The 128,777-nt window shown below is 34.6% G+C and overlaps 2 protein-coding genes and 1 pseudogene across 2 annotated transcripts; 2 read left to right on the forward strand and 1 right to left on the reverse strand.

Annotated features, from left to right (window-relative positions):
* The first annotated feature begins 37,492 nt into the window (after positions 1–37,492).
* On the forward strand, positions 37,493–56,036 carry LOC132563127 (uncharacterized; annotated as a pseudogene).
* A 9,740-nt stretch (positions 56,037–65,776) lies between these two features.
* LOC132563129 (protein FAM110B-like) lies at positions 65,777–100,261 on the forward strand. Its single transcript, XM_060227888.1, has 5 exons — positions 65,777–65,879; positions 76,012–76,277; positions 92,669–92,789; positions 95,000–96,011; positions 97,587–100,261. The coding sequence occupies exons 2-4, from the start codon at positions 76,172–76,174 to the stop codon at positions 95,985–95,987; spliced, it is 1,215 nt and encodes a 404-aa protein (XP_060083871.1). The 5' UTR covers positions 65,777–65,879; positions 76,012–76,171; the 3' UTR covers positions 95,988–96,011; positions 97,587–100,261.
* A 2,397-nt stretch (positions 100,262–102,658) lies between these two features.
* On the reverse strand, positions 102,659–109,528 carry LOC132563128 (uncharacterized). The gene is made up of 4 exons (XM_060227887.1): positions 106,267–109,528; positions 104,354–104,455; positions 103,919–104,032; positions 102,659–102,774 (listed from the first exon to the last, which is right to left on the reverse strand). Exons 1-4 carry the CDS (start codon positions 109,526–109,528, stop codon positions 102,659–102,661), a joined length of 3,594 nt encoding a protein of 1,197 aa, XP_060083870.1.
* Positions 109,529–128,777: the final 19,249 nt, after the last annotated feature.

Here is a 128,777-nt window from a genome sequence, read left to right on the forward strand (position 1 = left end):
ATGCTAATTAATCGATGTTAAACTAAACTTGTTAACCTTGTAATGCATGTCAACATATGACTACACAACATATGGTAAAAATGGCTAAGGTGTTACCAACACATGACTACACAACATATGGTAAAAATGGCTAAGGTGTTACTAACATATGACTACACAACATATGGTAAAAATGGCTAAGGTGTTACCAACATATGACTACACAACATATGGTAAAAATGGCTAAGGTGTTACCAACATTTTTGTCCGTAGTGTTTCCATTTTACAAGCAGCACCGCAAACAGTGACACCACAGAATCATTCATGATTTAGGTCTAGGTTATGGAGAAAACATGACGTGTACTTGAAACCCCCAATAACTTTCAAATACATTAAAATACTTTGTTAAGCAAAAACAAACATGTTGTAAAACCTCGGTAACACCGTGTAAAAATTATTGGTATACCTCACTTTTGATTGAACAAATTCGTCTTCATATATTGTTTTTGTTTAAGCATAAGTCATCAACTGAACCACAACAACTTTGGTAACACAAGGAAAAAGCAATGGGGACATGTTAACATTTTCTTAAAAAGAGATGTAATTTGTTCAGTCAAAACTATTTATCAGATCTATTCATAATTATTTATTTATCAATACCATGAGTTAGTTGTATTGTATATTTGAATGAATTTGGCGAGTTTAAAAATTAAAGTAAGCCTCCGGAAATAAAAAGAATTAAAACGTTAAGTAGCTGCATTCGAGTTTGCGAGAAAGGAAATTCCTTCCTTTTTTAGACAAAAAGTAATTATTATCATATTGTTGAGGATATGTTACAAAGTAAAGGCTAGTGGCATACTAAATAAACGTATAAAAGAATGGAACACCATCATATGGAACTTCGCATAATATTGGAAGGTGGAAATGGTAACACGGAAAATAGTCAACACTAAAAAATCAAGTGGGAGAATCAATATGCGCATAGCCCTAGGGCAATGAATACCAAATGAATTATCTATTATTTAAATGTTTGTAACACCGTAGGTGTAAACACACGTACTGGTTGATAAAAACCATGTTTATTACATGATGAGTAATAATAATGTTACATGTACAAAAGCAACATCATTTTATCCATACTCTATAAGATCTTATCATGGAAATGCCACGATCATATGCCGCATTGGTTGACTTCCATATCAGGGTGGACTTCAGTTCATTAGACTGCTTAATACATGTTAACCGGGAGAATTGCATGTGTCAGAGTTTAATCTTTGGCACGGCGGGCATTTTCAAAGGCAGACCACCATCCAAAAGATAGCTGAATTTGTCAATAATATAGACTAATAGGATCAGAATAGATCAGTGCTGTCCACCTTAAATACAGTTACAAAATGTCGGTGTGCATTCATAATTCCCACCCAGTCTACCCGATATTACGTATTGATAAAATTTATCAACCAGTATGTCAAAGAGTATGTATCTGAGTTACACTTATATCGAAACCACATTTTGTAACAATATATCTAAACCCTATCGTGTTACATGTTCGGACATCAATTCGTCAAATCTCATCTCTCTCGACAAATGAGTTTACAAAATGACAAGTTAGAATGCAACTTAACAATAGTTTTGGTTGCATCGAAGCAAAAGAAAACACTTTTCAGTGACGTTGTATCTCAAATGTTTGAAAATAAAAGAATATGAAGTATTATGATGTCATGATATTGAATGATTTACAAGATTAAAAATAGTAGAGGATATCGTGAATCTTTATACAGAGGAGACTGGTCAATCAAAATGCTAGTTCAGTTGAAGTAATCAGAATTAATTTAACCAGCATGGAAAGTGAGCTTTGGAAATGATCAAGCTTGCGAAACTGGTAATAGAAGAGAAAAACATCCTCAAAGTGGACGACATATCATGAAATTAATGCAACTGACTGTTTATCTTCGCCTAATTATTGGATGGTCAAGTGGGGTTCGATTCATCGAACGGGTATGAAAAAAGGTAAAAGGGTCACCATGTGAGTTGTCCTGAGTATTCCGGTTGCTTCCACAGAATGCGCGCATCTATCCAGACCAAAAAACGTGATTAGTATAAGCTGAAAAACATTCTTAACCGAAATAATGTCCTCCTTATCTTGAAATGAAAACTTTTTTTTCGGGAAAGATGGACGCTGTGAACCAATACGTCCAATTAAAAAAAGAAATGTACGGTGGGTGAAATCATAGAAATAAAAGTTTGTACTCTGAATGAGCGAAAAACCCGTTTCCTTATGTCAGTATTTTGACTGAGCTTGGTCGTGAATATCGTTGGATTAAGGAAACTCAGTCATTTGTAAATCTAAGGTCTGGTCCCCTAGGGACAGGACCCAATTTAGGAAATTACCAGTTAAAATTATTTTTTTTATGATTGAAGGTACTTTGAGGAAATTGGGTTTAAGGCTTTAATATTCATAACGTTTCTGGGAAAAACTTGAAATGTTTTAATGTAAAAGCTGGAAAAGCCCTATAGGTCTTTGTTTCTGCTAAAGTATAGAACACACATTTTGATTACATTACTCTGTCCTACTTGGGTTTTCAGTTAGAATTAAGATTTTGTTGATGGTATTTTTCGGGCGAAGACTGCAAGTGACTACTTTAAGCTCAATTTAAATGACTACCTAAAGCTCAGTTTAAGCAACTGATAAAGTTGATATTGCAAGGAAATGAAAGTATAACTGAAGTTGTTTCCTCGAAAACGGAATTAGAAAGTATGTAATAATGATTAAATTTATAGAAAAAATACGAATAAAGAGCACCGAAACACTTACGAGTCCACGAATTCATGTTGTCCACAGACTGGCTAGACTCGAAATATCCTCGGCATGTCCTGGTCTTAATTGAATATCTTATCCATGTGCACGACTTCGAATGTCGCTTGCACATTAGTATACAACCGATTTCACTTGAGGTATTGACAAGTAAGCTGGGGACTTTTTCATCAAAAGAAATGGACGTCAATGTTTTTAATGTCAGGTCCAGCGTAACCGGTTTCCATACTGACTCGATGCGAAAACTACAGATGCCTTAAAAGAATCGAAAGCTTTATCCTTTTACTGCATAAATTACATACTCTCACAAACCTTCCTGGAAGCAACATGTTGATAAAATAATACAGAATCTTACAATTTATTATTACTGTTTTTATCTAGTTCAACTAGAAAACACGACATTTGATACACAATACATATATTACCAATTAGGTATATCTAGAGAAAAAAAAATCAAATTTTGTCTCTTTATTTGCACAATGGATCAACTAAACAAAAAACAAACACACGCAAACAAAAAGAAACAGGATGTGCTTTATCTTTATATTCACTTTTTGATAGAATTGCTGTGCACTTTTTACTAATTAGGTACTTAGCCATTTATGTTGACAACATACGCGTCCATTTTTTAAAGTTGTTTTTTCCCACAGGGTTAGAATTTTTTTATTATTTATCCAGAGGGTTATACAAGATCTTCAAATGATAAAAATTACGATTAAAAAAATCCACTAGAAAGGTGTAGGGTTAGAGGTTGAAAAAAAAATTGTTTTCTGCTTTTTTTTTTCAAAAATAAAGAGGGTTAGGCTAACCCTCGGGGTTTAATTCTAACCCTCTGCTAACCCTAGGGTTTCAAAATTTTGGCCAAATTCTGATAAAAAAATCGAGTCAACCGAAAATATGCAGTAGTCTCAATGTTTACCCTAAAATCAAGCAAGGGTTAGCGCTTTTTACTATTTATTCCCTAACTTTTGCAACAATGGGGCGTTTAGGCTGAAACTTCAAAGAGAGTTGCTCTGACATCTATATTAACATTTTCTGAAATATCAATGCTCTATTTTTTGGGGAAATTTGAAAAATCTAAAAATTCAAACGATTCCAAAATCTTCTTTTTTGACCAAGATATCGAGGTTTCATTTTTTTACCGATTTTTTTCCCGTTTGCAACGACTTTCGTGAGTAGATCATAAAAACATGATTAAATGACCGATTTTTACAATTTTTTATTGAAATAATATTTTGTGAACAATGGCCCAGCAAACAAAAATTTAGAGCTGTAGTTTTACAGGAAAATGATCTAAAACATGTTTGAAATTGAAAAAAAAATCCGAAATAACGAACCTTTCGGATTTTTCACTTCTTTCTCCAAAATATACTCAAAACTGAGCCTAGAGATTACTCAAATCGCTTTCCTTATAAGATTTCCTAATATTTGACACCTAGTAGACCTCTTAACTCGCTTTTTTTTTTAAAAAAGATAGCCCCGGTCAAAGTGCAAGAATCACTAAAAAAATTAATGACTTTTTTATTTCTGGAGATAGAGACACGGAAAAACTTCCAAATAATTCTATTTGATGTATTTTCATGTTATAAATGCACTTTTTTTTTCAGAAAAATGTTTTTTTCAACACTTCTACACATTAAAAAACATATTATGTTGCAAGAGTCCATTTCTGTGATTAGATTTCAAACGATATTTCCCCGGCTTACATATCAATTTTAATTCATTTTCTGGAAGCCCTTTCAGTGCCCTTTCGAAGGATATTAACGGTTTAACTGCAACTGTTCTACTTAAAGACAAAAAAATATGTTACTTTTCTGATATTTGACATACAACTTCACTGTTTTCAGTATACAACATAACCACATGCAACATAACTAATCCTGTGATTAATTATGTTGCTATTAGCCTGACCAATTACAACATAATGAAACCCTAACCCTAACTATATGTTGCATTTTACCGTTTGTTTTTTTGCAGGCACTTAAGCGACATAGGATTAGATATGTTGCAATAGGCAAGTATTATGTTGCAAAAAGCTTAATATAACCACAAGCAACATAACGTAACCCTAATCACATGATTAGTTATGTTGCATTATCTCTACCCGTTTGCAACATATCATTTTGCAACATAACTTAACCCTTATCACATGATTAGCTATGTTGCAAAAGGTATTGACATTGTTAGCATTTATTCCATGCAACTTTCAAGGAACACTTCGATTTATAGACACTGTGTGTATGCAATATAAAAGATAAGCATTTCATTTAAATCATTACTTTATTTCAGTCAAAGGTATTGATATTGTTAGCATTTATTCCATGCAACATTCAAGGAACACACAGATTTCTAAACACTGTGTGTATGCAATATAAAAGATAAGCATCATCTAAATCATGACTTTATCTCTGTCAATATTCTCAATCTTTTTTTCATATCGTTTCATTTAAATGAACATTTTGATTTGTAAACACTGGATGTGTATAAAATAAAATAATTTTGCGTATCAAAATTTCATGGATTTTGTTTTTTATCAACAATTATATTTTTTTTCCAAGTGTTCAGCGAAGCAGGAAATATTAATTTGGATTTGTCCGTCTGTCTGTCTGTAATATTTCATTTCCGTGCAATAACCTCTACAAAAGTTATCGGATTTTCTTCAAATTTCGGAACAAGATTTAGTCCCTAAAGGGCTTGCCTGAGTTTCATTGCCACTTTCACATCAATTTGAGTTCCCTCACCGACCCCCATCCCAAGTAAATACAATTCATACGTGGATAACGGAAATCACAAAATGTTGAAAAATACTTACCTAATTTGACTGTGATTACGACAATAAGTAGTAATAATTCGTATCGTGATATGTCCATGTTGGTTATACCAGGAAAAGATATGTCTCGAGAGTGATTTCTTCCGAGTTACAAAATGGCTTGTCTATATGATGGTGTCGTTCGCGGTGGTTGCCAGTAGGTATGCGTGTCAATATGATGAAATTGTCGGTTGTGAGAAGCAGGTGTGAATATGGTGAGTCAAACCGAGTTATTATATACATGAAATTTGCTCGAAATTGCATTGGCTGGATCCTATACACGTGATCAATTCTCAAAAACTGTTGAATATCGATTTTTAAATATAGCCGAATGTTGCAGTGCATGCGCAGTTAGACCGGAACGCGATCTGTCAAACGATCACAGACGTTGCGATGGCTGCCGTCAACGTTTCGCCTCTGTTACAGATGAGGGTTTTGAAAAACTGCTGGAGGATAAAGATGCTGTAAACACCAAAAGACAACCGAACACGCATATAATAAAACAGTTATGGACTTCTGTGCTTGTAAATATCATTTTTCAGGTTCATATCACATCACCGGCACGGAAGTCCATAATTGTATAATGTTCGACGGTGGGAAAAGTGTCTATATGATATATGATAGCTTTAACAATGTAAATACAGATCGAAACTTGTTCTAAATAATGCATAGGGCGCTCACGTTGACAGTTGATATGCAAGAATTGATATCTTAAATAATTCATGTATACCTAAGGGACGTGCAAAAATATGCAAATGCATAGTTTCTGTTAGGAAATGTTTCTAATTAACCTCAATCATTGATATCTTAATTCGCCTTGTTTTGACTTTGAATCCTGAAACATTTGCATCACCGCCCGCCTCACCCCTATTTATGGGGGCTTGGAGGTGATGGGAGCGGAGGGGGTGTTGTTGGGGAGTAACAACACATGGACTGCAATTAACATGATAATTATAATTGAGTAAATGAATTCTCTAATATATTAAATAGCATTTTAACGCGGAGAATGGATGATACTCAAATTTTTCCAAAATAAGTGCCATTCAATCGAATGAAAAGCCTTTCTCAGCTCTAAAATTAAAACATTTACTTCTCTTTAAAATTTTCGGAATAATCAGTAGTGTTTTTTCTGATCCCAACAAACCTATTTCAATGTATCCGTTTGGATCTGTGCAGCTACAATATATTCAATATTGAAAGAAATGTGAGTTTTTGTTGGGGTTTTTTTTTCTAATGAAGTAACGTTGCTACTAAACCACAATGTTTTGTTTTACTAAGCTCCATAGTTTGTTAAGTCTAAGCTTTCATAACCTCATTTCCTATCTCTGATTTTTCATGGATTTTTTTCTTTGTCCTTTTTTTTAGGCTAAACGTACTCAGTAAGAATAGCCTATTGCGACGGCCTTTCAGACAAAATTTACCGATCCTGCCCTTCTCATTGGCTGATATATCGAAAAGAGTTAGAGCCCTCTAGCGGAAATTTTCTGCGTAAATAATGCCGCGATCTTTCAAATCGCTGATGAGATTCTTATCGCCTGCTGTGAATATTCCTAGAAAACAACCATATTTACCTTAAGTAAGCAAAAATGGTTTCTTGTGTCTTCAAAGTTTATTGTAACTGCATGACTTGATTTACAGTGTATTTACTGCATGGCGGGGCTTATGAATCCTTCTCGACATGACGTAAGCGTACAGAACACTGTACGTGAGAGTTGGCGCCATGATAATAAGCTAGTCTGGCTGATTGGTTTGAATTATCAACTAACAGCACTTTTAAATAAACAAAACTTACAAATATACAAATAAAACATCAGTTTTGCTTTAATCCGTGTCGTTGTGGCGAGATCGTCTTAATATATAACATCACTTTACCTCATTAGACGTCACAAAATTGGACTGTTCGTCCCACGCACACACCCGCCGATATGACACTTTTTCAGTTTTTCACACCCACCACAATGACAATTTTTTTCAATTTTTTGAAGATAAAAAGTTTGCGCTTCTTAGGCAAGGTACATTTGGTGCTCATGATTTATGAATAATTTGTCTTTGATACTGTATTGAAAATGATGTTGACTTTGTTATAACTTATATTTTGTGTCTTTTAGTTTTAATTGATGAAGGTTGATTGTGCTGATTTCTCAAGGTTTGTTAATTTGTATCAAATTTCCTTGAAGTGAAAATATTCCTTCAAACAAAGCGCGTATAAAACAAAACCCAAAATATTCATGTTTATAATTTTCAATTAACTAGAACGAAATATTTCCTTAATATATTTATTCATTTTACGTGTCATGGTGACATTATCTAATGCATTGGAGATCAGAAATAGTGGTAGCCATAGTGAAAATATTGTAAATTTTGTATATATATGGAAGTCTGTTTTAATCTCATAGAACTATGTCTTTATAGATGTAATTACTGGAAGAAAAGTCTCACCATGATACTTCAAGGAAGATAGGCATGTAACATTTAATGTAATTATTTACACTTTTTTATCTATCTGAAATGCTGTGTACACCTTATCTACTTTCCTCAACCACAAATATAATTATAATAGGTAAGGACTATTACTTTGCAATATATCGAAAATAAAAAGTAGGTATAAAGTCCTTGTCTAAATCCTCATATTGATAGGATAGTAATTGCAACATCTCGGATATTTCAAAGGTTTCATTTATTCAACTTCATCATAGAGCTATTTATCATTTGGCTTGTTGGCGATAAATATATGGTTGTGTACATTTTTTTACCTATTTTGATTTGTTCAAATTATTGTCGTCAATTTTGAAATAAGAATTAAAGAAAATATAAAATCGCTTAAAATTAAAAAAAAAACAAAAATAGCCTCTGGTTCTTTTATTTTAGTAATTTTGCATTCTAAAGTGTAGGAGTATGGGGAAAGTAATATAGCTTAGCGATCATTTGTAAACATTTCCCAATACGTTTAGCCTCTCAGTACTTTCAGTACTTTGATTTTCTATATACCAAATTCATTCAACTGCAGTTTATTGGTCGTCAACCCGTGTTTATATGGTGACTTCCTTGGTGTCGATATACGATGGAAGTGTCTTGATGACAATGTCGTCCATTGTTGTTGATAACGGAAATCAAACTTCTATAGTGTACGGCAATTCGTGATAACTGACGACGAAAAACAAGCGTAACTGTGAGATAGACAATGGTGGTTGATTGCGGGAAACAATAATTAGTAATCATGCCATTCGTGCTGGAAAACAAGTGCTTACATAATTGAGGATATGTGCGCTTATAGTGGTAAACAAATACCGATGTCATATGGTGACGAATAAATGTATGATAAGATAGTTGGTGGTGTTTAACGACGGAAAACAAGTGTCGTGTTTGTGATCTGATCCTTGGAGGTTGGCACGAGTGTATTTATAATTAAGTCTTCCATTGTCGTACATGGTGGCTAAGGTCTGGAAACAAATTTTGATATGAAGAGGTTGTCCTTGTTATTTGACGTCGGGAAACAGTAGTGTATATGATGAGGTCGCCTGTTGTTGATTGAGATTAATTTTGGTATCAATGAAGACGGCGCTTCGCTTAATAAATAATGTATGTTCGCATACTGAATGATTATTTGAAAGAACGTGAACAGACATAAAATATCCAAATGAATAGCTTTTGTTATCAGTTGTTTTTGTTTTTTACTTTACTGTATGCCTTACAAAATAACTTTCATTACTGAATTCATGACTCCTTTCTTGTTTCACAATTTTAATGATGATACTACTCGAGTCGAAACATTTAATTACAAGCAGTAAAATCAAAATGTTTAATCAAAATATCGGTACCACCGCAAATACTCATATAGCCAATCCGCATGATCAAATATTGTCTCAACACAAGTACATGTATTTTGTATCCTAGGCGACAGTTACACAACTGAGTAGATGTGGTTACACGTCTTTGACTCTATTCAACTTTACTTGTCCTTACCGCAATAACAACATATTGAATTCCTCTATTGTATACTTATATGAAGATTGTTATTTTTCTCTAGCTTTGCACAATTCTGAAATTCCAATTGAAGTCACGTTGTCTAGAATATTGCATAAAATTTTAAAATAAACATTGTGTATCAGCGAAGGTTGACTGACAACAACTGAAATGTTGATGTTTGACGCAACATGAGACTAAACGGTTCGTTTTCTTTATTATCCAATTATTCCGAACCCAGTTTGCCTGTCGACATTAGTCCTTAATTAATTCTCTTTCTGTAAATATAATATATTTCTAGTGAACCTACATCGCCATGGTTGGTTTAAAAATTCATAACTAATGTCGACGGGTATACGTGCATTGGGAATCATCGTGTCTGAATATAGAACATATACGTCCGGAAAGTAAGTCTTATTTTACCATGTTTGTCACTGACGATATTAAGATTAAAGCTGGGATTTTGTAATCCTGAAGATACATTAACCATTGAGGTGTCTTACACTATTAAGTATATATCACAAGCGCTGTCATCGGCTGCATCCATTGTCACAAGTGATTGCTGTAGTGTAGGGGAAAATGATCAACGTTAATTTAAGGACACTCATCACTAGAATAAGTTTATTAAAAAGGTATTCTGAAACAAACAAAAAGTAACATATTAATATTGAAAGCATCAGCACTTAACATTTTTAGTCCAACAGCGCACTTTTGCACACTTTTCTAGGATATGATTCAAGTTACATCTCATCACACTGGGATTAAGCCCTGATGCCTAAGAGTTGGTATATGTGTACGCTGTGTGTCAAAATTGTATTTGAAGCCGGGAAACCCCATTTTAAGTGCATATTGCTTCAAGTGACAACTTTGATTTTCTGTGGAATAAGACGTGACACAATATGTTTTTCTGATATTTGTCATTGGATATCGCTCATTGAGATTCCCTATCAAAAGTCATGGAAATGGAAATTTTGTTGTTCCATTGTTGACCACAGTTAGGTCGAATTCAGACAGTTTCACGTCATACCTCTTTCCGTTTGCTTTACCAAACCACACTATACAATTGTACAATGTGAGGCTTCTTACAATAAGATATTATGAATAAAGGTAATGTGACCTTAATCATTTAAAGTTATTGTAATAGATATGATGTTAGAATGTTGAATAAATGTAATGTAAATGTCAAGAATAAATGTATTGATTTCCAATATATGTACAGTTTGTGAAAGTCGACCACCAAGTATTCAATTATATGATTCCCGGTAATCAATAACAAATCGTATCATATTTTATTATATATAATAATAGTACTATGCATATCTCGAAATCGCATTGGCTGGATCCTATACACGTGATCAGTTCTCAAAAACTGATGAGGACTGGTTTTCCGGTGAAGATCGATTTCTAAATATAGCCTAAATGGAAATTCCCTACAGCTTGTCGCAGTGCATGCGCAGTTAGATCGGATCGCTATCTGGCAGACGATCACAGACGTTGCGATGGCCGGCTCTGTTACAGATGAGGGTTTTGAAAAACTGCTGGAGGATAAAGATGCTGTAAACACCAAAAAGGCAACTGAGCACGAAGTGCGTGTTCTTCATTCGTATCTCAAGGAAAAAAACCTGGATCTTGATTTTGAAAAATATGATGCGGACGTGTTAAAGCATTCAATAAAGTCGAATATTTGTTTATGTTTTGTGTTCTTATTGAACATATAATAAAATAGTTATGGACTTCTGTGCTGGTAAATATGATGTGATATGAACCTGGAAAAATGACATTAACCTCGGCTTCGCCTCGGTCAATGTCATTTTTTCAGGTTCATATCACATCATATTCACCAGCACCGAAGTCCATAATTGTATAATGTTAGACGGCGGAAAAAGTGTCTATATGATATATGATAGCTTTAACAATGTAAATACAGATCGAAACTTGTTCTAAATAATGCATAGGGCGCTCACGTTGACAGTTGATATGCAAGAGTTGATATCTTAAATAATTCAAGTATACCTAAGGGACGTGCAAAAATATGCAAATGCATAGTTTCTGTTAGGAAATGTTTCTAATTAACCTCAATCATTGATATCTTAATTCGCCTTGTTTTGACTTTGAATCCTGAAACATTTGCATCACCGCCCGCCTCACCCCTATTTATGGGGGCTTGGAGATGCTGGGAGGGGAGGGTGTGGGTGGGGTTGGGAAGTAACAACACATGCACTGCAATTAACATGATAATTATAATTGAGTAAATGAATTTTCTAAAATATTAAATAGCATTTTCACCTGGAGAATGGATGATACTCAAAAATCCTTTTTTTCCAAAATAAGTGCCATTCAATCGAATGAAAAGCCTTTCTCAGCTCTAAAATTAAAACATTTACTTCTCTTTAAAATTTTCGGAATAATCAGTAATGTTTTTTCTGATCCCAACAAACCTATTTCAATGTATCCGTTTGGATCTGTGCAGCTACAATATATTCAATATTAAAAGAAAACGTGGTCTCTGATTTTCAGGCTTGTGAGTTTTAGTTGATTTTTTCCTGATGAAGTAACGTTGCTACTAAACCACAATGTTTTGTTTTACCAAGCTCCATAGTTTGTTAAGTCTAAGCTTTCATAACCTCATTTCCTATTTCTGATTTTTCATGGATTTTTTTCTTCGTCCTTTTTTTAGGCTAAGCGTACTCAGTTAGAATAGCCTATTGCGACGGCCTTTCAGACAAAATTTACCGATCCTGTCCTTCTCATTGGCTGATATATCGAAAAGAGTTAGAGCCCTATAGCGGAAATTTTCTGCGTAAATATTGCCGCGATCTTTCAAATCGCTGATGAGATTCTTATCGCCTGCTGTGAATATTCCTAGAAAACAACCATATTTACCTTAAGTAAGCAAAAATGGTTTCTTGTGTCTTCAAAGTTTATTGTAACTGCATGACTTGATTTACAGTGTATTTACTGTATGGCGGGGCTTATGAATCCTTCTCGACATGACGTAAGCGTACAGAACACTGTACGTGCGAGTTGGAGCCATGATGATAAGCTAGTCTGGCTGATTGGTTTGAATTATCAACTAACAGCACTTTTAAATAAACAAAACTTGCAAATATACAAATAAAACATCAGTTTTGCTTTAATCCGTGTCGTTGTGGCGAGATCGTCCTAATATATAACATCACTTTACCTCATTAGACGTCACAAAATTGGACTGTTCGTCCCACGCGCACACCCACCGATACGACACTTTTTCAGGTTTTTCACATTGACCACCATGACAATTTTTTTCAATTTTTTGAAGATTAAAAGTTTGAGCTTCGTTGGCAAGGTACATTTGGTGCTCATGATTTATGAATAATATATCTTTAATACTGTATTGAAAATGATGTTGACTTTGTTATAACTTATATTTTGTGTCTTTTAGTTTTAATTGATGAAGGTTGACAGCGCTGATTTTTCAAGGTTTGTTAATTTGTATCAAATTTCCTTGAAGTGAAAATATTCCTTCAAACAAAGCCCGTATAAAACAAAACCCAAAATATTCATGTTTATAATTTTCAATTAACTAGAACGAAATATTTCCTTCACATATTTATTCATTTTACGTGTCATGGTGACATTATCTAATGCATTAGAGATCAGAAATAGTGGTAGCCATAGTGAAAATATTGTAAATTTTGTATATATATGGAAGTCTGGTAGATATAATTACTGGAAGAAAAGTCTCACCACGATACTTCAAGGAAGATAGGCATGTAACATTTAATGTAATTATGTAATTATTTACACTTTTTTATCTATCTGAAATGCTGTGTACACCTTATCTACTTTCCTCAACCACAAATATAATTATAATAGGTAAGGACTATTACTTTGCAATATATCGAAAATAAAAAGTAGGTATAAAGTCCTTGTCTAAATCCTCATATTGATAGGATAGTAATTGCAACATCTCGGATATTTCAAAGGTTTCATTTATTCAACTTCATCATAGAGCTATTTATCATTTGGCTTGTTGGCGATAAATATATGGTTGTGTACATTTTTTTACCTATTTTGATTTGTTCAAATTATTGTCGTCAATTTTGAAATAAGAATTAAAGAAAATATAAAATCGCTTAAAATTAAAAAAAAAACAAAAATAGCCTCTGGTTCTTTTATTTTAGTAATTTTGCATTCTAAAGTGTAGGAGTATGGGGAAAGTAATATAGCTTAGCGATCATTTGTAAACATTTCCCAATACGTTTAGCCTCTCAGTACTTTCAGTACTTTGATTTTCTATATACCAAATTCATTCAACTGCAGTTTATTGGTCGTCAACCCGTGTTTATATGGTGACTTCCTTGGTGTCGATATACGATGGAAGTGTCTTGATGACAATGTCGTCCATTGTTGTTGATAACGGAAATCAAACTTCTATAGTGTACGGCAATTCGTGATAACTGACGACGAAAAACAAGCGTAACTGTGAGATAGACAATGGTGGTTGATTGCGGGAAACAATAATTAGTAATCATGCCATTCGTGCTGGAAAACAAGTGCTTACATAATTGAGGATATGTGCGCTTATAGTGGTAAACAAATACCGATGTCATATGGTGACGAATAAATGTATGATAAGATAGTTGGTGGTGTTTAACGACGGAAAACAAGTGTCGTGTTTGTGATCTGATCCTTGGAGGTTGGCACGAGTGTATTTATAATTAAGTCTTCCATTGTCGTACATGGTGGCTAAGGTCTGGAAACAAATTTTGATATGAATATATTGTCATTGTTGTTTGATGTCGGGAAACAGTAGTGTACATGTTGAGGTCGCCTGTTGTTGATTGAGATTAATTTTGGTATCAATGAAAATGGCGCTTCGCTTAATAAATAATGTATGTTCGCGTACTGAATGATTATTTGAAAGAAAGTGTACAGACATAAAATATCCAAATGAATAGCTTTTGTTATCAGTTGTTTTTGTTTTTTACTTTACTGTATGCCTTACAAAATAACTTTCATTACTGAATTCATGACTCCTTTCTTGTTTCACAATTTTTGATGATACTACTCGAGTCGAAACATTTAATTACAAGCAGTAAAATCAAAATGTTTAATCAAAATATCGGTACCACCGCAAATACTCATATAGACAATCCGCATGATCAAATATTGTCTCAACACAAGTACATGTATTTTGTATCCCAGGCGACAGTTACACAACTGAGTAGATGTGGTTACACGTCTTTGACTCTATTCAACTTTACTTGTCCTTACCGCAATAACAACATATTGAATTCCTCTATTGTATACTTATATGAAGATTGTTATTTTTCTCTAGCTTTGCACAATTCTGAAATTCCAATTGAAGTCACGTTGTCTAGAATATTGCATAAAATTTTAAAATAAACATTGTGTATCAGCGAAGGTTGACTGACAACAACTGAAATGTTGATGTTTGACGCAACATGAGACTAAACGGTTCGTTTTCTTTATTATCCAATTATTCCGAACCCAGTTTGCCTGTCGACATTAGTCCTTAATTAATTCTCTTTCTGTAAATATAATATATTTCTAGTGAACCAACATCGCCATGGTTGGTTTAAAAATTCATAACTAATGTCGACGGGTATACGTGCATTGGGAATCATCGTGTCTGAATATAGAACATATACGTCCGGAAAGTAAGTCTTATTTTACCATGTTTGTCACTGACGATATTAAGATTAAAGCTGGGATTTTGTAATCCTGAAGATACATTAACCATTGAGGTGTCTTACACTATTAAGTATATATCACAAGCGCTGTCATCGGCTGCATCCATTGTCACAAGTGATTGCTGTAATGTAGGGGAAAATGATCAACGTTAATTTAAGGACACTCATCACTAGAATAAGTTTATTAAAAAGGTATTCTGAAACAAACAAAAAGTAACATATTAATATTGAAAGCATCAGCACTTAACATTTTTAGTCCAACAGCGCACTTTTGCACACTTTTCTAGGATATGATTCAAGTTACATCTCATCACACTGGGATTAAGCCCTGATGCCTAAGAGTTGGTATATGTGTACGCTGTGTGTCAAAATTGTATTTGAAGCCGGGAAACCCCATTTTAAGTGCATATTGCTTCAAGTGACAACTTTGATTTTCTGTGGAATAAGACGTGACACAATATGTTTTTCTGATATTTGTCATTGGATATCGCTCATTGAGATTCCCTATCAAAAGTCATGGAAATGGAAATTTTGTTGTTCCATTGTTGACCACAGTTAGGTCGAATTCAGACAGTTTCACGTCATACCTCTTTCCGTTTGCTTTACCAAACCACACTATACAATTGTACAATGTGAGGCTTCTTACAATAAGATATTATGAATAAAGGTAATGTGACCTTAATCATTTAAAGTTATTGTAATAGATATGATGTTAGAATGTTGAATAAATGTAATGTAAATGTCAAGAATAAATGTATTGATTTCCAATATATGTACAGTTTTGTGAAAGTCGACCACCAAGTATTCAATTATATGATTCCCGGTAATCAATAACAAATCGTATCATATTTTATTATATATAATAATAGTATTATGTATATCTCGAAATCGCATTGGCTGGATCCTATACACGTGATCAGTTCTCAAAAACTGATGAGGACTGGTTTTCCGGCGAAGATCGATTTCTAAATATAGCCTAAATGGAAATTCCCTACAGCTTGTCGCAGTGCATGCGCAGTTAGATCGGATCGCTATCTGGCAGACGATCACAGACGTTGCGATGGCCGGCTCTGTTACAGATGAGGGTTTTGAAAAACTGCTGGAGGATAAAGATGCTGTAAACACCAAAAAGGCAACTGAGCACGAAGTGCGTGTTCTTCATTCGTATCTCAAGGAAAAAAACCTGGATCTTGATTTTGAAAAATATGATGCGGACGTGTTAAAGCATTCAATAAAGTCGAATATTTGTTTATGTTTTGTGTTCTTATTGAACATATAATAAAATAGTTCACTGTGCTGGTAAATATGATGTGATATGAACCTGGAAAAATGAATTAACCTCGGCTTCGCCTCGGTCAATGTCATTTTTTCAGGTTCATATCACATCATATTCACCAGCACCGAAGTCCATAATTGTATAATGTTAGACGGCGGAAAAAGTGTCTATATGATATATGATAGCTTTAACAATGTAAATACAGATCGAAACTTGTTCTAAATAATGCATAGGGCGCTCACGTTGACAGTTGATATGCAAGAGTTGATATCTTAAATAATTCAAGTATACCTAAGGGACGTGCAAAAATATGCAAATGCATAGTTTCTGTTAGGAAATGTTTCTAATTAACCTCAATCATTGATATCTTAATTCGCCTTGTTTTGACTTTGAATCCTGAAACATTTGCATCACCGCCCGCCTCACCCCTATTTATGGGGGCTTGGAGATGCTGGGAGGGGAGGGTGTGGGTGGGGTTGGGAAGTAACAACACATGCACTGCAATTAACATGATAATTATAATTGAGTAAATGAATTTTCTAAAATATTAAATAGCATTTTCACCTGGAGAATGGATGATACTCAAAAATCCTTTTTTTCCAAAATAAGTGCCATTCAATCGAATGAAAAGCCTTTCTCAGCTCTAAAATTAAAACATTTACTTCTCTTTAAAATTTTCGGAATAATCAGTAATGTTTTTTCTGATCCCAACAAACCTATTTCAATGTATCCGTTTGGATCTGTGCAGCTACAATATATTCAATATTAAAAGAAAACGTGGTCTCTGATTTTCAGGCTTGTGAGTTTTAGTTGATTTTTTCCTGATGAAGTAACGTTGCTACTAAACCACAATGTTTTGTTTTACCAAGCTCCGTAGTTTGTTCAGTCTAAGCTTTCATAACCTCATTTCCTATCTCTGATTTTTCATGGATTTTTTTCTTCGTCCTTTTTTTTAGGCTAAGCGTACTCAGTAAGAATAGCCTATTGCGACGGCCTTTCAGACAAAATTTACCGATCCTGCCCTTCTCATTGGCTGATATATCGAAAAGAGTTAGAGCCCTCTAGCGGAAATTTTCTGCGTAAATATTGCCGCGATCTTTCAAATCGCTGATGAGATTCTTATCGCCTGCTGTGAATATTCCTAGAAAACAACCATATTTACCTTAAGTAAGCAAAAATGGTTTCTTGTGTCTTCAAAGTTTATTGTAACTGCATGACTTGATTTACAGTGTATTTACTGTATGGCGGGGCTTATGAATCCTTCTCGACATGACGTAAGCGTACAGAACACTGTACGTGCGAGTTGGAGCCATGATGATAAGCTAGTCTGGCTGATTGGTTTGAATTATCAACTAACAGCACTTTTAAATAAACAAAACTTGCAAATATACAAATAAAACATCAGTTTTGCTTTAATCCGTGTCGTTGTGGCGAGATCGTCCTAATATATAACATCACTTTACCTCATTAGACGTCACAAAATTGGACTGTTCGTCCCACGCGCACACCCACCGATACGACACTTTTTCAGGTTTTTCACATTGACCACCATGACAATTTTTTTCAATTTTTTGAAGATTAAAAGTTTGAGCTTCGTTGGCAAGGTACATTTGGTGCTCATGATTTATGAATAATATATCTTTAATACTGTATTGAAAATGATGTTGACTTTGTTATAACTTATATTTTGTGTCTTTTAGTTTTAATTGATGAAGGTTGACAGCGCTGATTTCTCAAGGTTTGTTAATTTGTATCAAATTTCCTTGAAGTGAAAATATTCCTTCAAACAAAGCCCGTATAAAACAAAACCCAAAATATTCATGTTTATAATTTTCAATTAACTAGAACGAAATATTTCCTTCACATATTTATTCATTTTACGTGTCATGGTGACATTATCTAATGCATTAGAGATCAGAAATAGTGGTAGCCATAGTGAAAATATTGTAAATTTTGTATATATATGGAAGTCTGGTAGATATAATTACTGGAAAAAAAGTCTCACCACGATACTTCAAGGAAGATAGGCATGTAACATTTAATGTAATTATGTAATTATTTACACTTTTTTATCTATCTGAAATGCTGTGTACACCTTATCTACTTTCCTCAACCACAAATATAATTATAATAGGTAAGGACTATTACTTTGCAATATATTCAAAATAAAAAAGTAGGTATAAAGTCCTTGTCTAAATCCTCATATTGATAGGATAGTAATTGCAACATCTCGGATATTTCAAAGGTTTCGTTTATTCAACTTCATCATAGAGCTATTTATCATGTGGCTTGTTGGCGATAAATATATGGTTGTGTACATTTTTTTTACCTATTTTGATTTGTTCAAATTATTGTCGTCAATTTTGAAATAAGAATTAAAGAAAATATAAAATCGCTTAAAATTCAAAAAAACAAAAATAGCCTCTGGTTCTTTTATTTTCGTAATTTTGCATTCTAAAGTGTAGGAGTATGGGGAAAGTAATATAGCTTAGCGATCATTTGTAAACATTTCCTTGGTGTCGATTTACGATGGAAGTGTCTTGATGACAATGTCGTCCATTGTTGTTGATAACGGAAATCAAACTTCTATAGTGTACGGCAATTCGTGATAACTGACGACGAAAAACAAGCGTAACTGTGAGATAGACAATGGTGGTTGATTGCGGGAAACAATAATTAGTAATCATGCCATTCGTGCTGGAAAACAAGTGCTTACATAATTGAGGATATGTGCGCTTATAGTGGTAAACAAATACCGATGTCATATGGTGACGAATAAATGTATGATAAGATAGTTGGTGGTGTTTAACGACGGAAAACAAGTGTCGTGTTTGTGATCTGATCCTTGGAGGTTGACACGAGTGTATTTATAATTAAGTCTTCCATTGTCGTACATGGTGGCTAAGGACTGGAAACAAATTTTGATATGAAGATATTGTCATTGTTGTTTGATGTCGGGAAACAGTAGTGTACATGTTGAGGTCGCCTGTTGTTGATTGAGATTAAATCTGGTATCAATGAAAATGGCGCTTCGCTTAATAAATAATGTATGTTCGCGTACTGAATGATTATTTGAAAGAAAGAGTACAGACATAAAATATCCAAATGAATAGCTTTTGTTATCAGTTGTTTTTGTTTTTTACTTTACTGTATGCCTTACAAAATAACTTTCATTACTGAATTCATGACTCCTTTCTTGTTTCACAATTTGATGATACTACTCGAGTCGAAACATTTAATTACAAGCAGTAAAATCAAAATGTTTAATCAAAATATCGGTACCACCGCAAATACTCATATAGACAATCCGCATGATCAAATATTGTCTCAACACAAGTACATGTATTTTGTATCCTAGGCGACAGTTACACAACTGAGTAGATGTGGTTACACGTCTTTGACTCTATTCAACTTTACTTGTCCTTACCGCAATAACAACATATTGAATTCCTCTATTGTATACTTATATGAAGATTGTTATTTTTCTCTAGCTTTGCACAATTCTGAAATTCCAATTGAAGTCACGTTGTCTAGAATATATTGTGTATCAGCGAAGGTTGACTGACAACAACTGAAATGTTAATGTTTGACGCAACATGAGACTAAACGGTTCGTTTCCTTTATTATCCAATTATTCCGAACCCAGTTTGCCTGTCGACATTAGTCCTTAATTAATTCTCTTTCTACAAATGTAATATATTTCTAGAGAACCAACATCGCCATGGTTGGTTTAAAATTCATAACTAATGTCGACGGGTATACGTGCATTGGGAATCATCGTGTCTGAATATAGAACATATACGTCCGGAAAGTAAGTCTTATTTTACCATGTTTGTCACTGACGATATTAAGATTAAAGCTGGGATTTTGTAATCCTGAAGATACATTAACCATTGAGGTGTCTTACACTATTAAGTATATATCACAAGCGCTGTCATCGGCTGCATCCATTGTCACAAGTGATTGCTGTAATGTAGGGGGAAATGATCAACGTTAATTTAAGGACACTCATCACTAGAATAAGTTTATTAAAAAGGTATTCTGAAACAAACAAAAAGTAACATATTAATATTGAAAGCATCAGCACTTAACATTTTTAGTCCAACAGCGCACTTTTGCACACTTTTCTAGGATATGATTCAAGTTACATCTCATCACACTGGGATTAAGCCCTGATGCCTAAGAGTTGGTATATGTGTACGCTGTGTGTCAAAATTGTATTTGAAGCCGGGAAACCCCATTTTAAGTGCATATTGCTTCAAGTGACAACTTTGATTTTCTGTGGAATAAGACGTGACACAATATATTTTTCTGATATTTGTCATTGGATATCGCTCATTGAGATTCCCTATCAAAAGTCATGGAAATGGAAATTTTGTTGTTCCATTGTTGACCACAGTTAGGTCGAATTCAGACAGTTTCACGTCATACCTCTTTCCGTTTGCTTTACCAAACCACACTATACAATTGTACAATGTGAGGCTTCTTACAATAAGATATTATGAATAAAGGTAATGTGACCTTTATCATTTAAAGTTATTGTAATAGATATGATGTTAGAATGTTGAATAAATGAAATGTAAAAGTCAAGAATAAATGTAATTATTTCCAATATATGTACAGCTTGTAATATGAAAGTCGACCACCAAGTATCTAATTATACGATTCCCGGTAATCAATAGCAGGTCGTATCATATTTTGTAACAATCTCTAGGTCTGATAAGCTCATGAAAATTATCAACCAAGCACAGTTGTCATAACGGCATACAGGTAATTCAACGATAGTAATGGAACTGATATCTATAGATTAGTAATGATTCATCTGAATGGAAATGATAGAGTTTTAGAATTGGTCGAAATCAAAATTATTTATTGAGTGGTACCATTCAAATGCATGACAAGCATGATTTTGTATATGCGACAGAATAATTTGGAACACTTTAATTTAGAAGAGTTTTGCTAAAAGAAAAAGGCTCTTTTCTATCCGACGTCATCTTTTCTTTTATCGTTGAGAGTTAAAAGTGGAAAAACGGCAAAAAACTTATTAATATGAAAATAATGAACATATAATGTCCAAAGCCCAATGTTATGGCCTCATGTATGTTGAAAAAAAAATTAACAAGCATCCAAGCATCCCTAAATCCGAGCTATACTGAAGTATTTCAACTTCATTCGGTCCTTAGACGATAGCATCGTTTTAATGTGTTTGCAAGTCATTGCACCAGTTCTGAAAGTATGGGATGAACTTCGGTCAATGTAAGCAACATCAAACCTTGTAAAAAGAATAAGTCATTTCTATAGGACGATTCACCAGTTAGTATAGCGTTACTTAAGTTTAGCAAAGCAATGTGACTCAAAAACACAACGTAGTGTTTGCTTATCGAATCTATTTCCCATTCTTAAGAATTATACACATAACAACGGTTTTACTGGTTTGATTTTTAAAAGCCCAAAGATAGAGATATCCTAATTCTTCATGTGTGTTTTAAGCAAAAACAAACAAATAACAAGAAAATACCAATATGTCAACATAATCATAATCCGAACTCAAAATCAATAAAACTAGAACATGATATTAATGACGTAAACAATTGCACGGTGAGATAATAAGACCAGGTGTTCCGGAAGAGTAATGGTCTTCTGCTTCATCGACGACACCCGGTATGTAAATCACTTGGTCAAACTATAATTAGAGAAACAAGTTTTGAATTACACTAATAGAAAATTAAATGCAAACTCATACCGATCAACACAACTTCTGTCATTAAGTCTGCCTCCCACGGCACCGACTTCCACACAGATTTCTGTTTTCGAATTCGGTTCAGTAGGACTCTGAGGTGGCTGGTATTACTTAAGGAGTCACCGGTCATGCATCTGACGTCTCGAACTGGAGCTCCGGAGCTGTGGTCATACGAGCCGACCCCATCCAGTCGCATCTATAACATCATCAATACACAATGAAGGATAGAAGATAGATGGATTTTAGAAAATTAATTGATAAAAATTTAATATATCAGCCATAGCTGTTCATTCGTTCAATACTCAAACAGTAATTAAGCAATATATTAGGCTATCACGAAAGAGACGAACTTAAAACATTTTAGATATCGATTTAGGAGTATATTGAGTAAATTGCGAATGCAACTACGCCATACACCTGCCTTATCAATCTACAAGGCTATAAAAGCTGTCTAAACACTTCCATTCATAACTTCTGACGACCCATATCTGCAAACATATTAAGAAAAAAATACTTTTAAAGGCATTCGAATTGGCTTTGAATTTTTCCAGACTGTCCGTAATGATGAGATATGCGTTGTCCTTCCAACATGATGTCTCGGCTTCAAACCATGTGACCATGATGTTGTATAATTGGATTCACATTTTGAATACCATATGAAAGGTGTACCCATGGAGGCGACGAATAATTTCCTCTACAACTAGACACACGCAAACATATTTCAGATACAAAATGATTGATCGAGACTATTATTTTGCACACAATGTAAACAATTTTGTTGGCATTTGCACTCCTCTCGATTACAAAACTTTTCACTCTATTTGTTTGATGGTATAGCTTGTTCAAAATGTTCCCACGTTTTATTACGGCTTTTTACAAATATGTCTAAGGAAAGTCTTTTTTTATCAAATAATAAACACGAATACTTTTGGTATCCTCCAGTTCCAGTTCTCAGTAGGGGTCAATTTTGAAGAGTGTTATATTTGGTAACAACTTTAAAATAACAATACTTCTTCTCAAGTTCTACATGGTCTAGAGTCTTGCTTTGATATACATAAGAAGCTCTGGTTGTGGCTATCAAGTCTGTTTATATAAATTACCCTGACCTACATTAAACGCCGATGGGCTCAAGTTTGTAAAAAATCTTGAACTTGCTTCTAACCCTTAACCAAGAGGCATAGGGTTACGGTATTTGGTTAGTTGCATACCGGTACAAATTTGCTATCGAAGGTAACAAGTAAAAGTGTTGTGCTTAGTCAACATTTGGTTTTCGATAGGGGTTAAAATTAAGAAGTGCTATTTTGAAGATTTTTTTTTTCAAGTTCCACAAGATCCAAAAGTTTCACATGTATAATGTCAAGGTCACGGGCTCTTAGGTTTGATAATGCGAATACCTCGGTCCACTTTCAAGGTCTCAAGGGTCAAATCTTTTTAAATCTTTAAGTGCCTTTCTATAACCAATGGAACATAGCAATGATATTGGGTCAGTTGCATATTACTAATAATAGTAGTAAAAATGTTGTCTAAAATGTCAATTTTTTGGTTTTCGGAAGAAGTCACATTTAGAATTTTTTTTTTTTTTTTTTGGAAACACAAATAAATCAGCTCAGTGAAGTTGTAAAGTCTAAAATCGTTTAGGTAATATGTTGAATATTCGTGAATAGCTCGTCGAATTGTTGGCTAATTTTATTTATTTATTTATTTTTTTTTTTTTTAATTTCTAGTTGCGACTTTGATGAAATTTGTTTTATTCGTTTGATTCGATATTATGGTTTTGAATTATACTAATAATACAACATTTCCGAAAAACATTATATTATTGCATCTATATTAGGTATAAGTTAGTTGAAAACCAGTCATTGTCCTTGTCCATAAATTGATATTTTCGGGAATTTTCTTGTAACTTCGTATTTTTTATGTTAAGTGGAGACCGCATGAATTATTTCTAATTTGATTCATTAGTGTTAACAAGTGCATTACTATTATTTATCTTTAATCATTCATGAAATGAATACATTTCGGCAAGTTACTGGATTATTAAAATACATCACAGTTAAAGTTTTAAAATTGAAGGATCCAATCAATGGTGTTTCTTAAGTAAAGGGGTTTTCAATTAATTAAAGTGAATTATATCAGGGTTTAATAAAGAACATGTTGTGCATCAAAAAATACTTACGAGACCTCACATTGGTGTCTACTACAGACGGGCTAGACTCATTATACCCTCGACACTCCCGATTGTGACTTTTAAATCTGATCCATGAACACGAGAATGCCCGTCGCTTGCACTCTCGTGAACAACTGATTTCACTTGTAGTCATGATGACGAATTTAGGGACTTTTTCGTCAAAGCAATTGGCGTCAATGTCAGGTTCAGCAACCCCGCTTTCCAGACAGATTCGCTCCTGTCATCAGTCAGGCCTTACAAGCCAGAATGATACAGTGATGTTTCGTCAAATTTATTTCTTCGGGTATGTAAAATATAAAGATATTACTAATCCGAAACAATGAAAGTAAAATGCCCCTTTAGAAATGGCAGTCGACTCCCTCCCTACCCGTTGTTGATTTGTCATTGTTTTATCATTTATTTTTAATGGAGTATTATAACGTCGAAAAGACTCATTTCATGTGCAGCAAATATCTTGAATTTGTTTTCCGTGTTTTTGCAGGTTAAAATTTTCTTTCGTGTTCTAGCTCTCTCATGATTCAATTATCTGTGTGTTCTTAAATTGGAATAACGGTTTCACCCGTATATACATTCTTTTATATTTTAGACAGCATAAATATGCATGGTATCATTCATCATTGAATTAACATATGAAATAAATTTTCCATAATTTTCTTGTATATCTGTGTGGACCTGGATCGGAATGGCCTTTAACAGGCCACCATAGATTACATACGATGTACATCAGCACATGATTATATAACATATAAACTTTGATTAATTACAAGTGGATCTTTCCTGAATTATGTCAAAGATCACTCTTTAATTGTTAGTTATGTTAATCTCACATACTTTACAATACGAAGATTAAGTTCGATGACAAAGTTCGGCACAAAATTTTCTATATAAAATCGTCTTTTGAGATTGTCTTGCTTAATTAGTTTTAAATGTCAAAATGGGTTTACCTGATTTTAAAGTGATTAAGACAATCAATATTAATTCCAATCGAAAGACATTCATGGTGGTTATGTGTGATGAAGTCGTCTGTTGTGATTGAATACAAGTGTTAAGATAATGTGTGGTAGTTGACGATGGAAAACAAGTGTCCATATGATTAAGTCTTCCATAGTGGTTTGCCGCCGACGAGGTCGCACGTGGTGGTTGATGAAGGGAAATGTCTCTTTTATGATATGAGACAACCGGGTTTGTTGATGGCAGGAAGCAATGTATCAAGATAGTCTTTGTTGACGGCCTCAATGTTACATTAAAGTTATACCATGCCCGTATACACCTGAAACAAATCAAAACCAGTTCAGACAAAGAACATTTCTAGTTTAGTTTTAACATATTTATTGTCAAATACAGACAGTGGATTAGGCACAAGTTATTACAACTTATCAACGCCTTCTCCAAAGATACATTACATATGACAATACAAAACAATATGACAATATAGTACAATACTGACAATACAATACTGATAATACAAATGTTGATACATATTAACTCAAAAACTGTTGCTGATTTTAATAAAATTTTGCACATGTCTAAAAATGGTTGAATTAATGTCCACAGAAAAATTACAATTACCATATAAAAGAAGTTCAATATCAAACGGAACATTCAAAATATTTAGATTATGTACCAAAATACGCCTTTCAATTGAGAACGGGGGACATTCAATAAAAAAAGTGATAGACATTCTCACAAGGATTACCACAATTACAGGATGCAACTAGATTAACTCTAAATAGATCATAGTTAAGGGAACTACACTTGTGTCGGAGCTTAGTATGCAAAATATGAAGTTTACGATTTCCAATCTTAAAGTAGTTTGAAGGACTAGACTAAGTATTAGATTTTAAACCTAATTTGAATGAATTAAATGAGGGTAGGGATCGAACAGAATTTTATAAGTTTTCTAAGTGTAAATTATAACGATTATTTTCACCAAGTAACGGTGGAAGAAGATTTAAGAATTCGGGTGTTAAGTTATTGTGCATCTTATACAATAGCTGAAGTTTTTTTTTTCTTTTCCTGCGAGAAGATAAAGTTTCAAGACCATATTCAAAATATAAGGAATTAATAGGTGTATAAGAAGGCAGCCCTAAAATAATACGGATGGCCTTACGTTGGGCCTTTTCTAATTTTTTCGATTCAATAACATTGCAACCATCCCACAACTCACAAGCATATTCCAAAATAGGTAAGATAAAAGTCTAATAAATTTTTGAAAGAGCATCCCTACTTAACAAATGTTTCATTTTCTTAATACATTAATTTTTTAATTAATTTTATTAATTTCTAAATGATGCATATGGTGCTTTAGCTGTTTATATGCAACTTTTACATCGCACAGTGATATGAACAGATAGCAATAAATGCAATGAAACTTTATGGACATGCAATAACATAGGGAACGGCATCCATTATTAATTGTTTCTATTTTCACTTTTGTTTAATTCCTTTCAAGATAAGTTGTACTATCAAATTTTAAACTTGATTGTTTCATAAATTTAATTACATATATGAAAATGCATTTGGAATCAATACTGTTAATACTTGAAACATTCATTTAGACTATGATCGAAACCTCATTCAAATATGTTAGGTTTGTCTAAATAAAGTACCCCTTACGCCCTTATATCCAATTTGTTCTACTTGTTCTAAGAGAAAACTACACTTTTGAATAAAACATATGTATACGTGCCATATGACACAAATTGTCTTTTCCAGAATTTTAAATGGGCCATTCTTTTCTTTAAAATCAAAATTTCAAATTGTCAAAAAGCATTTCACGGCTCTTCAATTTCATACAACATAGCCGTTTAGATAAAAAGTCATTTTAAAGCCCCAATATACGTAAAAATCACTATAAAAACAAACTTTATCTTTTCCCTGTAATATATGTAACATAACAAATACTTTCCTTTAATTACAGAAAATAAAACTGACTGTTTTCAATTAAATAAAAATAAACAATGTGGGACCCACAATAATTCATACATTACCGCTCGTTGCGATGACATTGCTCATGCGCATATTCCGCTTGTGTAAACTTGGCAGACACAGTACAGACGTTCAGCAGTCGGTTCCTTTTTTCCAATCATAAATCAAGCCAGTTCTGAATTCTTTTTGTTTACAAATAACGAGTTTCAACTGCTCATATATCAATACTTTATGCACAAATCATGGTAACTATTGTTTGAATAACTTAATTTTAACTACATCTTAGAGAATATCTCAATAATTATGTGTGATTCTTCACTAAATGTTTGGTGAATGTTACGTATATACGGGCTTTAATGGAACATGTAAACACAGAAAATTTTTTCCATCACATACAGCACGACTCTTTCGTTCCGTGCCAGAATAAGTCAAATTAGGATAAGTAAATTGTTCTTTAGGTAATCAATGTGAATGTGATAATATGAAGTGAATCTCCAAATTGATGACGTCATTCCTCTGTTATTTATAGTAATACCAAAATTGTCACCGGCAGGTCATGAGTGATGAATATGCTGTCTGGTGGAAGATATTTCATTTGAAATAATTTGCAATCATGATTTCGAAATAAAATTAAGTCTGTGATAGAACATTCAACACTAATTATAATTGTTTGGAAAAAGGAAAGTCAGTTTCCTGAACTTTGTGTCAAATAGATACAAGACAGTGAAAAATATCGAAGTAATAATATTAGACCTACAAACACGTATACTTAATCGGGTCCGCCAACTCATAATAGAAGAAATCTGCTGACAGTACCTACTGGTATCATGGACTTAAATATAGTCTTTAACTAAGGAATATAGACTGCAAAGCAATTCACATTGATATCCCTGTAGACATTAATTTCATCAATTGAAATAATTGAAATTAAAATACATAGGAATACTTATGCAAAGTATAAAGTGTTATAATTTGCTTTAAAAACTTTAAGCTCATGTTTCACGATGACTGGAATGGTTTTGCATTTACATTTGCGTTTCATTTTTATCGTAGCTGGTACTTCTTAACAATTTACCATTATCACGCATTAGTTCCTAATCTTTAATAATAAATACGGTATCACAATAGGTCTTGGTCTATCCACATTGGAGAGGTCAACGGTCTTTGTAATTTTAGGTTATGTTGGAGAAAGTCTTCAAGTTTGATGACGTCATATTCTTGATATCTTTAAATAACAAGATTTCGTATATGCATTGTACCCAACAGAATAGATTAGATTAGTATGTGTTGGGTATCATGAACTTGTGGCTAACTGTGATTGTAGTGAACGCAGGATGTTTCATTTATGTCTACAATTTCAAAGAATCAATATTTTAAAAAAATTACGCTTTGCTTCAAACGTAAGGAAGTGAGTAAAATCGTCTGTAGTCACAGTTGAAATGTTGAATTAAGACGTTATAACAACATGGAGAGTCATGGGTAAACACGAGTTCGAACTGTGATCAAACAATAGTATTTGTCTGAATCAAAGTGTTTAACATTAGACAACTTATATCAATTAAGTTGCAAGAAAGTTTTGTCTATATAGTAATTTAAAATCAAATCGGGAAAAAAAAGAAAAAGCAAAAAAACACACACAATAAAAAATGATTAGATATTCAACAATGTACGGTTAGAGATACATAGACACGATAAGAAAGTTAAGGAGAATGTGAAACTAGGTTCGTTGATCCATCATAAATGTCACGTGCAATGTTTATACATTTAAATATAAGTTGCCTTGATTAAGTTTGAATTTTTTGATGAACAGAAGTAAATTGTTGAATAATAAAATTGAATAAAACAATCCTATATAATGGCTTTCATCTTTTAAAAAACAAGAAAATACCAACATGTCAATATAATCGTAATGCAAACTCATTAATAGATGAAAATTTTAATTCTAAAACAATTTCCAAAAGTTTACAGTCAGAAGTTGTCATTAGCCAGAATTACGTCATTCCGCTTTTAAGAAATAATTTTAATTAGGGTTGTGTGGCTTTGAAATGAATGAAATGTGAAAGAATTAGTTCAAACCGAATGACTCATTTGGTGCTTTTTCTTTAAAACAGAATAGAGACATTAAGCCAACAAAACCCTCTAATTGTGAGCTTTAAGATGTACTGCAAGAAAATAAGTTATCTTTAATAACATTGAAAGATAATTCCTAACTGTGTTGCAACATAAAACAGCTATGCACATTTATGCATGATCTTAAGGCTTAAAACGTAACTTAACTGTAGAAAGTCATCATATAAGATAATATTCGTTATCAAAACATTTTTAGAAAACCATGTTAAGATGACAAATATAAAGAGCCATGAAAAATATAACTAAAAAATTACAGCATGAAATATATACATGAATATATAAAAGCTTCATGAACATTAAAAATGAAAATCGTTTTTCGCCAGAATTGAGCGATATAATGGAGAACAATTGGAATAATCCGCAAAAATATAGACTGGACGGACATTAATGTGACGTAGAGAACATCATTGAACAAAATGAGACTTGTAACTGTGATATATTTCATCTTACATCTGACCCAAATCGTTTATAGGATTAGAACAGTATACCGTACAACGATATATATGTGACTCAGTTTAGACTAGTTATAATTCATCTGAATGTTTTTACTTATCCCAGTTTTTATAAAGTGGCGCTCTTCACTTGTCTTTTATACAATCTTCTCGAAATTCATATTTTTTTACAAATTATTTGTTAAATGGCACCATTCAAATACGTGGAAATAATTCCGATTCCATGTGTGTGCGTCAGATCTTAGTAAAGAATGATAACCACTGTTTAATTGTGTGACTAGAAACACAAGAGTGGTCTCCCATGATACTACAAGGCATTGTAAGTGTATTGGACAAGGAAAGGTACATTTTATAAATCATGCATTTCTGGGTGAGCGTGCGTACATGCGTGCATGCGTACGTGCGCGCGCGTGTGTTTGTGTGTGTGTGTGTGTGTGTGTGTGTGTGTGTGTGTGTGTGTGTGTGTCCCAAGAAAAAAAATCTGGTCTTTCTCCAACGTCACTTTCAAATAAAATATTAGAAATGAATTTCTCTATTATTGTGAAATTCAACAGTCAACAAAAAAAAATTACCTTGTTTCGATTCCATGAAAAATACTGTACGATTTTGAAACATTTTCACGTCAGTAGAAATATAGATTATACTGTAACTACATACAGGATTTCACTTTGTCTCACGGTTATAGCATCGTTATGATTCAATTTTGATAAGGCGAGAATAGAAATATATATATATATTGTAAGAAAGGGTTGCATAAATCAAGGGTGTTGTTTTTATATTAATAACCTTTTTTCAAATAACGCCGAGCATTGTTTATACACGAGAATAGCACATTTTCACAATTTAGAATGAGATACAGTAGAGTCAAAGAGTGAAGTAAACTTCTGTTTCCTCTTTCTATGACTCTTTAGTGATACTAAGGGTCTACAGCTTGATGACTAGTAGGCGACATAGGGAGTGAAATATCCACTAGGTAAGTACAATATTATCTACATTTAGTGAATAATTACATTTCAAATATTTCAGATAAATGCACAAGGTGGTGTTTACTTTCCGAAAATAATACCGGTGCAATGAATTGTTTGATTCTCAAAAGCCCTGAGAGTGATACTACAAAACAGTAAATATTTATAATAGATGACATCAGATGTTAAAACTTGGAAATGTTAAAAATTAAATGTAAGATATTTTATATAAAAACAAGCTTTGAATCCTTTATATAAAATCGTATCCTACATTAGTTAGCATTCATCAGCTATAGCATTAATTTAGGAGTTTTAGTACATGCCAAAATAGACATCATTATACAGCGGTCTTGTCCTTCTAGGCAGATATAACAGTTAAAGTTAAAATATATCCGATGGCATTAAAGTAGATCTCAATACATCCATTCATAACTCGAATCGGACTACATCTACATACTGATTAAGAAACTATTGCTCTGTAAAATATAGTTTTATTTTCCAGACTGTCCATGATGATGAGATATGCCTTGTTCTACATACTGAATGACTCCTCCTCAAACCACGTGTTGTATAATCGGATATTTGGAATACTAGATGGAAAGCGCCGTCTTTTAGTCGACAGATTGCTCTCTCTACGACTAATCAAACGTAAAAATGTTTTAGATACGTCATATCAATTTGTACACATTTGACAGTGTTCAATATTACTGACACGGCTCTCTTTAAGAGAACTTCTCATTGCATTTGTTTGATGTATCCCTTGTTAAAATCGTTCCCATGTTTAATTGACTTTGAGTTATCAATTGCAACTTTGATTGCATGTGACGTTTTGTTTTGATTTCAAAAATGAGAAACACGTTCTGTGGAGGAGGAAAGAGTAGCGACGAAAAGAAACAAGTTTTGTGGAGGAGGAAAGAGTAGCGACGAACAGATATACGTTCTGTGGAGGAGGAAAGAGAAGCTACGAAAAGAAACACGTTCTGTAAAGGAGCAAAGAGTAGCGACGAACAGATATACGTTCTGTGGAGGAGCAAAGAGTAGCGACGAAAAGAAACACGTTCTGTGGAGGAGCAAAGAGTAGCGACGAAAAGAAACACATTCTGTGGAGGAGGAAAGAGTAGCGACGAACAGAAATACGTTCTGTGGAGGAGGAAAGAGTAGCGACGAAAAGAAACACGTTCTGTCGAGGAGCAAAGAGTAGCGACGAAAAGAAACACGTTTTGTGGAGTAGCAAAGAGTATCGACGAAAAGAAACACGTTCTGTTGAGGAGGAAAGAGTAGCGACGAACAGAAACACGTTTTGTGGAGGACAAAAGAGTAGCGACGAACAGAAATACGTTCTGTGGAGGACAAGAGAGTATCGACCAACAGAAATACGTTCTGTGGAGGACAAAAGAGTAGCGACGAACAGAAATACGTTCTGTGGAGGAGGAATGGAAAAAAAACACAATAAAGTTAAATAACGAGGACCTACAAAGAGAAGACAATTGTACATTTATGTCGGGGGAAAAACTGACCATATGATAAGGTTGTCCTTGGTAGTTGACGACGGAAAACATGTAGCTTTATGGTGAGGCTAGCTGGGGGGACTGACAACGAAAAACAAGTATCTATACAGTGAGTTTGTCCGTGGTGATTGACGACGGAAACATCTGTCTATTCTTTTAGCATTGATTAAGATAAAATTATATATATATATATATATTAAGCCAGTGTTTAACGTCCCTTATTAAAAACGTTACATTAATAAATGATATCTGTATGTATCTGGAACGTCATGGTTGTTATATATAATGTACAGGAAACAGGAATTGATATTTTCATTACATGATGACACCTCTCATCGCCTTCTAATCCAAGATGCATCATAAGCGGAGTGTGAAAGTGAAACTGGATTCTTCTCTATTTCAATATTCTTATATCTAGAATTAAAATTTTCACGCAAATGGAAGTGTATATTGCAGTCTGGCCACCCTGGTGACAGTCCTGGTATATTACAAAAGAGATGTTAATTTACTCAGCTAGATGAACGCAACGATGCCGTGAATCTCGAAAACAGGAAAACATATTACCAGATCAGAACGCAATTTTCCAAGTCTAAACTAGGTCAACGAAATGGTAATCTTATCATTACTTTGAAAAATCCAAAATGCTGGATAGAGAAAACGACCTTTAAAAAGTGGATTTGTCAATGAAGCCATTAAGACACGCTGTAGCAGGTTGGTTCTAAACCGGGATGAGGGGGCAAATATACTTTTACACAACTTTAACCAGCTTCCAGTCAAAGCATAGCCGAAGCCGACTTCGGAGAGTCAATACGTACATTGTCAAAATGTAACCCCCTCCCCCTTAAGTGTATGTGTATAACTATCACCATATTACGTAAACTATTTCTACCTTAATATACATCTAAGCAGTTAAGCTGTGATTTATTGCTGGCTTGTATTTTAAATCACTCCGCGTTTCTATAAATAGTACCACAAATGCTCACTGCACCCGCTCTTAATCAATCATGTAAAATATTCGATCACTTAGACACATTTTTAAAATATTGCTTCCTGTACAATTCATATGCCTGACAGGCACGTAACAATACAACGAGCAGCACTTTTTTTCAAATACCGCGCTCTTTTCAGGTATTGCCCCTTTCAGGGTACAACAGCAACGGTGAAGTCTTTGTTTTAAGGATTATTATAAAGATTTGAATAGCAGAGATCAATTATTCAGAAAACTAGAAAAAAAGAAGTCACAGCAACATCGATTCCAAAAGAAAACATCGATAAATCCATGGAGTTTAGATAAACTTCTAGAAAAAATATATAAGAGCACTTAATACTATACAGAACCATCCTGACACAACCATACCAACACCAACCACACAACAGGAACACTGAGAAAACTTAACTGTTTCTAAGTAATGTGATTTCGGATTTTCGTCTATTCAAACAACGTAATAGTAACCATCCGAGCGTTCGACCAAGCCTGTTCTACAAGTTACGTTATCAAAATTTCGTACTTCGAATTTCTGATCTGTAAACGGATAATTTGATTCACCCATACAGTGAGTGTTCGACCAAGCCTGTTTTACAAGTTACGTTATCAAAATTTCGTAATTCAAATCTCTGATCTGTAAACGGATAATTTGATTCACCCATACAGTGAGTGTTCGACCAAGCCTGTTCTACAAGTTACGTTATCAAAATTTCGTAATTCAAATCTCTGATCTGTAAACGGATAATTTGATTCACCCATACAGTGAGTGTTCGACCAAGCCTGTTCTACAAGTTACGTTATCAAAATTTCGTACTTCGAATTTCTGATCTGTAAACGGATGATTTGATTCACCCATACAGTGAGTGTTCGACCAAGCCTGTACTACAAGTTACGTTATCAAAATTTCGTACTTCGAATTTCTGATCTGTAAACGGATAATTTGATTCACCAATACAGTGAGTGTTCGACCAAGCCTGTTCTACAAGTTACGTTATCAAAATTTCGTAATTCAAATCTCTGATCTGTAAACGGATAATTTGATTCACCCATACAGTGAGTGTTCGACCAAGCCTGTTCTACAAGTTACGTTATCTAAATTTCGTAATTCAAATCTCTGATCTGTAAACGGATAATTTGATTAACCCATACAGTGAGTGTTCGACCAAGCCTGTTCTACAAGTTACGTTATCAAAATTTCGTAATTCAAATCTCTGATCTGTAAACGGATAATTTGATTCACCCATACAGTGAGTGTTCGACCAAGCCTGTTCTACAAGTTACGTTATCTAAATTTCGTAATTCAAATCTCTGATCTGTAAACGGATAATTTGATTCACCCATACAAGTTCGACCAAGCCTGTTCTACAAGTTACGTTATCTAAATTTCGTAATTCAAATCTCTGATCTGTAAACGGATAATTTGATTCACCCATACAGTGAGTGTTCGACCAAGCCTGTTCTACAAGTTACGTTATCAAAATTTCGTAATTCAAATCTCTGATCTGTAAACGGATAATTTGATTCACCCATACAGTGAGTGTTCGACCAAGCCTGTTCTACAAGTTACGTTATCAAAATTTCGTAATTCAAATCTCTGATCTGTAAACGGATAATTTGATTCACCCATACAGTGAGTGTTCGACCAAGCCTGTTCTACAAGTTACGTTATCAAAATTTCGTAATTCAAATATCTGATCTGTAAACGGATAATTTGATTCACCCATACAGTGAGTGTTCGACCAAGCCTGTTCTACAAGTTACGTTATCAAAATTTCGTAATTCAAATCTCTGATCTGTAAACGGATAATTTGATTCACCCATACAGTGAGTGTTCGACCAAGCCTGTTCTACAAGTTACGTTATCTAAATTTCGTACTTCGAATTTCTGATCTGTAAACGGATGATTTGATTCACCCATACCAGTGAGTGTTCGACCAAGCCTGTTCTACAAGTTACGTTATCAAAATTTCGTACTTCGAATTTCTGATCTGTAAACGGATAATTTGATTCACCAATACAGTGAGTGTTCGACCAAGCCTGTTCTACAAGTTACGTTATCAAAATTTCGTAATTCGAATTTCTGATCTGTAAACGGATAATTTGATTCACCCATACAGTGAGTGTTCGACCAAGCCTGTACTACAAGTTACGTTATCTAAATTTCGTACTTCGAATTTCTGATCTGTAAACGGATAATTTGATTCACCAATACAGTGAGTGTTCGACCAAGCCTGTTCTACAAGTTACGTTATCTAAATTTCGTACTTCGAATTTCTGATCTGTAAACGGATGATTTGATTCACCCATACCAGTGAGTGTTCGACCAAGCCTGTTCTACAAGTTACGTTATCTAAATTTCGTACTTCGAATTTCTGATCTGTAAACGGATGATTTGATTCACCCATACAGTGAGTGTTCGACCAAGCCTGTTCTACAAGTTACGTTATCTAAATTTCGTACTTCGAATTTCTGATCTGTAAACGGATGATTTGATTCACCCATACCAGTGAGTGTTCGACCAAGCCTGTTCTACAAGTTACGTTATCTAAATTTCGTACTTCGAATTTCTGATCTGTAAACGGATGATTTGATTCACCCATACAGTGAGTGTTCGACCAAGCCTGTTCTACAAGTTACGTTATCTAAATTTCGTACTTCGAATTTCTGATCTGTAAACGGATGATTTGATTCACCCATACAGTGAGTGTTCGACCAAGCCTGTTCTACAAGTTACGTTATCAAAATTTGAAATTCTGATCTGTAAACGGGTAATTTGATTCATCCATACAGTTGATCGACTCCGAATATTACTTAAGTCATTCATTGAACTCAACAGACATAGGTCCGTTATGAAGTAAAGTCTTTCATTTGTTGAAAATAAATCAGCATTAAACGTGCCACGTGGATACGTCTCATATTTTCTAGTTCATTAGATACCTAGTTAACTTCATGAAAATCGACAACCTCATGTCTCGTTCCAAACAGCTGGACATGAAACCGAAATTGTCGTTGATGTCCTTACTCAGCCGGAGTCCGATTCATTCGAATATCGACCAAGCAGTTCACATCCATTGGAAACCGGAGGCCATACGGCACCATTCGCCGCGTGCGCTAATATATATACCGACTAGTTTAGGGTGTGGAGTTAGAGCAAACTTCAGGGGGATTAGTGTAATAATGCTAAGTACTTCTGCTTTAAATAACATTTGATTCTATTGTTTGGGTAAACAGACATATTCGATTTGATTAATATAGGAAAGGTGTCGGAATTGATCTGTCACCAATACCAGGTGTATGCTGTTTTCTAACTGTGCTAAGTAAGCGGGGTGACATCGACCGCCCGCTAAAGCTAATTAAAACAGTATTCGTATTATTGTAATGAGAGGAAAGCCTTCGATCCGAATGGATACATAACTACAGTTGTATGAGTCGAAATGGAAAACGTCCGTGACGTGTTAGGCCGGTGGTACAAGTTCCAGTAGATAGAATACTTCGTACAGAATGGGAAAGTAGTAAACTGCAACAAGTCTGAAGGACAGATAGACTGATGGAAGTAACCACCTCGTCCTTAAGTGAGACATAAGCTGACTTGTTTGTATTTAAACCTGACCAGCCATGAAGACAAACTGTGATTTTGTGTTTTAATGGAAAGAATTCTTAATCAAAGAATCAACATTTTTAAGCAATGGTTGTCAAAACTCCAGTCGTTATCCGGATTCTTTGAATTTTTTTACAGTGAAGTTTCACAGGAAGGTGATATAGGAGAATCTAAATTCATAGACTATCTATATCTAATAATGTGTAAGTTTATACATCAAAACATGGATTAATCGATGCTTGAAAGCGTTTACTTATGAATTGATAACTGGCATTGTTCACAAGTTGATATCTCTTGGAGTATAAGAAAACACAAACTATAGAAATAGTTGAGTTGAGGCAATGCTTGGAAAACACGTAACACTGTAAATGAAATCATTATTGTGCGTGAGTAAAAAATAACTTTGTGAATTTCAGTTAAGAAGATATACTGTTAGGTTGTTTACAATCAGACCTCTGTGATGGACCGACTCCCATCACTTCCTGCCAGGGACGTTGTCAGACGAAGTGTGGATAAAGACCACGTGTTTATCAGTCCTGCCCTGCTGAATGAACTGACTGACGAAAACTTATTTGGGGTACAGCGTCTGGATATTAAGTTCTCCCCCCGAAGGTACAGACGAACGGGTGGATACCTCCCAAAGATCGTTAGGAAGAAGGTTACTCCGTTCAGCTTATTCAAGTAAGTCAATTCTAGGTTTTATGAAAATTGTTTGTAATTTGTTATCATTAACTTTTTCTCTCTTATTATTATTATTATTTTTTGTTTTTGTTTTTTAATGTGTTCAAACTGAATTGATCCGACTTTAAAAAACTGACTGAATAAAAAACACCCTTCTGCATCACTGAAGAATAAAGAAATTAAAAGATCAGTCTGATAGTGGTCAAACATTGCAAACTCAGTTATAAAAATAACCTAATATCACGTTATGTATTGTGAGTACACAATGTAATTGTTAACCATGGGTTTCTAGTTTAAATTTAAATTATCATAACAAAAGAAAAAAATATCTATTTTGGGAATAGTGAATCTACCCATCGGGTTTGTGACATGGACCTCAACCACTTTTGATCCTCCTTGAGTTTCATCAGTTTAGGCCCTTAGCATCACGAAAGAGTTCAAGAAATACGAACCAGCTGTGTGATACAGTCTAATTCCTTATTTGGTTCTACTGTTTCTAATTCCAAATTTTCATTGAAAGGTGGTATTCACCTGTATGTATTTAGTACTATCATTAACTTTTCAGTTTCCATGCAATATAAGACGTGGGGATTCTTCAGACTGAATGGTTAATATCACACTGCCATACTGTGTATTTATTTCTATATGTCATGGTGGTTCATTACCGTGTTGATTAAACAATTACACGAGGCTCGTTTTCTTACAAGTATAACTATTTACTTTGTAGATGGTAGACGTCTATCAGTCGTTAAAGAATCCCATAAATAAATATTTTCCTTAGTAGATTCCCAAATTAAGCAAAGCATATAGACTAAGTATACATCATTATGCTCGGTAGTTTGCCAATATTTTACCGTTATACGTCCTTGAAGCATCACAAGTTACATACTACAGGTGCTTGATAATGTGGAATAGGTATGTACGTATAAGATAAACATCTAAGCGTTGTGTTTACACCTATGTAATTAATGCCCCTTTGATAGGTCTAAAGAAACTACTTATCTATACTTATTGTACCCCGTTAAATTTCATAAGAATAGTAACTCGGATATTGTACACCCGATATAATGTCTTAATGGATTCGCCTTTGCATGAATGTCCTAACAAATTAATTTTTCTTGAATTATTATTTTTAGTCTCTCATCTCTTTGTCAGAGTGTTACATACATTAGCCTTGTTGCCTTGCAATAGACAACTCACACTGTCTTTTAAATTTAAATTTTAATTTAAAACGGGCAGTTTATCAGTTAACCGTGCTATAGAAATTCAGACTATTAATTATTTTTTTAAACAGGAGAGCACTTAACAGATATTTTGGTTTTTAACTTATTCGTTAGTAAAAAAAAAAATACGAATCTTTAGTGTAGTGTGATTGAAGTGGTGCAACTGTATACGGCTCTCCACTTACCGAATCGATACTGTCGATTCTAGAGAGAGAAGAATGGGTGGTCATTAGCTACTTAACGAGTAGAGGTAGATTGAAACATGTATACCATATTATAATAGGTTTAACAGGTAAGTGTATTACTGATAGTCAATACATTAAACACTGTACAAAACTTGCAATACACTAATTCTAAATAACAGGCAATACACATTAAAGATCCATATATCTCGGTAAAGTAGATTTAAGATATAATGAATGACAGCAAAGCTATACAGTAATGTACACGGACAGCTACCATTTAAAATTATTCCAAGCTTTGTTTAACATTTATGCTTGCTTTACGCTGTCACTCTTTATGTGAAGATGAAAAAGAAGAAAGGACGAAATGGTGGACGAAGATACACCAGGTCTGTTCGTTCTTATACTACTATATCTAGGATTTTTTTTCCGAGTTAAGATTATCCAAATGACACACAAGTGATTATCACCTTTTAACACAATTCATAATGAGATACGGTATTGCCAATCAATGAGTTCAACTGCATTATACAGCTGTTTCGTCTTCCTTAAGCTAGTCAGTGATGCTGAAGGGCCTATGTTTTACACATAGGAAGCAACTGGTGTAAATCCAAAAACAATCTTGTTGAGGAAATACATAATCATCATAATTCATTAAATTGCGTTATTCTAATTTGATTTATTGATAAATCCACAGTCGTGTTATTCCACATGCTTCTATTATTTACGGAGAAACAGACTGATGACAACTATACGGAAGTGTTTCCGTCACTATAATGATGTCGGTGGGGTCACAGTCTCTAATGATGTATAAAGTTAGGTGTAGTGGATGCACGCCTGTATGTCTGGAGGTTTTTTATGTAATGGTAGATGTGTTTGATACTCGTCAGTATATCTGGTGGTTTGTTGTGTGATATGAAGGTAGATGTGTTTGATACTCGTCAGTATATCTGGTGGTTTCGTTGTGTGATGTGAAGGTAGATGTGTTTGATACTCGTCAGTATATCTGGTGGTTTCGTTGTGTGATATGAAGGTAGATGTGTTCGATGTTCGTCAGTATATCTGGTGATTTCGTTGTGTGATATGAAGGTAGATGTGTTCGATGTTCGTCAGTATATCTGGTGATTTCGTTGTGTGATATGAAGGTAGATGTGTTCGATGTTCGTCAGTATATCTGGTGGTTTGTTGTGTGATATGAAAGTAGATGTGTTTGATACTCGTCAGTATATCTGGTGGTTTGTTGTGTGATATGAAGGTAGATGTGTTTGATACTCGTCAGTATATCTGGTGGTTTGTTGTGTGATATGAATGTAGATGTGTTTGATACTCGTCAGTATATCTGGTGGTTTGTTGTGTGATATGAAGGTAGATGTGTTTGATACTCGTCAGTATATCTGGTGGTTTCGTTGTGTGATGTGAAGGTAGATGTGTTTGATACTCGTCAGTATATCTGGTGGTTTCGTTGTGTGATATGAAGGTAGATGTGTTCGATGTTCGTCAGTATATCTGGTGGTTTTGTTGTGTGATATGAAGATAAATGTGTTCGATGTTCGTCAGTATGGTGTTTTCGTTGTGTGATATGAAGGTAGATGTGTTCGATGTTCGTCAGTATATCTGGTGGTTTGTTGTGTGATATGAAAGTAGATGTGTTTGATACTCGTCAGTATATCTGGTGGTTTGTTGTGTGATATGAAGGTAGATGTGTTTGATACTCGTCAGTATATCTGGTGGTTTGTTGTGTGATATGAATGTAGATGCGTTTGATGTTCGTCAGTATATCTGGTGGTTTGTTGTGTGATATGAAGGTAGATGTGTTCGATGCTCGTTAGTATGTCTGGTGGTTTTGTTGTGTGATATGAAGGTAGATGTGTTCGATGTTCGTCAGTATATCTGGTGGTTTCGTTGTGTGATGTGAAGGTAGATGTGTTTGATGTTCGTCAGTATATCTGGTGGTTTGTTGTGTGATATGAAGGTAGATGTGTTCGATGCTCGTTAGTATGTCTGGTGGTTTTGTTGTGTGATATGAAGGTAGATGTGTTCGATGTTCGTCAGTATATCTGGTGGTTTCGTTGTGTGATGTGAAGGTAGATGTGTTTGATACTCGTCAGTATATCTGGTGGTTTCGTTGTGTGATATGAAGGTAGATGTGTTCGATGTTCGTCAGTATATCTGGTGATTTCGTTGTGTGATATGAAGGTAGATGTGTTCGATGTTCGTCAGTATATCTGGTGATTTCGTTGTGTGATATGAAGGTAGATGTGTTCGATGTTCGTCAGTATATCTGGTGGTTTGTTGTGTGATATGAAGGTAGATGTGTTTGATACTCGTCAGTATATCTGGTGGTTTGTTGTGTGATATGAAGGTAGATGTGTTTGATACTCGTCAGTATATCTGGTGGTTTGTTGTGTGATATGAATGTAGATGTGTTCGATGCTCGTTAGTATGTCTGGTGGTTTTGTTGTGTGATATGAAGGTAGATGTGTTCGATGTTCGTCAGTATATCTGGTGGTTTCGTTGTGTGATGTGAAGGTAGATGTGTTTGATACTCGTCAGTATATCTGGTGGTTTGTTGTGTGATATGAAGGTAGATGTGTTCGATGTTCGTCAGTATATCTGGTGATTTCGTTGTGTGATATGAAGGTAGATGTGTTCGATGTTCGTCAGTATATCTGGTGATTTCTTTGTGTGATATGAAGGTAGATGTGTTCGATGTTCGTCAGTATATCAGGTGGTTTCGTTGTGTGATATGAAGGTAGATGTGTTCGATGTTCGTCAGTATATCTGGTGGTTTGTTGTGTGATATGAAGGTAGATGTGTTCGATGTTCGTCAGTATATCTGGTGGTTTGTTGTGTGATATGAATGTAGATGTGTTTGATGTTCGTCAGTATATCTGGTGGTTTGTTGTGTGATATGAAGGTAGATGTGTTCGATGCTCGTTAGTATGTCTGGTGGTTTTGTTGTGTGATATGAAGGTAGATGTGTTTGATACTCGTCAGTATATCTGGTGGTTTCGTTGTGTGATGTGAAGGTAGATGTGTTTGATACTCGTCAGTATATCTGGTGGTTTGTTGTGTGATGCGAATGTAGATGTGTTTGATGTTCGTCAGTATATCTGGTGGTTTGTTGTGTGATATGAAGGTAGATGTGTTCGATGCTCGTTAGTATGTCTGGTGGTTTTGTTGTGTGATATGAATGTAGATGTGTTTGATGTTCGTCAGTATATCTGGTAGTTTGTTGTGTGATATGAAAGTAGATGTGTTCGATGTTCGTCAGTATGTCTGGATATCGTCGTGAATCAGTCTGGCTCTCAGTTTGAGAACGTGATATTTCTTGAACTGACATCGGATTTGTATTATCGTTATTATCAATGAAGCAACAGAAGCTTTCTCTTCCGGAATGTTATTCTAGTTGTACTTTTTAAATGTTCTCCGTGTAAATATTTATCATGTTAATAACATACCATCGTTTTATTATTTTTGTTGACTTTGTAATAGATTGGTTGGTACTCCTCATGCAAAGAGAAGTGATTCTCAACAATAATGTCTTCTTGGATTTCATTGGTGGAAATCAGGACCGCGGCATCTGAGTCGGTTAAGCATCGGTGATCCGTTTTTTGAGCGTTATGTGTTTATCATGGATTTTCATTACTTTGATCGTAAGACAAATCCGTTAACTCCAGCTGCTTCGAAAAACATACGGTGGACTTCCTGCGTGTTATTCCGTCAGGTAACCACCAGCTATTATAAGAAAAGGTCACAAATCAACAATATAGTAGGTGAAATCATAAAGTCACTAGCATTACAAAATATCTACTTTATATGTATCAACACTTTTGTGGTCATTTTTGGTATATTGGTCAAGATCGATGATAACATGTTTTTGAAAATATCTTTAACTTTCTCGGACAAACAAGAGGTTTCGTAACAAACTTTGAAATGTTTGTAAGTTGTCACTTTAGAGGTCTTTATAGATTTATTACTGCTATTGTCTGACATAAGTCATGTTCTATAGCATTAATGCTTGAAATGGAACAAGATTGGGATAAATCATGTGAAATATGTTGCTTGCATCTGCAGTAATTGTCTAAAAAGAGGCTTTCTTTGGAAGGTATAAGTATGTAAACAATTATAAAAGGGATGGTTTTAAGTTTTATTTCTTTATATTTTACTACTTACATTTATTTGATAAATATAAATCCGCTTTTTTTATAACAATAAACAATGGTTGAAATCTAATAAGGATATTTAAGGTAAAATTAACAATACACAAGGTTTAAGTGATTTGAAAATTGTTTTGAAAAATTATTATTTTTTTTGTTATTGTGACGATTTATTTGATTATTAGAGAATACAAATATAACAATCGGTGATGAATGAGACCAATTTGCCCGCTAAACACACGAGGTGACAATACCGGGCCTTTTATATATTAAATGGAGCTGTTTTACTAATCAAATATTCATATATACATATGTTTACTACTTGTACTTGGGAAAATGGGTTGTTTTTGAATCTACTTAAATATTGACGTTCCCTATTGTACTACATTTGAAAGGGCCTTTGACCACGGTAACACACAGCATTGTTGACAGCGGAACTCAGATTCCTCTTATGATACGTATTTATAAGGAGATCACCAAGCTTTCCTGTCTGAATTTAATAAACATTCTTGTGGTACAAGTAGCGTTCATATTGATATAGATTGTTTGCAGAAATGAACGCGCTGTAACAGACGTGTTGCGTAGAATAGAAAGGTTCAAGCTGCGTAAACTGTTGGAAATACCACCATTACAAAAAGAAACTTTATAGCTTTTCATTTACAAAAGACAACAACCGGAGATATCAGCACTATTATAATCAAGCTGTCATTGGTGTCTTTTGTGTACTGCTGCTGTCATTGGTTTGGCCTTTGTGCTGTTGTTCTGTGTGCTCTGTGAGACACTAAGCAAATTGATGACGAATCCTTAGTTTACATACGTAAGTATTCCAACCAAACTGCCCAAGATCATTTCGTGTGACGAGGACATCCCTCGAAACTCAATATTGTCGAGTTGGACAGAGATTCGTTGTTTTGATTCTGTCATGTGAGAGAATTTGACTTTCCGTGAAGAAGGGCCAGTAAGGTAAATATGGATTGTTTTAGTGATTGTTCAAACGATAATCACCACCTCATACCAATTTATAATTATATACAATACAGGTGTTTCGTCTATCTTAAACTCCTCAGTGACTCTCAGGGTTTAAAATGCTTCGGGATATTTCTCTCTACATATCCTAATGTGAATTGTATGACAGTAAAGCCCTGTCACTTTTGATTAACTCGAAAGGATGTTTCCTCGATACGGTATGCTAAAGCTGACCGCGGACTCGAGAAAGGTGTGGGTAATAGTACTTTAACACAAATATATCTGTACTCTACGATAGAATCCAGGTAGGTGAGCTCTAAAAATCAATACCTGTTGGAGATTTCGGAAGGAGAGAACTATAATTTATATATGAGTTGTATAAACAAAGTGTTGTACTTAGTAGCACAAGTGTTGGATCGCAATGGCGTCTCCTTCGCCAACAGTCCCCGATACAGTGTTTTATTGGCCTCATAGACCCTGAACAGGATTAGGTTTTACTTAGGGTGCTACGTTGGTATGACCTTTACAACGAAGGATGTACAAATACGGGCCGTACAAAGCCAAGCCATTCATCTTACCGAAACCAAGAATTCTCCGCAGATATAGGTAAATTATCTCTTTTGATTAGTATGATCAGGCGCTTCTTATTCTCTTTCAGTCCTTCTTTCCATACTGGTCTTTAAATGTTTCTATAATGAAATTTTATTTACATTTAACAAATGTTTATCAACATATTAACTTGATTGTTTGTAAATAGTCAACTGAATGTTATTAATGGGCACTTCCGGTGCTAACTATTGTTGATTGTATTTTAATTTTTTGCTTCATACGTCAGTGACTTGTATTTCATTATTACGGTGGAGTCATCGATTCTATAATTATAGTTATATCTTGTTAAGTCGATGATTGTCAGATTTTATAAACTAGACATTAAGTATATTTCTTTTGAATTCGTTCAATTTGGAGAATGCATGTTATCATTCAAGAATATTCGTGTTGTCTTTCCTTATTATTTCATGTTAAATAACCATAACACAGCAACAAATATCCCAAAGCTAACTAGACTTGTTGGTAGGAAGGCATTGCTGAGTAGTGTTTGGCACACCATAGAGATTGCCAGCCGATATCGCAATCAACAAATCCACCCAGTCTTTAGACTGGTGGGTTTTAAATGTGCTGCAGTTTATTAATATCATCGCTGAAATACACTCGGATAAAGTATAGCACCATCTTGATTAACGTAAACCTCATGATTGGAATCAAGTTTGCAGTGTGATAATCAAAAGTGCGATAATATACATAGTAATATGTTCCTGTTACGAAACTTGTGCAGGGCCTCTTGTGAGAGAGTTGTTGCTATATATGAGAGGACCACGAGATGGACAGAGTTTGGTTTAGATGAGGTGGTCACGGAATGAACCGTATCTTGTCTTCCCTTGGATGGGGTGGGGTAGTTACATTACTGCGTTAATATGGACAGAGTATTACAATGAAGGAGAGACTCCCCTTGCCAAGTGTTAGAGCGTTACGTAGTATCGATATCCAATACACCTTTCCTACAGGCGGCCTACCCAATATCAACGGTATCATGCCAAACAATAGGCCGAATACACAGATAAAATAGGGGATTACATTGATTTGTGTAATGACCAGTCAGGGTAATCGGGCAGTAGAATTGACCACAATGTGAATGAAGCAAAAATTATATGCTAGTTTGGGAAAAACGTGAAATTCATGAAATAATTGCATGAAATAAGATTAGGGTAGCAAGTATCACCACTAAGAAATACCCCATTGCGTGCCTCAAATCTAAGATTTGGAATCGAATATTGGTTCCCACAGATTGAGGCCTACCCTCTGTAGTATGTTATGTCAGGACAGTGGGCACCTGACATCCTACCCAGGATAGTTTACACCTTAACCTTACCCCGGGTACAACTGCTGAGAATTCATTAGTGGATTTGTGAATAATCTTCAAAATGCCCCGGCCTTCCAAGGTTTGGGTGGCACTGCCCGGAACTGACGGGTAAGCACTGTGCTATAGTCTGTCTCACGCCTATTGTTTCACTGCACACATCGCTTTATGTGATCGTGGGTTTAAATGTCTACTTTGTGATCAAAGATGAGATGCTATTGATAGTATGTTAAACATTAAATGGTAATTCTGTGATTTAATGTATTAATGAAATCCGTCTATTCTATATTACTCTATTAGGAAAAAGATGTTGGTGTCGTCTGAATTAGATTCTAACACCAGACCATTAAAACATTTTTTGTTCCTAGTAATAAAGAGTGAAGTATTTTTCTAAATATTCCGTAGGAGAAAAGTGTTTATTTTGGAAAATCCGTGTTATCCTTAATACATTCGACGAATGCCATAAATCCATTGAAGGCCTTGTTGACGATATCAGGTCGCCAATTTCTACCTCTGTTGTGGTCTGTATCCGAGAGGTTGGTTAACACAACGGTAACGTCTTCTACGTTCCATTCCTCGATCGGATATGAAAACACTTTTGGGTCTCCCGTGCGATCACGTGGATTTGTCCTGCTATCTACCGCTTCATCCAACTGTTGTGTTTGAAGGTTCTTTTATCTAGTATCTTAATATATGTGGGATGTGACCGATAAATGTATGTTTAATTTGTCTATGAGATATGTTTCCATTGTAAACGTCTTGAATCTGTTGTATTTCCGAAGTACGCATATGTTTATTATCTCTTCGTCTTATTACGAAGAGCTTCCTGTCGATATCTAACACGTTGTTAATGAGCATTGCTTGTCACCAAATAATTCTGTTTAATTGCCAGTAGCTGATGTTTTATTCGACCTGTGTTCGACGACCATTTGTAGTCCAAAATGATAATATATGTCATTAAGGTGTGTAACTTCTTGAGTGACATAAAAATTCGAAACAGTTTGAACAATGTAAAATATTGAGCTGATTATATCAATATGAAAATAGTTGGCGCAATAACTAAACCAATTACATTGTGCTACCTAACCAGTAACATTTACAAGAAGTGGAAATCCACTCGGAAAAAAAACCCTTGGTGGAGCTGCTTCTGTCTTATGACTCATTGAAAGTTAATTACTGAGAAATATAATAACCTAAACGCTTCATTAGGTCACCATTTATGAGCCGGTGTAGTTCTCCCGTCTAATACATAGCGATTTTAGGCTGACAAGACATTCCTTACCCAACTGCAGGTTGCTAAACATCGATTATCTTATCCACTTGAAGTACTCCATTAGCCGTTTACCTGTAATCACTGCTTGTGTACCTATATATCACGTGTTTATCCACCTGTGAGGTACCAGGGCGAGTCCCAGACTGTACCATGTGGTGTACACTGACACGTTTCTATACCCTACTAATGGAGATGTGTATCATGATGCTTCTGCTTCAATAACAAAATGTCAAAAGCTGTTTTGTACAATTTAAATGTTTCTTAAGAAATTTAACACTTGACGTTTTATATCGAACTGCTGACGTGGTCGCTATATATCACTTTATCACTCAAACACATGCGAGCAGGTTGACTCTTACAAACACCATTTGTGGTGGAAATCTTAACCCAGAGGAAGCTTGCTTGAAAACATGATCAGGTAATAACTATATTGCTTTCTAAACTTTATTAGTAATTGTAAATTTGCAACGTATTTATTTCAATTGTCGTTTTTGAAAGTATACTGTACTTTGTAAATACCGACATTCTGTGGTGTTTGAGAACACATCTAAGACTGATGAAGACGACATTGCATAGTGAAATGAATAGGTGAGAACCAGAGAGAATGAAACTATTGCACGAACATATATCCCTTGTGTTCACTACCTGATCATTGATTTTGTTTGTTTTTTTTTTTTCCTTCTTTCTTGTGTTGTATGGATTACAGAATAATCTGCCAAATACAAACATAAAACGCTGCAGTTAGTGAAAGGTCTCAATGAATCAGTACGATAAGCAGGTGTGCTATTGACATCACACTAAAGTTATCATGAATAAGTAAAAAGATATTGAACCACTGTCAGAATGAAAACTTTCAATAGGCTATGGGTCATGAATATGGTTTTGGTGACCTCTGAACCGATGTCTTACATATCATTTTTAGCATTATGAACGTTATTTCTAAGATTAGAAAAGTTAAAATGCAAAGTTATGTTGGGATGTGATTTCGTTTTGAAGATATTTCCAATATACAAATTCATTATTCTGTTCAAATTATATGAAATGTAAACTGGTGTATTGGAGTTACCTAAAAACCTAAAACTGATGTTCATGGCTTTGTAAACCGTCGAGTACTGGTATTAGTTAAACTGATGTTCATGGCTTTGTAAACCGTCGAGTTCTGGTATTAGTTAAACTGGCGTTCATGTCTTTGTAAACCGTCGAGTTCTGGTATTAGTTAAACTGATGTACATGGCTTTGTATACCTGGTATTAGTTAAACTGATGTTCATGGCTTTGTAAACCGTCGAGTTCTGGTATTAGTTAAACTGGCGTTCATGTCTTTGTAAACCGTCGAGTTCTGGTATTAGTTAAACTGATGTTCATGGCTTTGTAAACCGTCGAGTTCTGGTATTAGTTAAACTGATGTTCATGGCTTTGTAAACCGTCGAGTTCTGGTATTAGTTAAACTGGCGTTCATGTCTGTAAACCGTCGAGTTCTGGTATTAGTTAAACTGATGTTCATGGCTTTGTAAACCGTCGAGTACTGGTATTAGTTAAACTGATGTTCATGGCTTTGTAAACCGTCGAGTTCTGGTGTTAGTTAAACTGTATATTTTGTATTTGATGTTCATGGCTTTGTATACTGCTGATAAATAATATTGGTTTGACAATTTTCCTTATAATTGTTGTACAAGATTCTGTATTTTGTGGAGGACTGTTGATGTTATGGCTGTTGTCATGATATTAGTGACTTTGTACAAATCAAACCATGGTTGTCTAAGACACGAGAAAATGTATGTGAGAGTTTTATTTGCTGTCTACACTGAGTTAAAAATCAATTGGGTTCAATCTCAGTGCATGTTGACTTTCCACAGTGAGGTATTTCTTCCCTGTCTGTACATAGTATAATACAGGACTCTATTTAAAAGTTCTTCGTATATGTTGCAGGAGCTCTTGATTACCACTCTATTGATTTTCTTTCGCACGTGCATGAATTACATAATCCGATACATTTCGTTAATTTCACCGTGTGTTTATGTCAAGTGTTTACTATTAATTAACAATATACAAGTAAATGTTTCTCTACTGATTTACCCTTTTCTTTCTGTTTAATGTTGCTTACATCACCTGTCGGGATATGTATTCTTGAATATATGTATGATTGTAAATCAAGGTCTGGTGCGGAATGGGATGCTGACAAAGCTAAGTACACGTAACCTGACGCGTGATTAGGATCCTACCTGTCATTCCAGGTACGATACATTTAATACCATGATCTTACCAATGACAAAAGACTAGAACTCAACGATCAATTAATTTGTCATTAAACATCGAAACCAGTCGTGTGTGTGGAAGCTGCGCCTGTTTATTCTGTAACGGGATTAACTTCGGACATCGATAGTCATGTTATTCTTCTGCAATTTAAAATGAGTCAATATTCAATAACGTTGATGTAGCGCCTGCTTGTGATATTTATATATACACCAACGGACAGAGAATGGGATGCCATGGGCGCTGACTTCCGCCTTCCGGTTGAAATATTGAAATGAATAAGAATTGTTTGATAACGCACGAACGGACGGGACTAGTTACCGTTTTCATTCAAGCAAAACAAACAAAGCCCGCCGCCTAGTACATTGATCTCATTGGGAGGTATAAAGGATACGAAGCTGGATGTGGGCGTGGCTCGTTAGTATATCTGGTGTTTCTGTTGCTGATAATCTTGTTCTCTTTGGAGAACGTGACATTACTGACTTAAATTTGTCAAGATGAATGTATAAATGACGGGTGTTATATATGAAGCAATGAAGCAGAGACACTTATCCTTCTTTAGGGAAATTCCCCTTGTTCCTTTCATTAATCTCCGTGGAAGTCTTTGTTTTGTTCTTTTTTTACCAGTTTCTATCGATTTGGAAATTGAACTGCAATCCTGTTGACATTTCGATGTATTCTTTGGTTTGTTGCTTTGTTTGGGGCCTCTCTCTCTCTCTCTCTCTCTCTCTCTCTCTCTCTCTCTCTCTCTCTCTCTCTCTCTCTCTCTCTCTCTCTCTTATAAAGTAAGTATGAAGTGTATTCTTCAAGTTTATTAGCGTGTAACATTATGATAACTGAAAACGGAATTGATGTTTGGAAATAATTCAACATTAACATTAGTAATGTTGACTTTTGTCCTTTAAGCCTTTTAGTTTGTTGTATTGTACTTGGCGACGTAAATGAAAAATTGCTTCCTTTACATATATGGACTTTTAAAGAAAATACTAAAAAATCAGTCTCACAAGTTTTCCCCGGTGTCTTTATACTAACGAAAACTAACCTAGGATCGAAGTAAATATGTAAGGCGTTGAAAGCTTTTTGTTGTTATTGATCTACTCAAACAGGAATATTCCAAACTGTATGTTTTTAAACAATTGTATCCATGTGTGTAAGCGCACCTGTTGAAATTTATTTTGATTATTTTGATGATGAATTAGTCACAGTATATCAAGCATAAATCGTAAATGTCAAGGCGAATAATAACTTACATGTATTGTAGAACATGCATAACGGTGTCACTGATACACATGGCAGAACAATGGAATATCAATCATCCGGAAACCTTTGGCACCAGAAGGGCCATATTGTATTTAGATCCATATATAACTTCGCGAATCAAATTTAAACCCTATATTTGGATTATCATTCAAAAACAAAAAAAGGTTTTATTCAGGTCGTAATGTGATATCATTTACACTTGATGTTATTAACGTTATGTGTACATATACCAAAGATGATCTTTCGGAATACACCAGGGTTGTACCTTGCCACAAACTAAACAATGCGTCCTTTATGCAGCAATGTTTAACAAAGACAATGTCGATATGTTGACGTCAAATGTAGATAATTAAAAACATCGATATGGTCAACCTAGTCAGACGGAAGCTGTATCACACAGGTCTATAATGTCATGCATTCGATGGGAAATTATCGCACAAAGTAACGCATATTTGCCACGTGACTCTCCACAAACCGTGTCACGACAGTAACCGAGATTCCGAAATAATTAATGAGCTGCCGATATAGTGAATGATTATCCTGTTTCAGGGCGTTGCAAATACTGTATCGGAACAGCTGGTATCATCTTTACAGGATGGATTCGTAAATTTTTTAAATCATCCCTAATATACATGATATACGTGTACTCCAAGGGTACGGGTATATGACCGACACATTCACAGTGGACGGGGTACATGAAGGACGTATACCCTTCAGACAAGCTGCTAATTAACTACCCTATTAACACTATTTAGGTGAGTCGCCTGTGATTTATGTATTAGACAGACATTATACGGGTATCAGTAACACTAATATGAAACTCAAACCCAATACAACATATGGGACCTAATTCCGCGGGTATCAAGTTCACCGGGAACACGGGAGACGTTAATCCACACGGCACTGCATTTGTTCAATCTAAATACCAATGTAACTTCGTACGCTTTATTCCACGCCGGGAATAATGCACAATTAACTGGTGATATTTAGAGGTATTTATAGACCTATTTGAAGTTGTTATCGAATGCCCCGAGAGACAAGGCCATATAGTTATAGTAGATTAAATGGTGCTTCTTGATTTACTCTATTGATACAGGCCCGAACAATAGTTCTTTTTAAAAATGTTTATTGCGGTAGTTACTCATAGGGCAATACTCGGTTACACCTCCAGTGGTCGGAGTAGTATGTAGCTCGGATGACCGGGTGTCTCTCCGTCCTCGAGGGACTTGTTCGCATGTTTCTGATAAGGCTTGCGTTCTACACGTGGCGTTTCTACCTGTAGAGGTGAATGGAAACTGATAAGTGGCTTTATTGAATCAAGGACGGGATTAGTGGTAATTGACGTGCACAGGTGTTAAAGAATGCAGAATCTCAAGTCAGTATGACCCAGTATAAGAGAGGTTGATATGATCATTAGACACGAGCATTTGACTTTCTGTAGATTATGGAACCCACAAAAAATTGCATTACAGCAGGAAACTTGTACCATCAACAAATTTGACATCGATCAGAAATTGTCCTTTTTGTGGCCGGGTTAATGTGCTGTAGAATGTTTGAAACAGCTTAAGAACTACATAATGGACCTTATACCACTCGTTGTAAGAAGTTTCTCTCTGTGTTGTCGGAAGAAGTTATCTATCCTTTAAACTTCTCTGAGCTCATAATGGTGTACAGGGTGATTGATTGCTCTAGTAGAAACCTATGACAGCTTTTTATCGAACTTTGGATCCTCTCTAAGAAGGAATTAATCTCCAGAATTGTCGTCCCGGTAAACGTGTGTAGCTTTTGTATACTGGGGAATCACGCTACAGTAGAAGCGGAATCGGTATGAAGAAATACCAATGAAAGAAAGTCTGAGTTGGTGAAATCTAATTTCCTTGTAATCAGTATTAGTGATGGGAAACGGTGTAGAAATCGCGTAACCGTTCCACTTCTTGTGGCTGAATATTTGGAATATTTGATGGCGCTTATGTGAAACATCTTATGTATGATGTACAATTATCTTGATGAGAGAATGAAACGTTTTTGAAATAAGACATGATTCTTGAACATTGTTAATGTATCAGTGCCTTCCTTACCTCCACAAGTTTCCCTCTTGATTTGGTGTTATCCGCTTGTTAGCAATTCACACGACAGTAACCAGCAAATGGCGTCTATCTACAGAAGACGGACCAGTAGTGGCTTCTGCCTGTTATCCGCGAGGCTGGCAGTTGTAGATAAAGACTCCAAAAGGTCAGTAGTGCTGATGTTTCCGTCTAACGTCCGGACTTTACTAACAAGTCCGCTGGTTGGTAGAGAATGCTGATGGCATTTAATTAAATTGTGCAAGTTTTACTTTCCTATGTTTGCAAATGTATGATTGTTAATTGTCGACTTAAATCGGATGCCCACTTGGTGGCAGTCTTAAACACGACGAGCTGGATGTCTGCTAAGCTTATTTTCTTCCATTTGATGTTTGATTTGATGATTATTTACGATTTGCTTCTCTCTTAATTCTAACGATTATATGTTAAGGTCGTGCACCTGGTTATAGTATTGATTGACTCTTTCGTCATACCTGATAGTATTGTAGACGTTTGGTAAGGCAGCTGATTTACCAGTTCGCAAGGGTGACATCCAACAAGACAGCATCTAACATTATAGAAGTGTTATGATGAAATACACTACCATGAAAACGATCTTACAATCATGGTACAAAACTATACATGAAAAATAATATAGAACAGAACAGCTTCCCTCAGTAAAATTTCGATGTAGACAAACGATTGTTGTGTACGTATAAACCATTTTTGGATTTATATCGGTATTTTTACCTTTTTATCTTTTATCCCAAACGGCAATGCGTTTTAACTGCGTGTTATTCGTGTGTATGTGGCACTGTTTAATTTGGGCACTATTGGGTCGTCATTGTGGGTTAAACAGCAGTAAATAACGTTTGATCTCCACGTGACTGCAATAATCGTCCAATCTATCTGTACTGACTCGCAAGACACGTTAAGATCTAACACCTTGTAATCAATAACTACTATTGTGTTCAGAATCATGTAATGACGTAGTGATTGAGATATAATCATGAGGATTAGGAAATAAGGATACATATGTATTCATTGTAACGGTTTCTGGTCCTTTTCAAGAACGTTCCGAAACTCACAAAAATTCCTTAACTGGACATTTTTGGACAGGAGAACATCAAAGAATTTGAGGAAGATGTATTTGATTGGTATTATACTAATTTGGTCTTGAAGTAAAGCAGTATCTGATACACGGCTAAAATTAAGCTGTAGTTATTTCATAAGAAAAAAAGTCAAACGTTTCTACAATTTTGAAACGTGTATTACTTCTGCAGAAAAGATATGGATTAACATGCTCGCACTTCTTTCAACCGTTCCCGTTTAACTTTTTTTTAAGTTGTATAAAACATGCAAAATTGTTTTTGGTCTTATCACACTACTCTTGAATGGAAATCTTTTAAAAGTGATGTAAGACGGCAATTTAGAAGTAAGACATGTGCCTGGTAATGCATGCTTCAAAGACCGTCCCCACCTCATATTCCGCCCCTTATCTGACTCTTCCTCCGATATAACTGTTCATTGATCAGGGTACCAGAATTAATCATTGAAGTAAAATGTAAACATTTGCTCATCTGTTTAATCGCCCTTTTACAATATATTCTGGTATCTTTATGTTACTATTTTCACGGATTATAAACAGTAATGTAACAAGAATGCCACAGGAAAGAAACGACCTTTATCTTACAATAACGTTCTTATCAATAACATTGTGATCACGGGAACGGTTTACTTAGCTGGTAATTTGCAAAACTAATGTCCTTTTTATATCAAACTAAACCACAAACTACTTTATCGACAAAACTAACAGATCAAATGGCACGTAAAATCCATTTTGAAGAATCACTTTATTTACATAAATATTTTTTGGCAGCATTACAGGTTTGTTTAATACCATTTACGGAAGCACGACGATGATATGTTAATATCAGTATTCACTGCCTAAAGATAGCTCGACTGTAACAATGCTATTACAGCGTGTTCACACAGAGTAGTGAAGTCTGCCTTAGCCCTATTGTTGACACTGTTATTCAGTGTCAATAAACCAAATCCAATTATTTATTCAGAGAGGAAACTGGCTTTTTGATCCAACCGGAATCAAGCGATTATCTCATTTATTGGTACTCCAAACATTTTCAGAAAGATAAAACTGTAGAGTGCATCATGCTGAGTGTAAACGCCACTAACACATTAAAGAACTGTACAAATATAAAATACACGTTAAAGTATACTTTAGGGTGACAAAATTCAGCCGTTTGCATGTCTGTACGTCCGTTTTTGTGAGGTGTCAGATTAATCCTATAAAGTGGTATGATACTCTTGTGTGCCTTTCTGTGCGTCCGTTTCTGTCAGGTGACACGATACACCTGCTTGTACGTCTGTACGTCTGCACTACTCCTGCTTACCTCTCAGTGAATAAAAGGTTACAGTGCTATAGGACATCACAATAATAAAATATTTACAAACGTGTCAGAATGTAGTCTGCTGTTATTCATACAATCGGCCTTGTTTTCTGTTTTAGGACAATGGACAATGCCTCACCAGACGGAATCGACTTTCCAGATGACGCCATAGACAAAGTGGCTAGGGCTAACTCCGTCAGACTAGAGTCCAGTGGCATCCTACCGGAAGTGCGTGCGTCACCATGCCCTATGCATAGCAAATATGACAAGAAAACTGATCTCATGTACATGTCTAATCACCATGGAGGCTCAGCTCCCCAATATGTGAAAAAGACCGGGAAAGCGCGCAGAATGGTGTCAAATTCATCCCTAGACAATGATTTTAGTGCTAACAAAGATTCAAAAGAGGATATGGCAGCGGTTGGACGACTGTCAAGTAAAACACTTCCAGCTAATATGCCTTCCAAAGAATTTGTGATGACATGGCTGATGTATGGTTCGGAGCCCGGAAGTGGCAATCACTTTCCGGAACTTGTCAAAAATGACAGTGCCACAAAAAAATCCCGAAGCAAAGCACCTTTTAGAAAGGGAACGACAAAAGACCTTTCGTTTGGTGAATGATTTGTCTAATAATGAACTAATTGTGACTAAAATGTTAAGACTGCATTCACAGTTGTAACGGAGATTACTTACACATGTGTAACAGGGACTATTTACAGTGCACGTGTGTAACGGGGACTACGTACACGTGTGTAAAAGGTACTATTTACAGTACACGTGTTTAACGGGAACTACTTACAGTACACGTGTGTAACAGTGACTATTTACAGTACACGTGTGTTACGGGGACTACTTTCAGTACCTGTGTATAACGGGGACTACTTACACGCTTGTAACGGGAACTGCTTACAGTACACGTGTGTTACGGGACTACTTACACATGTGTAACGGGGACTACTTACAAGGGCGTAACGGGCACTACTTAAACTTTGTTACGGGGATTACTTACATGTGTGTAACGGGGACTACTTACATATGTGTAACGGGCATTACTTACACGTGTGTAACAGGGACTACATTCAATACATAAGTGTAACGGGGACTAACTACACGTGTGTGACTTTGTTTAAAGGCATGCATGTGGGACAAATTGTGAAATATTTTTGATATCAAGTATCAATTTTCAACGAGAAAAAGTGTGCATGTAACAATGTAATACTATCACCTAAATACTAGTCTGGAATATAATTAACGTGACAACTGGTTAATTTAGATTATTGTCCAAATTCATGCAACGCTTAAATGTTCCAAATGGAGAATGATATTTACCATTGATGTATGCCGAGAGTTAATAAGAGACATCAAATGTGGTAGCAGTTCTGTCGATAATTGATATCACTTCAAAATACCGTTGAAATTTATATAATAACTTATCTATTCCCGTCTTTTGTCATGTTTCATTCGTTTTCCAATGTTTGTATCTCCAGTTTTGTCATTGATTCATAACTAAATATAACGATAAAAAAATGACTAACGAAAGTGATGTGCACTACCCTTACCAAAGTGTGGAAAACAGGGTAAAATTAGGTCGCTGCTCACCTCGGACTTTTAGTTACTCAACACTAATTAGATGATAAGAGAATATTTTAGCATTGAAACATGTACTAGCAGTTGTTCATGTCTGTATGGTTGACATATCCCTGTAATTTTAATACAGGTTTGACTGCATCTCTAGTGAAAGTCGCCAAACTGTATTACGTACGAGATATACCTGTAAAATCCCCAGACAAAACAGAACATTTTTGTTCACAACTAAGTGTTGAATGGTTTGTGAATTAAAACTTACCATTTGAAATACAGTCTTAATTTTCTTTACCGATTTTAATAAATGAATCACCGAGTCCGACATTTTTCGAGGTCCCAATTACTCTTATCAGTGGTCAACATCAAAAAATGTAGTCATTATGAAATGTTATAGAACTTCTTTACTCTGAATTATATGACCATATTGTTTCTTAACCTTTTTTCGTAAGTGAACATAGCATCATCCTCGAACTACTATGGGCTACCATCAACAACGATCTCTTCACGTGGAAAGAAGCTATTGCATTGAACACGATTGGCTCGCAGATAAAGCATCAGTGTTTGTATGATTTTTCTTTGAAGAAAATAGTAGTAATCAGCTGAAAAAATTGTATTACGTAGTCAACCGTCTAGTTGTATAACGTAGTCAACCTGTATAGTTGTATTACGTACTCACCTGTATAGTTGTCTTACATAGTCACCTGTATAGTTGTATTACATGTACGTAGTCACCTGTATAGTTGTATGGCGTAGTCACCCGTATAGTTGTATTACGTAGTCACCTGTATAGTTGTATTACGTAGTCACCTGTATAGTTGTCTTACGGAGTCGCCTGTATAGTTGTCTTACGTAGTCACCTGTATAGTTGTCTTACGTAGTCACCTGTATAGTTGTATAAAGTAGTCACCTGTATAGTTGTATGGCGTAGTCACCTGTATAGTTGTCTTACGTAGTCACCTGTGTAGTTGCCTTACATAGTCACCTGTATAGTTGTATTACATGTACGTAGTCACATGTATAGTTGTATGACGTAGTCACCTGTATAGTTGTATGGCGTAGTCACCTGTATAGTTGTATGACGTAGTCACCTGTATAGTTGTATTACGTAGTCACCTGTATAGATGTATTACGTAGTCACCTGTATAGTTGTATGGCGTAGTCACATGTATAGTTGTATGGCGTAGTCACCTGTATAGTTGTCTTACGTAGTCACCTTTATAGTTGTCTTACGGAGTCACCTGTATAGTTGTATTACGGAGTCACCTTTATAGTTGTATGGCGTAGTCACCTGTATAGTTGTATGGCGTAGTCACCTGTGTAGTTGTATGACGTAGTCACTTGTATAGTTGTATGGCGTAGTCACCTGTATAGTTGTATGGCGTAGTTACCTGTATTGTTGTATTACGTAGTCACCTGTATAGTTGTATGACGTAGTCACCTGTATAGATGTATTATGTAGTCAACTCTTATTACGTTATGTTTATAAAACATTCACACTTAGTGACAGATGCTCTTCCATTTTCTGATTGATTAAGAAATGAAGTGTGATTAGTAGTTTTCGTCTTCAGGTATTTCATTGAGTGATGTTAACTTCTGATTACTTAACACTTGACAAACACCGTTTGTTTTTAAAGTGAACGCCAAGTGCACTTATACAAACCATTCTCAGACAAAAGTACAAACGTAATTGTAAGTCAATCTTGGTCTAAACGAATCATCAGCGACGCTATTGTATATGATTTTGTAGATGTAGAAACAGCACGATAGTCGCCGAACTGCTGTATGGGAGAGACGTAAAATGGCTAGGTGACATATACAAGAGAAAACTATTTCCCTGTATGCCATACAAATTTCGATTTGAACGCGGTACGTTTTAATAAGTATTCGTTTGATATCATTTATTTAAGGCATTAGTGAGATTACACATGTCCTACAATATTTCTTAACTTGGCATATTAACCACATGTAGAAGAACCTGTTTTGTAGTACATAACAATTTACCATAGAACCATATATTTCTTAAGTAACACGCTGCGATTGCCTCTGTTGTGAATGGTATTACTTCAAGATAAACTCAGAACGGCTCAAAATGACGAAACAACTTTTTTTACAAGTTACCTGGAATATGTTGACATTTAAAATTCATTATGAACAATTCGCCAAGTAAATTAAAAGGCGTATACGTTCTGTTCAAGAGTACAGCTGATGGAATAAAAAAAATCTTTGAATTTTAATTTTGGTACTACTTATCCGATGAAAAGAAATCCTCTTCTCATGCAACACAACGCAGGCTGGCACTGCTTTTATAAATTAGATCACGCCATTCAATCTAATCCGTAGACGTGCGCTAAAATATACATTAATTTCATCTCAGATCCATACTTTCAATTTCCAAAATCTAATTTAGCAACATATTGGTATGTGTCGAAATTCGAGGACGAAGTTTGCTGTTTGTCTGTTTAGATAAGACTTGATTAATGTTAGCGCCACATAAGCGTACTTCACACCCCTCATCTATATCCAAATCGTCAATAAAAGTTAACATAGATTATGTCACTACAGACGCATTGGTTCAGTGGTTCAACGACTTGCTATTCCAGTACGCGAATGAGGTTTGATTCCCAAGCTCCCCTACAGCGCTCAGACGTCATCATTTTCAATCCCCAACGGCTGTGCCATTAGAGTTGAACAAAGGGCAATAACTCTGATAGATCAGAATGATTAGTCATCTGCTGTTTTCATTACTAAAATGAAGTGTTGCATTCATACTAAGAGTACGAATCTAAATCTGCCAATAAATTTTGTTGTAACTGTAAGAACAAGAAATAACCGTTTTTGTTGTTTCGGTCGCATAATCTTCACCAGGTAAGGACATCCGTGTTAATATACCTGTATTTTACGTTCACAAGAACAAAAAAGGACGAGTAAAAGAGACGAAAAACCTGTAGGCAACAAAAAAATGTGTACATGTCTCACAGCCCCACAACCAATGGACGCCGTCTTTGATTCGCTTTCCTAGTCATGGTTCTGGCCCTGCTACACCTAAATACATTTGTAGTTGCTGTCAATACAGACAAGTACAAATATTTACTGGGGAAAACATGCTGTCAATCCTCTTGTGCTGCAAACATATTTATTCATTCAAAATAATATGTAAGGGACGTTTTATATACGTTATTCATTTTTTGTTATTTTGATGTATGACGCTTTTATCACAATTTAGACGGCGACATACGGTAACTCGGTAGAGACACCGCTATAGGGACGTTCGTGGTTTACAGTTACATACGGTAACTTGATAAAGACACTGCTATGAGGACGTTCATGGTTTATAGCTACATACAGTAACTCGGTAAAGACACCGCTGTAAGGACATCCATGGTTTATAGTTACATACGGTAACTCGGTAAAGACACCCTATGAGGACGTTCATGGTTTATAGCTACATACAGTAACTCGGTAAAGACACCGCTGTAAGGACGTTCATGGTTTATAGTTACATACAGTAACTCGGTAAAGACACCGCTGTAAGGACGTTCATGGTTTATAGTTATATACGGTAACTCGGTAAAGACACCGCCAGAAGGACGTTCATGGTTTATAGTTACATACAGTAACTCGGTAAAGACACCGCTGTAAGGACGTTCATGGTTTATAGTTACATACGGTAACTCGGTAAAGACACCGCTGTGAGGACGTTCATGGTTTATAGTTACAGTGAATCCAAAATCACGTTCGTCCGTTGTCATTGATCATCTATATCGGCCAAGGCGGTGATGGGAAACAAGGACTCCGGCATCGTTAAACACCATACCTCTTTAAATGATACTTTGTCTCTTTTCCCCTTCTGAAAACACCAAGATTATTCTTACCATGTTACCAGTTCATATTAAAATTAAAAGATAATTTTCCAAAACAGGGGCCGAAAAAGCTCTCTACATAGGACTAATTCGTTCATCGTCACTTAAATAAACCATGTAATTATAAGTGAAGTTATCTATAAAATTGTTTTACGACACAACCATTTGAAGATTAGAGTGTAACATGTCGACCAACTTTTTCGCCTGTACTATAATCCTATATACTTTAAGGTCGAAAATAGTGTTAAGACATGGTAAACAGATTAAAGAGAAAAAAACATATACACAGGATGGTACAATGTACTTTAGTCAATTCGGCCCGCTTTGTTTAACCAATATTCGACCTTAGTGACAACAAGATTCGCTGTTCAGTGCTGACCCTCTGTATCCAGATGACTTCCTTGATCTGCCACTTGAAAAGATTGTTTTCTCTGTGCTCTACTTTAGAATTGTCCAATGCACCGATATGATTTTTCTATGTGGCATGATCTGTTAGAGTTTCTTTAATTTCCCGGATTTTTTACGCTCAAATCCGATAAATGTCCCGCCTTCTTTGGTTTCCGTAGCTTTCTGAAGGTTCATGGAGTCGAACCCCGAACCTCTTGTCCGTTTCTCCGTACAACCGCCCATCTTCTGGTGTAAGGGGTGGTGCAATTGGAAAATGAGAGGTATTGGTCAAAGTATAATCAAATTGGCTTTCTTGGGGATGGTTCAAGTTGTTACCACCTAATTCGGTCAGACTTGTCGTATTTCGTAATGCTGCTTTTCATCCTAGTGTATTTATACGTTAAATAAGTTAAAACTTTCTCACTACTGTCACAGTAGTCTGCTTAGCATTGACAGTGTATTCCACGTGTATAAGTTTCTTACTTGTATATAAACAAACACACTTTCTAGAAACAGCCCGGCATTGCTGTGTGATTAGCAATAATAATGCATCGACCAAATCGAATACAATTGTCCCGAAAATTGAAAAGCAAGTTGTTCTAAATAAATTAATTGCTAATTTGTCAAATGAATCGTTTCTTACTAATAGATAATGGAGAATTACAGGGAAGAATAAAATGGATCATATTACCATCTCGTACACTGTATATATACAGGCCAGTGATATTTCACTGTCAAACATCGAAAGGTCACATATTTCACTGGTTGTAATATTTGAACTTCTATATTTTACTTATCAACCCGAAAATGTTTACAACTGCTATGTCTGTATGTATTGTTAAAAACTAGGCCAGAGTAACACGTTTATAACCCACCAACTGAGAGAAAAAAAACTTTTCAGGACACCGTTGGAATTCATCAATGTAACTTCTTTTGCACTATTGAAGTAGGATAAGAAGAAAGAAAAAACACAACAACAAAAAATCTTGTCACACTAGTTGCATGTGTAAAATATTTTACAACAGTGAGAAACCTGGTACATCTTTCATTGGGAAACGGACACGGAGGCTCTCCCCTCCTCGTGCACGGAGTGCTATAACTCGCAATGTCTGGTACATATATAGATAAAAAGTACCAATTGTTTGTGGTTTTATTATTTTCTATATTATATATATAAACATAATGACGTTATCAATGTTTTAAATAATGTGTTTTATATTGTTACATATTCAGAGGGGTTTTTTTGACAATAATATCAATTCTTGTGGCATTGCAAAAGTTAGATATAATCATGCGGGGAAAAAATAGCGTATTGAAAATAGAAATATTGTTAGATTCCCTATTTATATAGCTGTTTTTTTACTTTATACTATTTTTCATAGTACACCTAGTACATCTGATAAAGAGTTATGTCCCTTCTAAGAAATCTCCGTTACCTATGAAGGTATAATATAAAGGCGGCTGTTTTGTTTCTGACGATGGTGTCAAGGTAGGTCTTCGGATTGTGCACCTTGTATATAGTATGTTAGGTGTATATAAAATTAGTGTAGCAACTGCATATATATTGTTTATTATAAACGTGCTTTACTCGGCTCTCCAGTGTCGTGGTTATTATCCAGGTGATCACACAGGTGTACTGTTTCGTTAGCGAGCACTTTTGAGGTTGCATTTTTAAAGGTATCATATTTGAGGCGGTTTGACAGAGTTTAAAGGGTGTGGCAAAACGCAATACGCAAAATTTCTGGAATTATTATTTTACCCTCCATAATGGATATGTAGGCCTTGTTTACGAAGGGGGATAACTCTTTCATCTTTAACAAAAGTTTACAGGCAGAGTACCAGTGTTATTGGGCTCGAAGGGGAATAACTCCTATACACTTAACAAACGTTGTTGTTCACTTTTCCCAATAACAGTCTCCAAATATTGAAGTGAGCTATTCCAGGCTAGTGCACTTTTCAATAAAAAGAGAGGAAAGTTATCCAAAATATTTGATTTTACTGTTCCTGGGATGAAGCCCAAATTTTTTTTCAAACAAATTACCTTGACCTATATTCAAGGCCCAAGTGATCAAACTTATGCATGTTAAAACACTGACTCATATATGACATCTTATGATTAAGTTAGATCTGGCTGCAAATTTAATGCAGTTTCTTAAAATTTCTTAAATATTCTGAATTACCATCATAGATAAGTGGAAAATATATATCCCCTTACTTGTAGTTCTGATCCATGAATTCAAATAAATAGAGACTTCTCATATTACCAAATTTATCTTTTGATAAGCAAGCCCTAGCCTGGTAATAAGCCAACCCATATAATTTGCTGTTCAAAAGAATGAAGAGTTATTGATATTTCACTATCTGTAAGTAAGCCCTTATCCAGACTCAGAATCACTATGTGTTGGCCCCTGGGATGTCTTGTTGGGTCATTACTGAATATCTTGAGGGAACATGATATATGTTGCCATCACCTAGAAACTGTGTACTGGTCATAATTTTGATCCTTGCAATATTTTTTTTTAATTTTCTATTCCAGTTTTGTGATAAGAATACCTTTCACCACGTTTTTGGGTTGTGATGTGTTTTTTTAGTGGAACTGCTCCAGTGACACCACCAAATATTCCATAATACTTCAAGTCTCAAGTAAAACATCATCATCTGCATCACAAAGACACTTAACGATGGAACTACTCCTTGTACAGTATCAAGGCCAATGTCATGGCACAGGTCCTTCAGAAATAGTAGAGTTATATCATGTATTATTCTACAAAGGACAAATCTCATAATAAACCATACAATAATTTCAGGAACAATCGGTAAAGCTAGGAAAGAGATGGGTTTTAAGCACAGCTAGTAATGCACATTTCATGTAAATTCAGTCAAAGATTGGATTTATTTTTTGCCAATCATTAAGTTTGAAACAGAGGTTCTTCAAAAAAAAAGAGTCAGTTTTCAGCTGGGAACACAAAATGATTTTGTGTTGAAACTTATATTTAGATGTGATGAAAAAAATGAATTGGATCGAATCTAAAAGGTGTCATAAACTGAACTAGACTGAAACCTATTTGCCGGGGCATATAGAGCCACAGATCAAATTGATTTACCAGTTAAATCTTCAAGGGGCAACAAACAAAATAAATTGGATTTCAACCCATAGGCTATACTACCACTAAAATAAAACATCAATACAATCTATGGAGTAATGCAGCCAGATATAAAGTCAGAGGTTACCAATTTAATGAAATAGGAGAAATCTGTTTACAGTCGTATATGCAATTGCTTGCTCACTACAGTTCAAACCTGTTTAAAACAACTGCAAGAGATATTCAATCCTTCTTGCCTGGAAATTGAGTTCTCTTCTTCACAGCAATGACATAAATTCAGACTAATTGCAGTATTGAATTCTCTAATAACTGACCAATCATCAATGGTGTCACGGGCATAGGTAGAGTCCATTATGTCAATTGGCAATTGTACATTATATAACAAAAACACTGCATTTGGTTCCATTTTTGTATTGGCCATAATTTTGTTTCCATAACAAAGTGTAAGCTTGTGGTTTATTGGATGGGATATAACTGTCCATTTATCCCTTTGTGTCCTGTCACTTTACATCCTTAAACTGTGTCCTGTATGCGGTTTGAACTTGTCATTTCTTGAGAATCTGTACATGGTTCATCCCCATAGTATCAGAACATTAAGTTCTACTCTTAACTGTCCTAAGTTGGTATTCAGTCAAAGTTTAAAAAGTCAAAAGTCAAATTGACAACTTTTATAAAATTAGAAAATGTTGATAGTTATGAATAATGAATGAGAATGAAGGCATTTGTATCACAGAAATTTTCTTGTTTACAGAAATATCTTGTTTGTAAAATATAAATAAAGATTGATTTTGATGTTGATATGTAAAATGTTACACATTACATGGTTTATCCTATAATGCTGTCAATAAAAGGCAGCTGTAATACTGAAAAGTGTGTATGAAGAAAACATTGAAGATTTTTCAGTAGAACGTGGGTGTACTTAGGAAGCTCCATCAAGCCCATACTTGGGATGTAGCTTCTAAAAGTTGTACCTAAATAAACATCAACCTAACTTCGTCTCGGTATTAACTCTCACAAACTCGGGAGATATATGATACTCCTGTATGTTACAGCCGACTGCCAAAAACTCTTTAATTATTCTGCAGAAAATGAAATTGGTTTGTATTCACGTCATCCATGATGAACATAATAAAAAGAGATTTAATTAGTTATATAACGGGCCTATGTACATTAAGTTTGAAGGAGAATGTATGTATAATGGTAGATTGATTGGTGGAAGATGGGAAGGGGAGCTTTTCCTTCTACACTGTTACATCATGCATAGCACACATTTAGTGTAAACAAGAACACATGTGCAACATTCTCCATTTTTTTGCAGATTTTGTTCTAGATTTTCCATAGCGTTAAAGTACTGAAATTGTAGGAATAGAATGTCTGCAGATGTTTTTTGTTAAGTGGCATGTAGTTAGAATGTTAGATGTTCGTACATAACTGATGGTCACTCTGCTGTTAAATCACTGTTTTCACTTACAGGGATCACAGCATCACAATGGAAGTGAGAGAAAATACATATTGAAGAGAGTCGAAAGGTCTGTATATTCCACACTCACATCCTTACTGCCACTAGTTATAATGTTTACACAAAGGGAGGATTTCTGTGCCAGACATCTCTTAAGCAGGTGGTTGCTACTTTTTGTCACTTCCATTTTGAATCAAATAAGTATCATGTTTGCGATTTTTTATTTGATGTTTATTTTGGTTTAAACAGTTTCTTTGTAAGTTGTCTATAACAATTTGTTATGTCCCACAGGTGGTAATGAAAATATCTGGAAGTTGGATTGAGCAACACTAATTCTTGGACATGTAATAACAACTTGGAATGAAATAGTTAGGTGCAAATAAAAACTATGTTACTGTAGTTGTATTGTAGTTTGGAAAACAGAATCTTACTGTGCATTTTGTTGACTGAACAGTGCTTAAGTTCTTTAAAAGTCTAAGCTTTTATTCACAATCTGTGGCTACTGTGATTTAGCTCGATCAATATTGCTGTCAAAGAGGTAAAACTGATGACTTTGCCAAGGGAAGTAATTTATGCAAGTTAAAAAAAATAGAAAAAAACAATAAAAAATTATTGTAAAACTCATCTGTGCCTTTATAAATTATGCAGTGATACTCTTCACATAAATTCACAAATGAAGACAAACATTCTAGTTTCTCTGGCTTTCGTAAAGCGAGTAAGAAAGTAAGATGTTAAGTGAAGGGGAGTAGAGGGATGGATGGCATGATAGGATGATAGAATGGTAGGTTGACATCAAGGTTGTATTATCATAAACAGGACTTGGGCGTGATACCTAGATACTGATTATCAACTTTCATGTTTTGAAATTTACTGGGTTTATATATATATATCGTAACTGTTACTGATCTCTAGGATGGATCATTTACATATTTCAGTATCAGACACACAATCTTAGTGTTAGAACCAGACAAACTTTCTCAATGATAGATGGATATATTTAGTTAACAGAAAAAAAATATTGTCGTCCTGCTTGAGACTCCCATCTTCCACAAAATGATGAGTTCACAGATATGATAACTGGATTCTTACAGTAACAACTACTGTAAGATACTCTTTCATTGATTTGTAATTAGCTCACCGCCTGACTAAAATCATATAGTAATGTGTTTGACCTGTGGGTTTATTTGAAGAATAAGGTATAAATTCATTCCTCTGTGTTTTTTAACATTCTAAAGCCTCTATTGCTATCTAAATCCAGTACAGAAAACAACACCACAATATTTGAGGATTGGTCTGATAAGACACTTGAAACTAAACAACTACAGGTTAACAGCGTGCATTGGATACTGACTGAGCTAAATACTGATTGTCATGTGACGTGCTTTCATGGATTCATGCACTTAAGTGATATACGCTACAGAAATCATTGCTGAGATTTTTTATTGATTAGTACAGCAGTGATTGTAATGCAAATTTTAAACATAGAATTTGTTAATTAAACTTTAACTGCCACTCTAGTTTGTTATCACAAAAATGTGTTTCTAGTGCACCTGGTGAACTCATTTGATGAGGGTGATAAGGTCAAATTTTAAACAGAAATTGTTTTTGTTTTCTCTGGGTTTTTGGTCACCTGAGACCAAAGTTTCATGGTGACCTGTCGCAATCACCTCTGGCGCTGTGGGTCCGTAAACAATTTAACATTTTTGACTTCTTCTCAAAAACCCCTGAACTGATTTCAATGAAATTTTGCAGAAACCTTACCTGGCCTAAAATTAACCAAATTAGTGAATTAAATGGTCCCCCAACCCACAGAGGCCTGAGGGGTGGAGACAAGAATGGTCAAATTGATTCAGATTTTGAAAAACTTCTTCTCGACACCCAGGTATGTTAGAATCAAATGGTTTCATTGATGGAAGCATCTTAAGGTGCTTTGATTACCAAAATGGGCCTCACATTCTTTCTGGGATTTACTGTAATTTTTATAGAAAAATGACATATTTGAGCATAACATTGTTTATTTCCCACTGGAAATAACTAAGATTTATTAGTATAGGATGACAGTGTTGATGGTATGCATGTATTGACACTGGCTTACTATCATCAATGTCTTTATTCCTTTTTCATGGCACTTGAATGCTACTTACCCTTTAACCTTTATAATCAATATTCCATCAAGGCTGCTATGCCTCTTGCTAATTTTTGTTGAACATATGCTATGAAACATAATCAAAAGTTATGCACATTTTCACAAATTGATAAGATGTGAAATGTTTATTAGTGACTTAGATGACTTTTAAATTACATTAATAAAATATGACTTTGGTGAGAAATTTGTGCGATTGCTAGTCATGTAATTGCTATGTAGATGGTTATGGAGCTTGGTATTGTTAATTGAGTAGTGGTTTGATGAGATAACATAATGACAAGGTGCCCTGTAGTTATAACTTGGCTTATTGCCTGGAGGACCTTCACTTGTGTTTTATGCGTTATCATATGTATTGATAGATACTGAAAACTTCATCTTAGATTATCAACCGATATATAACTGAGGAAATGTAACTGTAGCCCTGATACCTGTGGATTCCTTCTATTGTTTTATAGGTTATCACCTACATATACCAGAAAGGCAAGTAAGCTTCTGCCCACGCCCATGCTTTATCTTTCTTTGTGTCCATTATTTAATAAGCATCATGTTTTCCCTATATATATAACCGAACAATATTCAATATAAGGTCATTTAAATGGTCATTAGGATAACAAGCTACCAATTTTTTCAAATGAAGTACTTTGGCCCTTGTGAAGGTCAAAAGTGTCTAATTAAATGAGCAAAAATCTTAAAACACAACGTTCTTCTAAAAGACCAAGAGGCCCCTGCAAAATCTTGATATTTGGTTGATAGTATGCATGGAAATTGGTAGACACCATTAACCAAAGTCTATAATGATTAAAATTTTCAAATCTGAAAACCATAATTATCCTACAGTGAATATCTGGAGGGGGAAGGAGGGGAAGGGGATGCAACACGCAGATGGGCTTATTACCGGGATTTAGCAATAAAGGCTCGTTGTGCCTCATCCATTTTTATAGGATCTGCATAAGCTCTTCATTTTTCACAGGTATGTCAATTTTTCCTTGTTCACTACAATGTTGGTGTGTTTTTTTATATCTTAAGTTAATGTTCTAGATCTACAAAGAGGAGATGACAAAAGGATCCTCATTTCCTATAATATCTGTTAAGTTTAAACAATTTCATAGTTTACATAACTCATTTTTCTATAGTATGCATATCATTTTCAAAGCAATGCATATGATTAAGAAACCAAGTAATGAATTGGTCATAATTATTCATATATTGTAACTTGATTTTGTTGCAGTAAGATGTCTTATAGTTAAAGTCATTATTTAGATGGAATACGGATCAGATGTCCAAAAGCACAGGCACTCGTTTCTAGTCACAAGGATAAAGTAATAAAAGATAGTTTGTTTACTATATGTTTAGTAAACAAACTGATTTTATATTACAAAAACTATCAGTGATCAACAATATTACATACAATCACAATTAACAAATTAGATACATTTTCCATGTACATTAGATATGTCAGATGTTTTTAATTAAACTTTCTTATCACTTCAATTAATTAGTGTAAGGTTTTCTTGTCATTTATTTTCAGAACTTTATTTCTTTGAATGGGATGATTTATTCATGTTCTGTCTCAAAACACTGGATTGGAATGTAGACAGATATGACTAATTTTACCTATTATTAGATCATTTGAGTATTGATTACCTGTTGTTATTTACATGTTAATCAGATCACAGGTAGATACTCCAGCTATTTATACACAGAACGGAAATGCCCAAAATCATGGGTAGATTGCTAACTCTGTGTTTACATGTGACTATGTGAGCATGACTAAGTCTGTCGTGGGCCATATATTATCTACCTGGTGTAATTGTTGTGGAAAATTCCCCAGTCCTACGTTCGTCAGGTAGACACATGTCCTAAATTGTCCGTCCCTGTATTGTATGTCGTGGATGTTACAGACCTTGGATTAGGACGGTCCAGACCGCTGACCAGTTGACAGGTAAATATGAACAGAAAGACTATTTACTCCACACAGATATCCATGTAGACACAACACCTGTGATTACGTTTACACCTTCGATCACAACAGCTGTTAAAGTTGACCGAGCTTTGATGACTGTGTACCTATGTCTTTGTGCATACAGTTTGTAGACTGCTATAAAGATGATTTTCACCACAAGTTTGCTGTCACATATTGATATGTTTGGTTTAGATTTATTATTTGATAACAGATTGTTGACAACAACTTTTTAAGTGAAGTTTGTATGTAAGGGAATGTGGGACAATACTATTGATACATAGATGGAGTTTTGTGACACTGTGTATTTCCTCAGTAAAGTGAAGGTGCATTAGTAGGACACTACTCATCACCTTGGGAGACGGAGACATTCTAAGGACAGAGGTTTTACATTTCAGAGACAGGTTTACTTCACCCTGTAGAAATTTCAGTCAAGTTCCATTGATACTAAGTTATCTGATTGTGTACCAGTTGATCACCTGCCCAGGTGAACTGGCACATTACTTTTGTGTGTTTAAAAGAGTTGTTAAATTGTGATCCAGAATCAAAATATTAGCTTAGACTGGGAGTACAGGTTCCTATAACAGTCCCTGTTGAACACCACCTTAGAAAGGTAAGACTTACAGGCAATATCTGCGCTGAAGATCAGCTGACAAACTTACCTCCGAGCTATACATCACTAATGATATGTAAAATGTCTGTCATACCTGTGTGATTGTACACAACATATTGGCTAAGTGAATATTACATGTCTTCTTCTCTCTATTAAAATAAGTCCTACCTTCAGAGTTCATGTTAAAATATTGTTTGATATACTTTTAAAACTGTTTTAGGTCAGGCGATCAATTTTGTTGTTTTGTTAGAATTAGTTTATAAAGCAGTTGTGCACACCTGAAAAAAAAACAATTAAGTAGCACTGCTCTGTCTTCATCAAACCACTGATTACTATTAAAAGGTAAACAGTACCTTTGTATTTTGTGTATTGCTTAATTAGTAGAAACGGCTAAAAATAGCAACTTCATGCAATTTAGAAAGTCTTATCGATTTTATTTTGGATATTACTGCAAAACTTGGAAAAAGCAAGCCGATTACCCCATATGATATTTCTCGAGAAATCCAACTCAAACTATCTTGTAAAAGGGGAAATACATTGTCCATGATGCCACCGAATACCCTGTTAGAGGTGCCTTCACTTATCTTTACAACCTAGCTATGTGTTGACGGGAAATGTAACAGATGTATTTTATTCTGATTTACTTAAAGAAACTTAGGTCAGCTGAACCATAAATTTTCATCTGTTTTAAGTGATTTAAGAAAATAAATTCTAATGTTTTGCACTAACAGTCATGTGCCTTAAAATCAGTTAACTATAAACTTTATTTATTTTACATCAATGGCAAAACAAGTTATTTCAACTTATACTAATCACTCTTGTTGGCCCAGATGTAAGCGTGTGAGGGGTCTTATTGTGGGAGGAAACCCACATGGTCGGGCAGGTGACCCTTACCTTTTCACGTCCGTTCCAGGAGTCGAACCCTAGACGACTAGGTGAAAGGCGAGTGTGTTACTACTGCGCCACCTGACCACCCTTAAAATTAGTTATAGAGTCAGACAACTAGGAAACCGTCATCTGCCTGTTTTAGTGAGGAAAAATACAAACACGTAGTTTATACTTCATTTTGTAATAGCTACAGTTGATAGTATCTATCAGATACCTATAGGTCCACAAAAAAGTTTGTACAGGTAAACACATACTGCTGACAGGGATATTTAGAATAGTGATCATAGTGTTATAATCATTTCCTCCTGTACTAGGGGTCTGTTTAGACAGGATTTGTCTAATTGGTCTGCCATCTCCTCCTTTAGAACTAGGGGACTGTTTAGACAGTGTAAATCAGTCTGCCAGCTCCTCCTGTATTATAGGGGACTGTTTAGACAGGGTAAATCTAATTGACACCTCTTCCTGTACTACAGGACTGTTAGGACAACATAGTCTAATTGATCTGCCATCTCTTCCTGTACAAGGGAACCAATAAGACAGGTTTAGTCGAATTGGTCTGCCATTTCCTCCTGTATTTGGGGACTTTTTAGATAGATTTAGTCTAATTGGTTTGTTAAGCAACATGTAGTCACATCAGTCTGTTTGGACGGGATTTACATTACCATGGGTCTGTTCAGGCTAGGTTAACTTCATGGTCTGCATGGGAGATGAATTTCATAATTAAATGTGAATGATATGCAGATTTAAGGAAGTGTTTCATCAATAAATGTTATTCTAATGGACCTTTTAATTCATTCAACTTTCAGTATGAGAGTAAAAAGTAAAGAAATGATTTAAATGTACATGGGTAATATGTTGAATTTCCTCTTTGGTAAATGATAAATGTGTAGATGAGAAGGTTTGTGTTTCTTTGTTTCCACCTGCATATATTGTATCTTTAACTGATGAACTACAAAGCTAAGGGCAATATTGATTGAATTGAATTAAATATATGTTACTTTGAAAAAAAAGGAAAACCTGAACCAGCAAAACAAATTAATGGTAGATTGATAAGGAAGCAGCCTGGGCTATTAGATACTACCATTGTTTTTGAAAATGGTACACAGATCACAAACATAGCAGTCTATGTGTACCTTTATAATTAGACCTGCTTAACACAAACCCATTATAGAGTTAGCTGATCTGTATAATACTTTCTTTGGACTAACGACTAAAAGCATTTGTACCTGCTGGCCTAATGAACTTGTAAGTGCAGATAACCCTTGTTCTGTAAACTAATGTGATGAATACTGGTGGTCACTGTCTAGGTGTATTTCTCTTATGATTGTCCATTATAGTCATGGCTATTGTTGACAGGAGTAATAAGTTGTGGTCAGTCCAGACATTTTTTGTATGTTTGTTTGGTTAATTGTTTATGATTGTAGGTAATTAATTCTCTATGTCCAGTTTTTATTTTCAAAACATTTGATCTAAACACTTCAGCATTTAATTAAATGTATTTTCTTTATATATCTGGCAGTTTATTCTGCATAATATTATTTCAAGTCCACTGTAACACAAATATCTCTGTCATATTTTACTATAATGTAACATAAGAAACATGAATGGGACCATATAGGAGTTATTTACCGGTACCTAAGTGATAGTGAAATATCAATTTCATATAAAAAGAGATATCTACCCCACCCAAACCCCTACCCCTCAAAAAAAATACTGCACTGTACACGTGATATCAAGGGATTGCATGTATTTTAGTCAACAGCAGCCCACAGTGGATTATGTGACCTACTATTGTACTAATACAGGTATGGGTGACCTTGACCAGTGACTAGTCCTGTGTTGTGTCTGATAAACAGCTGTATTACACCATCACAAAAAATAGATACAATGTTAACCCAGATATTCAAGTTGTGAGTTATATCACATTCAGGTAATTCCATAGTCAGCCACACCTGTGCTGTATAAAACAGGTATACAGGTACACAATTGGTTTACAGGTAAATCAGGTAGTTTTATAGTTATATCATTTCCAATTTCAACATGGCAGAAGTAATAAACAGTGGCACACTATAAACAGTATAGCGAGTTGTTGTGACTCAGGGTGAAGTCTGCTAAATATTTGGACAGGTTTACTGGTAAAAATGTTATGTATACAATGAGCATATTTTCATTATATAAGCAATAACGTTTTAAGTTTATATGAAAACAGAAATTTTGTTTTGGTATAATTAGTTTCGTTTTAGACAATGACCATTATCCTGATGAGCTAGTGTTCAATTTGTCTTAACTTTTCCAATTGTCTGTTCATCCATCTACTTAACACTGATTCTATAGATGTATTCATAACTTTATGAAAAACTTCCATTGTTCTGTTTTGGATTTTTTGGTCCACAGCTGCACATGAATTTTCCTACCAATTTGATGGAATGTGACACATTAAAAAACATGTCAGAAGTTCTAACAAAAAGGATTTTGTTTTACATTTTACTGGTAAAAATTGTACTATGTTATATTTCTTAATGTCTGAAAACGCATACCAAGAATGAATTAATTTCCTTGTTCAAATGAGTTCCTTGATAATTGGATGATCGGCTCCTGTGTGATGGTGGTCAGTCATTGTTTATAGTCATTAGGATAATCAATATAGAAATGTCCTACCTGTACCAGATACGTGTACATACACAGGTAAATTGATCAGGGAGATGATGAGACTGCCAGAGACACTGATATAGTGCTTTGATGAGTCACAGGTCCTGAAGAGAATGACAGCTCTATATATATATATATAATTTAGAAAGTTCATCATGAGTCACACTATACCTGAATATCTATTAAAGCAATTTATTAATTTTGAAGTACATATCCGTCTTTGTTAGTTTCAGTCTGGTATATCTGTTGTACTTAAACACCCACTGATATCAGTTACAATAGTTTGAACATAATCCTGTGGAGTTTTAATAACCAAGATTTAAATTTTACACAATGCCTTGATCAAGATTTAATTATCTTAAACTCTGCCAATTTCCTTAGCTTTAATTTGGAAAGTAAACAGTGTTTTTCTTATCATCTCACAAATTTATATAATTACCCCATAAAATAGTTAAATGTTGACATTAAGCTGACCATACTTTGAGAGGTCAGTATACCAGAGGTGCCTCATTATCTGTTATTGCCAGGCCTGGTTATTAATGAACTACATGTACCTGATAAGGCTAGTCCCAGCCCTGCCTATGTAGACCACCATACATTATACAGCTTTATAAGGTTTAGTTGTACCACATCCTTACTAACAGGTTACAAATTGTAACTATCACCAGAGATGCTTGATTCCTTGGGACCAACTCTTAGATCTGGCCAAGTTTATGTGATACAGTGACCAGGAAATATACAGGTATATGGAAGTAATTTGTGTGATATGGATCTTAATGTATCTAAACAAAAAGTCTGTAAAAGTCTTACAGTTTGGCAAAAAAATTCAGACAGGAATTCGATGATACTGGTAAAAGTAGACATCTTGTCAAGATATTGTTAGGAGACACTTCTTTATATACTTCTAATTTTAGATGTTTTCGTGTCTTTAAAACGGTCTCTTTAATTTGATCAAAAGCCATAATTTTATGAAATATGGAGATTTCTATCTTCACATCCTGTTTGTTGCCATGGTAAACATCATTTCCAGGTATTGAATTTTTTTTTCTTCCTTTGCTTTCTATATATCATTTAACATCAGCTGTGACAGCATATGTATATATAGCATATACTTTAACTTGAGATTGAGGAAAGATAGAGGTATACCGAGGACAAACCTATAAAAGTATAACCTGATACATGGATCTCTTTAGGAGCAGATATACATCCAAGTGTTGATTTTGGGTACTTGGTGTGTCTGAAAACAGGTAGATAACATAGATATATGAACAGCTACCCTATATGTTAGACTAGTACATAAGTGTTTGTGTGCTTAAGGTTCAACAGGTTTTACTGTCGGGATACAGGTGTTACAAGGTATGTACTGTATCGGCAGCATAAACTTCTTATGTCACATGCTCTACCAGACTTTCTCATAAAGATAAAGGCCCTTATAAGCGACAGTAAGTGTTTTGTGACTTTTTTGTATTTAATTCTCCATTCCAAGGTTTTCCCAGGGTCTTAAGTAGAGATCTTTTACCTTTAGATATATATTTTTTTTGTACCTGGAAGATTTAGCGGGTTATAACCTATTGGCTGGCCTCCAGTCTAGTGATATGCATTGTCTATACCTAAACAACAAAAGGCTTCTATTTCCTGTAGGAACATGTGTGTATCTGCCGGGTTTAAATATCTCTGACAGAAAATAGCTTTAATCCTCCTACAAGTGACTGCGGAAAGCCTTATTAAATGTTAATTATTCTAACACTGATTGTGAATATACGAAGAGGAATTGTAAGTGACCACAGAAAACCACATGCATTCACATATAATTATTGGATGTAATGACCGCTTAGAATAAGATGTCTGATCACAGGTGTTCGTATTATTTTTTTGTATAGGTGATGTGGATTTTATGTGATAAGTCTCTTTTTGTTGGTCTCTAAATATCAAATGCTGTTTTTCAGGGTTACCTAGTGTATAGAGTGGCAGGGACAGGTAACAGTCATGAGGCAGGTGTGAGGATCATCTCACGACCAGATAAGGTTCCTGTATGACAGAATACACTGACCAATCACCTTCTACCCACCAAGGACTGTATCAGTCAAGTTTTGACCTTTGGTCATCATGGCAGTGCAGACATCCATTACAATGACACCTGATCGAATACGTAACAAGGGTCCAGACTTCCTGAGACATCATGTCAACAGCAACAATAACAACAACATATTTGGTGAGTCAGCAGTTTATGAACTATCCAAACATGGATGGTGAAGTTTTTAGTGTTTGAAATTAAGGTCATTTAAAGAAGTTCAGTTTCTATCATTTCAAACTGTCTAGTATTCTTAAGTTTCTACTATTCTTAAGTTGCTATTGTTCTTTAAATTTTCACCATCCACAAGTCTGTACCATCTTCAAGTCTCTACCATCCTCAAGTCTATACCATCCTCAAGTCACTACCATCCTCAAGTCACTACTATCCTCAAGTCTATACCATCCTCAAGTCACTACCATCTTCAAGTCTCTACCATCCTCAAGTCTCTATCATCCTCAAGTCACTACCATCCTCAAGTCACTACCATCCTCAAGTCTCTACCATCCTCAAGTCTCTATCATCCTCAATTCTATACCATCCTCAAGTCTATACCATCCTCAAGTCACTACCATCCTCAAGTCACTACTATCCTCAAGTCTATACCATCCTCAAGTCACTACCATCTTCAAGTTTCTACCATCCTCAAGTCTCTATCATCCTCAAGTCACTACCATCCTCAAGTCACTACCATCCTCAAGTCTCTACCATCCTCAAGTCTCTATCATCCTCAAGTCACTACCATCCTCAAGTCACTACCATCCTCAAGTCTCTACCATCTTCAAGTCTCTATCATCCTCAAGTCTCTACCACCCTCAAGTCTCTACCATCTTCAAGTTTCTACCATCCTCAAGTCTATACCATCTTCAAGTCTCTACCATCCTCAAGTCTCTACCACCCTCAAGTCTCTACCACCCTCAAGTCTCTACCATCTTCAAGTCTCTATCATCCTCAAGTCTCTACCACCCTCAAGTCTCTACCATCTTCAAGTCTCTACCATCTTCAAGTCTCTACCATCCTCAAGTCTATACCATCTTCAAGTCTCTACCATCCTCAAGTCTCTACCATCCTCAAGTCTCTACCATCCTCAAGTCTATACCATCCTCAAGTCTTTACCATCCTCAAGTCTATACCATCCTCAAGTCTATACCATCTTCAAGTCTCTACCATCCTCAAGTCTCTACCATCCTCAAGTCTTTACCATCTTCACGTCTTTACCATCCTCAAGTCTATACCATCCTCAAGTACCATCCTCAAGTCTATACCATCCTCAAGTCTTTACCATCCTCAGGTCTCTACCATCCTCAAGTTTCTACCATTCTTAAGTTTCTTCCTGGGTACTCTGGTTTCATCCCACAGTAAACCCTTCACACACTTCTATCCAGGCCAACAAGAGTTATTAATATAAGTTGGAAAATTTCTTTTTGCAATTGTCGTAAAATAAATAAAGTGTATTTACTTATTTAAGTTTTTACTATTTTTAAGTTGCTTCCATTATTAAGTTTTAAATTTTCTACCATTCTTAAGTGACTACCATTCTTTAAGTTGTTACTGGAAAATGAACTTTCATCCTGTTAAACTTGATTAAATCTTAGGGGTAATTTCTAAATCAGAGATGATGGAATATATAACTAAATCACAGAAACTAGACCCCATGAAATCAAATATGGTTAGTTATAATGTTTAATTACAGACAATAACTGTATATTACACAACAAAATCACAGATGGTCGATTTTAATGTGACATCACAGACTGTAGATCACACAGGTAAATCATAGATGGTCGATTTTATTGTGACATCACAGACTGTAGATTACACAGGGAAATCATAGATGGTTGATTTTATTGTGACATCACAGACTGTAGATCACATAGGGAAATCATAGATGGTCAATTTTATTGTGACATCACAGACTGTAGATCACACAGGTAAATCACAGATGGTCGATTTTATTGTGACATCACAGACTGTAGATCACACAGGTAAATCACAGATGGTCGATTTTATTGTGACATCACAGACTGTAGATTACACAGTAAAATCACAGATAGTCAATCTCATTGTGACATCACAGACTGTAGATTACACAGGAAAATCACAGATGGTCAATTTTATTGTGACATCACAGACTGTAGATTACACAGGAAAATCACAGATGGTCAATTTTATTGTGACATCACGGACTGTAGATCACATAGGAAAATCACAGATGGTCGATATTATCGGACATCACAGACTGTAGATCACACAGGGAAATCACAGATGGTCAATCTCATTGTGACATCACAGACTGTAGATTACGCAGGAAAATCACAGATGTTTATATTGTGAAGTCACAGATTCAAGACTACGCAGTAAATTCACAGATGGTCAATTATATTTTGAAATCATGAACAGTAGATTACGCAGTAAAATCACTGATGGTCAATTTTATTGTGACATCACAGACTGTAGATCACATAGGAAAATCACAGATGGTCAATTTCATTGTGACATCACAGACTAGATCACATAGGAAAATCACAGATGGTCAATTTTATTGTGACATCACAGACTGTAGATCACATAGGAAAATCACAGATGGTCAATTTTATTGTGACATCACAGACTGTAGATCACATAGGAAAATCACAGATGGTCAATTTCATTGTGACATCACAGACTAGATCACATAGGAAAATCACAGATGGTCAATTTTATTGTGACATCACAGACTAGATCACATAGGAAAATCACAGATGATAAATAATACATTGAAATCAGAGATAGTTTGATGTTTCTTACATGTGTTCTTTCAGGTGTGAGTAATTTATGTGGTTTGTGGAGTTTGAAGCAATTCAATTATACATAGGACAGCTCTAGTAATTGGTCCTTGCAACCCTACCCCTATCCTGTTACCCATAAAACAGTTTGAAAACGTACAGAATCCAAAATAGAAACTTTACCTTTAGAGAGATATCATTTAAAGCTACATACGTTTGAGAGAATGCACCTTAAGTCATGTGATTGGTATGTCTTATATGGAAGCTTCCGCCATCATGACAATGTTACAGATTAGAGCACTGCACTCATTATATTCTACACATGGTGGCCTTTGTCTAGATAGACATAACACTTTGGTGTCTACCTGATAATATTTGTCTTAGTTTACGGTCGGCATTGCCTAAGCATATGACTATAGAAACACTTGATTTGGTATGTTACAAACATGATCTCACTATTTTCTTGATGTGTCTCAAAATAAATGGCTCAACTTAATTTTGTGGATAAAGAACAATTTCAGTTGTTATGTCAAAATGTTGAATTGGGGTGTTGACAAACATGAGTTGATGTATAAAAATTGATGCAAATTGATTTTGAGTGTTAACAAACTTGAATTGATGTATAAAAAATATTGTCTCAAATTGATTCAGAGTGCTGTCAAGCTTAATTGGTGTGTTGAAAATGTTGTTTCATTTGGTTTGGATCCTACACTAACTCAAGTTGGTGCTTTGAAAACAGATCAAATTGTAAACAAACTTCAGTGTGTGTCAAAAACATTTGCTCAATTTGATTTTAACTTTAGAAAAATCTGCTTTGGTGTGTCAAAAAAGTTGGCTCGAATAGATTCAGAACATAAACGGAATTGGTGTTCGAAAAGTTCCAGTTGATTTGGTGCATCAGAATAAAACATCAGTAGATCAAGGAAGTCTTGGTTTGGTTCTATACATAAATGACTAGAATATCATTGGCCCACTTTCACCTCACAATATTGATATTTTAGATCTTGTATTGTCATGGGTGGATAATATAGGCCACACTCGTCTAGCCAGCCCTCTGTATTATGTATTGTAATGTACCGTAGGTCATATTTACTTCTGTGATCTCATAAATACTTGGTTCCATCAAAAGCCTCTTTGTGAAATGACATATGTCTAAATTGCTAGGTCGGTCTATTGGATCCAGAGATAGATGGCACTGACAACAATGGGTATTGACCCAATCTAAATGCATATCCCCTGAAATCATTGGTTTGGTTGTCTTTAACCTCAACTGATAGTACCTAGTGTTTAAATTGCACAACAACATTCTGTTTTAGTGGTATAACATATACTTTAATAATGTTTTCACTGCTTTTCTTTTGCTGTCTTTAGCTTTTTCTCTCTCTCTCTAAGATGATACTAGATCATTTAAAGGTCAAATGTGGAAATTCTTTGGGCATATTTGTATCTCAGCATCCAAAGATCAGGACTGATGCACTCAAAAAAGTGATAATTTCTGTTGGTTTTGATACACAAATTTTATTTTGTATATTGGACAAGTACCAGATATATGCTCATGTGTGATATGTAAAGAATCGCTGTTATAGATATTCATATATGCAAACATTTGTGAAGTTGGGAAGATTTGCAGCTGACTCCAAATCATAACCTATACCACTGAATCTGCTACACCCATTATAGATATTACCATATGGACTAATATGATGTTTTTACTTGAAATGTGACAGATGTATCCTGTTAAGCACTGTCCTTGACTGTAAACTTTGGCCATATTTGCCTGAAAATTCTCATCAAAATATCAGTGTACAATGTATCTTTGAGAAATATAAACACAGTGTGACATTGGCTGTTATCAGGATGAATCATCATGTTTGATCTACTGTTACCTAGACTGGGATCAGTCACCTGGCAACTATGGATGGGATAGTAATCTACCACTGAGAGAATGTGTATAATGTCTTAGTTTGGGGTGGTTTGATACTTCACCACTGAGGATAAATGTTGAGTAACTAGTCTCAAGCAGGGCAATATTCCACCACTGAGAGTACATGCTGAGTTACTCATCAGTAGAGGCAATATTCCACCACTGAGAGTACATGCTGAGTTACTCATCAGTAGGGGCAATATTCCACCATGCTGAGAGTACATACTGAGTAACTCATCAGTAGGGGCAATATTCCACCACTGAGAGTACATACTGAGTTACTCATCAGTAGGGGCAATATTCCACCACTGAGAGTAAATACTGAGTTACTCATCAGTAGGGGCAATATTCCACCACTGAGAGTACATGCTGAGTTACTCATCAGTAGGGGCAATATTCCACCACTGAGAGTACATACTGAGTTACTCATCAGTAGGGGCAATATTCCACCACTTAGAGTACACACAGAGTTACTTCCCTTTGGTGTTTTATACCAGATTAATACTCCACTACTTTGAGTGCAAGTTAATCTAGTAACTTATCTGGGCAGCTTTATACTCCATTACTAAGGGTACAATTTGATCTAGTTCGTGAGCTGGCACAACTTACTGTCAGTAACTTAAAAAGTAAGGACCTAGGTGAAAAACATAACTTGTAAAGATAGAACACTTTAATTCTTTTGTGTAGTTGAGATTGTGGAATAGTAAGAAAGTAATTTACAATTCAGCTGATCATCCATGTTCTTATCCAGTAACTTAGTAAATACCGTTAAGCTGACAATGCATGATTCTGTCTAGTAACTTAGTAATATAATACCTTTATGTTTGCAATGCATACATCTGTCCAATTAGTTAGTAAGAAAATACTCTTAATCTGACAATGCATTTTTACATTTATTCATTTGCTTAAAAAAATCATGTACTTTTACCAGGGTAAGATGACAGTGCATTTTTCATTCTATTAAGTAAGGTGATATGGATGATAATCTGTTGATGGAGTTCTGAGGGATATTCTATTGATCAAAGTGTCTACTATGATATCATACATTTTTCTGTAGTCTTGTAACCTGTTGCTTCCTCATTCCACAGTAACGATTACCATTTTCATGCTTTGCTTTTAAGATACAGCTTGGATAATTCTTTAACGAGAACGGTAACTAAGGAAGTTGATATTGGTCATATATCATGAACTAACAGATCTGTAATTGTGGTTATCGCCCATAATTTCTGAACTCAGTAGTCATTTTATCCAATCTGCTGACAATGCAAAATGAGTTTTTATGGGACAAAGGGAAAGAAATCAATTGCAACATTTAGAGAGACAATCTGATTTGATGTGACTTCTCTGGAGAATATGCAGAAACCAATTAAGTGGCATTAGGAGCATTACCCGGGTATTACCTTACCAAGCTCACTGCTGGTTGCATATTGTGGATTCAGGGCAGTGATGTAACTCGGGCCCACACCCAATAAATGTAGTACACTGATTACTGTATGAATTATTACATAGCCATGTTATACTCCTGTTTTCATTGCATACACCTTAAGCTTGGAGGCATTGACTTTTCTATACAACGCTCCTATGTGTACAGCCAATGGCAGTATGTCTTGGGAGCTGAACTCAAGTCTCATTAATTTGATTTACCTCATCAACAAACATGGTAATTGGAGTTGTTTGACTGACGTCAATGCACCTGCTGTCTATGCACAGAGCTATAAAGGATCTCAGACAATTTGACATTCCACAAACCATTATAGATAATTGATTTTTAGTCAATAGATTTTATTTCTGTAGAATTAATCTCCACAGTGCCCAGTTTTAGCAGAAAACTAGATATCCTACACTACATAGAAAGTGCTTCATTGATTGCTTTCTCTTGTCTTTTTATCTGCATTAGCAAATCAATAAAAAAATTTAAATATAGAGCAGAAAATTGTTGGAAAGAATTGAAATTGAACCATGATGATGGCGGGTGTTGGATGTAGGTACATTTAGTATTTGTCTTATACTATAAATAGGTTGTCATATTAATTTTTTCAGGGTTGATTCCTATAAGCAAAGTCAACCTGGAGACTGAAAGTTGTTACAACATAGTCAGCATGTGCAAGGCAGGGGCCATAACTCCTCCTACTGCTTAACATTGTCAGGCAGCAACTGACATTGGTTGTGCTCCCAAATGATAGACTTGTAAGCACATTACTGTTAGGTCTGTTTTTATTTGATCTACAAAGTCTGGGGAACTGGTAATAATGTTTCTGGTTTCTTCAGCAGTTTTGAACATAAATGTCAAGTTTAATTTCTTTTGTCTGAGACTTGACAAATGAGCTATGTTGAATATTAATACAAATTGTGTGTAGTCTGTCCATATTTGTATAAGAGAGAAGTGTAAGCTCATTATATACTCTCATGATAATCAGAGCAGATTTCACTGCTGTATTTTCTTACAAGATTGGTTTTAATTTGTTCCTGAAGAGATTTAAATTGTGAAATCACTCCAGAAGGATATATGGTTGCTGACAGGTGATGAATTCTGCTATGAAGATGCATAGTTTTATGGAGTACCTGATATCTGCTAATAGCATGGAACGCCAGTTTGTCTTCAGGTTGGAATGTATCGCAGACTTCAAGAATTAGCACTGCAGAAATGTCTGTGCTCCTTCAACATGGCAGTGTATATGTATGTTTAAGCTAGGTAACTGATTAATTAGGTCTTGAGTTAACTGTCTTTAGAGACTTTGGTTGGTGAGTGGGAGCTATAGTGAGTATATTTGACATTCCGTGTCAGCCAGTCTGCCTGTCAGAGAGAGAGAGAGCTCCTGGCACTGCAGACTGGTAGGGCAGTGTTCCAGTGTTGTGGCTGTACTTACACACATATGGTTCTGACTTGTCTCACCTGGACCATTACACCTGTAACCTCTCTTAGGTGAGAGTTACGGAGGCTGGAGAATCATTATTTCTTCTTTGCTGGAAACACTTGTGCCAAGATAGTGGATATTAGGAAGATTCAGTCCATGGTAGGTAATGAAAAATGTGCATGATCTGTTCCAGATTTGTGTTTTGTTGAGAAAGAATGTTGACTTTACAAAAGCAAAATTGTCACAAGATGAATATACTATACTATCATACATAACACTGTGTTCTCTAAAGGTAAAGCTCAGTAACTGGTTAAAGCTACAGGACACGGTACTGTGGAAAAAATTCTTGCTTGAAGTAGTCATAATTGTTTTGGTTTCCTGCTACTTTTATGAGATGTTCTATATTAGAAACACAAACTGAAGTATGATACACAAAATATATATTCTATATTCCAGAATCATATTTTCAGAAAGTTCTATGTTTCGGACTGCTTACAACAATGTGTTTATTATCTTCATATCGTGCTTGCTTCATATCTTACAATTTGATTAGTAGACTATTGATTTGGGAAAAAATAGTGAAGTTTTATATGAATATCAAATTTCAAACACTGTTGGTATGGGAGAATGATAAGGGTTTATATGAGTTTTATAGATATAAATCAGGAAGTGCTGTAGACTATTGGTACGGGACAACAGTGAGGATTTATATTAGTTTTATAGATATAAATTAGGAAGTGCTGTAGACAATTGGTATGGGACAACATTGAGAGTTTATATAAGTTTCATAGATACAAATCAGGAAGTGCTGTAGACAATTGGTATGGGACAACGGTGAGAGCTTGTATAAGTTTAATAGATATAAATTAGGAAGTGATGTAGACAATTGGTATGGGACAACATTGATAGTTTATATAAGTTTTATAGATACAAATCAGGAAGTGCTGTAGACAATTGGTATGGGACAACATTGAGAGTTTATATAAGTTTTATAGATATAAACGAGGAAGTGCTGTAGACAATTGGTATGGGACAACATTGAGAGTTTATATAAGTTTTATAGACATCAGTGAAACTACAGTGACGTTTCATACCGGATAGATATAAATTGTGTAGTGTATAGATTTTTGGTATGGGGCTACAGTGAAGTTTATATAGTAAGATGGTTGATGCGTCATGTGGTATTGGACTGCAGTAAGGACTTATACAAGTCTTAACAGATAGAGATTGTGTATGCTTGTGACTAATTGTGTAGGACAACAATGGAAGTTTATATATTAAGTTTTTATAGTTATAAACTTTGTATTATAATTCTATATTATGGGACTACAGTGAAAATTTATATAAGTTTTTATAGATATAAACTTTGTATTAAGTCAATTATCAATACAAATAATATGAAAATAGTAATGAATTCTCAAATAATGGGTAAGGTAACTCATTGACCATATAGATTCTCTGACCACAACAGATGGGTCCTTTAAGCAAAGATGCCAAAGACCCTTAACCATAGGAGTTTTCTTTTAGGCTTACACATGCTTCTGAACACTAATTAAGAAATAGGCTCTTATCATAGAAAACTTTGAGTAGCTTCCTGTTGGATAATTTTGCCTTACAAGTTATCTCTATTTTAATTGGTTAGGAGATATATGTCTTATCAAGATTGTTTGATTAGAAAACAGGTGGTTCAGCTTTTTGGTAAAGAACGATATTTTACTTTAAGTATCTTGGGATAAATTGACTGATGTTGGTATGTTATATTCTGTCAATATCTCAGAGCAAAGGCTCTTTCACATTTTGAATGGTGAATATTGATCATAGTCTCAGAGAGAAAATAATGACAAGGAAAAAGAGGAAATGATCAGGTTGTAAAGGTCAAAGTTCATCAGATGAAGATATAATGGTCAAAGTTCCTAAAGCTCTTAAAAACGGTTGATGGTGGTCTTGGTGCGTGCTGTTGTAAGATGCCTAAGGGAAGTTCAGTATGCAGAGGTGGGTGTAATGTATTGTGTTTTAAGTGATCAATATAACAGGGCCCGGTATCTTTAATAAAATCCAGACGAGGCAGTATTCTTGTTTAACTTGACTTTACTTCCTTGATATAGCACAGTGTGTCTGTTCTACAAAGTCTGTTTCATGTTCAATCTTTTAAGATAGATATAAATGTATACAGCACCTTACAATTATTAAACCAATAGCTACTAAGTTCAGACAAACATCCCTGGATTTAACATACATCCTGTAGATGTACTTAGGTGCAACAAAATGTTTGTGCTCTATCACTTTTTGGCAAATTAGACCCAAGATGTATTTGAAAATCTGTAATAATTGTTATATAAACAATAAATAGACACTGTGCTATTACTTCAGTCATATTTCAATACTATACTTTCATCATAAAAAGCACTCGAATAGAATTATGAATTAGTGTGTTTACACCAGTCTTGTCTATCATCATTCCTGATATTCTTTGAGCCTTCTTCCGTTGGATTGATCTCAAGATTAATGACTGTAACTTAGAATATTTTACCATTCAGTGACTGATAGAGAAGCTTCCTGCTGTATCCATTAGACTGAAGCACTTTTAACAGTCTATTGTACATGTTTTCCCAGCAAACTCAAAGATTTGTTTTGTTTTTTTATTATTTACGTTTTGTCATAATTTATTTTATATCCTAGGCCAAATGAATGCCAGCTCCAGAAATAACACAAAGTCTCCTTCCTGCACATTGAGATATAGTCACAGTTGGTGCCAGATAACACAAACCACAATCTGTTTTCAGATGATTTACTGATATTACACAGACATGTGATACAATGTCAGAAAACACTTGTTTGGAGATTGTGATATCACATTTTGCTGCAAAAATAATCAGAAATGGCAAGAGGTCTGGCAGTAAATCAGTACTGATTTCTGAAATGTTTATGTATGGGATCGGTCACAATGTCTGTACCATAAATAAATACCACCCACATTCTCTCTTGATACATCCCCCTGAAAATACCACATATATGTCTATATATAGCTTCGCTGTAAGGTCTATTTAATAATATATATATAGCATTTCCATAGTTCCAGAATCTAGTTACTTAAAGTGTCATCAGGCACAAGAGTACTCAAAAAAAATATTAACCCTGTATAGTAAGTGTTTTTGAAGCACTATCCTTGAAAATTAAAAGATATTCTCATTTCAGTTTTTGGCACATAATATTGTATAATGAAAAATGCTGTGCTTATGGCATGTATGGTCATAATTACCATCTGGCCATAAAATACTGCATGCTAATATAATATGTTTACCTGCCAAGCTACGTCCTTTATATTGGCAATAAATGCCATATGAACACAGTTCAATGATTTTGTTCCCTTCTTCATTTTGTTTATGTTCTTAGTTGTTTTGTTGCTGACTGCACTTTGAAGAGAACAGCAAATTCAAAAATCTCTATATTGCTACAGTTATGATTTTATGATACAGTTAATAATATATTTACAGTCTGACAGAAGACATGTTTCAGGAACAAAATTATTACTCTGTTCATAAAAAGAAATGTACAGACCACAGAATCTGCTTTAAACAACTTAGAATCACAGGGCACATGTAAGAAAAGGGTCTTTAGCATTTTTAACAAACATCTTTCGACCAGGGTCGAAATGGTTACCAAAAGAAATTTATTACCTGTATTCATTGTTAAACCTTGGTATAAAATAGGTTGTCTCTGTAAAAATGATTGAAAACAGCATATCAAATCTATAGGTTGATGTTCTATATCCTAGTGGCTTATATAAAATTAACTACAGATGTGTATCTTTGATATTATTCAGTGTTCATTATATTCTGACTGATGGCTGTAGAAGTATGATCCCTTGTCATTGTTAGATAATTTACGGTATGGTTAAAACTTTCATCTCTTATTACTTGAATGATGGAAAGCACTAGTTTTATTGGTAGTAGTTTATTAAGATAGATTTCTGCTGTTCTCGGTGTAGCTGTTCTATCTTCTGTGATATGCCCAGGGGCAAACACAGAGCTCAGAGGGCGGCCTTATTACAGGACTATGTAAAAGCAATTCTTCTTTATTCTTCTGAATAGACTAAGATATGCCTGGACATATATGAGGGAGAAATACTGAAAAACTCATATATTGGTTATAGTATAGACTTCTGTGTAGCTCTTTAATTTTAAAACAAGAATGGTTGAGTTTGCAATGAAGAGTTTTTTTTATCAGTATTTTATAGTCATTATCAGTGGAATTCAAGTATTCACCAATAAGCTTCAATTTTTCAGAAGAAACTCCCAAATCAGTACAAAAATAAATTTGTTGTAAAAGTGAAGTGATTTGAAGTGAACTGCTACTGAAACATGTCTCATCAGATATCATAATTGCTTGAAATATTCTTCAAAGTCTTCTTTCATAAATTTTCTTTACTAAGTGAGCCACGTTTCATTAAAATTATCAAAGAACTTTTCAAAAAGCAAAAAGTTAATCATTTCATGAATGCAAGAATTTCCATTAAGTAGTAATACTTATACAAAACATGTTGCATAATTATTTTTTTTCTTCTGAAAATTGTTTCAATATATCTGAAATCTATATTGCTAGCTGCCTATAAATATACTTCAACTCCTCATCAAAGGGCACCTGTTGTATGCCCTTAGTGTGACCCTGAGACAGGCAGTGGCAGCTTCTGCTCTGATTATGGTACCTCTCACAACACCTAGGGTGGGTCAGCCAAATTAATGTTTAGTCTGTGGCCTGATCAGTCACACCCTGCTCATCAATAGTTTTCACCTCTTACTTTACCAAGTTGTGTGGCCGCCTGATGGATGGCTGCCTGGGGTGCTGTACTGTTACGGGCCAGTCCTAATGAACATCTGAATTATGGCTCTTCCAGGTGCCATTGTTACCAAGACAACACACAATATATCTATTGTAAAGGGGATGTAATTTTACATCAGACTATGATGAGTCTTCCAGCCTTTACTGTTTCCACGACAACAAAACATTATACATAAATCTTATTTTTAAGGGATATGTATAATCTTACATTTTGATTAATGTTACTTCCTAGAAAACAACACAATAATTCAGTGTCACTCTGCTGGTTGCTATCTCAATACTTACTCCCATTCCCAGCCTAGTAGAGGTTTAGGTGTTGAACATCAAAAGAGTTTGCAATAGGTCAATAAGTAGGACATCAGACAATTAGCAACCTAGGGTGAAAAATCGAAGGTGTGAGGTTATGTGTTTCCTAAAGGGTTTGCATTTCTTTGAAAGCTGAAATCATAGATTGTGCTATACTGTTGTGGTTGTGTTCTTGCTCATGAAACTTCATCTCATTTGCTTAGAATAGCATGCATCAAATCTCCTATTTGGTATTAAATTGGCTTTTTTATTGATATGTTTTCTGACAAAACAAAGGTCTAACATGTTTACACTGCAGCCAAATTTCTCAAATCTGTAGTAGCTTCTAACATCAAGACGTTCTGATGAGTTGAAATTCCCATGTGTGTTTAAGATGCCAGCTGAAGGTGGATTTGTAGATATACAGCATGTATCACTAGTTGGTGTCTGTTTTGCTGTGACGTTTGTGTTACTTTTGTACACTAAATTCCTCAGGTCTCCAGGCACAGGTGTGTGGGAGTAATGTTAGAATCAAACTCGATGTCATACATGTTAGGCTGTCTAGAATTTCTTGGCAGAATGATACAAAGTAAAATTTGTTTCAGTGTTAGAATTACGCAAGGAGAATTTGTGGTGGTAATAGGTTCCATCAGCCAGCTTATTAACATGAATGATAACTATTTCTCTAACATCAGGGAATGGTTTATGTGAGTATGGCCTCAGATGATGAAGCTCTACAAGTGACCTTTGAAAGTGTTGTATTTGCAGTGTTATGGACAGCAGGAAAAGTAACTGATGCCGTCCTGTTGGGATTTCATTAGCGTACCATTGTTGGTAGTCTTGAATCTTTCAAATGAGTATTGATATACATGTATATATGGTATATATATACCTCCATAATGACAGCTTGCACTTTTCCTGGATATCTGAATAATGGCTGGCAAGAGAAATTGATTATGCAGATATCACACATTTCTTGTAGATGTAGTAGCCAACAAGGCGAGGACAAACACTTTTGGGAATACTGTATGGAGCTCCATGCATTTCATGTTTTAGCATCAAATTCCATACACATTGTATGGCATGTGTCTGAAACTCGCTACAGATGTTACATAAAGGCATCAATAATACAAGTCATACATCACAGCTTTGTTTCATAGCCTTGATTTGGTCACACCAAACATATCTTTTTCCCAACTATGTCAGTATGTTTGTCTGATTTGAGGGAGTGCACAGTCACTAGAGCTACGGAGGTGAGTAAATTGACACTCCCTACCCAAAGCGATTTGTGTTTGCTGGGAAGCTGACAAAAAGACAGATCTGTGCTGATGTGGTTGTGTCCTTGGGCTAGACACTTTACTTTTAACGGGCCTCCCACATAATGTTTAGTGAAGTAGCCACCAGCAACTACGGGGAGACCAAATCTCAAAAATGGTCCTGGCTGTTTACATGGTGATAAACCAAGCAAACAAACATGTCATCTAATTTGATACTAAAGAAATAGGAGTAGAGTAGATACCATTGTATCATGATACAAGATCAGAGAATTGAAATATATGATATTGATTATATGAATATGAACAGGTTAATTTTATCTGATATTTAAAAGAAAATTTGAGAAGGTGAGAATGACACTCTCGTCTATATGTGTATTTTATAGATCTCTAAGAAATTCTCTTGCTCTTCTGTAACTGAAAATATATATACACTAGAGCAGCAATCTCTGAACTTTCTGTCAGAAGCATTGGGTTGTGTCAGGTCAATAAATCATTGTTTCCTGTTTATGCGCTTTGGAGAGAAAGTTGACACCAATTATTAATTTTTTTATCAAAAATTAAAGACTGAAGGATCAGTTTTGTTTGAACTGAATCATGTTTTCTGTGGCTACCATTGTAGGTGACAAATGTGGAACAAGATAATTCAGGGACTCCCTCATTATAATTTAAATTCTTAGACGTGTTGCAATTGGTTCCTTACTACTGTTGCTGCATATGGAAAGATATTAACTGTTTACAATCAGAAAAATTTGTTCTTAAAGGATGGTAACATCAATATTGTCATTTGATATGTCAGATCATATTTCATGTAGCTGTAAAACATAGATGAAATGAGATTATAATGAAGATTCTGATTATTTTAGAGAAAACAAATATTTAAACTCAGTTTTCTCTTTGTTTATGTTTCATTCCATATCAATGGGTGAATTGTTTACCAACTATGGCAGTATAATGGGTAACATTCGGAAGCCCTAGATCTAATACACAGGTGAAAATTACTTAGGAATTATGTACATCAGACATAATTAGAGTATATGAGGTAGCTTAGGCAGCTGTGATAATGAGATTGTGCAATGCTCTCTATGACCTTATGTAGGATGTTTTGAATGATCTGAGGAAACATTGCTTGCTATTGACGTGTTGTAAGCTGGGTACTTAGCAAGGGAATGATGGTAAGCTGGGTGATGTCAGAGGGGATCAGACATGTTGTAGTATAGCTGTTTGTATACTGGGTAGAGTGGTAAAAAACACACTTAGATGAAAAGGTGACGTTACTTTTGAAATAAAGATGGGTTTGGTATAAACAATATGAAACTGAAGCAGATATTAGTCCATTATTATATACCCTATTTCTTACTTCTGGGAGGAAATATGTATGTAGAGATGGAAAATATTTCCATCACTGCTAATCTGCATCTCATGTCATAAAAGTCTGTACAAAGTTCATCTGTAATATGTCAAGGGTACTACATACAATTCTCACTTGTAATGTCTGGAGTACTGTGTACAATTCTCATGTGTAAAATGTCTAGAGTGCTCTTTGCAGTTCTCACCTGTAATATGTCAGTCCTATTGTATATGGTTCTCACCTGGAATATCTCAAGAGTACTATGTACAATTTTCACCTGTATTGTCAGGTGTACGGTTTATGTTCTCTCACCAGTAATATGTGAGAAGTACTGGATAAAATTCTCACCTGTAAAAAGTCGGAAGAACTGTGTACAATTCTCACCTGTAATATGTCTGTAGTATTGTAAACGGTTCTCACCTGGAATATCTCAGGTGTGCTGTATGTAGTTCTCACCAGTAATATGTCAGATGTACTGTATACATTCTCTTACCTGTAATATGTCAGCAGTTCTGTATACATTTCTCATTTGTGATATTTCAGGAGTACAATGCACAATTCTCACCTGTATTATGTCAGATGTACTGTATACAATTTTTACCAGTTATATGACAGCAGTACTCTCTAAAATTCTCACCTGTGATATGTACCACATGATCATTGCTATCTATTAGAAGCAGGCTTCATATGTGCACCTGTATGTGACCAGTCTGTGTGCATGTCAGTGATATTTTCTGTAAGCTGATTTCATTTATCCATATTGTCAGAAATGACTGTCTAACTAACTTACATAAAAATAAAGAAAAAATACATTGAAGGATTTTATAGATTTAAATATTGGTTATTCCATCATCAGCAAAGCCCCCTTTATGTACATAGCTGTCATGTTTTGTAAAAGTCTATAGCAATAGCTGGGACACCACTGAGCTGTTTTTGTTATAGTTAACAGAGGCATTGCAAACGTTGTCATGTAACAATGAGAGCTGGGAGCTGTTTACATTAACGCATTGTATGACATATGTTATAGTTGTACTTTCTATCATTTATCATATGCTTGAATTCACAGGAGGCAATTAAGAAATCTATAAACAGCAGAAGTAGCCTCATCAAAATTAATATATTTATACTTTTTATTACAGCAAGCGAATCAGAGAGAATCACAAGGTGTTATTCTATAACATTAGCTGGGTTATTTCAATTTTAATTTTTAATTGTGTTTTTTTTATTATTTTTGTGTAGCTCATCGACGGAAGAGCGCAGTAGAGCTGTTGGAAGCTTCTAAGAGTGAATACGTGAAGAGTCGGAGTGTCTTAAAAACAAAGCAGGAACTGAAACATCCTGAGAATCTCCACATTGGAAAGTAAGTGCATTGGTACTAGACATACCTAACCTCATGAGGAGTATTTAGATCTGGGTAGTCAGGTTTCTTTCATTACAATGTCACACATGAATTGAAGTTCGTTAAAACATGTTTTCACCATTAGTTCTATTATAGTAACCTGTATTTTTATTGATACAGTGTACACATTTTTTGCACTTAGACTTATAATTACAAGATACAAATGTATACCTTTGAAGTATCAATCAGAAAGTGAGGAAGGACATGTTTGATATCTTGTCCAGTTCATTTGTAATTTATCATTTCTTTGTTGTTTTTTGTTCAATTTTGACAATATGAATGAACTGAAAATTGTTCATTAGCTACCAGTGACAGTCTGTACTGAGTTCAGTATAGAATGTATCCTTCAGCTGTCAGTGACAGTCTGTACTGAGTTCAGTATAGAATGTATCCTTCAGCTGTCAGTGAAAGTCTGTACTGAGTTCAGTATAGAATGTATCCTTCAGCTGTCAGTGAAAGTCTGTACTGAGTTCAGTATAGAATGTATCCTATCAGTGACAGTCTGTACTGAGTTCAGTATAGAATGTATCCTTCAGCTGTCAGTGACAGTCTGTACTGAGTTCAGTATAGAATGTATCCTTCAGCTGTCAGTGAAAGCCTGTACTGAGTTCAGTATAGAATGTATCCTTCAGCTGTCAGTGAAAGTCTGTACTGAGTTCAGTATAGAATGTATCCTATCAGTGACAGTCTGTACTGAGTTGAGTATAGAATGTATCCTTCCACTGTCAGTGACAGTCTGTACTGAGTTGAGTATAGAAAGTATCCTTCAGCTGTCAATGACAGTCTATACTGAGTTCAGTATAGAATGTATCCTTCAGCTGTCAGTGACAGTCTGTACTGAGTTCAGTATAGAATGTATCCTATCAGTGACAGTCTGTACTGAGTTCAGTATAGAATGTATCCTTCAGCTGTCAGTGACAGTCTATACTGAGTTCAGTATACAATGTATCCTTCAGCTGTCAGTGACAGTCTGTACTGAGTTCAGTATACAATGTATCCTTCAGCTGTCAGTGACAGTCTGTACTGAGTTCAGTATAGAATGTATCCTTCGGCTGTCAGTGACAGTCTGTACTGAGTTCAGTATAGAATGTATCCTTCAGCTGTCAGTGACAGTCTGTACTGAGTTCAGTATAGAAGATATCCTTCAGCTGTCAGTGACAGTCTGTACTGAGTTCAGTATAGAATGTATCCTTCAGCTGTCAGTGACAGTCTGTACTGAGTTCAGTATAGAATGTATCCTTCAGCTGTCAGTGACAGTCTGTACCGAGTTCAGTATAGAATGTATCCTTCAGCTGTCAGTGACAGTCTGTACTGAGTTCAGTATAGAATGTATCCTTCAGCTGTTAGTGAGTCTGTACTAGAGTCCTCTTGAGGATGGAATATTATCATTAAACTTACATGTCTTGGAAATAAAATCAATATAGAACATATAAGTCAATTTTGCAAATTTCATGATAAAGTACATCCATTTCTGTCAAAGCTTTTTTGAAAAATGCAAAAATTTCAGTCATTGAAAAAGCAACTTATTCACATTACACTGTCATGAAAAAGAGGCCTGTTGGAAATCTTGTAGAACAGGTTTGGAGATTAGTTCTATTAGCATATCAAAGAATATCTGGTTTAATGTGTACAAAGGTTTTGGTTCGCAAGTAATTTTTTTGACATATGTCAGAGTTTGGAGTTAAAATCCATTAACCATTCTAAACACATATCTCTTTCATAATGGCATTTAGTCATTTCCTGCTGTACAGGGTCTGGGGAGTTTGTCGACAGATAGCATAAGTGGCTAGAGGGAGGTACATCTCATATTAACATGAGGGGCAAAAAACAATACATTTACGCTACATCGCAAAAATTTGTTTTGAATTTAGAAAACATTTTCATGCTGTGTTTTCATTCAAACCAGAAGGATTCAGACCTCTTTCAACAGTCTGTTTTTATCACCAGACAGTGCTCTATGTTGTAAACAGTAGGCTGGATACATCTATCATCAGAGGATACTATATATCGAGACAAATCCATACCAAATACAATCATATTTGTTCGAAACCAGATGTAAGACCTAGACATTTAATTGTAGTATACAGCATTTGGATCATCAAATTATAGACTTTACATGTGACATACATTGCACCAAGGCTATATAATCAATATTGTTTACTTTCCTACAGGCCAAAGACTAGTTGTCTGGGACGGTCCAAATCAGAATACTCCCTGGCCTTGGGAGACTCGGAACGGAATGGAAACTGCATTGTTGGAGGACCAGCAGTCACAGGGTCTACATGTGGTGAAAGAGAAAAAACCAAGTCTCGCCCCCCTGACCTACCGCCAAAGCCTTCAAAAGGTACTATCCCCAGTATAACTGCACGATTAAATCAGGTACTCCAGTGTGAAACAAGTGACTCATCCAAAATCAATACTTTGGAAAATGGTCGACCTCGATCCATCAGTGCCAATTCTGCGTCTTCAAATTGTCTAAGTGACAAATCTGACCAAAGTAATAACAACTGTATCAGGAGTAGAACAGACTCAAAAAAGATGAATTCAAAATCAAATGATGGTGAAATTGAGCCAAAACCATCCCGGTCAAAGGATCCTGAACGGCCACCAAGGTCAAGGGACTGCCTTTTACCCTCCACCTATCAGTCCCTAAGTACATCAGTCACAGTGCTAGTGGAAAAGCGATGTGCTGGGTCCGCAACCACACACACTCCAACGGACACAGCTATCTTACGAAGGAAGAAAAAAACTCTTCACAGGTCTCAGTCTGACCTTAGTTGTCGACATTCCAGGAATAGTTCTGATTTTTCAGATCTTAGTTCCAGACTTTCCCGCACAAGTACGGAACTAGAACGCTTCTTCAATGAAATGGGTATAGACAAGAGTGTGTTGGATCCAATGATGAAATTACAACACAACCATAAAAAAGAGAGTGACTATTTTGAGAGTTTAAGTTCCTTGGAACTGGGTTCTGAGGACCGCAGTTCATTGAGTGGAGTGTCCCAAGGTGCAAAAAGTCAAACAGACAAGGATAAAAAGGAGGATATAAAGGAACGTAGCTCGTCCCAAGGAACACAAGTGGAGAAAAATGCACGCATAATTAAATGGTTGTGTAATGTGAAGAAAGCAAGATTTCCTCCCCCCCAGCAAGCATCCTAACATTAACTTCATGTCATAGTATAGGTGAGTATATAAATTTGGATTATGCTATTTGGTCATTATAAAATTTACACTAAGGTTTGTTTTCTTTTTGGAGTCATATGCCTACTACTCATATTACTCTCTCAGAGTACATCATGAGAATGGTTGAGTTCATATCTCATAACAATGGCCACAAGCTACCAGTTAGCATTTTGTTTTAAGATAGTTTTAGAGGAAGGGAAACAACTCTTTCATGACCATTTGCCGTCTTTAATTTCTGGATCAGTAAACTCTTAGTTGGAATTCTTTTAAGGTCTCTCATTCAAGATTTGTCAGGCTTCTTAATGCTTTTAAAACCTGTCAACAGATTTGGTTTATAGATTTACACTTAGCATATTTAAGCTGGTCACCAGTTAAGGGTTAAAAGGTCACATTTTACATCTTCCAGACAAATTTTTCAAATAAGACTTTGCTAACAATGTTTAAATAAGTCTAAATACTGATTATACACATGTATGTAGGTAAGTTGTGTAGCAAGAAATTGATTTGAGTTTTCATTTGCTATGTGTATATATTTTCCTCCACTAGTTGTTTGACTCAGCAATTCCTATCACTTATTTATAATAACAGATTCTCTGGTATTGATTAAATCAATTGCCTGTTGTTTATGCTTCTTTTATATTCCAACCTTATCAATTGATTTATTAGTTGAGTTCACGAATCAGACAGCTAAGATTCAATTTTATTGCTTCCTAGTTTTCTTCGGTGTTTGATCATATGGCAAATGATATGCATTTTACTTATTAGAAAAATCATTCATTTTATATATCAAAATGCTAGTTATGTTCCTAAGGCCTTGTGACGTATTGACCCTAGCGAAGAGTTTTGGTAAATAGGATGTCTTATACTTATACCTGGATATTGTTATTATTGGAGCCAGAATAGTTTGCACAAGCAAGATGACCCAGACATTTGAACCTCAGACAATATCTTTATGCAGTAAAGGTTTTAGTGAGTCTTCATTGGGTCCATTAGTCTTATGAATTATTGAGATAATGTATTTAACCTTTAATTCAAATCTTTCTGTATGATCCATGACAATTGTCACAGTTATTGAAATAATTCTGCTGACGATAATGTATGTTACCAGTTGGGGTTTAACTTTCAGTATTGATTTGGCCATCAACAGTTACATTCACTGCCGAGTCAGCATTATGTTTGGTATTAATGAGATCATAAAGCATTGTTATATAAAGCTGCATTTTACGGCCTTGGCTCTTTTATCTGATCTTTTCTTTGATAACATATCAGCTATTAATATTTTATTTAATATTGTCTTTTGAATCTGAAAATACCTTGACTTTTATTACATGGATATCTTTTTCCTTTAATGAAAATGCCCAATAAAATCAGATAAATCCTTGACCTCATGCTAATCTGTTATTACTTTGACTCTTTCTCATATATGACCTTGACTCATATTTTACTTGACATCAATTATCAATAAGCTGCCTTTTGGACTGACTGCTCTATATCCAGCAGCATGTCTGTCAAAGATTACGTTATAGATGACATGTCCTGAAATGCTGTCATAATAATTTATATGCATTTTTTCAGTTTTCAGCTTGTGAGTTTCAGAGTGAGAAATGCATTAACCAAGACAAGTGAAGATTTTACTGAGCATCATGAACCTGCTTGACAACTGGAAAAGTTTATTATCTTGTGTTATAGTGAGAAAAATGTCAAAATTAAGAATATTTTTTTAAATGTCATACCTATACTTGCCAACACTCCTTCTTGGAGGAAGTCTTATGGTTTTTGGCCCTAACTTTAGACATGAATCATCTTTAAATTACTTGTTTATAATTTCAAATCTATCCAGATGGAGCAACTCTAACTCTAGTGATTTAAAAATGCATTTTTCTGTGGCTTGATGATTTGAACAAATGTTCATAATAGTTCTAAAAATGTGGCAAGCATTTGTCAGTTTGCTCGTTAAATAATTCAAAGAGAAATATGAGGATTTTTTAAGATGATGAAGATTTTTGGAAAATGGTCAGAGCTTGATGTGGATGTTCCATCAGTAAAAAATACTAGTAAATATTACACTTGATGATAACAGGTATGTATTAATCCACTTGAAACACCAGCATTTTGTTATTAGCGCATTGGTTCAGTTTAAACTTCTAGGGAGGAAAATTCAATGAACATTTGATGTTACCTCTTCCCTTGCCAAATGAACAATGATATGCACTGTACAAGAACTTTCTGTCATCTATCACTGTACACAGAATGGAAATTAGACACTTGCCAAAATACATACTTGTATTTACAGTCTGTAGAAAATATTTATCACACTTCAAAATGAAACGATCCTTGATTCTGGTTATAATGTCGATTTTCTACTGGCAGTGATATATTGGTTTTGTTTAAATATTGCACAAAGTGCTCAGATACATAACATGTAAGCCACTGCAATATTTTTTCTTCTCTTACTACATACACCAATGCAGTTTTTTGCATACAGGACCTATATATACATATCCATGTTTGATTTCTTGGGGGGAGAGGAGGGGTTAATAGTAGGGATAAAATTATCTTATCATTACTCAGTTATCACTGTTGTGACATCTTTACTGTCATGTGTTAAAAATTGTTAATACCAGTCAGTGATGTGACTTCATTGTGTAATTTGTTTCATTTTCCATGTCAATATCCTTGTGATTACCTTTTGTATTGTGATATATAACAGTGAAGTCATATTGTTGATATGTTAGATTTTGGATCATCTTAAAGAGAAGATTTCACAAGATGCGAGATTTATGAAACTTGTTACAATTTATTCTTTTTAGCAAGCCTCAGGTATGCATGAATATTTTTTTTAGGCTTTCATAACTCTCATTATTTAATTGAAAGTCCTATCTTTCTACTTAAAAGATGTATGTAAAGAATGTATATACTAGTTTTATTTTCACAACACCGAGACCCTATGATTTCAACATGACTTTATATAGATACTGGGATTGACACTTATAAATCATTTTATTTCAACACTTTGAAATTTTATATATACTTTCCAGATAATTGTGAAATCACTTCTGCATGAACACTTCCAGATATGTGGGTTAGCTATTTGTACCTCTGATGTCTACCAATGTTATGGACACACAATTTAAAAAGCTATTGATAATGAATGGCACATTTTGTTTTGTAAACAGGAACATTTTGCATGTCTCATTGTTTTAGTGGGGATGAGTGGTCCCACAGTTAAATGTCATGTTATATGTAAGCCAATCTCGACTATCATAAATGTAGGTTATTTACTGTAATGATGGAGAGTGCCTTTTATTAACTTTCCCATTTTCATTTCATATTATTGGTGTAGATTTAGTTTATGGTGGGATCTACGAAACTACATAATAGTTCAAGTGTTTGAATATCTGTGAGTGATGTGCGTAATTTGAATGTTCATGAGCCAACAGAAGATAATAAGAAAGTTGAATCATATCTAAAGCTGAGGAATAGCTTCACTAGAATCAAGTAGTTGCAATGTACACTTTACGTACACAAAATGTCATTAAGGATGCTTTGTTTATTGTGTAAAAATAAATGAATCTCTTGCACATTTAGCACTAAAAGTGTCTATATCAATAGATTGTATACTTCAGCTAGGCCTGTCATATTTACACAAGAGCGTTTAAACTAAATTTCATCTAATAGGTTTGAATTTACTTTGAAATGATCCGTTATAAATATGAGAAACTATTTAACTGTTACAAATGTGTAATTTCAGTAGTTTGTGACTATTTTTTTAATCTATGATTCATCAAAAACTGAAGATTCATTTTGAACCATAATTCAGCGTTCGTTGTACATTGTACAATTCATGTATGTATGAGGTCTTGCCATACTGTAATACAGGTCGTGGCAGAAATTTCTGCATGCTAAACTTGATCAATTGATCATGTTAAAAAGCATTATGTTATATTATTGCCATCTCATGAACTGTAGGGGACCCTAATTAATTAACTGGAAATTGGTACATGTGTAATCATATCAATTGTGTATAGAAATGGATTATAAAATATGATTGTACTAATATTCTAATCTGATGTTCAAGACCAAAGACTATGGAAGTTTGTTTTGTATACAAGTTTTTTTTTTTGTAAACATTTCAAATTAAGGTCAGTTTGTGGCAAGCAAATGACAACTAAGAAGATATAATACAAATAAATACAGATCTGTAAATTGACATATTTATGCAATATCTAACAATAAAGATTAAATCAATATACTCCTGTTGTGTTTTCTTTGTGCAAAGTTAGTGGTTGAACTTGGGGAGATAACTCTTTCATTTGCTGTAATTTTTTAAGGATATTGGTGAAGTAATTCCTTTTAGATTTGTTTTCATGTTTGACCTAAATAAATCATGCATTTAATAATACCAGTAAGGTCATGCCAGTAATTATAAAGTGTTTTTTGTTTTATTGTCTCTTAAACAAAACCTCAAAATCAGGGATGCATCTTATCTTCCAAATTCCTGAATAAATAACCAATGTTAAAAGTGATTGAATACAAGGGAACATTTAAAATTATGTAATAGTAACCATTTATTTTCAAAACATTGAAATACTTGTTTCACTTGTAATATTTCGTACCAGTTATACAAAGATATTACCTTCATGAAACAACACAATCACAGTAATGCTTAGATGTTGTTTTTTTTTAATAACACAAATTAATTTCAATAATTAAATTGATTTCCATAATGAAATATACCACATTAAAATTGAAAACAGTTTTTAAACATTAAAACAAATTGATTTCTGTTATACATCTACTTGTATATGCTGAACTAAGCCCATTTGTTAGTGATTCACTTGCCTTTGTCTTTGAAAATATATTCAAGTTGTATAGGCCAATATCTGACATCATTAAATTCCACAAAACTGCCTAATAAACCAAGTTTTCAAAGGAAACAATAAATCACTAGGATGTAAATGATAATTATTTCTTTCCAGACCGAGTTGAACCTTATTAAAACTCAAATGATTAACAAACATAATAGTAACTAGACTGAATTAAATTGTATGTGCCAAGACAACATTTTAGTTCTGGTTATCAAAACAGGATGAAATGATATTTCTGAAATACTGAAGAAAAGTATATATTTTTGTATCTTAAGATATAATATACAAATATACCATGTAAACAAAGTACATTACAATAAATTTCAATATCTTGACACCTTCTGTGTTCTCTGCATTTTATTATAATAGAGAATTGTTGTCTGATGTCTCTCATCCTCAGTCCAAGGTGAATAGTGCACTATTGTTTTAAAAAAAGGATTGATAGTGAATTTTCATCTCTGGCCGAGGATGGATGTCCCTATATTTGTCAGGCTTTTAGTGGAGAGAGATTCTTCATTCTTATTTTCATCCTTGAAATGCTTCCACTAGTAGTTCTCTCACCATGAAAATTAAGAAAGATATGTAAGAAGTACCTACATGTATTATAAAATGTATATATAATTTTACTGTATCGTGTGCACTGCACTCATTCCCCTATAGGATTACATGTTAAAGGTCACATTTAAGTTCAGGGATACAACATCCAATTGTTCATAACAATAACTTTTTAAATACATTAATGTATTGTTACTTTCATATCAATGAAAAGCTTTTCAAAAAACAAAAACAAATTGAACAACTACATCTCACTCAAAGCAAAGATATATAAAAATTTGAATATTTATTCAAGCAATTCATATTTAGATGAAAAAAATCCATCTGATTAATGAATAAGCACTGCTTTTTATAGCATACATTTAAAAAATTTTCAGTGATCACATTGTAAAGCTTTGTTTTTTTGTTTTTTTTTTCTTCTTCTATGGTGTGTGAAACTAAAAATGTCAAACCTAGGATGAATTAATCTTGAACAATAATGATTGAAGAAAAAAAAAGGTTTTTGGGCTCTTTAACACTTGGCCATTGTTTAATGAACAACAATATATAAAATTTTCATTAAATAACTACATCATATATAGATTTAACAGCTGATAAAAAGGGGTACAATGGTAACAAAGGGAAGTAATACACTGTCATTGTACAAGTATTACAAAACTAGATATCACAGTCATGCTTGGATCAGCAACTGGCAGGTATTGACAAACATTCTTAGCATTAAACTATTAACATCAATTATTGTCAATGAATATCACATCACATCAGGCACATAACAGCACGACAGAATTTTAAGTCAATCACAACATGAAATATTACATTTTCTAAATCTATGAAGATAAATTAAATCAATATAGAATGGAAAAACAAGCTTAGAGCTTGTATTAATTCCTTGCCCAATTTATGAAGATTGAAAAGTGACCACAAAAACAGATCTATTGAAGTTATATGCAGTTGATCAAGAAAATATTTTGCTTTCATTTTGCCTAAAATGGTCGTTAAATTATAATGATCTCTTTTTGGGATCTAGGAGAAAGGGGCTACACATTTTAAGAATTACCAGGTACATAATTAAATTGGTGCACAATAATTAAAACCAATTGACGGATTTTGCTTAGAAAAACCATATGGTAAAACTATGAAGAGACAAAATAACTGATTTCAGAATAAATCTCAAATTGAGCATGAAATAAGAAATTTAGATTTTAAATTTCTTCAATTTCCCATTCAATGTGGTTTAAATTTTGAATGTAAATGTTGAATTTTCTGCCTTTTTGACAGTCCAAGCCTCCTTGGTTTTCTACATAGGGGAAGAGGTGCAACGCTTATTAGCTTCACAGAACCTGAAAATGATGGGTTCAATACTAAAATCTTCTAAATTCTTTAAAACATGTAAATTAAGACATTTTCATAAGTACACTATTTAAACGGCAAAAGGCCCAAGGGACCAACATATTGCTTCTTATTACATGCAACAAGAGATCCTAGAAGGAACTCAGTGCCCACCATTGAATGATCTTTAATTATTCTTTAAAAGTTGAAAACTTTCCCTTTTTCTGTTCTTTCCTATGTGTTTGCTCTTAATTATAGGAAATATAAAAATTCCTCTAAGGAAATAGCAATAATAATCTTTAACTGCCAAATTAAAGTTGGACACCTGTCAGCCATTTTTGTCTTTCTTATAGTCCCAAAATCCAAAGGGCACAACTAGGAACCAAGAGGATTTGATCTACACAAGAAATTTGAGACAGACCCATCTAGTTCTTCTCAAGAAACAGCAATAACAAACTTTCATTGTCAATATCCAAGAAATCCACTTGCACGCTATTCTGTATTTCTGATCAGGAAAAATGGGCACCTACCGTGCTTATGAAATTTCAGAATGACCCATCCAGTATTTTCAATAAATAACCATAACAAGAATTGTTTACAGATTAAAAACCCACAGACTTAGGACAATTTTTTTAGCCCACCACCTTGGCTTACAATTTGCTGAATATGATAATGATGAACTGAAAAAAGAATGTACTATGTGCAGTTACACTTTCTCTTGGACTTCAGAAAATAATCAAAACTTTTATGTCTTAGCTTGCATTCAGAAAAAAAACATGTACTTTATTGATATGCTTTATGGTGACACCACCCCATCCCTATTCCCATCCCCATCCCAACTCATACTATCTGTCCTACAATTATCTGTTTTCTGTAGCTACAATATGTATTTCATATTAAAATATATTAACATGATTTTATTCTAAAACATTCTTTTTTATTTCATTTTATTGATCAAATTGCTTGGAGGATAAGGATGTGATGGATTCCCACATTTTGAAGAGTCTAAGAGAATAATTGATACTGTAATTTGTTTAAAGCATTTTCGCTTAACTTTCTTAATCCTTTCACAACATATTTGATGGATAAATAAAAGCTAATTTATCTTTGATTCCTGGGTTTTTTTTAATGAAACTTATCAAATAGTAGACTTACCATCATGTTCATCTTTCTTTGGAACAATAGCATCTGAATCAAAGGAAGGAACATACTTCCATTTAAAAGCACTACTTTCTCGTAAAGGCATTTCTTTATCTGGCAAGTTATGCTCTGAAAGTGGAATGAACATGAATATTCATAATACTGCTGAATCAGACGAATGGAGTGAAGAATTTGTCATCAATTGCATGCTGTAAATACAACACCTGCATGCTGTTGCATCATAATGCTTGCTAATAAATACAGATATTGAGAAAAAAAACTTTTGGCATAACTTAAATAGAGTAAAATACTGAAAGTCTGGATGACAAAATCAAAATGTTATGTTATTTTTAAACCATTTTTAACCTTATAGTACATCAGAAAAATTGCTCGTGCTGACAAAATTATTATTTCCATTTTTTCTCTACTGAATCTGAACTTGTAAATCACCATCATGAATTATTCCATTTTCTGTCTCCATATGTTCCTCAGCTGAATCAATCAAGCAGATTTCATTTGCTTTCGAAATGTTTTCTTTCATCGGTTCTGAAGCTACAATAAAAAGACTTAATATGAAACAAAGAATTTCTAATAATTGTAAGTAATGAATGACCATGTATGTTAAAATGTTAAATTCTTTAAAACTACGAAGCATATTTAAACAAAGAATTATATTATTACCCGAAACCCAAATTAAAGGCCAATATTAGATGTCAGACCAGATAGTAGATAGATACTTTTCAAATGATTTTTTACTATTCTTAAGATGGTACAAAATGCTGTACAATGTATATGGCTAAAATATGTCCCACATACAAGCTATTTGTAACATGACAACTATATTTACACAAACAAATTGTTTTGTGAAAATAAAAGTTCTTAATCCAAAGAGATAGGTATGAACAAAAATGTTCTTAATAATATTGTTGGCAATATTTTCTTATCAATTATGAACATTGCAAGATATTAACAAGAGGCCCATGGGCCTTAACGGTCATCTGACAAAAAGCAAGCCAAACCTAGAAAGTGGGTTAAGGTCATTCATTTGAACAAACTTGGTAGCCTCTCCTCCAAGCATCTTACAGGCCCAATATCAGCACTCATGGACTTTTGCTTGTTGAGAAGAAGTCGTTTGTATATTTTAACATATTTGACCCCTGTGACCTTGAAAGTGGGTTGAGGTCATTCATTTGAATAAATTTGGTAGCCTTTCCTCCCAGCATGCTACAGACCCAATATCGGCACTCATAGACTTTTGCTTATTGAGATGAAGTCCTTTGTATATTTTAACATATTTGACCCCTGTGACCTTGAAAGTGGGCCAAGGTCATTCATTTGAACAAACTTTGTAGGGCTCCATGCCAGCATGCTATGGGCCAAGTATTAGCCCCCTAGGCCTTCTAGTATTTGAGAAGAAGTTATTTAAAGATTTTGACATATTTGACCCCTGCGACCTTGAAAGTTGTTCAAGGTCATTCATTTAAATAAACTTGGTAGCCTTTCCTCCCAGCATGCTACAGACCCAATATCGGCACTCATAGACTTTTGCTTATTGAGATGAAGTCCTTTGTATATTTTAACATATTTGACCCCTGTGACCTTGAAAGTGGGCCAAGGTCATTCATTTGAACAAACTTTGTAGGGCTCCATGCCAGCATGCTATGGGCCAAGTATTAGCCCCCTAGGCCTTCTAGTATTTGAGAAGAAGTTATTTAAAGATTTTGACATATTTGACCCCTGTGACCTTGAAAGTTGTTCAAGGTCATTCATTTAAACAAACTTGATAGCCCTTCATCCCAGCATGCCACAGGCACAATATCAGCAATCTGAGCCTTTTGGTTATTGAGAAGAAGTTGTTTAAAGATTTTAACATATTTGACCCCTGTGAACTTTAAAGTGGGTCAAGGTCATTCATTTGAACAAACTTGGTAGTCCTTCATCCCAGCATGTCACAGGCCCAATATCTACACTCTGAGCCTTTTGGTTAATGAGAAGAAGTTGTTTAAAGATTTTAACATATTTGACCCCTGTGACCTTTAAAGTGGGTCAAGGTCATTCATTTGAACAAACTTGGTAGAGCTCCATGCCAGTATCCTCTGTGCCAAGTATTAGCCCCCTAGACCTTCTAGTATTTGAGAAGAAGTCGTTTGAATGAAAAGTTTACGGACGGCGCACGGCGGACGGCGACGGACGAAGCATGATGACTATAGGTCATCGGACCCTTCGGGTCAGATGACCTAAAAATAATATTTTACTGTGACTCAACTGAAATTTACTATTGGAATATGCTATTAACTGGTGTAATAATGATATAGACATGTAGACAATAGGACAAACAGGTATTGACAATCACTTATGGTTACCTCCATTACAACTGTAAATGCAATCTTCTTCTGGTGGCAGAAAGTGATCTGAAGGAACAACAGATGGTACAGCTTGGTCATCTGTTGCTGCAGAGTATTGGAAGTTGACACACATTCTTTTAACATCACATTCCTCCTTATTCAATTTGGTCTCCACACCATCAATAAAGCTCCTTTTAGGTGTACCAGATGACATCTTTTCAGAACAGTACTGCACCTGCTCACTCTGAGGATTCAGACTGTGAGTTGTTTTACTTACTGATGATAACTCCACATTTTCATCTTTCATATTTCCATGTGATTCAAAATGTTTCCTTACTTCAATCCTTCTGTCAATTAAGACATCAGAAGAACTGATGTCACCAGCTGTAGTTCTGTTGAAGTGGAAATCACTTTGTAATATGGTAATAGAGTCCTGTTGATGTCTTTCTTCAGCACTGCTGAAAAGTTTTAAAGTTTTTGTCTCATTTTCTAAAATATTGATATTATCTTCATCAACTTTCATTTGGTTATTTTTCCCCTTAAAGTTTATGTCTTGCACACTCATTTTCTCTACATGGACATCCTGTAGAGATGTATCTTTTATAATTTCCTCAGAAAGAACTTTTTTCTGTCTGCTCTGATCTTGAAGAACAATGACAGATGTTTGATCTCCATACCTGTTTGCTGCTTTTTCAATTCGCTTTTCAGTCACCTCTGATGTCTGTTCTAATGAAACAGCTTGCTCAGAAGTCTGTTCTTGCACAAAACTATTGACAGACAGCTCAACTGTTTTGTTTTGGACAAAAGTCTTCTCAGATAACATGCCTGTCTGTTCCTGTACATTTTCCTTATTTTTGAAGTCCAGCACTGTATTGTCCCCAGATGATTCATTCTGTACACTATTTTCATCATACATACATGTTTCCTTTAAAGATTGATTAAGTATAAAATTTTGCCTAACATTTTCGATAGAACTATGATGTTGCTCATCACTATGGTCTTTAAGTACTTGATCTTGACAAATATGGTCCTTTTCAGAAAATTGTCCCTTTGATACAGCACATGCTTCATTTTCCTTTGAAAACTTGTCTGGCACAATAGTTTTCCCACAAATTTGGTCCTTTTTGAAAGTTTCTTCCAATGTCTGATCAAGCACTATAAAAGCAAGGTCTTGTTCAATTTCCCCAGCAGGCTTGTCCTTCCCTTGCTCAACAAAATACGCAGGGACTTGTTCTTGTCCTGTATTTTGCAAAGAATACTGGTCATGTTCATCAAAATGTTCAGATGAAACAAATAGATCATATGTCTTGTCAAGCATATGAATTTCCTGATGAGTGTGATCTTTGTTAACAGATTGTTCAGATGTTGAGTACTGTACAGACTCCAAAGGTGACACATTGTCAACATAATGTTTAGACACTTGTTCTTGTACTGTATCTTGCTGATAAGTCTCAGCATGTTTAAAAGATGTTTGGCAATTCAATTCATTTAGCAAAGTAGTATGGTCTTCTTCAGCGAACTGTTTAGATGTCTGCTCAGACACAAGGGTTTCTTGAGAAAAGTGGTCTTGTTCAACATATTCCCCAGGTGTCTTGTCAGTCATTAACACTTTCTGGTGAGTCTGATCTTGATCAGCAGATTTCTCAGATGTTTGGTTTTGCAGTATATTCTGAAAATATTGATCTTTTGCATCTAGTTTAGACATTTGGTTTTGCAACACATTGTCCTCAGAATTCTGGTTATCTTCAACAGACTGGTCACATATTTGTTCTTGTGACCCACATTCTTGATAAGTCTCTTCTTGTTCATTTGATCCTTCTGTTTGATCGTGTGTATTGACATTTAGGCCCAAGGTCTGGTATTGTTCAACAGGTATCCCTGCAGTATAAAGAAGTTCCTGAGATGATGGACATTGTTCAACATATGGTTTGAATAGTCTGTCTTGAATGTTTCCCTGAGAAATGTTTACACTGTCTTCTTCAAGAAATGGCTCATCTACATGGTCTTGAACAGTTTCTTGGGAATGCTGGTCTTGTAAAACATATTCCTCAGACCACTGATCTTTTTCTTTATTTTCTGATGACAGCAATTCTTGTTCAACACAACATTGAGATTTAAGATTTTCTTCCTCATTTTGCTGAGGGGAATAAGTCTGTTTAGTAGAACATTCAAATATCTTTTTTTCAGTCTCAAAAAGGTGACCTTGTTCAATATTTAAATCAGAAGTACTGTCCTGCATTGTTTCTGGGAAAGTTTTATCTATACATTGCTCTAAAGACTGTGATATCTGGCAATGTTCTACTGTTGCCTTCTTTTCTTCCATGATATTATCATTGGAATCTTTTTGCTGGTCTTGGTGGATTTGCGAATCAACTGCTTTCTGACCTTCTGAAACTGCTTGATCACCAATATCATCATCTTGCACATTTAATGCTTCTTCATTGTTCTTATCTACATGAAGTCCTTGTACCTGATCTATATGTTTCTGAACCATTCCATCAGCATCAGATTCTTCATATGGCTGAATGGTGTATTCTTCTTGACCAGGTACATTTGAAATTATCAGATTCTCTGATATCTCTGAATCCTCATCCACCATATGATGTAACATTACCTGTTTTCTTAACTGTGCTTCATTTACTCTTTCTTTAATATCAAAATATACCTCTTCCTTATCTTGATGAAAAATATATTTGTTTTCTAAAACATCTTCTCTGTCAATGGCAAATTCATCTTTGACAAACTTTTCTTGTATAAAGACTTCAACTTTTCTGTGAGGTGAAATACTTGGTTTTGATTCCAACTGCTCAGATTCTGCACAGTTGATGCTTGCTTCTGAGTGATCAGAATGAAGTTTGAAAGAACTATTGTTTCCTTTCACCTCAGAAACATCAAAGACGCAGTATTTATGGATATTTTCACTACTCTGGGTTTTTCTTTCAACCTGAATTGCTGCTGCTAAATGTTGAGGCTCATCATCAAAACACTGATTTTCCTTCATACACTCAACACTATGCTTGTTCAAAACTCCTTGCATCTGCCCATTTTCAAAATTCCCAGTTGTTTCTTGATTTTGAATTAAACCTTGAGAACATTCATCAACTAAATAAGAAAGTACTTCCTTGACACTTTTTGCTATTTCTTCTTCATCAAATAATCTGTTCACTTTGTGCCCAGTAAAAATATTTTCCTGAAATTTTTCAAACATTTGATCACAGAGATCCACCAAGATGTTGATCACTAGCTTCTGACCATCTCCTTCAATCAGATCTGTATCCATTATTCAAACTGATCCAATTTCCAACTGCAAAATAAGGGAACAGCATTTAGTAACATGTAATGTTAAATAAGAAAATAATTTTACTTGTGTGCTATATCTCTATATTATGCCTCTATTGTGTAGAAATTGCATTTCAAGGAACGATTATTTTGTGTTTAATCCCAATACAGCAAAAACCGAAGGGTGTGTCTTAGATGCTTTCCAGCGACTAGAGGTTCAGTGGCAAGATCAAATGTAAGCTTAGGTGTTTATAGTATCTTTAATATTACAAATACTCCTAGCCAGTACCAAAGTCAATACAATCTAGTGTTCAGACTTTAGCACCTTTAGTAACATGACTATGAAGTATGAAGTAATGTCCAAAATCAGTGCAAGGCACTCAGAAGTACAAAGAGGAACATTGTAATGTTTAAGGGGGTTCGTTACGAGTCAGTTCTGGAAATCACTGTATTTGAGTTCACAGTTTGACAAACTAGCATAACACCTTAAATACAAATATATACAAATATTTCAGAGCTTATCTCAGCTCAGAATTATGTTAGATAACAATTATTAGTTACAGTTTATAAACTACAAATATAAATAACTATGTGTTTAACCTATAAACTTGCTACGAATTAATTAAATCATAAACTATATAATACCATGAGCTGTAACATTCAGCGCTCACTGAACTATTTACAAAGAGCCGTAACGCTCACTTGCTCACTGCGCCTCACTACTGAGCAAGCTACTCATAGCGACTGTACAAAGGGGCATAACTCCTACTGCTCTACATACTCATAAACAACACTCAGCGAACCTATTTGCTTTCACGTCCCATTATGGCAACGCACTGTGGACCATCGAACCCCAGGCTATTCATGCGAGTGATAAAGTGAGTACACAACACTCAGCAAACCTATTTGCTTTCACGTCCCGTTAGGGCAACGCACTATGGACCAGCAAACCCCAGGCTATTCATGCGAGTGATAAAGTGAGTTTCTACCAGTGGATTAAATAATCAGCACAACAACGAGTTGCAATGCGTGTAACAGACAGGTTGGTGGAGTACAAGGCACTATTTCAGCCCTATCTCTCAACGCTGCTCATCTGCACAACTATGCTTCGTACACGAGCTCAATGATGTTGCTACACACCTACCGCTAACAGGTGTGAATTCTTCCACAGCCAGAACAGAATAATCCTAATCCTATGCTGCCTGCCCCCTTTTTTACTGCACAGGACAGCGAGAAAACTGCCTGAAGTAAACACCTCCTAGACAATCTTAGTCTCCTAATTGCTTTGACTATGTGACTGTAAATATAACATCAATCCAAGCATCTATTTGACACCGAGCATAAACAGAACAAGGACATAAATACAATCGTAGGTAACATCTACGTTACGCTATTAATTGAGTTTTGTAAAGTAAATACTTCAAAACTTATTTCCTGGATGCATATCCTTCACCAATTGTTGCAGCCTCTACTTTGGCAGATGACTCTAAAATTGGTACATCAATATCATACAACGTAATTATTTTGCAAACAACTCTTAAGTTTCTTAATGCAACTTCATTAAAATATTTCAATTTCTTGAATAAGAGATCCAGTGTGCGCATATCATTATATCATCTCTTATATTTAAAGGAATTAGAGAAGAAAATTGCTTCCTTGAATAAACTTACAAGGTAACATATGATATATTCTTCTTAATTCAAAAGTTGTCAATTTCAGACAGTATAACTTTAATATACTGCCACTTTCTGTCCAATGAGATTTTGACTGTTCAAGTTTGGCAGTACAATGAGTTTGGCAGACAAGTTTATGCTTCTTTAGAAATGTTGTGGGAGCAATGTTCTTATATTGTCATGGTCTCATTGAATTTGTGTTTGAATTTGAATTGAAATCTGGCACAGGAAAACCAGTATTCCCTGTATACAATAAAACAAGAGAGATCCCAGAAGGATCTTGGCACCCACCATTGTTTGATCTTTATATGCTCTTTGAAAGTTGGATTTTTTCCCTTCTTTTCTCTTCTTATCTGTTTTTGCTCCTAATGATGAGACATTTGAACATTCCTTTGCAGAAATAGCCATGGTAATCTTTAATCCAAAATGGCTGCCTGAAAGCCATTGTTTCCTCTGATCAGTCCCAAAATCAAATGATTACAAGGAGAGACCAAAGGGAAAATAAGTATGAAATTTGAGAGATATTCATTCAGTACTTCTCATGAAAAAGCAATAACAATCTTTCCTCTGCAAAATCCAAGATGGCTGCCTGTCGGCCATTTTGTTTTTCTCATCAATCCCAAACCCAAACAGGCACAACTAGGGGCCTAAGGGAATCTATACATAAAATTTCAGAAAGATCTATAAAGCAGTATACAGTATTTCTCTAGAAATAGCGATAACAATCTTATAAAATCAAATTCCAAGATGCCCACTTGTGGGCCATTTTGCTTTTTTGTGATCAGTCCCAAAATTAGCCAGGCACAACTTGGGCATCAAGGAAAGCATACACATGAAATTTAGGAAAGATCTTTGTGGTAGTTCTCAAGAAATAGCCATAACAAACTTTCAAAATCAAAATCAAAGATGGCCACCTTTCCGCCATTTGGTTTTCTGATCAGTCCCAAAATTAGATGGGCACAACAAGGGACTAAGGGTAACCTACGTATGAAATTTGGTAAGATCTATACAGTATTTCTCAAGAAATAGTGATAACAAATTGCAAAGTCAAAATCCAAGATGACTGTCTATCTTGTATTTTGTTTTTTTGATCAGACCCAAAATCAAACTGGCACAACTTGGGACCAAGGAAAACCTGCATATGAAATTTGAGAAAGATCTTTACTGTATTTCTCAAGAAATAGCAATAACAATCTTTCAAAATCAAAATCCAAGATGAACACCTGGTGGCCATTTTCACACCCAAAATCAAATGGGCACAACTAGGTACTAAGGGGAATCTACATATAAACTTTAAGAAAGATCCACCTACTGATTCTCAAGAAATAGCGATAACAAACTTTCAAAGCATAAAAGTTTAAAATAATCTCAGGGCAGCTCAAAACAAACCCTACAAGCAAACTGCAAAGAATGACATTTTGTGCACTCGCAAAAGCACAGCCTTGATTATCTATGTAAATTGACAGATAATTAAGTCAAATAAAATTACAGATGAAATAAGTCAATATGAAAACATTAAGCTGTATCTTAGGCCTTTAAAAAGCAAAAAAAAAAAAAAAAAAACACCAAATGTACACTTCAAGAAGTAAATGCTTTTACCTATGCATTGATTAGAGTTTATCATGACAATGTAAGGATTCATGTGCTTGTTTACTGATGTTTCTGAATATTCATATGATGATGTTCTTGCTGCAAAATGTACTTAATTATTTTCCATACTAAATAAGTTGCACTTCAAATTTCAATATTTTAGAATAGAATCCTTTTTGTCACTTTGACACTTTGATATTTCAAAATTTAAAGCTTTGAACAAGATATCCCCCCCTTTTTTTAGCACTAAAAATCATTAATTCTAATCTTTAGTCTTTTAAGAAATTTTTGTTTACAATCAAACACTTAAATAAAAACAAGAAAAAGTTCAGGTATAGCAACAACGGAATTGAATAGCAATCTTTGGCAGCACTAGCACTATCACCTTTTATAGTGGACAGAAAAGTACAGGTACTAAAGAATTTCAAAATTATATCAGAAGAATTAATCACAATAACTTAGATGCAGGTTCAAGTTGGGTAAACCCAAGCTTTAGTCTTAATATGGATTTACACTTTCAACTTATGCCTCTTCATCAAAAACAGGTTTTTAAGTAAATTGTCCATTTGACCATTTGCAGCCAAAAAAACATCACAATTACAATTGTTAATTCCCCATGTGATGTTTCAACTAGAGATACACAATGTAATTCAAAATCTGCAAACATAATGAAAAGTAAAATGTAACTGTTTGGGCATCATTTCCACACTGATACCTTTTAAAAAACATTATGGAATCAGCATGAAATTAAGTATAGATGTACTGTGGTTCATTTTGATATATTTCATCTGTAAAAGTTTTGTGCTTATTTTCATTTAAGAATGCCTTTGCACTTAAAAGTGAATTTTGTGATGGATGAACTTTAAATGCTTTAGTGGGTGAAGTGTCACAACAGTAGTGCTACAGGTACTTCAAGGCTGTGTAATGATACCTATCCTTTTCTAACTAAAAATGATGAACTGTCAATAATAATATATGATTTGTGGGGGTAAAAACAAAAAAAAATAGTTCTACATTTTAAAATCACATGGCTAGCATTTTGTATTTGGGTTTTTTCTTTTTTAAATTTTTGATTTGGAGGGGGAGGTGTGTGTTAATATTTGATTAGTATTCCTATGGTAATTATAATTTTAACAAGAGATCCCATCCACCATCGAATGATCTTTCTTCATTCAATGCATGACTGATTTTTTCTCTGCTTTTTCCTTTTCCCCTTTTCTTCTAAATTATATGATAACAAAGGAATTCTGAATATGAAATTTAAGAAAGATCTAACAAAAACTTACTGAGAAATACTTTTAGGAAGCTTCAGTTGTTAAAATATCGTCCACACCTCGGTTTCCAACCATTAAGTATTTCGGAACAGCCATTTTATTGAACTACATCACTATTGACATGCTTGACCTCGCGCCCAGATAAGTTTGGTTCCTGTAACATGTTACACTTCCAGAAAGAATGAAAATTTGTGATTAAAACTATTCACCATAACATTTTTGAGTGTATAGTTTTTTTGGCAACAGTATTTTTCAATACACATTATCACATGTCAAACATCCTCAAAGATATGATGAAATAACCCATCAATACATCCTCGGAAGTTAATGTCTTAACTGTATTTAGTTATTAGTTTTTTTATATGAAAAATAAGTTTACCAAGAAAAATTATCAATTTGAAAAATAGGTACCAATCAATAAAACATTGGATCTAATCTTTAGAAGGGAAAGCTACAGATCATGGGCAACATACACATCAAGTTTAAGAAATGTTTTTCAGTTCTCCTCAAGAAATAGCGATAGGCCGAACAAACTCAACTGTCATAATCTAAGACATCCACCTTTTGGCCTTTTTGTTTCACTAGCACCCATATTTTTAATATATTTCTCAATTTACAGTCAGATTTTCTAACACCTGTACATATAAACAAAGTTAAAGTTAAATTGTTGCAAGAAAACTTATCAAACTGACATGAATACAGCTTTCCTTAACATCTTTTGTCTGGTGTGATTCAGCGATTGCGAAATAAAGCCAATTATTTGCATTAAGGTAGCAGACGACTCTTTTCCTTTTCCAAAGACTAAGACCACGAACTGAGATTTAATTGAGAAGTATGACAAGTCGAGGCAATCCCTGTGTCATGGGAAAACCTACTTATGTATGCATACCTAGAGTGGTATTTCAGCCTTCTTCTAGGTACAAGTAAATAATGATGATATCTTCACATTTGTCTGCACTTCAAACGTCTGCTTTTGACAAATGAGCACGTGCTTTTGTTGTATGTATTTGAAGTCTCGCGAGATTCTCGTTGAAAGCGAGCACTTGTGTGATGTGACTTCCGACTATATTTTCATCTTCTGCAACCTCTGCTTGTCAACGGAGGAGACCAGTATTGATTTTGCAGTATATACCAGCTACGGTCTGGTTGATCACAAGTAGATATAGGTAAGAACTTGAAGCATGCTGTAACTGAGATAAGTCCTAATATGGAAGCCAGCATGTTACTCTGACCCGGAAATAGACTTGACGCTGTTGGTGAAACCAGGAACTGCAACCGATAGATAGGTAACGTTACTGCCTGTAATTTTCAGCGAGGTGCTGTATATATACGTGATTCACACGTTTATAGATCCGAATGTGTCTTGTGATCAAACGATAAAAGGGGGTATGTATGTTATATTGTTAATGGTCGCCATCAAGTTCTATTTCACATCATTACTCGCTTTCTGTTGAACTGACTTCAAGCAAGCCTCGAGGCTAAACCAGAATTCTGTCTGCGATTCTATTGATGGTTCATCATGCTGAAGCATTCCGTAACAACATATTGAGTTTACATAAAATCAATTATGTGATTGGCATATGTATTTGTTTTACGTTAAACGTTTAATTGTTGGCGTCGTATATACAATCCAGGTAAGTTTTTGATGGTGGTCTATTTTTAAAGCAACACATACATATCTAAGTTAGCCTAACGTTACAGCCCAGTACTAACATTGTCAATTCAAGTCTACTTAATATTTATTGTTTTGAGTGATAAATATTATGCCGTTGATGGAAAATGTTAGTAAAACATAGTAAATATGTTAGCCTTATATATTGATGACAAGTTTTGGTTCCGTGAAGTTTACCATGTAAAGATAAATAATTCATTTACACAATTCACAAGTTAACTTAATAAGGTGGTCTTTAGAGATTTTGATACTATTCAGCCAAGAAACGAATGTTTTTGATGTTGAAGAAACACATACAGGAAAATAACAACATGCTATGGGTGGGAAAACAACTAACCCAGCAAATGTCACTCTATGCTTAGGCTTACTGCCATTACAACTTCAACTTATGTTCTTTGAGAAAGTGATCTAAAGTGAATGCTAGATTGCATGGAGCAGGTTGGTGTGGCTTGTACATTGTGTTAAATACGGTTTCTGTCACTCAGCCAAAATATGCTAAAAGGAAAGATACACAGGCATTTACATGATGCCCCCATCCCCAACTCAAGGAAAAGGGTAGAGAAAAAGAAACTTGAAAAATGGATGATTGTCCAGAGAACCTGTCCAGCATTTGCCTCTATTAGACAGATGTGGTATTGGAACAGTTGGACAATTTAATGACCTGTCATATGTATGCAACCCAGATTGAAATGAATAAAGAAATCTCAATTTATCAGATTCATCGTCATAATACTTTAGTTATTGCAAAGACACTATACCTTGTACAAATAGAAAACTAAAATGTTGATGTTAGATTTATGATATAATAAAATGTTTATGTTGTATGCTATCGCTTTCTGTATATATATACTGTAATGCACTATATGGTAGCCTTCACCTGGATCTGGTTGATATTTCTATGTTTAGATTAAATAGGCAGATAGTTCAAACACATGATTTTTTTAATATTCTGTCTAGTGATAGTTTGAACTGCTTTTAGTCTTGTTTCACTTACAATACGAATTATTTGAACATCGCGACAATTTTTTTTCTCCAGAAAATGCCATTACCAACAGGTAGTTTCCTACTTTGCTAGGACGCTTTTAGATACTACATTGTGTTTTTTGGCAGTTCATTGCCAACACTGATTTTTCAAACTCTTATGTATTTTCACAAGCATAATTTCATGTAATTTGAACAGGTTCAATGATAGCTTATTGATTTTGTTAGAATTGACCAAAGGTTTATCACAAACAATAAAATGTTATGGCACCATAGAAAATATCAAACTCATTATATTTGGTTTAGTAGTATAATAGATACCTTTACTTATGGAATATGAAAAGCACAAATCAGGACTAAGTTAAACATTCTCTTTAAAGTTTACTTATTTGTGGTCTCAGTCTGAATACAGTCTGTACCTATATAGCTATATCATAATACATGTGACATAGTATATGTATCATTGCTTATTTCAACTTATACATATGAAAGTTACCAAAGATGTGCAATATTGTTGTTTTTTTTTACCCATTTATTGTTTGTAAGTATGAATGTAGGAGTAAACAATTGTTTAAAAGATCAAACAGCACTGTTTGAATTTGATGAACTGGTTCCACTGTCCAGCTTTTGAAATTTGTCACAACTGTTTTCGCAAGATTAAAATGTTCTCATTTAAATTATATTTCTAATATGAGAATTGTGATTTGCATTAATAACATTTTAAAGAATAAAGAATTGACACATATATACAATAGTTGAAATTAGTTCCTGTTCATATACATATGTTGGTCCAGCTGAATGTGACATATACCGTATCTATCGGTAATTTCTGGTGTCTGAAATACCTATGCGTTAAAATATAGGGTCCATTCTCATAAACATATTGATCATAACATTTTATTAAACTATGTGATAATTATAACCTCAACAAAATGTGCAAAATAAGGATTTTTCACTCCAACAAATCTCAAAATATTGTAATTATGATTTGCTGTAAAACTATTTTAATGACGAGGTCTTTACATCTGATAGTATCACATATTTAGATATACATAGTAGCAATTAAATCAAAGGTTTAATATTAATTTCTTATAACATTTTCTCATCCTGTGTATCATGTGCATTAATTTGAATTAAATGATACCTAAACTGTTATCTTCAGCTCTTTTGAAAACAAGTTGTAATAGATTTGACTTTCTTCCTGAAAATGTTGGCAGCCATAAAGTTTCATCTGAACTGTTTACTTTATGTGTTTGTATAATGATTGAATTTCTGAAGGATATATGTTAAAAAAATTTTAAAAAGGTTTATGATAGGCAATTTAAAACACTTCTTTAAATTCTGCAGGAAATTTAGTTACGCAACATCAGGAGATGTTAAATATGTTTGCCAATTACAGCATGTGAGAACATACAAGTTTAATTCCTTATACATAAACTATGATTTAATAGATAACACAAACAAATATCTCTTGCATAGGAAGTAAAACTTTGTTGCACCTGTCACACTTTGTTTCACTTCTTCAAATGGAAATCTTGATCATAATAAGATGGATAGTTTTGCTGTCATTTCCTTTTTGATTCCTTTTCTTATTTGTTTGATGAGTACAATACAATAGACATTAATTTTCAAACAAATGTTCTGGTAATTTTGAGAACCTTTTGTATTGGGTATGTTTCTTACACCAGTTTATATGTTTGCCATCACTTAATGCTTCACACATTACCGTATAATGGTGAACATCTTATATGGTGCTCAGATTTACTGCATTACACAATAAGTTATGTCAAATAAAGATAATTTGAAGTTATTTTCAAAAGTTTCCATAAAATTTACAATGGATTTTCTCAACTTAAAAACAGATACATTGCCAGCATGGACCATTGATAAGGAATGACCTGTAAGACTTACAGTTTCCTAGATTTTGTTTTCTTATTTTACAGGTTAAATAATTGGCCTTTCTTACCATCAGACGCAGGTGCATTGTGAACACTTTAAGATACAGAACTCATTGATCCAGTTGGATGAGGAGTACAATTTAATTGGAAGCTTTGGACTTGGGTAATTATTGTATAACATTCATGTAATTCTTCTATGGACTTTATTTGTATGTGTGTACATTTGTACATTAAAGTGATCACTGGTCTTAGTTATACATGGAGTATCAGAATTATTCATCCATGCAGAATTAAGGGAGTACTCATTATATATTTTTTGATTTTAAGTAAAGCATTTGACAGAGTAGTGTTGGGCATGTAATGTGTGTATACATGTATATGTTTCCAGTGGTTCTCTACTGAGTATCCTTGATACAAATTACACATTTTATGAAATAGGTTCAAGCTACACAAATTTGTACACAGTTTTCAGTGTTTCTCATGGTTATATACTTACTGACTTACTAAGAACTCAGAAAGATCATTTACATCATGATAAATGATCTTTTACAAGATTGTACAAATAAAACAATCATGATATTTTACATTGATTAGCCCACCATTTCCAAATGGCAGGCTTTTTAAATCACCCTGATGTCCATGGTCCATCTGTAAACAATTGACGTTATTGCAATTTCTTGAAAAATGCTGAATGGATCTTTATCAGATTTTATATATAGATTTTGGGACTGATCAGGAAAACAAAATGGAGGATAGGCAGCCATCTCAGATTTGACAATGAAAGACTGGTATCAATTTCTTGAAAAGCACATGGATAGATCTTTCTTGAATTTCCTATGTAGTTTTCCCTTGGTCCTTAATTATGCTCCTTTGATTTTGCAATGATTTGAGAAAAAAAACATTATGACAGACAGGTGGCCATCTTGGATTTTGACAATGAAAGTTTTTTATCACTATTTCCTGATAAGTGCAGGATGTTTTTTTCCAGATTTATTCGATTGGTTCCCCTTACTTCCTTATTGTTTCCTTTTTTGGGACAATATGGTGGGTTATCATCTTGAATTTGCTAGTTAAAGATCATTAATGTTGTTACTTAAGAGGAATGTTCAAATTACACAGAATGGAAAAAAAGGGGGAAAACAATGAATTTATAATGATGAAAAAATTATGGGAACCAAGATCCCTGTTGGATGCCATTTTGAAAGGTCATGAAAAACAGTTCAATGAATTTGAAATGATTTATTAGGTTCTTTTACTGAAAAGCTTTAATACATATATATATATATATTGACCTTTATCCAGATATAGATCACACATTGAATTTAAAAGATATGAAGGAATTGTGTATCAGTTAAAATGTACAGTAATTTGATAAAAGTAGCACATTTGAAAGTACACCAGCATAGCACTGTATTACAGTTACATGATCACTGTTGTAATTATGTGAATTAATGTATGGTTATGTAAGGGAGTTAACTCTGACTTAGAGGCATAATGTGTCAGGAAACATGTAGCCTTAAATGTACTACACTTTTCCTTAGTTAGATTGATGTTGTGTAAAGCATGATTAGTTTTCTGGGATAATACAGTGTAGATCACTGTCTGTCTTGAGGGGTAAGTTTGTATAGCTTATATTACACCACTGTATTCTAAACCACTTGCCTATTAGCTAGGTAAATATCAAGACCTTTGTGATTGTGTATTACCAACAATGTCAAAGATACCGTAGTGCCTTGTAGTCCACCAGTCTGTATCTGTACCCTGATAGAAGAATTTCTTCCGTGAAACCAAAGGACTTAAATTTCTTGATAAGCTATGTAGCTAAGAGTGTTTACAATGACCAGCTAAATGTAGGATCAATACATTAAGCATAAATGAGTTATAAAGAAGCAAGCTTCTGTTATGCTGAAATTTTGATATGGTATCTAGATCCTTTTCAACAGCAATGGTATTTTGCTTTTAGCATTCTAAGGTGAAAGACTTTCAAGTTTGTTCAAATATATGACCTTGACCAACAATTAAGATCACAGGGTTCAAATGTGTTAAAATTTTCAATTTGCTTCTACTCAATTGATATCCTGTGATCAACTAGTTACAAATGTTGTCTTCCTGTATTTATCTTATTTCATTGTTTATCTTCATGTGTTTATCTGGTTCTAATGTTTATCCTCATTTGATTACTAATTCCAATATTTTCCTTATGATTACCGGGTATCTGCTTCCAGTATTTTCCCCTCTATGTTTATCTAGCTAATTCAAATGTTTGTCTAGGTATAAAGAAAAAAAAATCTTTTATGGATTTGATACACATGTTAACAGTGACTTTATCCTCGTAATACTTGTGTATACACAGTTGACACATAACAGAAGTTGCACAAATTCAAAAAGAGAAAAAAATCTTTTCTGGAATTCTATACACATGCAAGCAATGCACCGGTCATCCTGAAACATCTTCAAAGTATAATAAATGTACACAGTTGACTTGCAAGGAGTATTAGATAACTTTGAAAAGCTGTATTGAGGATGAAACTATCATCTGGTAATTAAAACAATTGATTGACTGTTTTTCTTTCAATTTCGTTTAAACGAACAGTATCTCCCTCCTCTCCCAGATAAACACATGAGGATAAACAATGAAATAAGATAAATACAAGAGGACAACCATTTTATTTATGCTGCCTGAAGAGCTGATAGTGGGTTTAGAATGCTAATGTGAATTGTGATATCGCTTGTCATTTAACATTTAGACATATAGATAACAAATAAGGTTTTCAATTTTTTCCTCTGAAGGCCTTTTAAATGACATTTTAAGATATGCAAGTAATGTATATAAATATTGGAAGAAAGATATTTATTTTATTTGTTAGATTTTCCTTTTTTCCCCCATAACATAATGTGGCTTTCCAAAAATAATTCTTGACATTGAAACTTCAGTTGTTTTTGATAAAGAAATTAATTAAGATGTAAAGGTGTATTAAACAAAATTATTTTCATCAAAGTGCAATCATTCCTTTGGATTTTTATTAATCTTTCACAAAGACTGTAAAACAAAATTTAGATTTGAAATATGGGATCTCTGTTGAACGATTCACAGTTTATAATGAATAAGCAACAATAAGGTACCTGTTGTGTAGACATGTCCTGATTAGCCACACCTGGTATACATTGAGGAGGGGCGTGGTCATTGTGGATAGTAGTAGATACCAGGAAGTTTGTGCTGTGTAAAGGATTGTGTAATGTGTATCACTCACTCTATATATAGATAAAAATGTTTATACTAACAGTGTATCATGACATTTTAAACAATTAAAAACAATTCAACCAGTTACTAATATATCTAGTAATTACCTGTATCAGAATGTGTAGTTTTATCATATGTGTCCCAATGGTTCTTTGAATAACAAAGTAAATAAACAGTGAAAACAGTCCTCTTAGTACTGTAGTAGGTTGTATGCCCTGTCTTTATGTTACTTCCTGTTTGTCTGTTTTTAGTTCCAATACCTCCTAACATACCGTGTCTATATGTTGCTGTCTTTCTCTGTTTCTTCCCAGTTCCATGTTCTCCCCACACCTTTTCTGTTTTGTTTGTTCCTTTCTATTTCTGGTTCTATTTCCTCCCCACATAACTACGTACCTTCCTGGTTTCAAGTCTTCCCCATTGATAGTGTATCTATCTAGAAACACCCCTTCCTGACACCAACTGATCTCCCCATATCTTCTATACTGTAGGGTTGTGATATCTCAGTCGGCAAGGAATCAAACTTTGATACCTTGGGTGAAGAGATCCGAAAAATGTAGTTCTATCTTTACTTGGAGCTGTTTGTGTTTCTCAGGAAGTTCAGGTCACATACTGAAATGCTGTCATGACTGTGTCCTTGGCTAGGATACTATACAAAGCTTCCTGCATGTTGTTCAGTGAGGTATAGGTAGCCACAGTAAACAAATACAAGATCTTCAAAATGATGCTGGTTGTACATGAGGTGGACGTAGGGGTGGGTGGGGGGAGGAGATAAATCCAGCAAACAAATCTATGCTGCATCCTGGACTGGTATGTCTCTGGTAATATATTCCTCCCTTCCCTTTACTGAATACCCATGGTAATTTGTCAGAGGCTGGAAAGAGGGGGGAAAAGGTAGCGTTCTAGGTTTTGTCACTTCTTGGCGATGACTATCCTACCCACATCCTCTAATCAATATTCATCGAGAGAACAAAGTGTTCTCCTTAAAACCACTATCTGTCGATCTGTTTTGACAGCCCACAGATTGATCGTAGATCGGCTATTCTCAATGCATACCAACAGCACCCATCCTTTGGGACCTGTCTCTAACACTCTCTAAATCAATATCACAACTTGTTTTACATCTCCAGAGCCAAATTATATAGCATGTACTGACGTAATTTAACTAGCTTTTTTAATGTCAATCATTATTGTAATGTAGATTAGATTATCATGTTTTTTCTTCTTTAAATAACAATCAGTTCTGTTATTGTATAGAAGGTGTTCTATTTGTAGCTGCGTCAAGCTTTAGAAACTTGCTCCAGGTAATTGATTTGACACAAGCTGACTCATAGTTGCTCTCAAACAGCTACCAAGTTGTTACTGGTATATATCTAATTGTAGGATATTTCTAGAAATAATACTTTACTCACCTGCTTAAAATAACATATTTCTCAATAGAGGACATTATGTGCAATAAATAAATCGCACTATTTAAAAAGATGACTAATAATGACATTACCATATATAGTAAAAGGAGATGAGTCTTATTCATCAGGTTCCTCACAAATTGTAAGATTACAGCACATATGTAATTCATGTTTCCATAGAGACAAAATTAATTTGGGTTTTTTAGAAAATTTCATTCAAATATCCCACTATCGATATATTTGTTTGAGTCACAGCATGAACCTACATATGATGTAAAGTTTCTGATAATGTTGCATAGCAGTGATCGTTGTTATCTGATGTGCGATTATTTAAGTTTCCTGTTGATGTTTGAGCAACCACAGATTTTAGTCTGATATACATATTGTGTCATCATGTTAATACTCTTTACCGCTCCTCCTCATCAATTTTTCATAGTCATGCAAATCCTCTTGACCCTGTCAGTTAGGAAATGAACTGTTCCTCATGTACATTGGAAAGGTCTAAGTTGATTCTGAGGGTACAACTTGACTAAAGTATTTTACAAATGTGTATGAGGAGTACATACATAGTAAAAACTGTGCTATAGTTGTACTAGGGATGAGTTCCATAAGAACAAAAGGTGTGCATTAAATGAAATATTGATGCTGTGCTAGGAATCTACACTGGATAATTTCTCTGAAGCATCACATGGTGTGATAAGGATGTACAGTTATTTAAGTTGGCTCAACCTACTACACGGCAGTTATTGATTACTGCTTATCCTCACTATTCTAAAGTGACACTGTTATGATATTGATACAGATCCACATAAACTGTATGTTCATGATCTTTATGCCAGAAGTAATGATACTAATGTGGGTGAGGGTATCTCCAGAAATGTCAAATAAATGCATTCGGGAATGGTATGCTGATATCAAACTGGCTGTTACTCCATTTCTTTATCTATACCAACACTATCCCTTATTATACCTACTGTAGTGTTTTTCTTACCATTGGAAATGTACCATCTGACAGTGGAAATTTGGAATATTATGCAACACAAAGGTTGAAAATGTGTTCTCACATAGAAAATAGCAGATCAAAAGATCTTTAGCTCTACTACCACAAGGACAAGTTAGCTCATGGTCTGGCATGGAATCTAACTTTAAACTTTTTTTTTTAAATTTATGTATACTTATTCTTCTTAACAGTATAACCCCCAGGGTACTACTATTGGGCTTGTAGCATGCTGGGAAGAATTGCTACTATTTTGCTCAAACAAATGATCTTGACACACATTCAAGGTCACAGAGATATAAATACTTGTTAAAATCTACAAACAACTTCTCAGTTGCCCAAGGGTACTGATATTGGGCCATTGTCATGTTAGGATGAAGGGTTTCCTGGTTTGTTGATTCGAATGACTTTGACCTGCTTTCAGGGACACAGGGGTCATATGTGTTTAGATTTAGACATGATGCTTTAGAGTAATGGGCTTTCGAGTTTTACAAATATTGACTGAACAAATTTGTAATTAGTTGCAGAAGAGGTGTATTAGGTCTCCTGTTGGAAATTTTGATTACTTCATTGTGAAAATAAACTAAGTACACAATACGGAATTGGCAAAAATTTTGACTCTTATATATAAGCAACTGAAGGTCTACTTAACTGATTTTCATATTTTACTGATTATATTGCCATTTCTTCATAAGTTATATACTTCAAATCAGTTTGTTTGTATTGGTAATTTTAAAGTGTAATAGACTAAAAATCATTTCTATTAGACTTTGCACACTTGCTCATTTTTTGTCATTTTGACTATTTAGCTATAGTAACCCACTGCAAAACTTGTCAACCCTTGTTAATGGAATTAAAAAATATAAAGAATGAATTTCAACTTAATAAACTAAACAAAATCTCCAAAATGCTTATACAATACATAAATGACACTGCAATCCATTTTGGTCTCTATAATACTATACTAAGTGATAGCACTGTATTTGCACTAATATAATTTATTTGCCAGAACTCAGAAATAAATATAGGATATTTAATGGTTTCCTATTGATTATCATGTACACTTCACTCTCTGCCATGACAGAATATCAGTACATGTTCAGTAATGCAAGTAAAATATTTGATATCAAGAGGGACATTTCATAATTTATTGCAGTTTTGAAAGATAAATTAAAGCAATTCAAATATTCACAAATCTGTCAAAAAAAAAGTGTGAGAAACATTAACATATTATTATGAGACATTGAATAACTATGACATTACGTTTTATTAGACATATCTATCAGTGGTTTACTCTGTTGATAAGCATTATTAAAGGAGTATCTCTTGGTTTATATTGTTCACATTTATTAAAGTAAAACTAAAGGGAAAACTACATGTATAGAGTAGTAGAAGTTAGTAGCTTTACATCGTTATAATAGTTACTAAATTACAAAAAAATTGAAATTCTTCATTCTGCCTGATGTATGATAGATCATCAACGCATCCAGACAGTGCTTATAAAGGATATGTGTAACATTACTGATAGGCATTGGGATTCTCTTTCAGATATAAATTTGAAAAATAAAAGCATATTTCTGCCATTTGAAAGATTAAAGGAAGGATTTTCCTTTTAATCAGATATGAATTTAACCCAACAGTGTACATAACAATTGTCTCATACAAAAAAAAGAGCCCTTATTCTGAAAATATCAATGAAGCGAATAGAAATCACTATTCTGAATGATTAAAACTATAAAGGATATTAGTTTTTGATAAAATTGATTTATTTGATAATTCTCTGGCACTTATTTAATAAACCTGTGTCGTTATCACAATTACAGTACAGTATGATTCTGATCATGTAACATATAAGTATTGTATGTTTTGTAGATACGTTGATGACCACAGCCCCAAGATGGGCAACCTGCTCCGTCTGATCCTTCCCAAGGAATCGCCAAAGGATACAGACTTCTTTGTTGATTTTGAAAGTAAGTATAGCTAGTCTTTTAGATATTCACACTTGGACAAGAAAAAAAGGGATTATTTAGGTTTTCTTAAAACTCATTAAAATCAATGATCTGTCAGTTGTAGAGGGGTAAATGTTGAGTACACTATGTCATTTTTGTAGCATTGTCTCAAACGTCACTGCTGCACAGGTGTGTGTATTGAAATTCATATGTACTATGTAGCAATGTAAATTGTATACAGATTTTTATGTGCATCATCATTGAATACAAAGTGATAATATGATAGCTTGACTTTGAACTCAGGGTTTTAAAACTGTGTTGTAACTGTACAAACTTTGCTCCTGTGTAATTATTAGTTAGTGTCTGTTTACCTGTAGAAAGAACATGGCTTATAATCCTGGACACAAATTACGGGTGCTGTGTAGTATGTTGAACTATCCCTATAAACCTTAATTCCAGCCTTGTAAATTGTGTTCAAATATAGAGTGCTATTTCGTGTGTTGCCCTGCATTACAGATAGTCAAGACAAAAGACTCTTCTGCTATTAGGGAAGATATCAGAATAATCTGTTTCAATAAATTTTCGTGGATATATTTTTAGACTCGCCCATTTTATCTGTGTACTATTTCCTTGATCAATACCATGACTTTCTATGCATTTAAAGACCCATTACATGCATGGTGTTCAGTGTTTGTTCTTGTGAATCACTTCCATTCACACTAGCCATACTGTACATGACCTGTTATGTAAACAGACTTTTTTCTGCACAATATACAGGACTAGTGCATCTAGCCCATGTGGTCTCTTATTATATACATACTGTACTACTAAATGTGTTTTACTGGAGGTTTTCATGTAGTTCATGTACACATTTATATATTACTTGTCAACGGCAATATTCTCTGATCGATATGGTTATGATAAATTATATCAGGTGAAACAATGTTTTGTGTTTTATGTACTACATGTGGTACTTATAAATGACCTGCACTCTAAATGTCCATGGGGTCACCACACATTTGTATTCTACTGTCTTTTAACAAAATCCAAGTGTGTGGATGAAAAAGGCCCCTTTCTACCCTTGGTCATTTTTATGCTAAGAGCATTTTCAATGCTCTTCAGCATGTTGCTATCGCCCCTGAGGCTGAGTATCAGTACTTCGTTTTCATTGGTTCATAAATCGAAAGTTTACTCCTACTCCATCTGCCGGACATTACCGTAATCATTGGATTATCGCCCCTACAAGTTGCTGATGCTAGTCATTAAATGAAACAACCTTATCGACATTTTCTTCATTACCTGTACATCAAGAAAATGTTTTGTGTTGTGTATTAATGATATTCAGACATCGAAATTTGTAAATACAATGACAAAGACTCACGTTTATGGTGGTAAATTTTGCGAGGCGATGCCAATATGGCGGCTTAACTTTCTTTTCCGCGCGATGCATTGTGGGAGTCATATACATTTGTATATCTTTCTATTTGTCTTTTTTCGAAAATTTACTTCCCGTTTAATACTGTTGATAACTATTAAAAATACTGATATATGTAGTTGAAAATAAAAATGAAACTAAAATAAGAATGATTTAGAGTAGCATAAAATTTTGACGGAAACAGCCGGGGTGCTCTGTGCTGCTGTACCCTGAAAGAAGACGGCGGCTGAAAGAAGATGGCGGGTAATTCATGTAGGTAGGTATCACTATATATATATATATGTTAGCTGAATTTGAAGTCAATACTTATACTGAACTATCAATTGCATTTTTTGCAACAATTCATTTGGAATGAGCCTTCGCGTCTATTGAATTTAGGCTTGACGGCGACGCGCAAGCTGGGCACTGCCGCCATAGCACTTTTTTTTCAAAATATTTTCAAGACTTTTCCCTTGAAGCAGTATGCATTTGAAAAATGTTATGTAAGCATCTAGCACATTTTTGTTGCTTCCGTAAAGTATTTCAGTATTTTGAAATGGATTTATTTTGGAATGATTGTTTCATAATGGTCTCATCGCAGTCACTTCTGTCAGTGGCCCAACAGATCGGAAATTAACCAGAAAAAAAACTTATCCGTAATATTGTACTGTACTACTTACGCTACCGTGAATAGATCTAGGAATCTGTCTTGGTAATATATCGATTTTACTTTAAAATATCTGTCACTGTCCACGCTATTATAGGTCTAGCTCTTTCAAATTTCTGATCGGAGATAATTTATAAGTACCCCAACGGCCAAAGGCCAGAGTATGAAATCGTACGGGAACTCTACAGCTATGCTAATTTTAAGGTTTACACGTGAAGTTAATATATATAGTTTTAGCTTAATTTTAGTTTTTGTCTTTCTGACATGATGTCTCGTTGATTCTGTTGAAGAGTGATGCATGTGAACGATTACAATATGAAGATTAGGAATAATGAAGATGTCAATTAACATCTGATTCCCGGAAAGTATTTTAATAAAGATTAGGATAAACCTAGCAAAGTGTTAGGTCCCAGTGTGAATGTGTAAAGTTCCAGTGTGAATGTGTAAAGTCCCAGTGTGAATGTGTAAAGTATTATTGGTACAATTGA

The sequence above is a fragment of the Ylistrum balloti genome, unplaced genomic scaffold (genome assembly GCF_031769215.1).
Source record: "Ylistrum balloti isolate Yb309-2 unplaced genomic scaffold, AGI_CSIRO_Ybal_v1 Utg371600, whole genome shotgun sequence".
Lineage (NCBI taxonomy): Eukaryota > Metazoa > Mollusca > Bivalvia > Pectinida > Pectinidae > Ylistrum > Ylistrum balloti.

Excerpts from the sequence above, each read along its gene's own strand:
- LOC132563129 (XM_060227888.1), top strand. The coding sequence starts at position 76,172 with ATGGCAGTGCAGACATCCATTACAATGACACCTGATCGAATACGTAAC. Across the intron at positions 76,278-92,668 it reads CAATAACAACAACATATTTG|CTCATCGACGGAAGAGCGCA; the intron begins GTGAGTCAGCAG and ends ATTTTTGTGTAG. Across the intron at positions 92,790-94,999 it reads GAGAATCTCCACATTGGAAA|GCCAAAGACTAGTTGTCTGG; the intron begins GTAAGTGCATTG and ends ACTTTCCTACAG.
- LOC132563128 (XM_060227887.1), bottom strand. The coding sequence starts at position 109,528 with ATGGATACAGATCTGATTGAAGGAGATGGTCAGAAGCTAGTGATCAAC. Across the intron at positions 104,456-106,266 it reads CATTTACAGTTGTAATGGAG|CTTCAGAACCGATGAAAGAA; the intron begins GTAACCATAAGT and ends TTTTTATTGTAG. Across the intron at positions 102,775-103,918 it reads AAAGAAAGATGAACATGATG|GTTCTGTGAAGCTAATAAGC; the intron begins GTAAGTCTACTA and ends CATCATTTTCAG.